We start from the raw sequence: 141,616 nt of genomic DNA on the forward strand, positions 1-141,616 counted from the left end.
CAATGAGATGCTCTACAAATATTTCCTGGGGTAAAGCTAGAGTACACATTCACACTTCTGAATTGCCCAGTTAGTGTTTACAAAGGCAAAAGTGAGCTGAAGTTAATTAGTAGTAATTTAACATGAGTTCAAACTCAAGCCTAGCAATACAAGTGGTGAAAAGGGAATAATTCTTGGGTGTTCCGTGAGGAAGTTTGTTAGCGAAGGAGAAGGATGCTGAAGGTTGATCTCTGTAGATGGAATATCTCACTGCAGCAAATAATGCTCGCTTCAGAGGAAATCGCAGCAGTAGCTGTGCAGTCCCCCAGTAACTGGTAGTCTTGGGGTTAATTTCCATGGGAAATACACTTATATATTATAACAAGGACAATTTTATCATAAAAATCTCCCTCATTTGTCTTTGTCTTGTAAGGCAGTTGGCCTTGGCATCCCCTGCGCTGAGCTCCACAAGTGTTGCTTGTTCCCTAGGAAGCTGTGGGTGCATCTCCCCACACAGCAGAGCTGTCTGGGTGTCCGCTGGCTTCTCACCTGCCTGGGCCTCAGCCATGCACACTTCCGGGGTTTGTAGTTTCTCAAGCCAGATTTTTGCCCTCTGTTTTCACAGAATCCCAGAATGTCAGGGGTTGGAAGGGCCCTGGAAAGCTCATCCAGTGCAATCCCCCCATGGAGCAGGAACACCCAGATGAGGTTACACAGGAAGGTGTCCAGGCGGGTTGGAATGTCTGCACAGAAGGAGACTCCACAACCCCCCTGGGCAGCCTGGGCCAGGCTCTGCCACCCTCACCAGGAACAAGTTTCTTCTCAAATTTAAATGAAACTTCCTGTGTTCCAGTTTGCACCCATTGCCCCTTGTCCTGTCACTGGTTGTCACCCAGAAGAGCCTGGCTCCATCCTCCTGACACTCCCCCTTTCCATATTGATCCCCAGGAATGAGTCCCCCCTCAGTGTCCTCTTGTCCAGCTCCAGAGCCCCAGCTCCCTCAGCCTTTCCTCACACGGGAGATGCTCCACTCCCTGCAGCATCTTGGTGGCTGCGCTGGACTCTCTCCAGCAGTTCCCTGTCCTGCTGGAACTGAGGGGCCACAACTGGACACAATATTCCAGGTGTGGTCTCCCCAGGGCAGAGCAGAGGGGCAGGAGAACCTCTCTGACCTACTGACCACCCCCTTCTAACCCACCCCAGGTACTATTGGCTTCCTGGCCACAAGGGCACAGTGTTTTGAGGTTCTGTCCTTTGGAATTCATCCCCACCCCGGACAGACCTGTCTTTTAGGCTCCGTTCTCCATAAGGGGCTGTGAGGCCCTGTCGTGAACCAGGAATGGTTTGATTTTCTCTGCATTTTGTAGGAGAATATGATGAGGACAGCAGCTCCATAAGACCACGCTTCCCTGGGCACCCTGACTGATACTGCTCGTCTCACCGTCACTGCGGGTACCTCATTCTGCAGATGTAGAAGACAGTGATTTTCTTGCAGATTGCTCACATTAAATAGTTGTCTTTCAAAGACGCCTAACCTCTTCCATCTGGGAGGCAATTTCAGATAAACCAGCGCTCCTCACCAAACCCCGGCGTGTTTTGGCTCCTTCCCTGCAGATCATCTCCCTGGCCGGCGGCGCCATGTCCGCTCTCTGCTATGGGCAGTTGTCTCTGTTTTGGTCGGATATGTTTAGTTCTTGCTTTCCCCAGCTGAAGGGAACCTTTGAGGAGAAGTGTGTACAACTAGCCCTGGCTAAGCATATAAAAATATGCTTCTGCTTTGCATTCGCTGGGGCTGTCAATGAGTGACCTGCATCAAAAGCAGCTTATAGTACCTTTATTGGAGCAGATCAAATGGGTGTTTTCTTCTGCTAGACAGAATGAACTGATGCACAGCTTTCTCTTTCAGAACGTTCTTACTTTTATAACTTATCCAAGAGTCTTTAAAGTGCCCCTGATTATTTTGCCTTCAGCTTGGTGTCACGGGGAGCTCCTTCACCCAGGAGTTGTTTTTGGTGCCACGTGCTGGAGCAGAACCCTGTGGCACAGGCCCCCCTGCTGCGGGGCCGCATTCGCTGGACATAACATTGGCGCGCGGCATGGAAATAATGGCAGTGATCTGTAAGATCTGGGTTGGAAATAAACCCATAAATTTGGAAGCTTTCTATTACCTTTAACTAGTAAAAGTGCGTCATGCAGAACATGAGGTATAAATCCTGTTGCTATACAATAGCGTCTTATGTGTTTCTCCAGGGTTTTTATTTGTGCACTGGGAAGATTAATGGCGTATCTCTGTGTCTGTGTCTCTGTGAGGGTTGGGAACCATAAATGAGCTGGAGAAATAGCAAGCAGGGTTGTGGAGAGAAGGTGGGTTTTGGTGGCCTCTACTCGGATAGCCCAGTGTGCTCATACAGGGGAACGTCACTGATTTTTCTGCCAATCTTTGATGCGGTAAATGTTTCTTGTCATGGAGAAAATTATACTCTGCCCCCATCTTAGCCAAATACAAGAATTTGCCAGCAGGTGGCATGCAAAGGGTGCTGTTGCTGATGGCTTTTTGCTTTGGTGGGGTTTTGCCTTACAAGTAAAATAAAATAGAAACAGGAGCTTAAAAGATGGTGAAGTGAGAAATGCCCTCTTTGCTGGAAGACTGGTGATCACTGCTTCGCCGGCAATAAGAAAAACAGGCCTGCCTTCCTTCTCCCTCCAAAGCAGCGTTACAAAGCGTTTTGCCATTTTGGGTGCCTCTCTGGAGCCCGTGTCCGTCTGTCCGTGAGTCCCGTCCCCGCTCGGGCTGTTGGCGGCAGCGCTGGCGAGAGTGACACGGAATACAAGGCACTTTGTTTTGTGGTGCCATTCCGAATTTTCCTGTGACAACAGGTCAGCAGGCTGGCCCGCTGCCATTGGGAAACCACATTGCGGTGAAAGAAATACTATTTTTTGTTTGTGGCCTTATTGCAAACGTCTGGGTTTAAGAAACTTCTGCTTCTCCCACATTAGCGCTCTAGACAAATCTTGAACCACCTTTGTGGCAAGGCCTAACAAACGCTGTCACTTTGACCTAATCCACTTTTCTGCACAGCTGTGCTAAAGTCACCTTTAGTTTTATCACATTTTAATGCAAACAAGGCCGGAAGGCTGCTTGTTTGGACTGAAGAAGCTGTGACAATTCATCTGAATGGGAACTTCAGTAACTGGGAAGAAAAATGTGACAGGGAGCTTTATCACTGCATTGTACACAACAATCTGAAAATTATTGCTTCTTTCGGGGCCTATTCTCTTCCTGAGGCCGAGCACAGCCTATGCTAAGCAGCTAGACAGAACTCTGAATAGTTTGCCAGGCCTAAAGACAGATTTTAATTCTATTGTTTGTGGGTATCCCTGACTTTCCTAAGAGGATTCAAAGACAGGCTGCACAACAAGGCGGCTGACATAAGACTTTGGCCAATCTTTACAATTCAAATAGCAAAGGCGCCTTTCCTCACTGCTCCGAAATTGGTCAAACTCCAGCGATGTTTGCTTTCAAAATTTGTCAGGTTCGTTCGAAACGAAATGAACTCGCACAACATGCTTTGTTAAGCCTTTGAAAAACAGTTTGCTTAACCACTGATTTCCTGTAACGGTGCGAAGAAAGCAGGGAGGAAAGATCTTTTTAAAACTTTAAATTGCCATAGTCAGAGGAGCTTTTCAGAAATTATATATGTAAACATTAACCAAATATGGGCAAATATTTATATAGGCATAGGTCATGTTTGTGCTAATTTTTTTTTACACTTCAAGTAAATTCCAAGTGAAACTGGACAAGTACTTAAATGTTTAAAAGCTTTATCACAGACTTCGATAAAGCTATTACAAACTGAATATTCAAAGTATTTGCAGAACAGCATTGAATGAATCCTTCTTGAGGGTACAGAGTAAAACGCAGGTACTGGGAAATAAGGGATTTGATCTCCTAGGAGACAGCAAACTGGAGTGAACTGGGATCGCGGTCGCTGAGCTGCAAATGCAACCAGTGCCGCTCCAGGAGCTGCCGGGCCCGCCTGTCCTGCTGCAAAGTGTCCCAATGAAACTGCTCGGGAGCTGCACATCTTCAGCTCCTGCTGTGAAATGGTCTGTAGAGATATTAACGCATCGCTTTGGCACAGATATTAGCAATATAATTGAACTTAGCTGATGCTAACTCCTGGCAGATGGAAACACATTGGGGATGCTTTATAACAGTGTGGAGAAATACCTGTAGCTGAGCCGTGCCTCCCTCTTAATGCAAGCACATGCCAGTGGACAGGAGGTCAAGGACCAAAATGTCCCTTGTCCCCATGACAGCTCAGCACTTGCTGAGGAAAAAATGACTGGAAGGTAAGATTTGCGCAGGCTTTTCTCTCCTCCCTCCCACCCCTGTTCCTACCATTGCAAACCGTGGTGAATAGTGGCAGCACCAGAAATCAGAAGTAATCTGGGCAGTTCTGCTGTCATACAGAAAGGGTGGCATCTCTTTTTTGTGACCGTGTCTGCTGGAAAATAAAGAGCTGTCAGATTCTGTCACTTTTCTTTAAAGATAATCCGTAGATTATGCCGCGGCTGTCAAATATCTCAATGTGAAAAGGTGACTTATTGCTTTTTTTAAGGGAATATGTATTTTGAACTTTTGTGGTCTAGAAGAACAGCAACACTATACAGCAGCATGATTGTCCCACGTGTTTGCAGAAGTCAGGTACTTTTTGGGATGTGCAAGTGACCGTGGGCTGGTCCTGGAGCCTGGGATCTCACAGAAAGCTCCTGCCAGAGGGAAAATCACAGGATCCCAGAATGTCAGGGATTGGAAGGGCCCTGGAAAGCTCATCCAGTGCAATCCCCCCATGGAGCAGGAACACCCAGATGAGGTTACACAGGAAGGTGTCCAGGCGGGTTGGAATGTCTGCACAGAAGGAGACTCCACAACCCCCCTGGGCAGCCTGGGCCAGGCTCTGCCACCCTCACCCCGAACAAGTTTCTTCTCCTATTCAAGTGGAACCTCCTGTGTTCTCTGGGAATTGCATGCGCTTCAGCCCTGCCTAAGATGTATGTTAAACTGCAAGACTGCTTTCAATATATTTGAAATGCAATTAGAATTTTCTCTAATTGTTATAATTTCTATGCCAAGACTTGTCTGCAGTGTTGCAGTGGCTGCTTCGTAAATGCCTTTCAGCTCTTTCCATTAGATCCTTTGCATCTTACCACTTTCCCTAATACTTTCTCATCACCTGTTTGAGACAGCACACCCTTAACTTTCCACCTAGTAATAAATAAATAAATAAATAAATAAATAAAATTAAACTGTCTATGAATTACTTGCAGGGTAGCTCTCAGGTGTTTATGAAGTGTAGAAATTGAAGTCTGGGAACCTACAGATCTCCTTATGCAGGGATTTCAGGTTGTTCTCACCTTTGCACTGCCATCCATTTATAACCAGGCACTTTCCAGGGAAGGAAAAGCAAATGATCTTTCTCCTCCCCGTTCCATCCCTGCCTCGTGCGGACAGTAACGATGCTGCGTGAGTTGGTAAATTCCGAAGCTTCGGTCTGCTCCTGTACTCAGCGAGACTCTAATGGATCTGGTTATACCCACAAGAGCTCTACGCTCAAACCACTGTCCCGGGCTCCAGCGCAAGATAATTAACCACAAAGTGAGTTATATGTCCCAGGCTGCGAACGTAATGAAAATGAAGGTCAGTTGCTCTGGTGGAGGAGACCAGGAGGAGTCCGCATTGGGCTCCCCACTCTCTTTAAGATGGCAGTTTTTAATAGTTAGTAAAACTACCTCTTTACAAAATAGATTTTTATGTCTGTTGACTTATTACAAAGTAATGAGTGGTCTTCATGCTAACTTTTAATTTACTATTTTACTTCAGATTATTTATAACCCACTGGAGCTAGACTGCAGAAAAAGGAAGAATAAAATTCTTCCAATTCATTAGTATATAATATACCAGCAATTTGAACTTATCCCCGGGATTCTAGGGATGTAGAGGGAATTTCTGACAAATCTCAGTGGTTTACAGGAATGAGTTTGGAGAACTAGATCTGTGGGCAGTGCCAGAGCTGCTGTTGAAGGTCTTTCTTTGATGTCTTGTAGGTAAGGCCTGGGGGTTTTGGCCAAAACCAGAAGGATAACAGAAGTTGCATCCAATGAAATTTGAGATTTGAGGCAGATCAGATAAGAGAAATATCTGTATATGTTGTATCAACAAGAAAATTCCATTTAATTAGAGATCATGATCTTTTCATTTGTATTTTGTTAGGGCTTATGTTTTAGATTTCATTGCATTAATACTATCAAAGGGAAAAAAATCGCCACTGTCTACATAGTTACAACCTAATACATACGAACATGTTATTTTTCAAATTGCTTGTCGGTCATGATATTCCTGAAGATGAGCAATGGGCTCTGCAACTCCCACTGGAATACCAGAAGCAACGATCTTGCTTGGGGTCAGGCAAAATTAATCTTCTGTTTAGAGGCTGAAATACCCTCGGTCCTGTGCTCTGTGCAGCTCCAAATGAATGACCTGGAAATTCGTCTTCGGAGGGCGAGAGGAGACAGCAGACAGCGCCTTACAAACAAACCAGCAAAGGCAGGAGGACGGGCGGCTCGCAGGGTTGTAGCAACTCTGCTGCTTCAACTATTTCATCATCCTGCTTGTTGGGACTGAGGGTGGCTGAGAGCTTGTTCGTTTTCTGCGAAGCTCTCAGGGTGCCCTTGTGTCGGTTCTGTGCTGGGTGATGTGTGAAACTCGGGCAAAATATGCTTTCCTGATATACAGGCAGTATTGTGACACAGCACATGTCTCTGCATACTATCAGATGCCTAAGATGTGCCCCGATTGAATAATCTTTATGCTCTCTCCCTTGTCATAGATCTTCCCTCCAGCAGATTAAAATGAGGTCTGTCTTAGCTACTTTGGCTGTGGCTGGAGAGGAGCATGGAAAAGAATTAGCAGTTTTTGTCCACCTCTCTTCAGAAGCTGCGGTTGCAAGGGAAACCTCTCAGATGAACAGCAGAGCTTGGCCTGCTTGACACCGCTCCCAATCCAAGAGGCTTCTTATCTGAAACACATGATTTAAAGGAATTATTGCTTGGACAGGTCAATAAAAGCACATTGCGATAGCCCTGCTTGCTAGGAGAAGCCGTCAGGTATTTTCCCTTGTCTGCTGTGGCCACCAGTGTGTGACCGTCCCTGGGTTTGTACGTCACGCTGGGTGGGGAGCTCTGCCAACCACGACGCTTGTGCTGCTCCGCTCTGTGACCTCGTGTGTTTAGAAAAATGAGGCTGTTTGCTGCGTTGTAATGTACATTAAAGCCTTTGCTGCGTTGTAATGTACATTAAAGCCTGTTGGCTTATTCTATGGAGTTTTATTGTATTTTACAGCATATAAGCAGGTGGAAGCAGATGCCTTAGTCGGCTTTCCCTTCAGCTGTGGTTCAGTTTGGGGCCACTGTGCTGGTCTGTCAGCCAGAGGATCCCATCCTACATGAAACATTCTCTACATGTGCAATAGATTGTTCCCTGGAGAGTGAGAAATTACACTCGGTAGCTGTTGCATTGTAGGATGTTCTTTGCTCATCTCCCACAAAACTGCAAAGTTCAGGAAAATAAGGAATATTTTGGATAGAAATGAAACAGTGACTGTACATCTTGCCTTCTCTCCATATTTGACTTTTACAGATGTAATTGTGGATCATGGACATTATTAGTGACAAATGCGGCCCTGGGCCCAGCCCTGGCAGGTGATGAAATGCTGATCAAGGGGGGCTTTGGAAACACCTTTGCAGAATATTTGAGGAACCAGACATGAACTCTTTACTGAATTGGCCAGGGGTTCTTGTGGGAAGCTTTCTGTTGATGAACTCTGTTCTGATACTATTATGTACTCACTTACTTCAACTCTTTATGCTTCTGTTGAAAATAAGTAGCATGTTTTCCCCATAATTTGGAAATTCAGTTCTATCTAGTGTATCTTATTCTTCTATCATTGATTCATAGCCTGGAATCCACGGACAAAAAAATTTCCATTCAATAAATGGTATAATTTAATTATCACCCAAAAAAAAACCAGACCTATCCCAAAAATGATAGCTAGATGCAATCACAGAGGGACAAATACAAACATCCACACTGTTTTCTTTTGCTTAATTTGCTTAATACTCTTTAGTGTGGCTAAATCTTCTTACTTTTAGTTGGACACACTAACCCATGGCTGAATACAATATGGTGTACTGACAGCGTTAGCTTTTAAAACCTCGTGTTTAGTGGTTTAAGAAGCATTTTATTAGATATATGACAGTGCGATCTTGGAAGGTGCTCATCTGTTCTTCAATTATCTGTTAAAGTTTTTAAAGTAGGGTTGAGATACATATGCTTCCTTTAAAGTTTAAAAACAATGGCATGCCTGAGACTTTTCTGAAGAGAAATTGAAGCTTTTAATGGATAACGTAAAAATTAATTTGAAATTTCAAATGAAATTGTGTTTCAGTGTTTACATCATGTCATTAAACTATGTTTTCTCCACGTCCTGAGTAATTGGAATGAAGCTGTTTTGCTCAAGGTCTTCACAATGGGAGCCGTATTGTACCTGTTGTCTCCGTTACAACAAGCGATTAGATTTGCATGTCAAGTGAAAGATAATTTTAGAGTTATTTCTTTTCTATATAAAATACAGAAAAAAAATGGAAAATTAGGCTGGTAAAGCCTAGTAAATGGGGCATGAAGAACTGGATGATCTTCATCTCTCTTGGCCTTTGTGGGCTGGGTTGCTGCAGCTCCGCTGTCTGCACCAAGAGGGCAAGTGAAACGTGTTGTATTAACCTGTTCTTGCTTTGCTTTGGTCGTTTTATTCTTAGCTTTGGAAAGCTCAGAGTGAAGCAGCGTCTGAGGTCTCGTTGGAGAGTTGTCGGAGGGGTTTTTCCCTGCGGATCCGTCTGTCTCTGCGCCACACACTTGTGTGGTAGTTGCACGGTGTAACCGGAGATTAATATTCTGGAAACCACAATTTATGATAGCTGCGATCGCACAAGTATCAGCTGACGGTACTGTGTCACGTTTTATTTCAAAGAAGTAGCGGTAACAATGGCTTATAGTAATAACAGTAATGCTGCTTCCCCCGGGGACAGGCAGAGAATGCTATCTTGCCACATGATCTCATTTCTTTTAAGCTTTGCACTAACCGCTGACATATCGCATAAATGCCTCCTTTATTACCTGCCAGTGATTGTCTTCTGTGTTGGGAACGGCCCCCGGAACCCACGTCCACATGCCAGCAAAGTGCTTCGCTTACCCCATGTGAATTTGTCTCTGTCTGGCGCTCCGGGAGGCCCCTCGATACACCTGAGCATCCCGACGAACTCGGGGAGCCCAAATTACAGGGGCTGTGAAAGGCCTTTGTTCAGGTGCCTCGGCGCAGCGGGGACTGGGAGCTGGCACAACCCAGGGCTGTGTTTCTCTATTTGCCAAGTAAGTAATTTGCCATTTTAGTGAGGGGTTGGGCTTTTTTTAAGTCGTGTCCAGCTAGTAATGTAGCCTGGCCACACATCTCCGCAAGGATTCTGGTTCTTATCTTTTCAGTTGCTTTTAAACAAAAGCAGCATTCAGTCACATCACTTCCCTTATCAGCTTGCTAGCAGATAAAATAGTTATTTTTCAAATTGCCTCTCTCTTTCCAGTTCTAAATAGACCTATATAGATACTTTTCATTCATTTTAGTCTGTAGATACTTGTTTCACATAAACAAGAATGCACATTCTATTTTATACAACTATTCACTCAAACTCCATCTCCATTTGATCAAAGCACATTCTCTTTCATTATATTCTGCTTGAATCTGTTCTGTCCAGCTCTGCTTAAACTAAACGCAGGGGAGAAAGTAGCGTATGAGCCAGTTTGACCCATTTTCCCCGGCGGTGAATGCCCGTCTACAACACACGCACCTACTCAGACTAGTATGTCACTGCTGGAGTTGGCAGATGGTACCTTTTACCTTCGTTTTCCTTTATTTTTCCGCTATTTTGAAAAAGCTGCTCATTTTTAGGGACTCTGAGTATAGCAAAGGACTGAGCTCTTCCATGCATTTGCGCTTTGCAGATAAATATGTTGATGGATGGTAATAAACACAGCAATGGCAATAGCAAACACGAGATGGACACGTCCTTCTCCCCGTTCCTTCTCTTCCAGCCAAGCAAGCCGATGTCAAAATATTCTGTTAGCTGGAGCTCCACTGTCTTTTCTCCAGTCTGTAATTCCCCATGAGCTATCTGGATGGCAAACTGAGCAAGTTAAACAGCGCGGTGCCACTAAAAGGATAAATTATCCCGATGCTACTTTTTAACATTTTGGGATAAAGCTTTCAAGGACTTATTTTTCCCTCAACATTACACCCGTTGTAACTCTCTCTGTATAATCTCTTCCTGCTGAAATTAAGACCAAAGATGCACTTGTATGCTGTAGTTTCAACTGCATAAATATCTGCTTCGCTTCTGTTGCCGCTGCTCAAGCTGTCTAAACAACGGCTGTGAAGGATGGTAACAACTAACATGGAATAGCCCTGGGAAAGTATAATAATGCAAACTTAGGATGGGGGCGAGGGAAATTGTCTTATTTTCTTTTCTTCAGAAACATGAACTGACTTCCCACATTTGTTTGCTTTAGTTTGCTGATTTGCCAGGTGCACGGATCCAGTAGGCCAGGGCGCACCCAAGACATTTGCCTGGATGGTTTTCTTTCCTTTTACATTGCTCTTCAGATCCTGTTGCATAAATTAACACGTCATTTTCCCACATTTGGTAATACAGAGTTAGCGGTTAAACACGGTTTCATTCTCTTTTGCGCTTGTGTTGAATCAACAGTGTTCAGTGTTGGGTCGGAAGCGGGTCTCAAATTTGATGAGTTTCATCAGTTGCTGCATATTCATGTTCTGTTGTGTGTGAAATGATCTCTGTTTGCTAACAACTGTGACGGCAGAGAGTTCTTAAGTCTGCAGTTTGTACTCTGGTTGGGTAGTTGTATAAGCTTTTAAATAAAATGTTTGCATGCTCTTAACAAATCTCAGCTGTGCGCTGCCCAACCAGTCAGCTTTTTCATTCGGTCCAAGTACTGCAAAGAGTAAATACCACAAACTATCCCTGCAGTGTGGGAATTGTTCTGTCCTTCAATCTGTGCAGAAATAGAGATGAACATAAATAATGAAGAATGGTACTTCCAAAACCAGCGTCAGCAGGGCCGGCTGTCACAGGCAGGTTTTGCTTCAGTGAGTTCAGAGAGGAGCCGAAAGCCGGGACTTCCAACTGCTTTTGGAAAAGAAACTGAAGCTCTCTCTGATTTATCTGAAATCCTGTTAATTTGCACTCTGAAGTGCAAATAGCTGATTTTTACGCGGCTGGCTTTTATTGTTTCAGCCCTTAGCGGTACTTCGCATTGATAAATACTGTGAGCTGATGTAAGTGTTGTCAGCATTGAAAGCGAGGGCAGCGCGGTCCCGTAGCAGAGGCCGCGTCCCTTCCCCGGAGCCTTCGCTGGCCGCGCAGCGCGGGACCAAGAGCTGCAAGATCGGTGCCTTTAGCTTTCAAACGAATTTTCATTCAGCAGTGGCTAAAGCTGGTGGACAGACGGCTTCAAAAAGCCCTTGAACTAATACGTGTTGCCAGCCCTACATCCTCTCTTCTGTTAAACGTTTCATTCATTATGCAGTTTGAAGACACGGTGAGAGCCAGCTCTTTTGCCAGTGTCGCCCCTGCGCGGAGCTCCCCCTCCGTTCCAAAGAGCTGTCAAGAGGCATTTTTCTTCGAAAGGGGCAGCAATCTGAGTCTTGCCACAATCGGCCTCTGAAGAGGAAGGGCCTTGAGTTCAGCTGGAGCTGGATTTAAAAACAAGAAGAAATAAGAGGAGAGAAAACCTCCGAGAGTGTTTCCCTCAAACAGCTGCGTTAGACGGGGTGAGTTGTACAGACTTTCAGACCCAGCTCAGTGTGCGCAAAGCGAGCGCCTCAGGTGCTGCGCGTGTTACCAGCCAACGAGGGAAAAGAGACATGAAAATAACACTGCAGCTTTTCCATCCTACCAGAGCTTCTTAATGGCTTTGAGTAATTAGAGGCTGCAGAGCAAAAGTGGCTGTTTTTCATTGCAAGTCCCATTTTAATTCAGCTCCAACTCACCTGTTGGTGGGAGAGGGGAAACAACCAACTCTTGGTTCTGCCTTGTCAATTGTCAGAGTTTCTTCCTAGAAAAATGCCAGGGATGAGAGCTGCTCGGGACCGTGGCTCTCCAGATGCTCCCAATGGCCGGGATGGACCCACACTGTGCTTCACTTGATGGCAAAGCCGTCGGGAGAACTTGTCGTGAGGATGTGCTTGTTTATACTGAAGTGCTAAGAGATTTTTCCCGGTCTGTTCAACTCTGAACAACCTGGGACAGAAGGACCAGGTTTGGGGCTCTGGTCTCCATCCAGCACCCAGCCCCATGAGCTGGGTGTCCCAGTTTCTTGGGGAGCTCACTGGGTTCACCAGGACTCTGTGCTGCCACACACGGGAAGGGAAAAATGACTGATTTTATCCTGAGAAGGAATAAGAACTGCATTTCCCTCATACATTCCTTCTCCTTTCCCATAGGCACGACTGGTGTCGTTTGTGCTTTCTTCCTAACACCGTGGCCCCGCGTCCTTTCTTTTAACTGACATAGAAGCAGCTGGGAAGGAAATAAAAAAAACAGACTCTGAGTTCTGAAATTGTCTGTGTTTGATCTCTTTTCTCTTGATTTTTCTGTTAAATATAAAACATTTTTAGAGGAGCTTCAGTCATTCAGAGCAAATGGAAATTGAGACAGGAAGAGTGAATACATTTCTCATGTCAAAGTACATCTCAAACTCCTTTAAATTCAAGGAATTTAAAGCATCCTGGTTTTCTGGCTGCCTGGTATGAAGAGAAAGGATAGGAATTTTCTCCAATCATAATAATATTTCCTTAAGTTGCAAGAATTTTTTTAAGTGTTTACAAATCCAAGTCACTTAACAGCTGCTCCCATGAAGAACTCTGAACAGCTCGGTATCACTAGTGCAGAGGTTTTGAATACATGTGAAAAGTAGTTCAGCAGATTAATTCTGACTCCAGTCGTGACTTGCAATTAACTTCACTGAAATTTTGACACGTGGGTGTCAAGGGTTTAGATTGTGGGGTGACAATCAAACCCTGGCAGATGTATTGTTAACCTCCTCTCCCCTCCCTCCCCCTTCAGTCCCTTCCTCTCCCCCTTCCCACTCAGGACAGGTGATTGGGAGGGAAAGAAGAACAGAGAGAAGAGAGTTGGAAACATTAAAAATGTTTACTAATGCTACTGATAAAATAGAGAAAATAATACAAAATATACAAAACCAATCTTGAAAGTCTCAGCAACTGCAGAGCCGGCACCCGAAGGCCTGGACTGGACTCTGCAGCCAACTGGAGCTGGATTCAGTCTCTCACTGGCCTCAGTTCACAGGGACGACTCGCAAGATCCTCTCCTAATGTCGCCATAAGGAAAAGGGACGAGGTCCTCGTGATCTCCCACTTTTATATGAAGTATTCACGTGAATGGGATGTTATACACAGTTGGTCAGTTTCAAAACATGTGTCTGGTTCTCCAGGAAAATGCAGCTAATATGAAGCTTTAGCTGACAGGCTAATTCACTAAAAGAGAAACTTGTTTTTTAACAAAACCAGGACACTGGAACTCTGCAGAGACAATGAATGTATCTTCTGTGGAACTTCGCTTTGTCTGGTTGAGCACTTCCCTTCTTCTAGCAATCAGTGTTGGGTCCTTGAGCACCAAATTTGTGCTTCTACAAGTCTCACAAAATATAGAACTTAAATCTGAGGCTTTATACATCACGTATTTTAGGGGAGACGTATATATGTGTTCTCCACTGATGAATATATCCATCTTACATGGGTGTTTTAATGAATATACAAAAAATGACCAACCCTCAGCCCAAACAGAATGAACCTTGCTTAGTATTTGTGTGCTCAAGGAAATAAACAGCCAAACTTTCCAAACAGCCTGTTCGTCATGGAGGAGCACAAGCCTGGCCAGAAGTGTTCTGATAAAGCAAAGCGTGAACATCAGCAGCAACAACAGCAGGTTGGAACACAGCGGCGTGATTGGAACGGGTCCGTCACCACAGAGGAGTTCTCTGCCCAGTCCCTTAGGTAGGGAAAATACCGACATTTTGGGGAGACTCTGGGGGGCAGAGATGCCAGAAGAAAACATTCAGAGGGAAGGAGGGAGAACACGAGATACTCTGAGGGGACCCCAACATCCTGCACCATGATTTGGGGTGATGTTTCCAGCACCAGGAGAACGGGGAGAACCTGAAGTGTAACCCACAACCCTGCACCAGGGCTCTCTTCCTGAGCCACATCGCCTCTCCCATGGGAAACTGATACAATTGGATATGTCTGTGATTAGAGTGTTTTGGTGTCCAAAGCCATTTAGTCTTCACGCTTTATTTTGATCTCAAACAGTGGAAAGTGAGAAGTGAGGAACCAACAGAGTAATTCCATGGAGACCGCAAGCAGCACCTTGGACATCTCGCAGATGCTGTTGCGGTTCGACAGAATTATTAGTTGGCTGTTAAAGACTTCAGCAAAACCAGTAAGAGTGTGCTGAGGGGGAAATCTAAAGATATTTAAGGATGTTGAAAAAAGGGTAGCGACCCACACAACCCATGGAATTCAAGAAAGGCTACTCTGTCTTGTCACAAACTCATGGTTTTTTGCCTCTGCTGGAACTCAAACTTGTCAGCGTGATCTGTGAAGACGGGATGTATCCATTCCTCCTGTCCCTGGGGATCTTCTGTGCTGCAAACCGGCTTAAGTCCGGGTCTAAGATGCAATTTGGGGAACAAGCAGAAGGAGGTGCCTGTTATTGAAATGCATGTGGCCAGTGAGATCAAAAGGCGTTTTTAATGGTTTCACAAGTGACAGGGTGAATAGGGAGCGATGTCACCAAGGAGCCATCGGAAGGGGCATCTCCAAAGGACCCAGTCACTCCCTGTTCCTGGATTAAATCACAACAGATGAAAGACAATGAAATCCAAGAAAAGGCTGAAATGTTTAAATGTTGGAAGATAAGCTGTTATGAGCCAAATCCTGCATTTCAAAACACCCTGATGGAATCTGAATTTACTTTGGTTCACAACAGCATTAGTCAAGGATTTTATCCGTGTCTCAAAGGACAGCCTCAGAATTGGAGCTGAAATGCCTTGGAAAGCTCCGTTCCAGGACAGACAATAACTCTGACACGACCATCTGTGCCAGTTCGGTCTGCAAAAATTAAGTCGGAAAATCCAAAGAGCTTCTTACCCTGTTTGAATATTTTGGCTGCTCTATTCAAACTCACAAGCACAGAAGGAGAGTTAAATGATGTTTTTTTAATGCTTCATTGTGAGGCTACATCAAATACATGGGTCTACGTCCCACCAGAGCACAGTCCAGGTCACTCTTGATAAATTAGAAAATGAGATTCTGGCACATCTGTATGGCAGGATGTACCAAAAGTACGTGATCTAGTACGATTGTCTTGCCTGCAATCATTAAGTTGTGTTTAGGTGAACACAAGGGTTGTGCAGAACGAAATCCCCGCGCTTGGTCTCGGTGTTGCCATGGTCCTTCAGTGCTCATCAGTGTGACCATTGTAGACAATACTCATGATTTTCCTATACAGTCTTACATCACAGACGCATCTCACTGAGGAGGGGTTTTCTTATGGTGGTTTGTTTTCAGGCAGTGTCTTTCCGCTAAAGAATTCTGTAACCTGCACCAATAGTCTAACAGGAGTCAGTTGATGGTGGTTATACCGTACTTGTCTCCACTCTTCCCGCACAGGCGTACAGATCTTCCTTTTACCTGCTTTATAACAAAGTTTGCATTTAAAACCTGAACCACCCACCCTGCAAATCCTATTTGTAATGGTTTATAGCTTGGAGAATGAGGCAGTGTGCTCTAAATCATGAAATAATAGGGCCCCCACAAATTGCAAGCCTAAGTAGTGTAATTATCATGTAATTGTAATGACATTTGGCTACCTGGCTTCAGCTGTCCTGAATAATACACACCTTGATGTCTACCATTGTAATGCAGTTTTCAGCTCCATGTGTTTTGTAGGGATCTGGGGTTTTGGGGTTTATTTTTCCGTTATTGCGTCATTAAATGTATTGGAGCATCACTTGGTTGTGTTCCCTAATTGTTCAAACTTGCGTGTGATTTCAATCCGCTTAGTTGAGTTGAACTGCCCATGCTTTGATAAGCAGTTGTAAGGATGGACTATGGACGTATTCCAAATACCCCACAGAAGAAAAGAATAAAAGTATTTACTCTCCTATGTTGATATGAATTCCCCTTGAAGGAAGAAAATTATCTCATTGCATTAGAATCTAATAGGAGGATGTGCTCAGTGTAATACATTAATGTACCTTATAAGAGATGTTCTTGAAATCTAAGGAACCATTTTAAAGTCCGATATAGTTGTAAATATTCAGTCTTTCAGTAAACCTAAATAAACCGGCAGCATAATGTGACCCAGCACACTTACAAGCAGAATGCCTTCCTTAACTACACTGAGTCGATGCCAAATATTTGCAGAAAGTAGAAAAAGGAGAAGACTCTTTTCCAGGAGAACGGCTGGTGTAGGAGTGCACCCGCTGCCGTGGGGGTGCGTTGCTGGGTGGGATGAAGCGTTGTTCTGGATCTGGCAGGTGCCAGCATCTCGCATGCGAGTGACTTATTTTAGCAATAAGGAGCAGATGTATCATTTGCATGATCATAAATCTCACTGGGAGGGTTAAAAGCTATTTGGATGCTCAAACTTACTATGACACAGTGAAGTTGTAGTGTTTCTTTGCTCGGAAAGTGTAGGAACAATTATACGATTATTTTAATTGAGTGTCTCATTTAAGCAAGTGTGAAATGCTAATATATGAACTGACTCCATCCCTGTTCATCGTTTCATACTGTGTAAATGCAGTTCATAACGTCAACAAGATGCATGTCAGAACAGAATTTGAGCAGTCCTGTCCCTGGCAAAGACAAGACAGATCTTGGTATCAAAAGCAAGCTGGTTAATGACAAGCTTCCAATAATTAACATTCTTGAACAACCTATTGAGGAATGATGTGAATGAGCAGATCTGTAGCCAATTCCATAATGACTTTTTGTGTACGTAGCTACATCAGCTTTTAGAAGATGTAGGACAATTCTGCCACGTAATCGATTCAGATATGCTGTATTGGACTCAAAGAGCAGATTTGCCTTACTGGATTGGATTTACCTGGTTCTGTGTAATCCAGCAATAATGGGGAGATGGTACTAGTGAGAATAAAGAAATAAGATTAGGGGGAGAGGAACAAGTGCATGGAAGACAGAGGTACCGCTGTGGAGAGCAGAAGGGAATGGAGAAGAATCACACTTGTCAGTGAAATCTCTGCATGGGTTGGTACCTGTTCATTTTGTTCTCTGTTTTTCAGCAGGAAAAGCGTACTTTGAATAGATTTTTTCCTTGTTAGACTTTTTATGTGTCTTCGAACAAGGTAAATGATCTAAAACTTGTTTAACATCTTGAGGGGCGAGAAGCCATCCGCACCTTCTTTCCCTTTGGTAGCAGAGAGAAGGGCAGCTCTGAACTGGAAAAGAACAGCTTTGGTTTAATAAATAAATAAAATGAACTGATGATCCCCTGGAACACTGGTGTAACCTGACAGCTCTGCCTGCGTTTGGTGTAAAGCTTAGAACTACATAGCGCAGGTATGTGCTGTGTGTAAGAAGAACCGTTACTTCCCGAGATCTAGACTGTGGATTGGACTCTGATGCGGAGTTTGGGTTTCTGTGAGGAAGATTCTGCCATTCTTAACATACAAGGCTAAATGTACTAGAGCTGCACAGCACCACTAGCGGTAAGAGGAAAATGTCATGATCTGCTGAAATGCTGTGTGCGTTTTTAGATACTTAGAGGTCAAAGTAGCTATAGATATGATATAGCCATATGAAGTAAAATATAAGAGCTACTGAATATTTTGTTCTGATATTGAATGTCCTTCTGAGAAGCAGAAAAATCTGTATAGCTATTTTGACTGTTGCTTTTGTTTGAAACCAACCCTCCTCCAAAGGTGAGTAAAAACCCACCCACGCAAGTATAAAGCTCTGGTCAGTACACCTTGTGGACATTACCAGGTTTGCTCTTGAGAGTACCACTATTGAGCAGAAATCCAAAGTTGACCAAGATGTCAATGACAGCAAGAACTCTCATGGATTAACCCCACCATCCAGAAACTGTGGTTTGTTTTTCCATGAAAACAATGTGTTTTTGATGAAGGTTGATCTTTTGGGATAATAAGAAACAGGTTTTGGGGAGCAGCAGTGAAGAACGGTGTGTCCTGGGCTTTTACAGTGGAAAGCGTTGCAAGGTTGTATTGGGTCATCCACGTGTCCCATATCCATTATAAAGCACAGTATATTTGTTTCTGCAGATTATTAAAATACGGTAATGGGACACGGCTTGCTTTCTAGCAACCCAAATTCTGCATTCTTGTCCTTTTGATTGGATTAATATAAAACCATCAGGTTTTATTCAATAAGAAAGAAAATAATATTCCTGAGTAGAGGGAGGTGTGCTGGCTTTAGGAGTGCTAGAGCTACCAAAGGGCCCTGGCCAGGTCTCACCAGAAAGGCTGAGGAGTTTTATCTCCTTGTTGGCTCTATTGCAACTTCTCCACTCGGGCGGGTTGGTCCGCAGCTTTCTCCAGGAGCTGCCATGCTGACTGTCACCGCCTTGGGACAGGACTCAGGGAGGATTCCTCACAGCCTGGCGTTCGTTTGCTGAGCCAACATGGAATGAGTGGCTGTATAATGTGTTTCCTGACACGCGGGGCTGGTTACCGCTGCACGACGTGGGTTCCTCGGGGTGTTGTTGCGAGGGTATTGCAGCGAGGAGCGAGCAGCGTGCTCATGGGGGACAGCAGTGAGCTCGCCAGGGTTGTGGCAAAGGCTTCTTGGTGTCAGGTGCTGAACACTGAAACGCCTGTGTGTGTGTGTGAGAAAATGGGATTCTGACTGCAAAACACAACACTGTGCAACTCCCCCAAATTACAAGAGGAGCTGAGTTCCATGGATTTTCTTAATGAGGTAGCTGACTCTGTTCAGTGGTACCCAAAGATGCTGAGGGGTCTGGAGCATCTTTGTGATGAGGAGACACTGAGAGCTGGGGCTGTTGAGCTGGAGAAGAGAAGCTGAGAGGGATCTGATCAATGGGATCAGTACCTCAGGGTGGGTGTCAGAGGATGGAGCAGACTCTGTTCAGTGGTGCCCAACGCCAGGGTGAGGGGCAACGGGCACAGACTGAAACACAGGAGGGTCCGTCTGAACATGAGGAGAAACTTGTTTGCTGGGAGGTGCCAGAGCCTGGCCCAGGCTGCCCAGAGCGGGTGTGGAGTCTCCTGCTCTGAGACATTCAAACCCCCTGGACCCACCTGTGTGATCTGCTCGGTGACCCTGCGTGAGCAGGGCTGGGCTGGGGATCTACAGAGCTCCTGCAACCCAACCAGCCTGGGGTTCTGTGTCTCATGTTCTTGAACACAAAAATCACTCCCCCAGTCCCATTCTCTTGCTGGTGGTGTTTATTTATCCAACAGTCCCACTGGATGTGGTGAGCCTGACCAGATTTTACGTGGTGATTCTGCCCACAAATACTTTTGGAGGGTTTGAAAGCGATAGCAGCAATAATAGTTACTAGAGAGTGCGTCTAATTGGAAAGCGTTGTGCCGAATACCTGTCCTGATGCGGTGTAAATGCCTTCATTGCTGCTGGTGTTCCAGAGCACTTGTGATGCTGAAACGGGGGCTCAGCACAGAAAACTGCTCACAAGAAAGAGCTTCTTGGCTGCATTTCCCTGCGAGGAACTCAAGGTGCCTTTGTAATGTAACCCTTTTTTAATGACAGAAATTGAGTCAAAGGAAAGTATTGCAAGCCACCGAGGTTAACCAAGATGGCACTTAAATATAACTGTAGTTGGTGTTATCTGTAACTGAAGAAGGTCATGGGATCTGTTGCTTGCAGCGGGAGGTTGCAGTGCCAACAAATTAGCATCAAAAGCCCATGCTTGGCAGACAGAACAACTTCTCAAGAGAGCTGCGAGCGGAGAGGATCAGCCTCCCTCGAGCTTGTGATCTTCCTGTCATTTATTACAACAGCCCCGCTCTCGGTGCCAGCAAGAATGTGCTTGAGAAGCTGTCGGTGGAGCCTTGGGAAGCCAAGGGCAGCGGTGCCAGCGCGGCCGGTGGGAATCGGAGCCGCGGGAAGCGCCGGGCTCGGCGGGGCAGCTCGCACACATCTCGCCTCTTTGTGCTTTGAGGATGAGGAAGGCAAGAACGGGATAAGCCCGGAGAAAAGTGGACTTCTGAGAGGGTAGAAAAGAAAACCAATTTACTTTGAGAGCAATGAATTTAAGTGCTTTTGCCCTTTCTTAACAAGACTGGCAAAGAAGGAGAAAAAAGGGAGAAAGCAAAGTCTCCTCCTTCCCCTCCCCCTTGCAAAATCCTACATGCCCTTTTGGCAGAGATCCATCATTCGCTTAATGTGTCCTGCTAAAATCAATTCACGTGTCAGGATTTGGAGAGCTAGAACAAAATTTGTTTGCTGATCCCATCCACAGATCACTCAAGAGGATTCATAAAGGCTAGGGGAAAAAAAAAAGAAAACACACAAACCCACATGCAATTTACTATGTAACATAATGCATTAGAAAACGACAGATTTGAATGGGGAGGAGAAAAAGTCTGATTGTACAAACCAGTTGGCTCAAAGTCTGCTAGCACCTTCAAGAACATGCAGCTACATGAAAGATGACTTGCCTCCTTTGGCAGCTGCAAAAACTGCCCTCTTGATAGCGCAAAGAGCTGCTGAGCAGAGGGGAGGGCTGTGGGGGCACATCCCCGGGGTGGGGACAGCCGGTGACCCGCAGAGGGGCTGCCCGGCACCAGGAGGGGACGCTGAGCATGGGACGGGGCCACAGCAGGAGCAGCTCCCTGGTGCGAGGCTGCTGATCCCAGCCACAGGCAGCTCCGTCTGCCCGGCGTCCGCGGGCCTCGGGAGTGCTCCCATCTCCACATCTTCGTGTGTGCAGAATTCCCCATCGCACACCCCATCGGGCACGTGGGGAGTTTTGTCCTCCGGCTGCTCGTCTTCACAGACTTGAGGCAACCTGTGGAATTACTCCTGGTTTGGAATACCCTGGTATCTGTCTGCACGGACGCTTTCAACTCACGTAAAACACACTGGTATAAAGCTAACCTTTTGTGTTGTGAAACTTGAAGGGGGGTACGCTTAAGGCTGAACGTGAGCCAGCATGTGCCCAGGTAGCCAAAAAGGCCACCAGCATCCTGGCATGCATCACACTAGTGTGGCCAGCAGACCCAGGACAGTGACTGTCCCTGTGCTGGGCACCGGGGAGGCTCCATCTCAAATCCTGGGGGCAGTTTTGGGCCCCTCAAGACAAAAAAGCCCTTGAGGTGCTGGAGCGAGTTGAGAGAAGGGAACGGAGCTGGTGAGGGGCTGGAGCACAAGTGTGATGGGAGCGGCTGAGGGACCTGGGGGGTTCAGCTGGAGAACAGGAGCTGAGGGGAGACCTTCTGATCTCTGAACTGCCTGAAAGGAGCTTGGAGCCAGGGGGGTCGGGCTCTGCTCCCCAGGAACAAGTGCCAGGAGCAGAGGAAACGGCCTCAAGTTGCGCCAGGGGAGGTTGAGGTTGGATGTGGGGAACAATTTCTTCCCCAGAGGGCTGTGGGGCATTGGAACAGGCTGCCCAGGGCAGTGCTGGAGTCACCAGCCCTGGAGGGTTGGACAGACGGACATGAGGTTCTCAGGGCATGGGGCAGTGCCAGAGTGAGGTTATGATTGGACTCAATAATCTTGAGGGTCTCTTCCAACCACAACGATTCTGTGATTCTATGTGATAAAGAGAAAAATAAAAATTTGGTCCAAGTGTCCACAACTGTCCACTTAGGAGAAGTTCTCAAGATGCAGGTGTGAGCTGGCCTGGCCACGGCTGTTTTGTCTGCTGATGTGCTGAGAGGGTTTGCTTTATGCTGTTGCAACAGGTACAAGTAAGACCTTGCTTTTTAAAATTATTCTTAATTAAAATGCAATTAACTGCATTAAACAGAAAGCGGCTTTCTCTAGTCTCACATTTGAATTAAAAGGATCACTATAAATGTTAGTGAGCAGTGTGCTCAGTGTAAGCTCAACTAACAGCACCCTTCCTGCTTTCTGAGGTTCACATGGTTGCAGCTTCACACAAAATACTCGATTGGGAGAGTAGAATTATACTTATTGTAGCTGAAGATCACAGCAATTACATGAACCTGCTCACGGACCGATGAGCTGGTTTATAGCCTCCCTGTATGCAGTTCCTCTGGTAAATAGCGTGGGGCATGATGTCACGCTTGCTTCAAGCAATTTGTTGAGTTGTAAATATCAGTAATCAATTCCTGTGACTGAATCCTGTGACCTTGGGTGTACTCCATGACAGCGCTGACTCTAATGTATTTTCTAGCCTCAGCAGAAGTACTTTTAGCTGCCCTTTCCCATTAACTTCCCATCTCACTAATAAAATACAGAGAATTATATTCACCACTTCTGCCAATTTTAACCGGAAACTGTCCTGACCAAGGAATACTAAATGGTGCCTGTTGACGTCTCCTGCTGGCCCTTGGATCGGCCGCCGCCTCCTCGGCCTTTCCCTAAAGCCAGACACTCTTGCAGCCCAGGGTCACTTGACCGCAGTTTCAAACTTGAATTTAAGGGGCTTTTTTTTAATGTCCAAAGCATCACAGGGTACGTGATCTCTGTCTGTGTGAGAGGGTTTATTGTGAGACTCCTCCAGCTTCCTTCTTCGAGTCCAGGGCCTCCTGTCCTGCCTCTCCTCCCCTCCACCCAACTCGCACTTGTGTAAACTATTAGTATTTGTTTCCATTTGATCGTCTCTTAAAGCAGGAAAAAATACTTTACAAAATGATTTTTTTACATAGGTTTTTGAAGGGTAGTTTTGGGGAGGATGATGGAGGACAGGACACAACAACTTATGTGACAGGAAGGAACAGTTGCGGTTCTTAGGGACATGATTTAGAGGTGGACTTGGTGATGCTGGGTTAACAGTTGGGCTTGATGATCTCGAAGGTCTTTTCCAACCGGAGTAATTCTATGGTATTTGCACTCGGAGTTTTTTTTCCTGGCATGTGAGATGGTTCCAGTGCTCCAGAGCCACATCCTCTCGACTGAGTTGCGTTCCCATGGATGGCGGCTCAGAGCCCCGTGCAGGGCAGCGGGGTGGCCGGGCTGCCTGACCCGGGGCTGCTGCGGTGCCATGACCTGGGTTTGGAGCAAGGGCGGGAGCTCGGGAGCACAGTGTGATCCTCCAAAACCTCTCTTGCTGTCTTCCTGTAATGACACGAGAAATCACTGCATATTTGCTTTTTCTTCTAGACTTAGATTGTAGGCGCAGTCAGGAGCAGATGCAGCCTTGTGGGACTCCAGATCTCCCTCATCCCCACAGAGATTTTACACTTGTAATTCTCATTTCTGGGCTTTAACCCTCTAGCTGGCTACAGCAAAAACCCTCATCGCTTCACAACACCTCGGTGAGAACTCAATGTTGCAAACTTGTCTGTCATCTTTCCCTGTACTGCTGTACTTGCATCTCCAGGCCTCCCAGCAATTGAATTTCAAGTTCTTGGCACCGTAGGGTTCAGCAGATGCATTTTTGTTGTGAACGTGATGGGCGAATCGGCAGCTCTGGGGCTCGTTGTGCTGAGAGATGTGAGTATGTGGGTGGCAAGGAACAGGCTGACAAAGTTGTTGCAAAGTTTGTTCCCTAGAATCTGAGCCTCAGATAAATAGTACATGCTGGCCGTAATTTAAATTCGATCAATATTCAGTTAAAAAATAAATAGAAAGCTTTTTAGATCGGTGATGTAAGGGAATGTTGGTTCAAGGAAGTAATTACATATTATGTAGAAAAAGTCAATTTAAGTTCTCAATAATTTACTTAAGTGATTTACTTGACTGATGTGTTGTCTTGACCCAATAGGGCAGAGTAACAGACACTAAGTTATGGCAAAGTTCCAGCAAAACCAGCAGTTGTTACTGTCCGACATAAATCATTAGCTAGTGCCGCGTTCCAGGTGTACACAGGTGCTATTTAAAACAAGAAAAAAGCGATAAATTTTATGTTTGTAAACATAACTCTGTCAAAGCTAATCCTGTTCCTGGCAGATGAAGATGTTATCCATAGCTCTTGGTGAGGCAATATGCACTTTCAGGAAATAAAGTTCCTAGTGTATAATTAGCTTAAAGCGACGGTCCATGGGGCAGGGGGGCTGCGCTGGTTTTTAGGCAGATGATGAAACCCTGAGTGAATCACCGGCCTGTTGGGCTGTTGAACTTTGTCTTGAACTGCATTGAAAGAACAGCACCGAGTCCCATACACTCCTTCAGATATATGAGACCAAAATCTGAATTTAATCTGCTGCTCAGTTACACTGGCATGTCTGCCAGTATTCCTGGGTACGATTGCGAAGGTACAGTCCAACAAGTTTAAAAGCTTTGAGCAACCCATTAGTCACCTGTTACACCTTTGTTTCCCTGTTTTACAATTATTCTCTGGGGTGCTTGTAGCAGCAGGTTATGGCTCCTCTCTGCTTCCATCCCTGCGCCATGGGGATGTCAGTGTCAGATGTGGGCGTCAGTTTTGGAACACATTTTTCTACGGGCATTTCTAAAGCTCTGATTATACTATGACATAAAATAGCAAAACAAAAAGCCAAAAAACCCAAACAAAAATACCCCCAAAACTCACTTCCCAGTTGTACTTTCTTGAAAATTAACCTTACGTTGGAATATAATTCAACCAGTGCTATTTCAGCGTTAGCACCAGTGTTTGTGATCTCCCTTGGGCTCCCAGGGCCCGAAGCTCAGCAGCTCTGGAGAGCTCAGCACCGAGGAGGAGGAGCAGGCGTGTGGTGGCTGGTGAGCAGCCGAGTACAGGTGCTTTCTTCATCTCAAAATACAACTTTGCAATCATAACATGAAAATGTCTATTAAACATAATCAAACCGGGGGCATGTACAACCCAGTAAACCACGTTGTGGAGGGGAAAATAACAAATGTTATAATATTTTAGAACGTAGAAAATATGGCAACTAGTGATTTTCCACGTGTGTTCTTCCGGTAATCCGTAGCTTAAAATGTCTTGAGCTTGGTTATGTAACTACATCGTTAGATTAATGTTTGGGACCTATTTACTGTGACAGGAAAACAATGCACCTGTGGTCTATTGTGGGCTGGTTTTAGATTTCAAACTCCAACGGTAAATGTGGTTGATAAACTTGCAGTTAAATTAACATGATAGCCCTGGAACAGCAGTAGTATTTTGTGTTTTACAGATGAGAATAGGTGTTGAAATCACTTCTCAAGGAATTAACCTGAACTTCAGTCCTTTCAGGTCTTCGCTCTCTTCATAAAGCCTATAAATACCACAGACAGGGCTTATGTCATTAGTCTCTTAATGCTATAAACATTTAATGAAGTTAAATTTGAAGTACAACACATTGTAAAATCGATCCGACCTTGCCGGGGAAACGAAGGGAAGAAAATTGTTTGAGTCATTTGGAAAACAAATTAAGAATTATATTCACTTAACTTTGAGGTGGATGAAAAGCCATGAGCAGGACAGACGGAGCCGCTGTGTGTCAAAGGGAAGGTGGGATGGGGAGCACAAACCTCTCGCGGTGTTGGATGCGTCAATGTACGTCGACACCAGCGTCAGCAGCCGTGTGTCGATATATCTAAAGACCCTCCTGGAGTCACCTTTGTGCAACAGCAAATGCTTGAAGAAAAATACAGCTCTTCCGTCACTAAGCATAACTACAGTACAATAATATGGAGCAGGGTGGGGGAAGGTGGCGCGTCCGAAGAATGTTGGTACTTCCACTAGGGGATGTAGGAAAAGTTGGGATAACTCTGATATTTAGCACAGAATAGCAGGCAAACAGTTTACTCCATGACTTCAGCCATCTTAAGTGAATAAGTTTAAATAGGTCTGGTAAGTCAAGATCTCTGGGTTGTTCAGGGTTTTTTTGCTTTAATAATTATTTCCCTAATAGTTTGTTTCATTGGCAGAGGGTATTTTTCTACTTGGTATAAATCTCTTGGAAATATTTCATATAGTCATATTAATTTGCTCACAGCTTCTCTTTTTACCTTCTAAGTACGCAATTAACTCAGTTTCTTTCCAGACCAGATTTAAAAAATCCCAGTAAACCCAAGGATTGTTGTAATAATGAAGCAAACACGTAAACTGTAGTACAATGTTTAAAAGATTATGATGACTGTTTGGAAGTGCTCAAATATTGGTGGTTTGGGGTTTTTTTGTTTCTGGTAGGGTTTGGGTTTTTGTTTGTTTGGGATTTTTTGTTTGTTTGTTTGAGTTTATTTTGTTTCTTCAGTTTATTGGCAGAGAAGATGAAGCTCCATCTGGACCTATGCTGGTGCCCATCTCTTCCGCTGATTTTATAGGTTGAAGGGCACTGCATGGCTGTAAGGCTCCTATTATTTACCCAGCATACACATTTCATCCTCACTACCAGGAGTAAGATACAAATGCTTCCCTATAATTGACTTGCTAAGGAATATATTGGACGTGAGGTTCTCTCACCTCCTGCTGAAGTGGGAGCAAAGGGCTTTACTGGCAGCCAAACCAGTTGCCTGGCGTGGTTTAACAGCACCCAGTGTCTCCTCCAAGTGCTAAGTGGGAAGAAAAGAAAGAAATAACAATAAATAAAACCCTCTGAGCAAAGGATTACTGTGTAAAAATCTAAGAGAATGAACAGGAAAAGTGAAGGGGCAACGGACATGCTAAAACGCCGCAGACAACAAGCTGCTCAGAGGAAAGTGTATTTGTTCTTTCTTTTTCAAACTCGTTATTTATTTTCTCTATTCTTCAGGCCTAAAGTCTCACTAATGAATTCCAGGGGGATTTTTGAATCATGGTGATATCATGGGTTAAACCCCTTCTCTACTTTTTGAATGTTAATTCCTTTTGACATTCTTACTTATTGCGGAGCACTGACTTCTTTCCGACAACAAAACCGAGCGCTATTTGGTTTTGCATAGTTAACATTTTGCTAATGGGTAGCCGAGATTCTCTCAGCGGCTCAACAACATTTTCCGCAGCCCGCTGGCGTTGTTGTAGCAACTGGTGGCTGATCTGTGAATAAAGCAGATGTCATTGTGGCGGGATAAAGGGGGAATAATCTATCACCCGGCCACTGCCGCTCCTGCCCAAACAAGTCATCAAAATGACAACGTTGGTGTCTGGTCATGAATTAGGGTCCGCGTATCACCTAATCTGGGTGTGATAAACCAGCGTTAGGTTATAAACGCAAAGGATTTCTCAGCCCCTCACCGTGGCCTTTCTCATGGAGGAAGCGCCGCTCGGATGTGCCGAGGCGCGGACGGTTTGCCAGCTTCCCTTGAGCCTTTGATGGGTTTTCCGCTTGCAGCCAAGCTGGTCTGGCCTAAATAAACACAATATATGTTCCGGGAAGTTTTTTTCTTTATTGTTTAATCTTAATTCAGCTCATGGCGCTTGCAACTAAAGATGGGCAAGCGGCAAAATATTCCGACCGGTACCCAAGCTGAGTACAAAGGGAGAGACAGAAGCAGATAAATTGCCTTTCTAACTTCTCAGAAAGGCTTTAATGCATTTATTTATTTAATTATTTAAGCTTCTATTCTAACTCTCACGATTTGTACTTAGTTGGTACAACTAACCCGAGTGAGTCACCTCGCATCCCCCTCTTTTGGTGGCAGAAAATACAGCGCGGTTTAGCGCTGTCCCATTAAACGCTTTCCATTAGAATATTTGTTAACAGTGGGAGTGCTTTCAGTGATGAAGCGTCACAGCACCGTGTCCCTGCTCCACGGACACTCTCAGAATTGAGTTCCAGTTTGCCGGGGGTTTGTTCCCCCCGCGGGACTGTCATCCCCATCTTCTGACTTGCAAAGTCCGCTCCCCGCTCCCTCCTCCGCATCACATCTTCCTTCATCATTTGACTTCAGGAGACAAAACACGAGACCAGGTTTCTGCCATTTCCCTGGTGCATGACTCATACTTAATGTGCAGGCTGTATTAATTACTGTGTGCTCAGCATTTAATGAGGTTGAGGAGACGGAGTCTCCTCGCTTCGGCTGTACACAACACGCAGCGAACCTCCTACACGCGATGAATGCATTTCCAAAGCGCTAAAATCTGGGTATGCGTTTTGTAAATGGAGAAAATCAGACATTGCTTGAGTTCCTTAAAACAGGGTGGCAAAAGCTGAGGAATCTGGGCCGTCGTCCTAACTCTGTCACAGGCTTTTCCTTGGTGCCCCTGGCCACCCCTCGTGGGCTTTGTGTCCCCTGGTTTCCTCTCTGGTTTGGGGATAATTGTGGCCAACTGGGACCAGACTTAGTGTGTGACATTTCTACAACTTGACACTATTATAGAAAGCCCAAAGGAATTATCCTTTAATATATGAAAAAACATTTTTTGGTGATAAATTATATATCTCCCGGTCCTGCGTGATGACATTATGGCCTAATGCTACTAGCCGTACTTTACCTTCTCTGTCCTTCATTACCTTCTTTCTCAGGCTGCCAGGTATTTAATATCCTCAGTAGTTTAAACCAGCTCAGATCAAACTTAAATCATTTCAAAATAACCAATATGTGGACAGGTGTGATGCCCACAGTGCATATTTCTCTGGGACCACATGCAACAGAAAAGTTGCCAGGGAAGAAATTAAGCACAAGAAACAACTCCCAGAACAGGTTTCTTGCTGCTTTGGTGGAGCAGACCTTTGGAGTTGGCTTGACCCAAATGAAATTGCACTGTGAGCTGCCTCAGCTTGGGCTCAAATCTGCGCATTTTAGCCAAGTCCCTTCTGCGTTCCCTGGTAGACTCAGCAGAGTGCTTTAATGTGTTGAATTTTTCCGGGCTTTTCCTTCCTATGTGGTTTTTCTTCTATTTTCCAAAGCCGTTCGGGGCTGTACCCTATCTGTACTAAGCCATTAGTTTCTTTATGTGTCTCCTAGTTACTCCAGTTCTTGTCTGATGAACGGCACTAAAACCCCGTCTGTTGGCGTTTGGGAGAAATGACTTTTCTGCAAGATCCTGTTGCCATCACTTGGAGAATCTCTGTGCTCCACTGCTGAGGATGCGTCGAAGGACGTGACAGTAAAACATAACCCCGGGGACAATACCACAAACCTCTCTAATGCCTTTGAATTTAATTTATTCTATAAGTTCTACAGGGCCAAAAATAAGTTTTGGGGGTTTCTTGCATTGGGGTGCTAGTAGCGTTATGGCATTTGTGGCCTCTTATTGTGTAAATAATAAAAGGATTTCAGGATAAAAGAAGAAATGGTACAGAGGATCTGGGAGGGAATCTGCCAAACTCATTTGTAAAATCTTTAGTTAAAGCAGCGTTTGCTGACATTGGATGAGTGCTGCAAGCTTGATACCATTGAGATAATAAAAGGATAGTGACTGGGAAGGGGTTGTGAAGAAGGAGTAAGTGTGATTAACTGATAATATCAAGCATTACATATGATACAGCTCTTGTGAAGTCACATTTAAATTGGTGAGTCCACCTGGTGAACAAAACCCAGCGCTGTCTCATTTAAGTTTTAGCTACGATTTCCTAAGGTCGGAACACCTCTTCTGATCCCCTCTTTGGATTCAGTAACCATCAGTGCAGCTTGCTCAGTAACATTGAAAAGGTGAGTCAAGAGAACACGGTGTATTAGCTGACTTCAGGAATTCCATATTTCTTGTATTGGTCTGAAAAACTAAAGGTGCGCTGCAAGAGGATGAGTGGGATTTTTTGTGTGTGTGAGGGTCCCCCTCCTCTGTTGTATCGCAGCCCCACACGCAGACACACGAGCCCTCAGTGCCTGGGAATGGGTGGGCGAGCTCAGAAACACCCCAGGGGAGCTGAAACTCCAGGTGCTTGGGAGGGGATAAAATCACAAGCACGTACACGCTGGTGAAGGTGGCAAAGCGAAGCGCTGCGGGAACAGAACGTTGTTGCGTGATGTGTTGTTCCCAACAAAAAAACATGCGCATTCTCATAAATGAGAGTTGCACGGGGTTTTCTGTGCTGGTAGGATCGGGATTGTGACGTGCTGCTTGTGAATTGTTTGTATCCACACCCATAAAATCAGCCATGGATCTGCTATGATACGTGTGCTTTGGGTGTAGGGAAAGGATGCAAGTGAGCATAAACTAGGGTTAAATATCTGTGCTAAGAGAGTTTGTCTATGTCTCAATAATAATAGGTAAGCGATGCGATATTTTTTTATATACCATTCTCTCTGCCTCATGTTTTGGTTGTTTTTTGCACACACACAATCCTAGAAACGTTTCTTTAAGGTAAATATAATCTCATCTTCTCCCAGAGATCCCAAACCTCTTTACAAAGCAGGCGTCTTTCCCAACGACTGAGGTGCAGTGGCTTGGCTAAAAAAAGACAAAGTCAGGGTAAGGAGTGACATGAACATGAGAGCACCGGTAGTAAATATTTAGTGTTAAATGTAGAAACGTGGTTTCTCTGGGACTTGCTTCTGACCTCCCCATTGCGAATTACATGATATGTGCTATTGATGAATATGTGATTATGTAATAACAAAAAAAAAATTGAAAAATCAGTAATTTCATAAAAATCCCAAGCATCAAAAGAAGCCGTTAGGGGTTTACAGCATCACCTCTGGTATCACAAAGTTCCGATACCCTTCTTCAAACACCTGGAGTCCTTCAGATCCAAGTACAAGTCTTCATCATTTTGACTTAATCATATGTTTTTAATTATTTGTTTCCAGAGGAAGGTTTCCCTGAATTTGTGTTCAACACTAAAATACCCTCCTTTGAGGACTCATTGTTATGATTTGGACCAGCAGAACGTGAATTGGGTTAGCAAATTAGGTCGCTTGTCATGGTGACAACTGAGATGACCGTGCATCAAGGGTTTGGAATCTGGATGAGCTTCATCACCTGAAGCTGTGCTGTGTGATAGAGTTGCTGTACTTGGTTCAATTGTGGGCAGTTTGGGGACACTGAAGCCTGGCTGGGGCTGTGCCCGTGTTGGTTGCCAGCAGCACCTGCCGGGTTTGGCCAGGCCTGGCTCAGCCCGTCAGTCACTGCGGCCGCAGTTTGGTCTTTATACCAACAGTGGACTTGGAGAGCTTCTTCAGTTGCCTTCTTGGAGTTACAAGTCAGGGGCTGTAGAGATCAATACACTCATTTTGGACACTCACAGTGTGTGTTTTCTACTCTCTATTATACTGATGAATGTAAAAATGTTGTCAGAAATACTTACGCTGAGTCTTTATCTGAGCGTGTGCCCCCTGACTGCAGCCTGTGATGTTTCTGCAGTCAGCAAATTGCTTTTTAAGTGTGGTCTGTTAAGAACAGTTTTCTAATGCACAAGATAGTTAGTTCATTAAGAGCCTTCTGTAATTTAGTACTTGTCCGTTATTTCCCTTTGCTAAGTAACTCTATACCCTTACAATAACTTTACCAAATGAGCCACTTAAGAGTATGTTTTAAGGATGTTTTCAGTTTAATTATCACTGTCAAAAGACATATCTCCATTAGGTTTGTGCATACATGGCAAAGAAAGCTTCATCATTGACTGATTGATGTTTTATATGGGTGCTTCGAGTATTCAAGCTACTTGTACTCAGGTTAGTTGTCCTTTTGGAAAGGCCGAGAGGTTAAATCCTTAAAACTTGCTTAGGAATCTCAAGGCAGAACTGCTGAATTTCCACGAATCGGGGTTTTGCTATCAAATGAGTGAATTTTCATAAATAACAGCTTCCCTGCTTGCAATTCATTACACTTGTTCTCTACTCCTCTTCTCGAACGTGTGTTTTCCCTACAAGCCTGGGTTGGGTTATGAATGTGGCCGGCGATCCCGCGCGTCCCTTGGCGAGCGGAGATGAAAAGCTGTATTTTCTTTCGAGAGCTGCATTGTTCTGCACTTGTGTGCATTTCACTCTCATTGTGTGGCTCCTGGTCGCGTAAAAACAGAGCTCTTCTATCCCCCAGGACAAAGAACAAACTGTTGTCGGGGGGGAGGAATATCTACAAAATCGTCAATCTTTGTCCTTCTCCTTTTTATTCTTTGTGCCAATCATGCCCGTTTGGAGAATGAGCAATTAACTCCCGACTCACGGCAGATTCTGATGGGCCAGATTCCTCCTGTCTAAGATGACACAGCCAAATTCCCCAATACTTTCTAGTCGAATGCAGCGTTTGGTTTGCCTTGCTCTTTAATTCATACCGCCCAAACCGGGATTCCGGTTATCAAACAAACGGGCATTAATCAATGCGCTGATCATCAGCAGTATTGTAAAATACGGGGAAAATGTGTACCAAATTAATGGCGTTGCGCATCCAGTTCTTTATTATTGTGAGTAAAACTGTTTAAAGATATTTGTCCTTCAGTAATTGATCTGCTGGCTGTACATTGCACATCGCTGCGTACTGAAATATACAGGAAGCAGGAGTTGTACAGATTACTTTTCTATGGTAAAAACATGCCGCAGAAGTAATCATTTGTAAAATAACTCTAATCAGTGAAGAAAACACACTTTTGACTATGATATGGTATCCACAAAGTAAAAAAACAATACAAACTTGGGGGGGGTATGTTCCAAAATTAAAGGTTAGATCTGAATTATTTAGCCGTGATGTAGCGTTGTAATTAACGTCCATACTGTACGTACTTCATTGCATTTTGTGTCTTGTCAGTTCTTGATGTGTGGAGTTTAGAAGGACTAAATGTAGCGACTTAATTACCCCACAAAATTGCTTTTAATATTGCTTTATATTGACAAGTCGTCAGTTTGAAAGTAAATCATGTTAATCATTTTACTTGGATATCTTGTGCTGTGTCTGAACTTCATAAGAATTCTATTTTATGCTAAGTGGTAGGTCTGCAAAGAAATGGCGTATTTAATCCGAATTATGAATGCTAGGATCAGGTACTGTATGGGCGTGTGTTCTTACATCAATAACGTATATACAGGAAGTGAGTTAAAAAATCCCACCGCGCCAGGTCGAGACAAGTTCTAAAAGGTCGTCACAGCGCAACTTTGCGACATCTTTTGTGATATTCTCTTTACTTTTGCTGAAATTTTTCTCTGTTTTCGCAGTTTTACCTCAGAAAGATCAATGGACATGAGATATTAATACATGTGTATTGTCTGCTCCTCGTGAGACCTGCGGTTACCAAGAGGAGCCGGTGGGTCGGTTCCTTTCCCGATGCTCTTTGTTGTTTCTTACCCAATGAAAAGCGACATAAATTCAGATTCTTTCCCTTTGATGGGTCACAAGTGAGTCAAACAGGAGGAACAGAAAGATTCTAAAACCGGAGAAATATTTGCCACTCAAATATCAGGAGAAATTAGCACAAAGGGAATGCAAAGTGGCTTAGCCGGACTCTGAAAAACAAGGGAAGCGTCTTTAAATGTGCCTGGATGGTTTTCTGCATTTTTGAGCTCTCTGGCCTTTTTGGGGGGAAAGAATAATGTAAATGCCAAAAAGAGCCGGACAAAAAGTAAGCTTTGTATCCTGTCTATGAGAATCAGACGGTGTGTGTCATGCAAGTTTTTACAGTCATAGTCTACAGTCTTGCACTGATTAAAATCAAATTTGACAGTAACACAATATAGAGGTTTAACTGACAGCACACACAGCACATTTGCTGGTCATAACGCCACCGTTTAATGACTGACGCATGTGGGAAGCTAATTCGGATTTTTCTTTTTCTTGAATGGGATAAATGAGCATCCAGTGAATACCAATCACCAGTTCAAGCCATGCGACCAAATGGATGCTACATACCCTGTTGTTGTTTTGCATATTGGGCAGATTGAGCTGCGGGAAAGAGCCGGTTTGTACCCGCAGCCGCAGGGACGCTCCTCCTGCCTTCTGCTCGTCCCCCAGCTCGCTGCTGGGGTGGCCACAGACCCGTTACCCTTTCTCTGTTAAATAGCCTAAGACTTACAAATTATATGCCTGTTTTGAGAAAAAGTACAGGTTGAACAAGCAGACGTAGTATAAATAAAATATTTATATAAAAATAGTCTCTTACAAAATATACTCTCTTATCCTATGGTTGATTTTTTCCAAAAGATGGAAGTTTGTCTGGATTTTCTTATTTTTAGGCATATTCCAAACAGGATTTTATTAATGCTTCTTTCTTTAATTGAAGAAAAAAAAATATATATATATAAACTGGTAAAGATTTGTAACCTCTACCGCTTGACTTTTGTTCCAGACAACTAGCAGCAAACAGGAGAGGGAAGACAAACCAAACCAACCAACCAAACGAAAAACACAAAACCAAAACCAACGGCGTGTTTGCGTATGTACATATATATAAAGATGCCAGCTTTTGTACTTAAACATCCAGTACTGTAGAACATATCCTGCAAGTCCAACTAATAGAAATATCCTAGTTAAGAATAATATGTACAGCTCCAGTTTCTCCTTGCTGTTTCTACAAAATTATTCCACAAAGAAAGCCAGCTATCTACTTTAATTGCAGAATAGTTCCGAAAACGTTGGGTAGAGTTCTTTTTAATTAAATAAATTAATATTAGTTTTATCTGAATAAATTGTTAAATATTGCTATTATTATGCCCAAGCGTCCCAGATCCCTGCGCTGGAATCCGCAGCACACGACGCACACGGAACGGGCGGGTGGAGCCGAGTCCGCAGAACCCTCCGGCGGTTCCACGCGCGTCTGGAGGGAAATGCAGGAGCAGCAGGAGCGTTTCCCAGCGCGGGCGCCCGAATCGGCGTCACCCCCGCGCTCCCGCGGGCCGTTCGTGCCGGGGCGCCGGCCGTCCCAGCCCCTGCAAAGCCCCGTTTGGAGGATTTCTCCACTACCCCTCCCTGCTCCTCACTCAGGAAAGTTTTTGACCATCTTTGTTCCAAACTAGGAGTCGGTTGCGGGGCTCAGAGCGTTCCCTGGCTGGTGTCTCTTCCCAAGGCAGTCAGTGCTGCTTGCTTTAACCAAGATGAGCTTTTTCTCTCTGTTTTGTGGCTCGGGGTGGGGTTGGTTTGTTTTTATTTCTTGGCTGATTTTCCTAAGAGTCCGCGCCGTGTATCCACATGAGCGATGAGAAGAGAAGAGAGGGCTCCATTCGTCAGCGTTTCTTCTGGGAGAGCAGGTCCTTCCTGCAGCCTCGTGTGGGTCTGCTGAGTGCACGTGCAAATGTATCCCGGGCCGGGGGGGTGTCAGCCCAGCCGCATCCTCACTTACAGGTGTAAACCTCTGTTCTTTCGCTGCACGTGTTGCACTTCACGTAGCAGCACCAGTGGAACTTGCAGTTGCACTGCCAGACGCGGGAGTACTGGTGCGTGTTGTAACCCCGGCCGCAGCACATCAGGTCGCAGCCGTTGGACTGCTGGGCCGTCTTGTTGCACATGCGGCCCTGCGTCCCCACGCTGCCGGTCACGGGGTCTTCTTCACAATAATTGGGGGATTTTTCTATGTACACTAAATCTGTATCCATGGGTTTGCGATAGGAAAGTGGCTTCTTGATTTTGAGGAAGGTCGGGCGTTTGTTGCGACTCGCTCTCACAGGTTCGACTTGAACAGCTTCGTTGTATTTGTCCTTAAGGATGTAGCCCAGCTCCCGGAATTTGGGCAGGGTTGTCCAGCACGTTTTAGTGGTACAGGATCCTGAGACCCCGTGGCACTTGCACTCCAGCTTCATGTTTTCTTCCAGAATCTGTATTTGGAAGAAAAAAGAACGATGCGTTAATACAAGCCAGAGCCTCTTCAGAAATCACAGGGTTACTTGATGCGTGTTGAGTGACAGTCATGGATGGGTTTGCTCTCCAGACTCCAGCCGCGTTCCCACCAAAGCTTTGCTTGCCCGGTGATGCTGTTGTCCCAGGCAGCAAATGCTCCAGTTTCAACTGGGTTCTGCTTCCAAAGCTGATTCCCCATTTGCACTTTGAGTTAAAGGGAGAAGATATTATAACTTTGTCTCGTTTCACAGCTCACAGACCAAAGGTAAAACGGGACCCTCCTTAACCACGGCTTTTCTGCACTCACGTTTGCAATATGACCGTACAGTGCTTCAGGTTTGCCGTTGTGGCAATTTTTGGCAGATGGCAGCGGAATTAGAAACTGGCAGAAAACCACACCCTTCCATGAAATGCCGCATGCAGAACACTTGGAAAGTTCAACAGTAGGTACTAGAACTTGGGTTTTGTGAGCTGAGGTTCAGAAATAACCCACAGTTCAGTTCTTGCACCTGAAAGTGGCATAAGCTGGTGCAAGATGTGAACAAGCAGATAAACTCTATCAACTCTCATCCTCCTGTTGCTCTCACACTGACCAACAGTGTCGAACAGATGATTGTTTATTCCTACAGGCATCATCTGTTCTAAATGTTGCAAGGTAATGCTCCAATTTAGAAATCTAAGTATTATTTTGATACACTTTGCACTTAGAGGCTTTGAAGCGTTTTGCCTCCTCTCACGTGGATAACGTAGCATACGAAATGCCCCAGCTGCTCGGCAAGAAAACTCGGTCTGACTTAGAGCATAAAGAATAAGAGTAAAGATGAGGAATTGGTTTCATGTTTTGTCATCAGTTCTTGTTAAAATTTTCTACCTCTTAATACTGTAAAAGCATCTCAAACACCTCAACATCATGGCTTACTCCACCTCTCTCATGTTCTCTTCTTTGCCTGAGTTGTCACTACTTTCCTTGTGAAGATCAAAACCTTCATCTTTTCTTCAACCTTCACATCCCTGGAAACTTTATTTTTGTATCTTCTCCTTTCTGTTGTTTGCTCACTGAACCAGTCTTGGCCAAATAAAACTGGGGACCAGCTTAGTCCTGCTGTCTGTCCTGAGCCCTATAACTGACCTCACTTACCAGCTACATTGCCTCAATTCTAGAAAACATACCTAATTCCAGGAATTAATTTCCCACTGGTCTTTGCTTGAAAGAGAACAGAATAATTTTGCTGATTAAGTTCTGCCTAACCTGGCAGATCCCAGCGGTGGAAAGCCGGGTGGAAAGCCCGGCCAGGGGGATTATCTGGGCTCAGGGAGTGGCCACATCATTTTTTCCCTGAGAAGCTGATCTGTGCAGCTCCAAACCTGGGCGAGCTGGAGGGAGGTCAGGGACAGGGAAATTTGAATTAACCCTTTGCTAGAACCACCCCCTCCAGTTCCGGATGGTTGGGAAACGTACCTCGCGGGCCCCGTGCTGCAAACGGCCGCTCGAGGCGGGACACGCGTTGGGATGAACTGGGGGTGGCAGGAGAAGGGCAACGTCTGCAGTTGTGCACTAACATGGACAAACGGAGCTCCGTCCTGTCCCTGGCGGCCTTAAAACACGTAATTTAAACACTGCATGTAGTGGTTTATTCTGATACCTTTTGGTCTTGATGCTGTTCCCGTGTCACCCAGGCAGTTGGGGTAGTTTGTAGCTGCTGCTTTACTCACTCTTGTTCCTCTGCCCCATTTCAATGAAGACTGGGATTTCGGAGGCTTTAAAATAGCTTTATTTTTGTTTTTATCTATGGGTAGAGTGTCAGCACGTGTGGTCTGAAGGCAGGATTAAAACCCCTAGAAAGTATAACTCCATGATTTTGACAGATGTGAACTTAGCATATTTTGTGCTACTGTTTTTAAATTAGACTTTCATGTAAACTAACGACTGCTCTAAAACTGAGATGTGAGAAACTTTTCTATTCAGATCCACATCTCAGCTTGCAGTTCTGCTCAAGCTTTGCCTTGCGTTTGACATTATCTTGTTATCTTGAGTTTCTCTCTCAGCCGCTGCATACTTCTTTTATTGCTCACTCATTCATAAGGTAGTACACTTAGAAGATAGATGAGGAGATGGAAAAGGAGTTATAGCACAGAAACCGGAAAAATAACATAAATTCTTTTAGCCTCATTTGTACCTTTTTAAAAGCTCTCTCTTTAAATTTGAAACTGGCCAGGGTTACATTTCTCAGCCCTAATTCAATCACTGCTCTTGTTCAAGTGGCTGGCCTTGTATCCTGGTACCTTGTTCAAACTTGCAAGAAAATATTTCTAGCTCACCTTCCATCAGGAGCTCCCGAATCGACTTGAAACATTTATTCAAAATACATCATGGCTTAGTGTCATCTCTCCAGGTAGGGCTTTTTTCCTGAAGTGTAAAGAGCCTAAATTGCCTTTTGGTGTATTTCATTAAGATGCCGTTCAGAGCCAGCGGTCTCTGGAGAAGGCGCAGGGCTGAGCCCACGGTGGGGGCAGCTCAGCAGCCGGGCGGCCTCACGTCAGTCAGAGAATCACAGATGGTTTGTGTTGAAGGGACCTTCCCAGCTCCCCCAGTCCCCCCCGGCCATGAGCAGGGACATCTTCACCAGCTCAGGTTGCTCAGAGCCCCGTCCAGCCTGGCCTGGGATGTCTCCAGGGATGGTTCATCCACCACCTCTCTGGCCAACCTGGGCCAGGCTCTCACCACCCTCAGGGCCAGCAATTTCCTCTTCATGTCCAACCTGAATCTCCCTCCTTTAGTTTAAAACCATCACCCCTTGTCTTATCGCAACAGGACCTGCTGAGAAGTCTGTCCCCATCTTTCTTCTGGGCCCCTTTTAAGCACAGAAGGGCCACAGTAAGGTCTCCCTGGAGCTTCTCTTCTCCAGCTGAACCCCCCAGCTCTCTCACCCTGTCCTCCCAGCAGAGCTGCTCCAGCCTCGGGTCATTCCTGTGGCTCCTCCGGCCCCTCTCCAGCAGGTCCATGCCCGTCCTGTGCTGAGCACAGAGCTGGACCAGCACTGCAGGGGGGTCTCACAGAGCGGGGCAGAGGGACAGGGTCACTGCTGGTCTCCTGCTCTGGGTGACACGATGCCAACCAGAACGGGCTGCTGGTTCTCTGGTCTCAGCTAATGCTGGGCTCGAGGGGTTAGGATGAAAAGGTCTGGGTTTGTCTGAACATGAGAAGTTTGAGCAATCTTAGATGACCCAAAAGGCTTGGAGGGGGTTGGGAGAAGGCAGAGAGATGAGAAAGAGTTTTGTCTTTTGATGCCACACCACGTTTATTGTTCTCATTTTTTTGTGGAGATAGCACTCCCTAATATTTGCTGGCTAATGCTCCTTTTTCTCTTTGCACATGTTGGGGGTGCGTTTCCATAGGCTCTGCTAAAATTGCTCCAACATATCTGCTTAATTTGTGTCCACCGCACTCTGCAGCTGAACTTTCCCTTCCAGTTCTGCCGTTTCTAACCCACCTTTCACTCCCAAGCCCTTTTGTTGGTTCTGCTCTTGTATATATTTCCCCCTTGCTGGTGCTGGCTTTCAGCGCCGTGTTCTGCAAATTCAGCCAGAGATGAATTGGCTCTATAGCCTTTAGAAAATAGGCTACATGTAACTCGAACCGTCCGTTCTCAGCAAAAGCGATTTGATAGTTTTATTGTACTGTGGTATCAGGTGCTTGGACTATTTGGTTTGCATTAAAATATGTGGATGGTGGTATTTTAATACCGTTATGTTATTCTAGTTGTCTCTGATAAATCAGTGCCTTTATGAATGCAAGAGGAGAGTTGAAAAGAGAAGGAAGAAAATAAAATAGGGGATTCTTTGGGTAGGGACAGGAGGCCTCGGTCTTTCCCTTGGTTTGTGTGAACCAAAAGAAGCGCTCTATCCCTTAAATACTCGGTCTCTGTTAAAACCAGAAAGCATTCTTCACCTTTCAAGGTCAGGGTTTGTTTCTTTGAAGGTATTAGCCAGCAGCTCACATTTTTTTACATTAGATTGAAACTTTATGTATTTTATAGACTGACTTTTCCTAAAATGCAAGAGCCTGAAGGGCACAAAATTTAAACCCTAGGTCCCCCGTTTCTTACCAAACGACCATATCCAGCTCCGTCAGCCATGGAAAGTAAATCTGTATGCACCAGTGAATGCTCTGAACTGGATTAAATGCGAACAAAGAGCTGGAGTTCTTTTAGCTTTGTCCACTTTTTCTTTGAGCTCCTACAGTAAACTGTCAGTACTTGTTTTTCTCTCTCTTTCCCCCTTGCCATTAGCCTCTGGGAAATAGTTTGTGTGCGGAGAACTCGCGCTGGCTCTCTGTAGTGATGTTATCTGCAGATATAGTACCTTTGGGCACTGCCATTAGGAATTAACGTGTTTTTCCTTCACCTTGAGTTTTGCAGAGAATGCGTGGGGTGCGTCATGTGAGGGTGGCGAGCGGCAGCTCCGGAGAGCCCGGCGGCCCCGGCGCTGCTCGGGCTGGTCCAGCACCGCGGTCCTGCCGGGGCCGGTGCCGGGACTGGGACCCGGCTGGGGAGCCCTGAGCCAACCTCCTGCTGCCCAGTGACACCAGCAGAAACCGCTGGCTGGTGCAACTTGGCACTGGAGTGGTATTTGTGTACGAGAGCTGCTGCGTTGTGCCCTCAGGGTGGTGGGACGGGGGCTGCGGGTCTGGGGTCCCGGCAAACAGAGAAGTCGTTACAGAAACCCAGAGTGTCAGGGGTTGAAGGGACCTGGAAAGCTCATCCAGTGCAATCCCCCCATGGAGCAGGAACACCCAGATGAGGTTACACAGGAAGGTGTCCAGGCGGGTTGGAATGTCTGCACAGAAGGAGACTCCACAACCTCCCTGGGCAGCCTGGGCCAGGCTCTGCCACCCTCACTGAGAAGAAGTTTCTTCTCATCTTTCAGTGGAACCTCCTGTGTTCCAGTTTGAACCCATTGCCCCTTGTCATATCACTGGTTGTCACCAGAAGAGCCTGGCTCCATCCTCCTGACACTCCCCCTTTCCATATTGATCCCCAGGAATGAGTCCCCCCTCAGTCTCCTCTTGTCCAGCTCCAGAGCCCCAGCTCCCTCAGCCTTTCCTCACACGGGAGATGCTCCACTCCCTGCAGCATCTTGGTGGCTGCGCTGGACTCTCTCCAGCAGTTCCCTGTCCTGCTGGAACTGAGGGGCCACCACTGGACACAAGATTCCAGGTGTGGTCTCCCCAAGGCAGAGCAGAGGGGCAGGAGAACCTCTCTGACCTACTGACCACCCCCTTCTAACCCACCCCAGGTACCATTGGCCTTCCTGGGCACAGGGGCACAGCGCTGGTGTGCTCCGAAACACACGTCACCTTTGTGCGGTGGGTTTTCTCAGCTGTGTCTCTGTTACCCAGTTAGTCAGTGGTGTGTTACCTTCTAGCAGCTAAAGTCGGCCAACTCCAAACGCATCTGCCAGGGCTGGCTGGGACCCCCGTGCCCACACACCTGGGGACAGGTACCACACAGCCCTGGGGTTGCTCACCAGGACTCCAAAGTATGCGACACCAAAGCTGTCCTGAAGGCCTTACAGTGTGAAATAACAGTGACCCTGGCACCTCCAGTGCATTCTCCTGCCCCAAAAGTACTCTCATGGAAACTCAATCCTGCCTCCAGCCATTGCACCTGAGGCCAAGGACCCCTCACTGCCCCATCAGACTTCACTCCGACTCCAGCCTGTGATGCAGATGTAATTAGTGAGACAACAGACACTGACTCCTACCCCACCAAGGCCATAATCTTTCCTAACTTTGTCTGACATCAGCCCGTCTGGGTCAGGAAATACCTGTCTCCTACAAGCGCCTGCACACATACCTTACTATAGGTCAAAGAGAACTCAACAGTTGGCAAAACAAGAATGAAATTTTTCACAGCGGAGAAGGGCACGGCGGGGCTTGGAGAGCGGCCACAGCATTTCTGTGGGCTGGGGAGGCCAACGGACAGATGCAAACCTGCCCCTCAGCCTGCGGCAGCTGAGCATTGCTGATTTGTATTACTCTCGGAGGCGATTGCAGCTATGAGACAGAGCTCCTCCAACTTCAGGAGTGATGTTAGAGTTACAGTTTTTGCTTTTGAAGAAGGATTCATTGAGTACGAATGTTGTCTTATGGTAATATAATAAAGCTGTTTCACTTTTAGTCTTTCAATAAACTATTTGAGAACCAAATAATTTCTAGTACAACTGGCAGCGAGGTCTAGGGTGACAGTAGGCATCAAGAAGGGCAGTGCATGTGGATGTAAGGTTGATTTGACAAGCAGTAAAAGGACAATGTCTGATTAAAATAACTAGGAAATGACTCCGCCACTTGTGTTATTCACGTGTGACAGTGATCTCCAAAGGATGCTGCTGGTTTTGAGTAACTTGTGGGACCGTCTTAACACCCTCTGAAACTTGAGGAAAGTATAATAGAAATAAGATCTGCTGCTTTTTGATCGGAAAATAAAAATAAGCATGAGAACGTCAAAGAAGAAACACTGCTGTTGAAGACAAACCCTATGAAATCTTTCAGAAATGTGAGGAACAGCGTAATAAAAAAGTACCCAAATGCAAGTTTGAAGTTAGCAAAGGCATGTCTAAACAGCAAAGATTATTTCCCATCAGTGGATGTTCACGAACTATATTAATAGAGCTGTTGTAAAATGTGTTCTGTAGAAACATAACATATTTGGCATTGATATCCTATGGCAAACTAGCTGTGGATGAGCTTGGAACTGATTATTAAGAGTGATTAATTCCAGACAGTCTTTCAGATTTCAGTTGGACATATTATGAAGCCCTTATTAAGCACAGCCAAAAGAGGGTTTTTTTCTCATGTTTTTGGTTAGTAAATCTGTGCAAAAGAATAATATCCGAAGTCAGTATCAAACGAATGTGATACAGTGAGCACCGTGAGCTGTGACTACCCCAGAAATACTACGACCCCTGGCAGGTTGAACCATTACAAGAAATGTTTTGTTTCTAATGAAAAATGGCTGGGAAATCACCGCAGCGTGTGTCCTACATCAATCAGATCCCCACTGCACTTCCTCGGAACAGGCGTCTAAAGACAATCAGGCAACATGCTGGTCTGAGGACTAATTATGAAGACAGCCAAGAGAATGCTGGTAGATGACAGAATGCTGGAAACACCACAGATGGGCAATATTTCCCAATACCACATATCTACCTTCAATAAAAGATATCCTGTTTGAAAGAGCAGAAACGCTTTTGCCAGGTTCTAGCTTATGATACCCTCCAAATGAAGACTTCAGTAATGTCGTGCTCTCCTAAGTTTAACCTTTTCTGTACTATTTCTGGATTTTCCCTATGCTGCCACAAAGCAGGAGGTTCCTTACATTTCTCAAACGCATTTTTTAATAGAGTTTCATAAGTCTTTGTATACTTTCTGCCCTGAATTAATAGTTGTCCTTTACTTCAGCTTTATAAAATATTGGGCTGTATGCAGCAATTATTTTCTAAATGCAGTTCCTACCTCCACAATATATCAAATGAATAAGCAAAAGAATAGCAGTAGTATTTCGGTGTGGTCACAGTACTCATGCGTTGTTGTCAGCACACGCAAACTGAATGAGATGTTCCTCCCTTTCCCTGGGTAATCCGTGTGGTTTAAATGAGAGGACGGAAGACCAAGTACTTTCATTCAATGAGCAGCACTGTGTGGAACAGCAGATGAACGCAGAAGGCTGAGAATAAGGCCAGAAAAGCTGAGAGGAATGCAGCAAAAAATATTTTCTCCTGCATATTTTTCTTATACTTGTGATAACCTTCCTGACTCACTGTGTACTAAATCAATTTATCACCGCTTCTGGGACCAAAAAACCAAAAGAGCAGCAACAAATAAATGTCACAATGCTTTCATAAGGGTTATTTTTGAAGAATAGTTGGACTTAGGATAAAAAGGACATTGCTGTTTTTAAAAAGATTTAATGAAGTAGATTCTCATACAAGCTAATAATGCTCTTCTTAAATTAAACCCTACGGAATGGTGGCGCTTGGCTTTTTTCATAGGAGCTGCTGTGTGAAGTAAAAGGAGGTGGTGTGAAACTGCAGCTTTCTGTTGCTGGTGGGTCCTTCCAGGAGGACACCTGATGTCCCACCGAGCTGCTCCTGCACAAACTGCCGAAACCCGCTCTGTTTGCAGAAGTAGCTCTGGACATGGATTCCGGGGACGTGGCTCAGAGGCTGGATCTGGCTTGCTCATTCCTCAGGATTTTTCTCAGACAGCTCTGCAAATCTAATAATGGCCTGAGAAAGTCAAATAAGGTTCTTACGTTTTTCTTTCTCTTCATCGAGATGCTGCCTGCAGAGATAGCGGGCGTGATGTGGCAACACCTGATGTTAACAGCTCAGGGAAATCTGATGCGGGATCAAGAGGAGCGATAGAGGCAGAAACGCAGACGGCCGCGTCCGTCCCTCCTCGGAGCAGCTCCCATGCCAGGTCTTCTCTTCTCCCTCCCTTTCCCATCATATCTGATAACAGTCTGCGGGATTCCTCGCCTTCTTACGTCTCTCGTGAACACATTCCTGTTTTCCCCAAAGGGAAAGTACCTGCACCCTCATCTCTCCCTCTCTGGTCATCAGAATGGAAATCGAAACCATTAATTCACAAGCTGGAACCGTGAGCTTCAGGTTGAGTTTCACATACTCCAAGGGGACGTGGTGGTGACAAAGTTTTCTGTGCAATATCAAATACAAGCCCGTCTGACTCACCCTCCTTCCTGTTGGCAGAAATTCCTGTTACAAAGTTGTTCTCAACTGTGAATTGCCAAACTCATGCTCAGGTACATTTTGTGTCCAGTAAATGGTCTGCAAGGACCATGTTCCTCCTGTCTGGGCTGGGACTTTCTCTTTGCCGAGTTCTCATGACAAAAGCTCTGTATGTGAACATTGCTTGACAGTTCACTGGGGGGGTCCTGCTGCGGTGGCTCTTTGGTACATCTGTCCCCAACACTGGTCTGACTTGCATTTTGGTTTTGTGGATTTTTCTATTTAAAAGCCAGGCAGATATTTTAACAGAAAAAAATCAAAATAATTTGAAAACATAACTGTCCATGTGTTTGATAAACTACTTGTTTTTAAAAAATAACTCTTGGGAGACCCGTTATCACCTAGATTAGACTGGATCAACACAGCGCCAAGTAAGTGTCATCATGTAGGAAGTTTAAAGATCAGTCAGAAAAAGGAACTTGGAAAAAATAGTTCACATAAAAAATGGTTTCTCTTAATGTGCTGTCACCTTCTATTGTTGGAATATAGCTGAATTGTCTTAAAGACATCAACATGTTATTTTATACTCTGTTTAAGTGAAAGTGTGATTTCCCAGCCTGTTACTGAAGTGGGATTGTGAGATTAAGGGAAAATTTATCTAGGGTTGTTATTTGCTGCTGTCCAAGCAGAACTGACACTGTGAATATGATGGATTTTAGCTTGTGATATACTGAATAAATAGTCTTGTTGTCTGGCCTACCTGGGCACTTTGCACAAAGAAGCTGAAATAGGTTGGAAAGGGGAATGGTGTTACAGAATTACAGAGCTGTTGGTTATGTTATCTAGTTTACCTTCCTATCACAACCTAAGTTTTCTACCGTACGTATCTTCCTCTCCAGAAAGATACTGGATGGCATGTTCATGCCAGGAGTGAATAAAAGATGATGATGAAGGAGTTTTGAAAGTGAAGAAGCAATGTGGTGTTCACTGACACCAAGACAATTTACAAAGAAAATGAGACAGCAATTTTTCTGGATTTGGACATGTTACCAACGTAACATTTCTTCTTAAATCATCTCTACCTTCCTTACATTCTGGGCACAATTAAAAATCACTCCGAAATACTGATACTTCTAAAACCTGTGAGGTATTTTGCCATGTGTTAAAAAAATGACAAATGTCCATTGTTAAAAATGCCATTGTCACTAATCCCTACTTTGGTCTAGCAGCTCGGTCCTGCAGTCAATGTATGGATCGGAGTATCGAAGTCAATGAAATCTGAACTGAGTGATGTCTGCCAGTCTTGACCTTTTCAAAGTCAATGTAATTCTTCTGGCATCCTATGTCCAGTGTGTCTGGTTTTAGTTCTGATTTTGGGGCAGTGGATCTTCATCTGTACTCTGGGCTTCTAAATGTTGGTGCATCAACGCTGTCATTAAAATGTAGGATGTGCTTATAGTTAATACTTTAGTTTGCTACTTCTGAATAAATTGGAAGTACTCCCAGATGAGATGATCTAAACTTCTTTGCGCTCCTCAGTTGGGAACAGAATGAGTTAAAGCCTCGGGGGTTATTGAGGCAGGGATGTCATTGGGCCGTGTCATGGAGCCTGAGTCACTCTTCACGTAAAAAAAGGAGGGAAACCAGGAAATGACACGACTGGAATTCATCCTCGTCACAGCTCATGTACACAGAGCGGGGAACGGGGCAGGTTTGACTCATTCCCACTGCACTTCACCTTCCGTGTGCTCTCCCCACGGGTGGGGAAGGACTCGAATGACACGCTGCTGGCTTTGGGTCGGAAAGAACTGGGAGCAACCAGGTAGAGCATTTTGACAAATGCTTTAGCTGTCGGGAGAAAAGTTTCCAAAGAGTGATGGAAACCAAAAGAACAGTCTGGCTTGTTCCAGACAACTTATCAGAAAACACCTCTCGTGCTAAACTAATAAAGCCAGGTACTGGCAGGAGTACTAGTTGCAAAATAATATCACTTCATATTGCTTCCAAACATTTTTAACCAATAGCCACCCACAGTTAATAATAGGTGCGTTTAGTTGCATACCGAACTATGAGAGTTAACCCTTAGGTACTCAGCAAATAACACTATGCAAGGCATGTTTCTTATGCTGAAAAACTTATATAATTTTAGTTCTCCAGACCAGTAGTTTTAGTAAACGAAGAATATTTTTCCTTTCTACCAAACTTTCAGGCAGTTCCAAAGTACTTCTACATTAATTTTTCAGTACTGCCTTTATAAAAACGCAATATTTCTTAGCTTAACTTTATTAACTCCTTCTTTTCTGAAGGACAAGGTGTCTTCACAAGGTCTTTACAAGCCCTATGGGGAGAGGCTGAGGGAGCTGGGCTTGTTCAGTCTGGAGAAGAGGAGGCTTAGAGCTGAGCTCAGCACTCTCTAGAACTACCTGAAGGGCAGTTCTAGCCAGGTGGGGATTGGTCTCTTCTCCCAGGCATCAGCAATAGGACAAGGGGCCATGGGCTGCAACTCTGCCAGGGGAAATTGAGGCTGGAGATTAGAAAGCAATTCTGTGCAGAGAGAGTGGTCAGGATTGGAATGGCTGCCCAGGGAGGTGCTGGACTCACCGGCCCTGGAGGTTTTTAAACTGAGATTGGACATGGCACTTAGTGCCACGATCTAGTCAATGGACTGGAGTTGGACCAAGGGTTGGACTGGATGATCTCTGAGGTCTTTTCCAACCCAGTCGATTCTGTCATTCTGTGATTCACGTTTGATTCACAGACATCTTTTAAGACTCAGTGCTAACACCTCACATGCTGTTCAGAGCCCGTCCCCATTGCCCGTTCAGCAGGAACGAGCACCGGCGCTGTCTCAGACCCGCTACCGTTCCCTCCGGTCACACTATTGCTGCCAAACACAATTCCATGATTCTGTTTTGCAAAAACAACAGGACCTGGCCTGTGGCAGAGGCTTCCAGCCCATTGAAAGGATGGTGGTTGGACCCTGGCTGGGATATCCCCGCGTTGACACGTCAAGCAACAGCTGCTCAAGAAAGTGATAGATATTCTTGACATTTTAAGAGACATTTCCCATTACTCCTCCAGCTAATCAGCATTTTAGTCATCATACGGCAGCCACTTGATCACAATAATAGCACATTGTGTTTTGTGATCATATTTCCACGTGCTCTGTGCTTACAATGCAAAATATTCACATTAGCATAAAGCAACATGCTTTTGGTGTTAATTGTAATATTCTTGTGAGAATCCTTATTCCACAGAGATGACTGTCAAATTAAGTTTTACACAGAAGAGTTTTCCCCCCTCCAGTTGCAGCTGGGACAATAGATCCACACTTCCATGTTTTCAAATAGCTTAGGAGAGATAAGATCCGAGCAGCGGAGCCTATCTCTGTAGCCCAGCAGCTGCCAAGATCAGCACGCCCGCAGCCGGGCCAAGAATTTTAACAAGGATCTTCTGGCCTGTTGTCAATGAAAATTTCCTCCTATACAGAAGAAAGTGGAATTTACTAATTTTGTGTATAATGCCTGGTGCAGTCTAAGCAAACCTCTCTGGGTTTCTCTTTCGCTTACCTGGCTTATTGGATTTTCTCCTTTTCATTCTAACAGGTGTTTTAAGCAATAGTTGAAGCTTTTGCCTTACAGGTGAGCCATCACATATTGACAGAAATTCACCTTTAAGGTGCATCACGCTGATGTACGTAATTCCCCTCGGTCAGCTCACATAGCTATTCCTTTTTGTTGATAGATCTACCTGTTTACTACTTATAGGTGAGTTAAGTAGCAACATCCTACAATACCAGCCATGTATAAATTACTCTTTATAAGACTCTTAAATGACTCTTTATATATAAATGACTCTTTAAATGACTCTTTATAAGCCGTGTATAAATGACTCTTGATATCAAGATCCATGTTTTTAAGAAAGGGCCAAGCAGTTGCTCTAGATCTTTAGTTCAGAAGGTCATGGGGTGCCTGTAACAGCCTCTAAGCACCAGTTTCACCAGTACGTAAACCTATCAAATAGGTGCATGACTGCAGCATGCGTTTGGTGTATTAATCAGATACTAATTTTATAAATTTCTCTTTAAGGGGAACCTTATATAAAATATAACTGTGTTAAATAGAATTACAATAAAATCTCAATGCTAAGGTATTCCTTAGTGTAGTTATTTAAATCTATACTTTTCTGGCAACTATTTTAAGATTTCGATTACACCTTTTAGCCTACATTTGCTGCAGCTATACTAAGGCAGACTTCTGAGAACAAAAAGCCTAAGTGCTCACTTGGTGTCTGCCTCCCTTCTGCCTTCCTGCTGTCCCGCTGGTAATGGCTGCACCTTTTTATAGTAATTTCAAGCAACTATGACAAAGGGTAGGATGTTTTGAAGAAGCTTCTGTGACATAAAAGACCACAGGGAGGATACAGATCTGTAGATACTCCAGGAGAGGGTGTGAAGGCGAGGGCTGTTGGATCCCGGGCAGTGCACGAAGCGTTGGCCGTCACCGGTAAGACGTGCTCTTGCAGGAGAGCATCTCCCCTCTCTCATTGCTTACGTTTCCTGGAGCTTTTCTTTTTTAGCCAAGGTTCTAATCCTGGCCTTTTGGACACATATTCTAGACTCCTTATTGGACTTCTTTATTTACGTACTATTGTGTCACCTCAGTAGTTAGTTGTTTTGTGACTGCGGGATTTATATACCCAAAAATAACAGTATATGTTATGACTCAGTTAAGATCTCACGTGGGAATAGCCCTGTAAGAGAATACATGGTTGTGCTCGTAATTGTGTGTGGCGTTACATTTAATGTGGGATCTGGGATGCTCACGGCAAGGCTGGATTCCTTCGCATCGGCCACCAGCTGACGCTACCAGGAGGACCTGTTGCTAGGACGTGGTTTAGTGCCAGAGTTAGGTTGTGGTTGGACTCGATGATCTTAAAGATCTCTTCCAACCAAAATGATTCTGTGATTCTAGAGCACTAGCAATAGATGTTGGCTTGGAACTGACCTACATTCTGTGTAGAATCATAGAATCAGAGAAGGGTTTTGGTTGGAAGGACCTTCTCAGCTCCCCCAGTGCCACCCCTGCCATGAGCAGGGACATCTTCAGCAGCTCAGGTTGCTCAGAGCCCCATCCACTTTCCTTCTGTTTGTCCCAGAGGACCAAATGTAGTCCATTAGGTGCAGCTCATTTTTAAGTACCAGAAGGCTCAGGGTCATTTCAATAACCAGTTCTAACGCAGATTAATACTAGTGCCTTTTGGCACTAATTGGGCAAGCAGAGCAAGCATCCTCTGCAATTACCTGAAACCCTTATCCTTTAATAGATCCATTCTGCATTCTTCCAGTACCAAAACAGGCCTTGTTTGTGTCCTTGGACTAAAAGGTTGTTCTTTATATAATCGATTTTTTAATTGTTTACTTCAAAATACCTGGAAATTCTTTCCATTAAAGCAAAAGTCCATCCCATTTGTACAGCAATTACTGCTTTTGGTGGGTGTTCAGGGCTCCATGACTTCAGCTTTCTGCCACCAAGTGTCTAAGAAAGTATTTGAACCAAACCTTGCTTTAGCTTATGTCCTTACCAAAATCTCTGTTATACATTGTTCCAAATGTCTCTGCTTAGCCCAGGTAACTGAGCTCGTGTTACTGACTCATCATCGCAAGGCTCTCGGGAATGTTCCGGGAGATACTTTCAGCCCAGACTCTAGAAGGTCCCACTTTCTGTCCCCGTTGACACACACGGTAGCAGAGATTCAACCACACAACCCTAGATTTCCGTACGGAACGGGTGCACCTCGTCAGAGGTGTAATGAGTGAGACTGCACAGTGCAAGATCTCCAGCGTAATTCCGTGTAAACTGCATGTGTAGTAGAAGCACTGCCTGTTTGTGTATTAAAAATGTTCCCAGTGAACAGCCTGACCTACTCATTAGTTTCCTGCTACCTTGGCCAATACCCGTCTTCTCTTGGGTTTTGCTAAAATTGCTAAAACACAGAGATGAAAGTGTCTGGTTCTACGCATGGAAATCAGTCTTAGGTTTGGAAACCTAAATTTGAAGTGTGACAGGTGTCCTCTGGGGAATACAGGAGAAGCTGAACTGTGCTCATCAGCTATTTCTGAACATTTTGCAACAACTTAAGCCTAAATTTAGGTATGAAGATTAAAAATTTTGGATTCTGATTTAACTTCTCAATAAAACATCAAAAAGCACAGGTTAATAGAAATACCACAAGGAAGCAGCCATGCTCATGGGTTAGAATTAATGCTAATAGGGCTGTGTTCTCTTTCTTACAATATTTATTACATGATCAGCATAAGCTTTACAGTACCCAAACACAGCACGTATTTGCTTTGGAGTGATTAAGCTTTGCGATAGCTGCATTTGTTTCAAATCTGTAATGTTTTTCAGAAATGAGGGGTTTCCTTCTGCAACAGCAGAGATGCTGAAGCCTCTACCACGGGTCCTGTCCACTGGGAGAACCAAACAATCGGCACACCAGCTATTTTTGTCTAGGTGACGTTCCCCTCCGAGCACGGAATGACAAGCGTGTGCCCTTGTTGCTAACTGTCCAAAGAGAAAAAATGAATTAAATTAGAAAATGCCCAAAACTGTGAGACCCAGCCAGTGGCTTTGCTGAGCAAGTTCATCACTGTAGCAAACATCTGATTATTTTGGTTGCAAAAGGTGCATGATATTAAATTTGGAATTTGAGATCTTTGTTATTTATTAAGAGGCCCTGGCCCTCAGCCTCAGCTCTCTTTGTCAGCAGCATGACACATTGTCAGCTCTCGTAATCAGACACATGAAATGCATGTTTTGCTCGTCATGCCAGAATCCTCTAAAATTGCGACTGCAGGTAAGTGATGGCATTTATCATTCCCTAATCTTCAGCGTAAATCAGGAATTCAGTTTTCAACCACAGAAGATATAGGAGGGAGTTGAAAGCCAAACTACAAGTAGGACCATGTATCACAATTTCTGATTAGCTGGAAGTGGAGGACAAGTGGAATGAAAATTCATTCTTGCGGATTACAGTTCTTGTGCAGTCCAATTCCCTCTCATAATTTAGACTAACATTAATGTTTGCGTTATCTTTCCTCTGGGCTGTTGAGAAGATGCAGAGCTTGTCTGTCAAGTTTGGTCTTGTTTTAAGACTATTATCTAAAAAAAGTAGGAAAGCCATAAAGTAGAACTTTGATCCTTTCAAACACAAACAAAATACTGTAAGAGTGCACAGGACGTATATTTTTTTTCACACCTAGAAAATCGCCCGGTGGAGCCTTGTTGTGCGCTGCAAACACTCAGCAGGACTGGGATTTTGGGGAGGGCTCAGCTGCGTCCTGCAGTCCCACCAGCCTCAATGGAGTTTGCCCATTGAGCAAACTGGGCTTCCTCCAGATCCAGTGCTGGGCCTTTCTGGCAGCCCTGCTGCCCCCAGCAGATGTGTGGTGATGAAGTTGCCGGGAAAGACTTTGTTGCATCTAAGGCTCCTTTTTCAATTGCATGGACCCGGAGCTGTGGTGCCAGCCCTGGGCTGGAGCGCTCAGGGACGAGGAGGCTCCGCAGCCCAGCAGCTGCAGGGTGGACAGGACGGGCTTTACCTCGCGGAACGGGCGATAACTGGAGCCAGGTCCCTCGGTGGACACTCCTCTTTGCCTGTGTCTCACAGCCATGTCAGCGAGATGTGTCAGGAGTGGTTTTTATGTGTTCCATCTGGTCACAGTGAGGCACAAGCCACATGTATAAATCTTCTAAACCTTCTCCATCTGCTCAGTTTTATCTAAGCAAAATATTGTACAGCTTAATTAAGCAAGCCAGCTACCAGGACATTCCACACAGGCATATTTGGTGCACCTAACGCTGGATTTTGTGGACATTACTTAGCATTTTAGCAGTGCAGCCACACTTTTGATTTGTTAAGACTACTGTTGCTTTGCAAGTGGCAGTGCTGTGTGTGGCTTTGGCTGGAGGTGGTTGTGCGGTGTTTTGGGGATGGTTCTCTCCATGGCAGCTGTGCCACTGCTCTGCCCCGTTCTCCACCGCCAGGCTCCACATTCACATGTCTGCAGCCTCATCTGCCAGGGGTCTAAACCGCTGCGGGTGAAGCCTGTCAGAATTGCTACTGCCACTATCAACAATGGGCACCTACCTGCCCACAGACTGAGCTCCCCATCTTACAACCACAGAATCACAGAATCGTTTTAGTTGGAAAAGTGCATAGAGTTGGAAGAGATGATGGAGTCCAGCCATTAACCCAACACATCCCTGAGAACCTCATGTCCGTCTGTCCAACCCTCCAGGGCTGGTGACTCCAGCACTGCCCTGGGCAGCCTGTTCCAATGCCCCACAGCCCTTTGGGGAAGAAATTGTTCCCAGATCCAACCTCAACCTCCCCTGGCGCAACTTGAGGCCGTTTCCTCTGCTCCTGGCGCTTGTTCCTGGGGAGCAGAGCCCGACCCCCCTGGCTCCAAGCTCCTTTCAGGCAGTTCAGAGATCAGAAGGTCTCCCCTCAGCTCCTGTTCTCCAGCGGAACCCCCCAGGTCCCTCAGCCGCTCCCATCACACTTGTGCTCCAGCCCCTCACCAGCTCCGTTCCCTTCTCTCAACTCGCTCCAGCACCTCAAGGCCTTTCTTGGTGTGAGGGGCTCAAAACTGAACACATGGTCACACAGGAGGCCTTTTCCTGGTCTCTTATCAGCCAGACCAGACACCTGGAAAGGGCTCAGTCCCTTGTGTGTGGCAGGGGCAGCGCTGGGCTGAGCACTGTCCTTGTTGCTCTTACGCATGCAACACATCTGTTGATGATGGAGATCCAAGTGACGGAGTGTTAAGAGAAACTGGATGTCAACAAACCAGCTCTTGAGCAAGTGGGCATCACAACTACTCCTGGGTGTGCTTTTCAGAGTCCCTCACAGGAACTTGTACCTAGAAGTGCAAAGTTATTCCTGAAAAAATGCTTTCCAGCTTCAGGCTGCCCTAAATGAGGAATGTACCACAGCTGTGGTTGTTTCACAAGTAGTTATATCTGCCAGTAAAGAGCATAATCATTCATCAGCTTTGTCTTTAGGAGCATCCCTAACATTAAGAAACAAAAGTTTCTGAATAAAAAATCAGCAGTATTTCTGTTTAAAACCACTGGAAAATGTTAAGTGCAATTGCAAGGGCACTGTTAAGTTCTGAACTCCAGAAACATGCCGTGCTGCTGATACTCTAATATCGCTGCCTTGCTGGTGCCAGGAGCGTCAGGGCAGGCTCACCCAGCCCGTTCTGCTCGGAGCTGGGCTCCCAGACTCTCTGGAGTCTATGGTAATTTTCAGCAGCTCCAGACACAGGCGAGCTTTATTCTGGTGTGCGTGTGCCGTTAGGAGCATTCTTTCTGATGGAGCTGAGAGGCAGTTGAACGCAGGTCCATGGTTTTGGTTGCTGTTGGGCAGTTGTGCTGTGGCAGGGCTGGCTCACGGACAGGTTACAGCTGGTGTGTGTGGGAGGAATCTGCTCCGCCATGGGCCCCGTGTCCCCCTGTCACACTGGCTGTCCCCTGCGAGCGTGGGCTTGAAAGTAGCGTGTGTCCCCAGTCATCAGGAAACAGAGCTCCTACCAGGATCTGCTGGGGTCCCTGGGATCCCCTCCATGAACTGCCTCCTCCCCACGGCCACTGAACCAAGCCATGGGGCACACAGGGATAGCACAGTGTTCCCATGTGCTTCCAGGCTTATTCAGGCAGAGCTGTTAAATCTTCAGTGTTTTATCATAGAATCCCAGAATGTCAGGGGTTGGAAGGGCCCTGGAAAGCTCATGCAGTGCAATCCCCCCATGGAGCAGGAACACCCAGATGAGGTTACACAGGAAGGTGTCCAGGCGGGTTGGAATGTCTGCACAGAAGGAGACTCCACAACCCCCCTGGGCAGCCTGGGCCAGGCTCTGCCACCCTCACCGGGAAGACGTTTCTTCTCATCTGTCAGTGGAACCTCCTGTGTTCCAGTTTGCACCCATTGCCCCTTGTCCTGTCACTGGTTGTCACCAGAAGAGCCTGGCTCCATCCTCCTGACACTCCCCCTTTCCATCTTGATCCCCAGGAATGAGTCCCCCCTCAGTCTCCTCTTGTCCAGCTCCAGAGCCCCAGCTCCCTCAGCCTTTCCTCACACGGGAGATGCTCCACTCCCTGCAGCATCTTGGTGGCTGCGCTGGACTCTCTGCAGCAGTTCCCTGTCCTGCTGGAACTGAGGGGCCACAACTGGACACAATATTCCAGATGCGAATATATTATGCCTATATTCAGAAAAATTATAAATGTTAAATTGTTCGGCAGCCTCTTTGATTAGTCTTGTCTCTTTTCTAATAACGCACTAGATGCTTGCGACCTTTCAAGTGATTCGTCTGTGAGAGCTTGTGTTTTGCGCTGCTGCTTGTAGTCAGGCTAATAGGCTATTTAAAGTAAAAGGTATCCTGAATGAAGCAGAAATAGCTGTCTTCTCTGGAGGACAGTTAAATTCCTGCAGTGGTGTGGTACTGCAGGCTCTGCAAGAACTGGAAGAAGTTCAGGAAAGTTTTATGGCAGCAATCTCCTTTGGAGGTCAGAGATGCCAGCAAGTGAAGGGCTGAGTGTCAGAAGTGTAGGGAATACACGGAATAGCTTAGGAAAACTCCTGAACTCATTGCTTTCCAGATGCTGGTGTTTCACTCTAACATTATTACAGTCTTCCCTAAAGAGTAAAATACTAAACACTTCAGTCTTTTATGGTCATTGCATGATCCACTTCAGAAACACGCTCTGATTTCTCACAGCAGCTCTGTTAGGCACGTGCTGCGCTTCTGTGAGCCTTAGGGCTGCCAGGGAGACCTGAAATGCTGCTCATTCCGAGGATGAAGATACAGTGCAAAGTTAGTACGCCTAGGTATGCCTCCAAAGAGAAGCCCTGCATAAAAATCCACCTTGATGTGCTCTTGAATTGCAAAAGCCTTCTAATGCAGCCAGTGCCCATGATTTATAACAATGACTCATAATATTGCATTATACTTAATATGATGTAACGCTGATGCAAGATGCCATCCGTGGAATTTCAATGTCATGGAGATAAAGAGAGGAGAGAGCAAGCTGGTCATGTACCTTGCCATGCTGTCAAAATTAGAAGTTTACAGCCAAAATATGTAGAACCTTTCAGTACCTACTTCAGTCTTTTTTTTTAGCAGCATAACTTGGAGAATAACATTTCTATTTCCTGAAGCATAAATATCTCTCAGACATATGTTATTGTGTTACTTACAGTAATTTAATTAACTTTGCACTTGAGAAGACAAATTTGCTAACAGACAATTCAGTCTTGCAATTATAACCCCTCACATAGAAGTTTGCAGGGCAAATCAGGATTATGCCTTTAAATTAATTCAAGCTTTATCTCTCTTTTCTGACCCAGCTGTTATGAATTCTGCTCCTGTTCTCCCTGTCCTGCTTGCTTCTTCCTGCAGTGAATCAGCATTTCAGGAAATACTAATTCAAAGAGGAAAGACACCCTAAACTCTGATTCTGGAGGTCAGAAATAGCTGCTCTCCAGTGGGTTTGACAAATGGTGTGAGGCTCCTGGGGCTGCTTGGGGCTGGTTTTGTGGGGTGTGCGTGACCCCCGTTCTGAACTCTGCCCCTTCCCCTCCAAGTAGCCTGGGAGCTTTGAGGCTGTGCCGTGAGCTGCAGGGCCGAGTCCTGGGGCTTCATCCCAAGTGAGAGAGAGAAACAGAGAGTCAGAGAGAGCCCTGCCCTTCAGCAGTGAAGAAGGTGATGCTGAGGGGTCTGGAGCATCTTTGTGATGAGAAGACACTGAGAGAGCTGGGGCTATTGAGCTGGAGAAGAGAAGCTGAGAGGGATCTGATCAATGGGATCAATATCTCAGGGTGGGTGTCAGGGGATGGAGCAGACTCTGTTCAGTGGTGCCCAACACCAGGGTGAGGGGCAATGGGCACAGACTGAAACACAGGAGGCTCCATCTGAACATGAGGAGAAACTTGTTTGCTGGGAGGTGCCAGAGCCTGGCCCAGGCTGCCCAGAGCGGCTGTGGAGTCTCCTTCTCTGAGACATTCCAACCCCCTGGACCCACCTGTGTGATCTGCTCTGTGACCCTGCGTGAGCAGGGGTTGGGCTGGGGATCTACAGAGCTCCTGCAACCCAGCCAGCCTGGGGTTCTGTGATTGTGTGAAGAGTGTTACTTGCCCCACGCAAGCAGCAGAGACACAGTGGGTGCTCAGCTTATTCCTCAGGAGCCATTGGCATTGCTGGTGATTGTTCACCGTGTGTGAGCAGCTGGAAATGGAGATGTTTTGCACTCACCGATCTCAGGTGGGAGCGCTTCTCGCTGCACCTGGGGTGTGCACGCCAGTATTTGTCAAGCATTGCCCTAGCCAGGCTGTTCAGGAAAGGGAATAGCAGCATGGATGTTCTCCACCTGCGACCTCTAAAATCCTCCATGTCTGACACAGTCAATTTTAATTTGCTTCTAGAAGGAGCTGACAGGTGGTTGTACTGTTGCTCTGCCAGAGTCTTGTATTCAGTAGGTTCAGAGAGGCTGTTGTTGGCACCGCAGAAAGCAGAGAGACACCTGCCTAGGTAAAACAAGGCTATGAGAAGGTAGAAAGTCTTTAAGTCTTCACAGAAAAGGTTGTGAAGCACTGGAATGGGCTGCCCAGGGCAGTGGTGGAGTCACCATCCCCGGAGGGGTTGAACAGACCTGAGATGAGGTTCTCAGGGACATGGGGCAGTGCCAAGGGTGGGTTATATTTGGGCTCAATGATCTTAAAGGTCTCTTCCAACCAAAATGATTCTGTGATTCTATGATTCTATGAAATGAGATCTCCAAAAGTCAATCAGGCTTTTCCTGGTGGTTGTTTGATGGTTTATACCATGCAGCGCTACTTAGGCCCAGTTTCCCTAGTAAGCCGAGCAGGCCTGTGTGCTGCAGTGCAAAGTCTGCCATTCCTTGCTCGCCAAGGTGGAACAGATTAATTTACTAGTGATTCTTAAGAAGACAACTAGGTAATAATATATGTGTGATTTACTGGAGCTGCAGCTGGTGTCGTCCCAAAGAAGGACCTTTTCACGGGAGTGAGCACAACACATGGTGCAGCTTCACATGGCAAGAGCAGAGAAGTGGAGAGGACTGGCTTTTGACCAGCGGAGCAGTCCCTACAGGTGAAGACAACAAATCAATAAGAATTGAACATCTAGTTTATTTTTGGAAGCCCAGTAGGTGCCAGTCTGTCTCCTAGGTGCATAAATACCATCAAAAACCTAGCCATGGGCAAGTAAAACTAGACAAGAATTTGTAGCCCAGAGGAAAGCCACCAAGAATAGATGTGTGGAGGCTGATAAGATCCATATTGCTCCAAAAGGCAGAGTACCACCTCAAAACAAGACAGTCTTTGTTGTGAAATGGTTAGGTTGTGAGAGACCTAGCTTGCCAAATACCCGTAATGGCCTCCCCCTGCCAATTGTCTTTAAATACTGTGATCTTCCACATAAGAGCAAAGCCTGAAAGGAATCTCTCTAGCAAAAACATCGTTTATTCATTCTCTACAGGATGGTGGAGAAACATGCCTCTTCTCAGCCATGTTACTCTTTCCCCTGAAGATTTCAAACAGAGATTTGTTCGAACAAAGATCGGTAATTTTGCTCTGTAAGGGATGCAGGAAGAAGCGTAGAAATATCTCTAGATCAGAACAGTTCCTGAGCCTGCTGGAGAAATGGCAGATTGCCAGAGATAGGCCGCACCGCTGCTCTCCCAGAGAACAATGCGCAGAGCTGGATCTTCCAGGCATCGTCTTTGAGGACGGCAAATTGTGCCCGCGGAGGTGAGAAGCACAAGGAGCTCGTGTCCTCGAGGGGCGGCTGCTGAGCGCTCTGCCTTCCCAGCCAGCGCCAGGACTCGATCCTCCTCCTCTACCCCAGGCCCATACCTGGGCGAGAACAGATCCAAGAAATGCAACTTCTTTTTTCTTTTTGTCTCTATCTTTTACCTTTGTAAGTGAAACAACTTTCTAAGACAGTTCCATCTCTGTTTGCAGTCCTTGATGGGCTGGTGCATCCTTTCTTGGGAAACTTTTACTGCCAGCACCTCTCAAATAAAAGGAGCTTTCCCACAAAGGTGAAGCTCCTCTGCTGTTTTTTATTGCAGTGGATCTGTGTTTGTGTAGCAGAGCAGACTTGCCTTGGTGTTTTACCAGGCTTTTCAGTATGCGCTTGCATGCCAGCAGAAGCTGACTAATAACGATACTGAACCTCAGATCATTTGATTAGCAAATATTAATGGTTAGTCCTTGAGTTATTCTCAGAATTCATTGTTAATTTTGCTAGTGTTTTGAAGTACCATGTTTGCACCAGAGAGCCAGACATGGGCGCTGGGGATACTAGGCAGAGGAAAAACAATAATCTGACCTATAAAACTGCTACAGTGGAATTAAATAAAAGTTAGGCTTTAGTTTGGAGTGGAAATGGCTTTTCTCCGATGCCATCTGCTTGGCTCCAGCATAAGTGGAGATGTCTCAGAGCCTACAGGTAATTACCACAACAAAAATAGTATCCACAAATTAACCGCTGTTCCTAACTTCCTTCTCCCTTTTGCTTCTCAGTCACACTAACATCACGCTAAAATCAGTACTAATGCATAAACAGTGGAGAAGGTAAAACGGAGAGCTAAGAAAGCAAGAGGATTTACATGAATTGTGTGAGATGCGGTGAGCAGATCGGTCGCTGCCGGATGGAGAGCAGAGCTGGGCTGTACCCGTGTGCGGCTCTGCGGGAGCACCACACACCCCACCCGGCGTAAACCAGAGCCCTGCAGCCCCCAGCCTGCTCCGCAGGGCTCGGAGGAGCACGGGGCAGGTCACAGGCAACCAGAAAACTGCCCGAGCGCAGCAAACGGCAGCAAACGCAGGGGCCGGTGCCCGGGATCCCCAGGATGCGTGTGCTGGAAGCGGCTGAATCCCCGACCTCCCCAACTGTCGGCTCCCAAGGCCGCGCAGTCCTGCTGTGCAAAATGATGAACCAAAGCCCCATCACGGTGTGACAGTGAGTCAGTCCGTGGCCTTTTGGCTTAAGTATTTTTCTCATAGAGGTAGTTCTCACACAAAGAGCAAGGTTTAAACAGCCGGGTGAAAGTGATCCCTTTTCAAATGAGTGAGAAGTTCATGTCTGAACCTGACGCGAATCCCATTCACCCACACAGTAGCAGGCAAGCTCTATCATAAGTACCATTTGACTGTCCAGACAAAATGTTTGCTTTTTTCTTTTTACAGCTGTAAAGAGTAACTTTTAGACAAATATTTGACAGACAGATGGCCCAACAAGCTTGTATAATTTGCAAAGGTGCCTGCTTGTCTCCTGTAAAGGCGGTTACGTTACATCTGGCTGTGTCTCCCGCGCGGCGCGCGATGGAACCCCTGGCACGGGAGCCGCGGTCCTTACCTTCCGCCCGGCCTCGTTGTTGTGCAGGTTCATGAGCGTCCGTGCGTTTTGCTTGATCTCCCGGGCATCCACAAAGACTTTGGCGAAGCCGATCCCGTATCGGATGTCGGCAGAGCAGCCTCCCCATTTCCAGCCTTCCTCTTTGTGGTACTGTCCCTGCTTCTCTTTGTCGCAGCCGCAGTCGCTCAGGTTGCCCTGCGTGCAGGCGGCCGTGATGGCATGTGCCACGCCAGCCGCGATGATGGCGTACGTGAACGCCGCTTCCCGGCTACCTGCAATTCAAACGGGGCCGTAAATACGTGATACGATACGATGGCATTAGTTAGGAAAAGACAAGCAAGTTCCTGCAGAGCAAACGTCGAGGCTATTATTAGAGGCGCTGTAAATCTGCAGGCATAAGCGGGTCTCTGCTCTTCTAATTATTGATTTTTGTGGATGTTGGCTCTCTAAAATGATAGCTTTCCATGAAGGAGTAGGAGATAAAGTGTTATTTAGGCAACTTCATGTACATGTTTTCAGATGGTATTGAAAGTAGTCAGGCTAAACTCTTTATAGCAAAAGGGTAGGGTGGGAAATGCCATAGCTCAAAGAGAAAGAATAAGGGGTGCAGTTGAAGGTGAAGCTGCTAAAACAACCATGTTCAACTTCTTAAAAAGTCGGCTGAGAAATGGGATTTTATTTAGAAATTTAATTCTTCACTAAAGTGTATTTTTACAGGAAAACAACCTCTCTTATAAATCTTGTTCTGAGACTATTTTACCTGAATCGGAACATTTTTTTCATATTGTAGGTATCACAAAGTTTTCAGCACTGACATTTGTTCAGACTTGATGAAATGAGTTTTGGTTTAATTTCAACATTCCTCGTGGGATGGGAAAAAAAATATCCTGACCTGTTGTAGGTACCATGACAAAAGCAAAGTGAAGTAACAGCCTCACCAGAGGGCTGCGAGGAACAGCTTACGCCAATATTACTTTGTGCAATAGGGCTCTAATGATGGGCTTCTGTCTATTTGGGGTGGGGCTCACCTTAAATCTGTGATTTCATTTTCCTTGAAGCTTGCTTGCGTTCTGGTGTGTGGATTTCCCACATGTGCTTCCTATGGGATCTGTGAGACTTTTGGAACCAGTTCTGCATCTCCAGAGCCTAAAGCGCTTTGCAGAGGTGGCCCGTGTGTGTCAGACAGCCCTTGAAAAATTCTTGGATCACAGAATCCCAGAATGTCAGGGGTTGGAAGGGCCCTGGAAAGCTCATCCAGTGCAATCCCCCCATGGAGCAGGAACACCCAGATGAGGTTACACAGGAAGGTGTCCAGGCGGGTTGGAATGTCTGCACAGAAGGAGACTCCACAACCCCCCTGGGCAGCCTGGGCCAGGCTCTGCCACCCTCACCGGGAACAAGTTTCTTCTCATCTGTCAGTGGAACCTCCTGTGTTCCAGTTTGCACCCATTGCCCCTTGTCCTGTCACTGGTTGTCACCGAGAAGAGCCTGGCTCCATCCTCCTGACACTCACCCTTTATATATTTGTAAGCATTAATGAAGAACTTATTCCCTCTTTTACTCCTCCAATGACCAAATGTACCTTTGCATCAATAGGAGCAGAATGAGGCTCTTAATTAGGAGGGGCAGATGGGAAGATCAGCTTCCCTCCTCCAAACACCCGCCAGTTGAGTCCTGGCAAACTTCAGCTGCTGGCGAGAGTTTATTATACATGGAACAAGCACATTGCTGCTGTTTATTGGATTTCACAAAAAAATAATCACTTTGGAAAGAAATATTACAAGCACTTCATTCTCAGCTACATCCCTTCCGCATATACGATCTAGATTTCTTTACTTGTCACTAAATGGTTATTTTAATGAAAAATATTTGCTTCCTTATGGCAAGGAAGTAAAATGGAAAGCAAGATGACATAATCAAAATCTGTTAATATGCAATTGGGTGCCCTTTTATTAGCGTAGGCAATATTCCCATTGGTACTGCTGTGCACTGTGTTTGTTGAGGAACTTGTAGACAAGTATCCGACTTCCTCCAGGGATTTCTTGTTTCCTCTTATGTAAAAAAAGAAAAATCAGATGGGGCTTGCTAGAACTTTTTATGAAAGTCCGAATATAGGATAGAAATCCCAGGCTTTAGGTGCATTGGGAGTCCCAGTGCACCCAGCAGCACCAGCCTGGGCGCCTTGCTGGTCCCTCCTCCAGCTTCCACTCAACAGCATCCGCACTGTTTTCAGTACAACACCATGAAAAATGCACTGATGAACAGGACAAGGTGCAATAAGAGTTCCCCATTTCCAGGTTTCTGTTCCATGGGGCATCATCAAAAAGATATTTTGAGTTGAAATTTGCATCTTGTTCTGTGTTTCCTTTGGTTGGATGATTTCTGATCTAGCACAAGTTGTTCTCAATTTCTGGAATGAAAAACACTGGGAGATCATTTTAATCCGATGCACTCAACATTGTGAAGACTAAGCAGCTCTTTTGCTTCTCAGAGGGGAGAAAAATGTGATGTAGAGAGTATAAAACTAGCACAAGCAAAATCACAATCCAATGTCAAGCTCGATCATAAAATATATTACAAAAATTAAGTCGTTTTATAAGTTTGCCTTGTTTGGGGGAAAGGTTTAGCAGCTTTTTAAAACTGAAAGTTAGGAGATTACAAGTTAAACAAAGCCAGTGTCTGGAGGAATCGATCCGGGTAGGAAGCACCTTGGCATTTGTGTGGTATTGATAAAGTGACACAGGCTTGTCGTGTCTGCACCAAACTATCCCTGTTCTCCAGAAATTATTCACTCCTTGAAGCTTCGTTACCCTGGTCTGGCTGATGGAAACGTCAGCGTACGGGCTGGGGAAGCTCGTTCGTTTTGAGCCCCTTCTGTGACAGTGACGCCAAACCAGTGCAGTGGGGTTTTTGTATCCAAATGGGGTAACGTGACCACATGTGCTTTCCTGCCACTTTTAAATAGTGAATACTCCTCCTCCACTGATTTCGCAGGCAGCTGGAAGGCCTGGAGGATCTCACTGATTTATCAAGGAGCTCGGGCAGCTGCTCCTCGTTGGTTTGCTCTGGGCTTCTGCTGATGCTCTAGCGCGGCCTGACCAAGGAATTACTGCTCCAAACTCAGCCTAAACTACAAGATGTAACCTCACCACCCTGCATTCCCGAAGACAAACAATTTGGGAAATGAGCTGATAGGATCCTCCCTTATTTTCTTTCTCGTTTACTTCTCAGCCTGCACTTTTTATGTGCGTCTGACAGCCAACTTAGACCTGCGCCTTATTTTCCTGTAAGGTTAGTAGTAAAAAATTCAAGACCAGCATTAGAAGAAGGTCAGGCTTTGATATCAACACCATACCAAGACTCTCTCGTATTTACTTTAAGCTGAGACTGTAGCATCACAAAATACTTCATAGGTAGGAACGGCACTTCTAGTTTGGGAGGATGAAGAAAGTTAATAATGCAGGAGATAGGGTACCAAATATAGGGTGAGGAAAGAGTAAAGGGAACAGGACTGGCAGCAACACACCGCACCATGGGAGACACTTTGGCTGATGACCAGAATAAGCAAAACACTGATTTCCTAGCAAAAATGGGTAGTCAGTAGGCTGATGGTAACGTCAAAGGTGTCACTCCTGTGTATAACCGAAAGGGTGCAGGAAACCCTCATCTGCAGTCACTACTGTCTCTAGATGGCTGGAAAGATCAGACAGTGAACAAGGATGTTTTCAGCAGTGGCATCAGAAAAGACCTTTTGAAGGTCTGAAATGCGCTTATCGGTGTGAGCTACTTAAACTGCCTCTTGAACAACCTTCTGAACCATGTGCTGGAAGCGTTGGGTGGAGACCCAGGAATGAACTCTTCTTGCAGTCGGTTCCCACTGAATCCGTTCTTAAACTGCAACCGGACTTAAATCCGTTATTAAAAAAAATGAAAAAAGTGAAAAATTAATTAAAAAATTGATATAATTAACAGAGCAGCTGATTTTTGTGGAAGATCGGTGCAAGTCATGATGCAGATGCTGCGACAACTTAGGTTTTTATGGAGCTTTTTCCAGCCAGTGACACACAGTGGTGCACATAGAACGTGTTGTGATGAGTGAAGTGGTATAAGCAAGAACAACGGCTGCCTGAGAACCACGTAAGTTGTGGGGAAGGGTGGAGAGTTCGCTGTACGCGTGCAAGAGCTGTAACCCGTCATTTCAGCTCCCAAATGACACGTTCTTCTCGTTGTCTGGAATCAGCAAAGGCAAAACGCACTCCAGAGCTGAACTCCACGGTGTGTATCAACACGGAGGCTTTTCCTCTCTGCTCTGTCTGGACTTCAGTGAGGTTTGCGGCATTGTGCGGCTCGGTTTGCTTGGACGGCGGGTAGCTTGGCGCCCGCGGCTTCCAGGATTTCGGCAGCTCCGCTCTGCTGGCGCGAGTCGCCCTCCCAAGCGCTGCAGTTCTGCCTGGGGACCCTTCGCATGAGAATCCCAAACTGGCGCTGACTTGGGGAGCTCTGCACAGCCAACCCCCGCCGCAGTGTCAGGTGTCATCAAGGGAAGCACTAACATTATCACAAACATAAATATTGCCGGCACAGGTGGCTCTCCTAACGCTGAGTGTAATTATATACAACTCACGCGTAGCTCGGAGCGTTAATCCTGCAAACACTCACATATCTTTGCTCACGTATAAATGTTTGTGGGGCTGGGCTTTGGCTGAGCTGCCTCTGTATCAGCTGCAAAGAGCAGTCTACCTTCTGCTTTTAATTTAGCAAACTTCATTCTTTTAAAGTTTAATCTTCAAATTTGAGCAGTTTGTAAAAAGCTGATTAGAAATGAGAACTTAGTTTTAAAAAGCAGCACAAGGACTTGATGTTGCACGTGGAACAGGACCTAAGCCTGCGAGATCCGGAGCGGATTTACTCGCAGGAAGTCGGCAGGTGCTCCACAGTTTGGTACCTCTAGGGATCTAAGTGTGGTTCTAAATATTTTGGCCCGCCCTATCAGCCCCCTCATAAATTGACTAAGCTGCGAAATAAAAAAGACAAATTTCTATTTATCTCACTGGAAAACATGGGTTGTATTTTCAGCTATTTAAAGGCAAAAGGTCAGAGGGGGAGTTATCTGCAGAGACATGAGCTGAAATATGATTGTGAAAATATAAAGATGGAAAATACAACGCACCTTGCCAATTATGTGCCATAGCTAACATTGCTTCCTACCTCTCTATAGAGGTCATAACTCATAGCTTGGAAAAACGAAGAACAGAACTCATCCTCTGCCTACTTTGGGCTGTGCCTCCTCCTTTCTCGGTAGAATATGGTCTTGCACTTTTTATCCTTCTTTAACCTAGCGTGTGTGATTAATTTAAATGGTAGCTTAAAAAAATCTCTGAAGTGCCCCCCTCTTAACTTTATCCCCCCTTCTGTAATGGTTCAAAGTTTTGCAGGGTTTGGTGCTTTGAAATACTGTCCTGACTTGAAATGACAGTGACAGCTCTCTGTAAATCGGCAGCATGCTCTCTGCAAGGGTTAGTACCGATAAATAAGTAGAGTTGCTCTGCTTTGAGACTTTGGGGGGTGTAGTCACTGCCCATTCTCACGAGCTACAGTTTGTTTCATCAACACGTGACATTGTTGGAGAGGAAACACTCCAGGTATAGTGACTATTTTTGAAAATACCCTCTTAAATGTATGAAGTTACTAGTCAAGGCATGCGCATTACCAAAATCACAGCCAGTATTTGGGGGTTCAAAGAGCAGTTTCCCCCTTTCAGAGGGCGCTGATCCCCCACCTTGCTTCCCAAACCCGCGTTCTGACCCGCGATGGAGACGGCGCTTCTGCCTTTCCAACAGACGCAGTCTCTTTGTGCCTCTGAACATGTACTCACAAGACACATCCAAGGCAGGTATGAAAACCTCCTGATGGGAATTCCAACTGCAGTGACCTTGGGGCAATGTTTTATCTCACTGTGACAGTCCCTGCTGGAAAAGATTGACTTCTTGGCATAAAGCAACGTGCTGGGTTTTTGGTGTTCGGGCCATATTTCAGCCCAGTCTCTCAAGTAACTGTTGTCGTGCAGGACACTGACATTAAAAACTGAGTGTAAGGGCTGTAAGCAACACAGAAATGCAGATCCTGAGCCTGCTTGAGTAGATAGCAGGGCTCCTGTTAATTACAATATTTCATTTCTGTGTATCTCATGGATTTATAACACTGCTGGTTCAGAAAACGGAGTATTTATCAATCTAATCTAAATTTTGACCACACTGAATAGCACAGCAGCACTTAGAACCTGGTTTCCCACAGGTTTCTTCCGTGCAGTACAAAACCAGCAAGCATTTGCGTTGTGATCTACCTGTGGTTGGTTACTTAGTCTGCTATTTTGTAATTCAAAGAATCAGACTTTGAAACCTGGCACAAGAGGCTACGCTGCTGCTTAAAACCAGAAGTCTCTAGAAAATTATTGAAGATAAAAACCTTTCTTAAATACACCTGTACCAGAATGTTTTCAAAAGTGATTGTCTTTAACACAGTGACAAATGCAGTTTTACCATAGTATTGTTTTTCTTTTACCTCTACCAGACCAGTATCTCGTACAGAAGAGACAGTTCTGATTGCTGCTGTACAAGCTGTCAGAGTTGGGCTTGTTGGGCAGTTGTCATTTGTTTCAGTAGGCAAGAGGGGTAATGTCCCCTCTTTACACTGTTGAAAGCAAAGAAGAGTTTCTTTTAATACATGAAAAATAAATCGCTGCTAAATTCAGTCCAGCGAGCAGTGCAGAGCTGGCCGTGTATTGTACAAAGGAAAGCCAACAGCCTCTTCTGTTTTAACGCGTATTTCTGGCGATCCCCGGCTGGCCAGCGCTGTGCACATCACCCCCCGGAGCCGACTTGACCAGTTTGTCCGTGTGGATTCTTGTTTTGATTTCAGCCTTCCTTACTCACATGAGTCACGTCCCATGGATGGAGGTATCAACGTGATTATAGTGAAACGTTATTCAGTGTAAAGGCAACCAAACATCTGATGGATTCTAGTAAGAGCAGGATGCAAACGTGGCTGAAAGCAGTTGTTCCGTAGCGCTGTTCAGGGAGCACCAGGCAGCCCTCGGCGATTCCCTCCGTCCCCTCCCGTGCAGGCTCCGTGGTGGCTTCCATGAGGCTGTAGCGCCTTTTTTTTCATAGATGGGCACGGAAATGCTCTTGCCGTGATCCATCAGAGCCCAAATCTGATTTTCAGGTCCTACCAAAGGCATCTCTGATTGCTCAGCTATTGACACTGGAGCCACGTTTCACCTGAAGAGAGGTGGGCAGGAGGATTTTGGCCTATGTTGCTTTAAAACCTTGGTTTTGATTGTGGCCGCGTTCAGGAACAGAACTGCTGACCACTGAAACAAATACGTTTGGTTTTAAAAGTGTCCATAATTGCAGCATTGCGTCATCTCCACAGTTATTTTAAAATTCTCTTTGTGACTTTACATTATTAATAAGGTGACTACAGAGTTGTCTAGAAAAATAATCCTTGTGTTGATCTTGATTGCGACTTTATCATGTCCTGTCTTAACTGCACCAAGTCCTCAGCTGCAGTAAACTGGTGTCACTTTTACTCTGTTATTTCTCTTGATGCTATTGGCACTGTTGTCACCAGCTGCCACGATAAGAGATCCACAGTGTGTCAGTAGGGAAGATTCTCTCTTTTGAAGGACAAACTAGATAAAAGGACACGAGAAACGGAGAGTATATGCTGTGTACTGGTTGGAAGCATTTGACGACGAGCTGGAAACTCAAGCCTGTGATCACAAATACGCCGTAAGAAGCACGGATGAATTTAAACGGTTACTAACTATAACTCTACAACTAAATTAGCTCTGGAAGACAGACTGTATGTGACTCTGTTAAAATACAGAGACACACATGCTACAGATTAGAACAGGCAAGTTTTGTTGTTGCTTTCCTTCTGCAGGCTTGAGAGAGTGTCACCAAGGCTCATGTCCCTGTTGCCATTTTAAAAATGGGGAAAGAGAAGCTCAGAGGAGGAAGCTCAGGGTCCCTCGGCCACAGAGCGGCAGAGCCACAGGGAAAACTTGGGTCTCCTGCATCACCCTGCAGTGTCCACAAGAGAATTTAAACAATTTGGGTACAGTTGCATAACGTTCATAAAACAGATGACCCAGTAAAGGTGAAAGTAAGATGTGGTTTTGAAGAGATTTAGCTTGGTGTGCCGTCAAAATCCCGGGCTGGGGAATAGTTCACAAGAATCTGTGGTATCCAAGGGAGCTGATTTGTATGGACTAACGCACTCAAATCCTATTAGCATAAGAGTTACTTAAGCGCATCCTCCCCAGTGGATGTTGGACTTTGCTCGCCGCAGCGTTCGGCAGCGCGGGGGCCAGGCGGCTCTGTCCCTCTCACTGGAGTCACGTCCTAATGGCAGAGCAGGTGCCTCGGTGTCACACCATGGCACAGCAAAGCCTCTGGTAACGCGGCACGAGCTCGTCCGTCCCCGCCGACGGTACCGCAGCACAAGGCAGAGCTGCCCCGCGTAAGCCAAGGTCATAACTTTGAGGATGCAATGGGCCGAGATACATAGTCAGTCCTTGAATGCTATAAAAGGTGTTATCCTAACGTATGACTTGCTGTTTGAGTAGCATTTTGTAATACATGCTGTGTCAAAGGACTGAGAACCTGGAGCTGTTGCTGCTAACTCAAAATCTACAATATCTTTACCCTATTGGCAACCTGGGTTGTTCTTGTGTACAGGAACCTTAAAATATGTCCTATAGGGTATATTGTTCTCCATGGCACGTCTCTCTCTTTTTCCTATTTAGGGCAGGGCAGACAGGCCTGATCTCCTCTCTTTGGGCACCAAATTTGACTTACGGCTTTATGGCATGTAGGTTTTACCCTTTTTTAATGAGAATGAAATATTGGCCTCTATTTCTCTGAATAGAGCACACCCCGACACAGAGATCTCAGGGGAGGGAGCGAGAAATGTAGGGAACAGATGAATTTTCCGTATAGCTGTAGAAAGATGAGCTGTGTCAGATATTCTAGATTTCTATACATGCTGATAGGGAGGAAGCGGAAGAACAAGGAGACAACCCGACCAGGAGTAGTTACGTTAAAATATTTCATGGCATTTTAGGGGCTGAAGCACTGCGCACATCTTGCACGCATGGAAAATTCACCATTGCAGATGTCAAACCTGGGGGATTTTTATCCACATTTGTTTTCAAATGTTGCTGTATAACCTGTTTAAATTTGAAGCTTTTGCTTATTCTTTAAATGAGTTTTATAATTTGGATGCCTTTCAATACTTGAGCATGTTCCGAAACCATCGATGAATTTGCCCTATCCATCCCAGCCTCGTAATGGATAGATAGAATGTATTAAGAGTTATCACCTCAAAGACAGATCAAAGTCTACTTCCTTTAATATTGACTTTCTTTAAAAGGACCTAAATATAACCCGCTAGCTAAATAATTCAATTTTGGGAGGGGGGGAGGAACTGAGTGCATGTTTATACAACAGACCACAATAACTCCGCAGCTTTATGATTTCTTGGAGAAGAAGAAATGCTTCTCACATTTTCTGTTTAGGGAAATGTTACTCTTAGACTAAATGAGCCCAAACCTGTCAGCCGTCCAAATGGACTCTTCACTGACATAAGTGGCAAACATTTGCATGGATCACTGACAGGAACAGCTCAGCTCAAGGAATAGAAACAATGAGCTAATCTGAATAAATGGCCCATTTTCTGATATTTCACAATGTCGTGCGGGGTGGTTTTTACATTCCCTACTTGACTCACTCTGTTTGATTATCAAAGGTGTTGAAAGGTCAGTAACTCACACGGGGCTTTCACATTTAGTCGTCTCGTTCTCTTTCTGGTCTTTCCTTAAATATCTCTAGGTTTTGGAAAATACACATATTGGTGTGCACACATGTGGCAAAATATACGTTCAGTTAATGCCAAGCGTTCTCGGGAGTTCCGGAGCAGGGTGGCAGGGCTGTATCTCCACATTTCGTAGGAATGCGAGGAATGAGGTACTAGGGACATGTCCTGCCCATTGATACCTGAACTGGAGCCAGCCCAGTTTAACCGCGGGGTTTCCCAGTTTGCTGGCAGCCAGGGCACAGCTGCTCAGGGCTCTGCCAGCTTCTGTCCCGAGTCACCTCTTCACATCAAACATCCATGTTTTCTATCACGCTAAACATTATTTCATGGGTTTTCCGTGGTTTTAAGAACTCAAGGCTGGAAACTGCAGATCCCAGTTTCAATTTCTTGATGCAGAGTGCCGTACTGTGAGGGATTAGCTTTCAATGATGCCTCTAAAAATGGCTATACCTGGTTTTTGGGAAAGACTTTTCCTCACTCTTTGTATTTTAAGTTCTATGAAATCAACAAGCACTGAATAAGCTCCATGATGGTTTTGCAGTACGGGGGTATGAGTTTTAACCTCAGCTCTGTTTCCTCAGGTTTGATGTAATTAATGCTGTTTTAGTTATGAATTTTGATACCTTTGTACTGTTGCAATAACTGAAAAAAACGGAAGCTGGAAATGGGATCTTCTGGTTTGAGATTTCAGGGCATTTACAAAAACTGGTGCAATCAACAGGCAGAACACACCCATTCCTTCTGGTGGGAGAGAGGGCAGTAGCGTAGTTGCTATAGAGTAACTATTTTATGTGGTGGAAATCTCTTATAATGAGACTGATTACTGGACCGTAGTCCCAACAAGTACAAATGTCAGGGCAGTATCACTGTTGAGGCGCCTGCACCCCAAAAGTGTAATTCTAACCCCGCTCAGCATTCACCCTCTGACGCTACCCTGAACCAAACACCTTCCGCACATGAACGAGGCTGCTGTCCCGTGCACACGGCTGGAAAATCGGTCAGAGACGATTTGTGAGAGCAGGACAGTGAAATGCCGCGGTGGAAGCGAACACGTGTGGCGGTGCTTTCCTGACCCGCAGCAAGGGCCAGGGCAGGTGCCCGTCATATTGGTGACAACAGCACAGCATCCAGGTGAACCCCAGCAGCTGTGCCCCAACACTCCCTGTGCACCCCCCTTTCGGCGTGGGAGCCGGGCAGTAGCGAGCGGAGAGGACACGTACCCACTTTGAGCTCCTTCCCGAAGACGGTCCTCTCTCCCAGGGCAGAGCAGTTCCAGCGCCCGTTGCGAAACTGGAACTGGCACTCGTTGATGCCCATCTGGGACCCTTCCCCGATGACGATAATAGCGTCGGGCCTGCTCTGGCAGATCGCCCGCTGCCGGGGGGCAAGACCCGGGATCTTGTTACAGATGATGCTGGCTCCCAGGGCCACCACAGAGGAAAATCCCCTGCAACGACAAGACAGCGGGGTGGCTGTGGGGAGGCTGGTCCCGGAGGTGGCCGCAGCCCCCGCCGCCTCCCCGCGCTGCAGGGCCCGGCTTTGGCAGGTGTCCCCGGAAAACACCCGCCTTTTCCCCTGTCGCTTCCCTCTCTCCGCAGCCAAAGCCGAGATAAGGAGCACGTGGGCTCCTGCCAAAACGGGACCCAACTTCCTCGTTCGTGATTTAAATGCGTGCGGCGGCGTTGCGTGCCCGGGCCGTGCACAGGCAGCGGGCTGGGAGGGTTTTCCCTCTCCCGTCGAACGGCGGGAGGGAGGGAGGGGTGCAGGGAGGGGGGACGGGGACAGCCCCCGGGCCGCGCCGCCCGCCCCGCAGCCGGGCGCACCTGGACGGGACGGGCCAGGGATGCTGCGGGACCGGAGCCGCCAGCCTCCCTCCCTCCGCCCGTTCGGTGCGGGCGGCGGCGGCTCCTCCGACTGCGGCCCCGAGCGATTCCCGTGCGGGCGCGGAGGCCCCGAGCTGCGGGCGGCAGGTGGCGGCGGGGGCGGCCGGGGAGCGCCGGCCGGGCTGGAGAAGAGCCGGTTGCTCCAGGGCGGCCCACGGGTCCCCCCCGCGTCGCAGGGAGCACCCCCGACCCCTCGCCGCTCCGCACATCGCCGGGGCCGCCGCCGCCTCGACCCGCCGGAGGCTGCACCCCCGAGGGTCGCTCAGAGGTGTGGGGGCTCTACCTGTCTTCTAAGAAATAATCGTGATCACCACCATCATTTTTTTTTTGAGACTTCCCGAGTTAAATAGTAACAGGTCTGGGCAGGTTAGGCTGAGAGCGAGAGAGAGCGCGATTGTTATAAAAGAACGAAAAAAAAAAAAGTTACTTACCCGATCTTGATATACACAATCCCCAGGCTCAGGAAGATGTGGAAGATCCAGCGCCTTGTTTTCCTGTTCATATTCCTTGCTTGCCGTGTCTCAGCCCCACATGCGAAACGATGCCCGCCGGCTGCCGCGGGGCCGTGTGTGCGGAGCCGCCGCGGGTCAGGGCAGCGCGGCCGCGATGGGCAGCGCCCCGCGCCCCCCGCCGCCCCCGCGGCCACTCACCATGGCCCGCTCCCGGGGCTCCGCTCCGCCTGCCCCTCTCTCTCGGATTTGTATGCCTGTCACACGGAGCGCTTTATTGCTGGCAATGTATGGGCTGCGGGATCCTCCTGAGCGCCGGCGGCTCCGGGCGCTCCCCCCAGGTTCAGTGTTAACTATCTCCCTCTCTCTTTTTTTTTTTTTTTTTTTTCCTCCTTTTCTCTCTTCTTCAGCTACTTGGGCGTGTTCTCCAAAGGAGGGAGTTGTCCAGCCGGGGGGGAAGAAAGGCGGGGGAGGTGGGAAGAAGGGTAACCAGAAATGGCAGACAGATCACCTGCCTGCACGGAGGCTCACAGCGATCCTCCTCGGGCGGAGAGCGCGGCTCCTCCTGCGGGCACGGCCCGGGGAAAAGCGGCAGGGGCTCCGGGGGGTGTCACCGGGGGGTGCCCCCGGGGCTGGCCCCGGCCCGCCGGGCGGCATCGGGGCCGCCGCGCTCGGCCGGCACCCCGCGCTGCTCCGCACCGGGGAGCGGGGGAAGTTTTCACTCCGCGATAGCCGCCCGTTCGTCGGGACGGCCGAGCACCTGAGGCTCGTTTTATGCGTTTGCCCCGGCCCTGACGCTCCTCCCCTCGCTCTGCCTCCCCGTGTGTAACGTGCGGCTCCTCTCCCTCCCGGTTTCCGAGCCGAGATAAGCCGGCGCGGCGGGGCGAGCCCCGGGCAGCCCGCAGCATCCCCGGGAGCGCCGCTTTGCCCCGCACCGCGGCGGCTCCGGTGGTACCGGCAGGTGCGGAGGGGCGGCCGCCCCCCCAGCCACCAGCGGGCAGCGAAAAAACCCCGCGTTGCCCAAACGCCCTGTCTGTGTCCCTGCCGTGCCCTCTCCACTCATTTTCTGATTGATCTTTCTTATGGCAGAGACCGGGACGCCTGGCCGCTCGCAGCCGGCTGTCCCGCCGGGCCCTGCAACGCATCAGGTGTCGGTGGGTCTTGCCCGCGCCGGGTCCGACCCCACGGGGGTGCCTTCCTGCCGCGGGGGGTGCGGCCCGGCCGAGAGGAGTATCCCGGCTCCTCGTTGCGGGAATTTACACGGATATGGTGACTATTTTATTATCCACTTAAAATATTTCAAACAGGGAGGTTACCTAAATGATAACAGGGGTGTGGTGCGGGAATTGTTCTGCTGATAGTGTTTTTCTGAAAACAGAAAAACCAATGAAAGGCCCTTAGGACCCGTCGGCTGGAAGCCCCTCTCCGGAGCAGCGAGAGGAGCGGAGCGGCGGCCCGACCCCTCCGGTGCGCCCGCACGGCGCCGCCGCTGCCCCGAACCGCCCCGGGAGCGCGGTCCGAGCGGGGAAGGCAGCCGGACCTGGCGGGGGGAGGACGGCAGCGCTACCAGGCCTGTCCCTGCTGAGTGCCCGGGCAGGGAGGGTGCTCCGCTCTCCCCGCTCTCCCCCTCCATCGCCCAGGCTTTCCCGGTGCAGCAGATGCTTTCACATCACCTTTCCGCCCGGCAGCCTCCCACCGCGGCCCGGGCCGTCCTGCCCGGAGACAGCCGGAGCGGCCGGCCGGCCACAGGCGCTGTGCGGAGAAGGAAATGCAATCTGGGGTGTTGGAGGTGGGAGCTGCCGCCGAACCCCGGGACGCCCCGAGCCCCGCGGGCAGCGCCCGCCCGCAGCCGGCAGCGCGCTCTTGGGCAGGGCGACACCTGGCGGGCGCGGCGAGGCAGCGGCGGCGGACAGGGACGGGCAGAGATGGGCAGAGTTGGGCAGAGCGGGCACAAATGCGTAGAGCAGGCAGAGATGGGCAGAGCGGGCAGTGATGAGCAGAGTGGGCAGAGGAGGCAGTGACAGAGTGGGCAGTGGCAGGCAGTGACAGGCAGAGCGGACAGAGCAGGCAGTGACAACAGAGCGGGCAGAGCGGGCAGTGACAGAGTGGACAGTGACAGGCAGAACGGGCAGAGCGGGCAGTGACAGAGCGGGCAGTGAAGGGCAGAGCGGGCAGTGATGGGCAGAGCGGGCAGTGATGGGCAGAGCAGGCAGTGACAGAGCGGGCAGTGACAGAGCAGGCAGTGACAGGCAGAGCAGGCAGTGACAGAGCGGGCAGTGATGGGCAGAGCGGGCAGTGACGGGCAGAGCGGGCAGTGACAGAGCAGGCAGTGACAGAGCAGGCAGTGACGGGCAGAGCGGGCAGTGACAGGCAGAGCGGGCAGTGACAGAGCAGGCAGTGACAGAGCGGGCAGTGACAGGCAGAGCGGGCAGTGACAGGCAGAGCGGGCAGTGACAGAGCGGGCAGTGACAGAGCGGGCAGTGATGGGCAGAGCAGGCAGTGACAGAGCGGGCAGTGATGGGCAGAGCGGGCAGTGATGGGCAGAGCAGGCAGTGACAGAGCGGGCAGTGATGGGCAGAACGGGCAGTGACACAGTGGGCAGTGACAGGCAGAGCGGGCAGTGACAGGCAGAGCGGGCAGTGACAGAGCAGGCAGTGACAGAGCAGGCAGTGACATGCAGAGCGGGCAGTGATGGGCAGAGCAGGCAGTGACATGCAGAGCGGGCAGTGATGGGCAGAGCGGGCAGTGACAGAGCGGGCAGTGATGGGCAGAGCAGGCAGTGACAGAGCGGGCAGTGACAGGCAGAGCAGGCAGTGACAGAGCAGGCAGTGATGGGCAGAGCAGGCAGTGACAGAGCGGGCAGTGATGGGCAGAGCGGGCAGTGACAGAGCGGGCAGTGACAGGCAGAGCAGGCAGTGACAGAGCGGGCAGTGACAGGCAGAGCAGGCAGTGACAGAGCAGGCAGTGATGGGCAGAGCGGGCAGTGACAGAGCGGGCAGTGACAGGCAGAGCAGGCAGCCCCTGCAGGGCGGTTGCGGGTGGTGGGAGTAGCTGCCCCAGGTCTTTCGCAGCCTCAAGGGGCATCAAGCAGGCTCCAGTCCTGGAGCACACCCAGCACCAGGCACAAGCAGCAGGCCCCAGCCTATACATGTCAATATACAGCAGATATTTATAAGTAAATTCGAGGCTTAGGGCAAATCCTCCTTGGGTGGGAGGGAAAGCCCCCAGAAAAGGAAAGTACCATTAAGAGATACTCAGAAAGGCGTTATCCCAATTTGCATTTGTCACCTCCTTAGCTCAGCAAGGAGCATGTTGTGTGGATGCTACAAGTGAGCCCATCCCCAGCCGTGGTGCTGGGCCAGGCACCCGCGCTGGGCCTCGGTGCCGCTGCCGGCTGCGGGGGGAGGCAGCGGGACAGGTGTGCAACAACCCCAGGAATCCGGACAACCCACGTACCCTGCGCACAACCCCACACACAGCTGGTCACCTGGCTCTCGTGAGGTGTATAGGCCGGTGGGATGGTCCTGCATGCAGCATCATTATAGTGTAATTTTACCAGTTCTGTAAGCAAACGTGGATGTGCTCAGTGTGCTGTCCGCTTTTGTACATCAAGCGGAATTTTCCCAAGCGCCAGAACACTCCCATCATTGGAGCCGGTCACCAAATGTACTGTGCCTGTGTGGATTTGAGAATTAAGGGTTTTATTTTGCTCCGTATATAGGTTGGTACAATGATACCCTAAGGCTCCTAATGGCTCGGGCAATCTGAAACAAGGACTCAGGGACATACCTCAGTGGCATTTGTTGGCTTTTTGTTGCTTTAAGTACAATTGGTCACGTTGGTTCAATAATCCTTGAGCAGAAATGGGCACAGTCTCAGGAGTCTTATCCTGAAACTAAACTTGCTACTAAACAAATCTACCCCCAAAGCGAATCCCTGAACGCTAAAACTGGGAGGTCATTTTAAATTTGCTTCAGAGTTTCAGTCCGCTGTAGTGATCTGGCACATAAAATACAGTCCGAGAGCTCTTTTGGCTTCATTTGTGTGTGTGTTTCTGATGCTGAAGCTATTTTGTCTAATTCAAGCTCAGCAAGTCGGCTGTCTAACACAGCACAGGGGTATGGGATAGGTCAAGGCTGAACAAATTGTTGTCTTAGGGTTCAGTAAGAGCGGAAAATGGCAAAGCCTCTTCACAAAATGAAGATAAATAATTTACTGGACTAATCAATGACTTTCTCTTACTCTGTTTGTTCTTCAAAAAATTGTGACCCAGATATATGTGAGGGTGTGTGCGTGCGCATGTGAAGCATACATAAAATAACATTCCTGCGCAGATTACAGAGGGTAGTTTGTCTTGTTTGGCAAAGTTTCTCAAGCATATTAATCACCGTTTTAAATGTCGTAGACCTTAAATGGTCCTTCCAACCATGTGGTTTTTCCAGTGGTCTGTAGTAACTAATCTTTACCTACCACCTGTTTTACAGTGCGTATATATCCAGCTTCCTTTTTTACAGTATATCTTTATATCAATTACTTTCAAATCTCTGCATAAAAAATCAACATGAGGCATTATGATAAATTATTCTGTTTCTCTTAACAGAGTACAGCAATAGGTTATAGACGAACCGGCAAATTAACACAAAACTTGAAACAATGATTAGAAATTAATGACGGCAAAGCAGGAATCAGGAAATCGCACGTGGCAATAGAAATGAACTTGACATTGTGCTCTTAAAAGGGTTAAAAAGACATCCCATAAGATGTCTGCAGGTGAACATCCAGCTCTGGGGTCTTTGCAGGAGCCGCGGCGGCAGCTTTTGCTGCTCCGGGAAGCGCCGTTGTCTGCGTGGTCGGGAAGGGGCCGGTCTGTCCCCAGCACCTTCCCCTGACTCTACAGGACAGAACCCTCACGCAGAGCAAATACTTTTATTCAGATATGATCTGTTCGCTCTCACCTTTTACTACCCATTTCTTTATTTAGCAGCAGCAGCTTTCTTCTGAACAAAGACTAGGCCCAAGCTACACCCTTGGGTCATCCATCACTTGTGGCCACAATGGTGTTTCTATTGTTAATTGTTTGTCAGGGTTGCTTTTTGGCATTAGGCAGCACAATGATTTAGCACACTAGCTAATGAGCTCTGAAACTGTATTCTCAAAATAAATTAGATTAAAAAAAACCCCAAACTTTGAAAAAAGTCTGTTGGTCTCAATACAATCCTCTGGACTTTGGGACTCCATCACAAAACCACAACTGGATCCAATAGTTCCCTCTGGCCGAAGAGATTCACGGCTGCTCCTGGTCTCTGTGGGGACATGGGCTGGTGAAGCTCAGCGAGGAAGTTTGCACAACATCTGTCTGCTCAGTGTGTGGTTCTGGCCAAGGTTATTAATGTCTCATTTTTCATAAACATAAAGAAATACAAAAAATATACCCACGCAAAATGAAAAAGAAAGGTTGTCTGGCTTTTTTTTTCTTTAAGATGGCCTCCGATAGCATGAATTCACAGAGGAGCGTGTGGTTAAAAGCCCATTTTGTAACTAGATCCTGGATGCACATACCATCAATACTCTGGCTCCCTTTTATCAGGCTAATCATAGCTGCACTGTTTTGTTGTCAAAACATCTCCTGCAAAAGTCAGACTAGAGAGTCCTTTCAGTAGCAAAAATGTGAGGTTAATATACCGGCATTCCTTGTATTAAGAATCTCCTGCCTCCTAGAAGGACGTTTGAAAAATACAATAAATAAATAAATAACATTCGCAAAGCCTTTTAATTTCCTGGGCTCTTCTTGGCCCACTCTGCAATGTATCATATCATCAGCAACCGCAGTAACTTCTCAGCTTACAGATGTATTTGTGGGGCTGAAAAACGAGCGATAAATAGTTTCTCTCTGCGAGGAGCCGCTGGCATCAGGAGCTGCAGCAGGTCAGAGCTCAGGAAGGGTCAGACCGTGGTGGGCTTCCAGAACATCTTGTCTGGTTGTGGACACTTGTGGCAATAAAAAGGTGACACGCGCCCTGTGATTGACCAGCATGGTGATGTAAGCGGGTGGCTGGCGAGCTCAGGGTGGGTCTGAGAGGCCTGCAGGAGGTTTGCACCCTTCCAGAGGGAAGTTTGGATGCCCAGGTGAGCTCCAGGTGGGGCCCATCCAGGCCGTTAGTGCAAGCCTAGGCAAACCTGTGCCAGGGAGCTAATTACCTGCAGCTTCATCTGGTTCCATCCAGCTTCATCTGAGCCTGTGTAGCTGCTGGGCTCAGAGTGCTACAGGAGCTGGATGAGGAGTTGGTTGACTAGAAGCCAGTAGAAGATTTGTGGTAAGGAAAGACTTGCTCTGTTTGGATGATTTAGGAGTCTAGTGCCCATGACTTGGAAGATACAGGTGTTTTATGTTGGTCTGGTGCAGGGTTGTGTCTGTGCGACCGTCTGGGCAGTCAGTCCTCTGCTGTAGCCTCTGATGCATCTCCTGGCTTTTGGGGCTGGACACAGCCCGAGGAGCTCCTGAAACCAAGGTCCGTGTGTCCAGGGTTTCTCTGGGTTTGGGTTTACTCAGATTTTTCAGTCTAACTACAGATGTAGGAATGCTTTATGTTGAAGCTAAAGTAATGTGTTGATGAGGCTGTCCTAGGCCTGCTTCTGGGGCCTAGGTTTTGGGTCTCAGAGCTGAGGAGGTCTCTCCGTCTAAAGACATGATCATCAGTCTTATTGAGTGTTAAAAACCACAGGCAGGAGAACTTGGAGGTTTTTCATGTGCTCTTTTGAAAGTGCTTTGATCTCTTTTCTGCGCTGCAGTGAGGTTATGGTTGGACTCGATGATCTTGAGAATCTCTCCCAACCAAAATGGTTCTTGGGTCCGGAGGAGCAGGTCAGTGACTGTGCTGCACCCTGGGTGGTTTCCCGGGCCCCTGCGGGCACATCCGTGCTACACCAGGCCTGGTCTGGGGCTTTGTTCCAAAATGTGCTCAGGCTTAACCCTGCCTGTGGCTGCTGCTTGTGCCCCCCAGGTACCACCTGGCTTGGAGTTTGGACCCTCCACTTGCCGAACATACCAGAGAAGGAGCTAATGATTAATATACATGAAGTAAGTTGCTCTCTCAAACAGCAATCCTTAGTGAGCTTCGACAGCAGAATCAGAGAGCCTGACCTCTCTTGGTCAGTTGTTTTCAGCCAAGTACATGAATCCCACCGGTCTGCATCTTCTGTTCCCTCAAGCGATGTGCACGTGTTACCATTGCACATCACACACGTGCCTGCAGTTCTACAACGGCTCATTTTTTTTCTCTTTTTACCTTTTGTCCCCTGACAGGTATAAACACAGGTATATTTGTTCACAGGGATGCTGCCTTATAGCTTCTTTGGGAAGCTCTTCTGATTCTACCCCATAACAAGTTACTTGTTACAAACACACTGGGAAATATGTTGCATTTGCAAAAAATAATATTCCTCAGCTATCACAACGTGCACTTAGGCAAATACTTTTTTTGCCTTTTTTAAATAAAGACCTGGTGTTTCCTTTACACATTTATTAGTGGAAACAGAGGTGAAAAGATGCACTGTTAAAGCAGATTATATGTTGCCAAAGAAGGGTCTTAAACACCATGGATCTAATCCAGTAAACATGACACAGTCTTCCAGACAGCGCAAGAACCAGAGAGCTACAGGTGCTGATAAAATAAGGTATTTCCAAAGCCGCAGGGTTCCCCCAGGTCTGCAGAGAGATGGAGCAGCAACAGCACGTGTAGAGGGAGGAGAGCTGGGTGTGAAACACGTTTCTGCAGGTGGTGTTGAACCGAGGGGTCCTGCTGGTGCATCTCCTGGGGACACATCCTGGTGGGTACCAGCGAGGTGCTGAGCTCTGGCAGGTGCTCACAGCGCCGGAGCGAGGAGGAGGAGGATGAAGCAGAGCCAATGTGACATGAGCTCTTAGCAGGACACGGTGAGCGCGGTGATGTGCGGAGCAGATGGCACGTGTGGCTGGGTGTGGGACAGCACCGGGGACAACAAGGGTGGTGGCCGTTCCCCGAATGTGCGCAGGGCGGGAGTCACAAAGCTGTGCACGGGACGGGGTAACAAATAGCGTGAGGAAATCACGTGGAGATCAGGGGAAGCAAACTCGTGTTCACGGCAGGAAGGAGAGAAAGGGTGGAGAAAGTGGAATGATGGGGAGGGAGGCGCAGAGAGACACGGGTCTACTTTTAGTTCTGACAAAGGCTGACCTTGGACTAACACACATTTATAAATCTGAAAATCAGCAGAAGACATTTTGAGATTGTTACTACTAGCGATGAGATTAGTATCACTATAATTATAGCTATAACAATAGAACTCAAAACCTTTCTTTCTCCAAAATGATCTTCCCTTTTTTCCCCTTCTATTCAAAGATTTGAGATGCACTTTCACAAGGCTGATGTCAAGGTGTCACTGGAGATGCACAAGGCCATGGTGATATCATGGTGTGAGAGAGAGTTATGAGCAAGGCACATCAACTTTATGAAGTGTTGTCATTTTTTTCCCTTCCGTTTTAGCCATTGCCTAAACTGTAACCATTAAGCTGGTCTTAAAATAGCATTGCAGGTTAAAAAAAAGAAAAAAGGGAAAAGTACTGAACTAGATTTTGTTTTCCAGCCAACTTTGTTCAAACAGCTTTTGCTAATAAGAGAGCTTTGGGGGAATTCTGTGAACCCTAAGAGAGGGTATTGTATTGCAGGTATCAGGGCTCTTATCAATAACTTCCTATCTCCTTGCAGAGCCAGGAACTTTTCCCTGTCTACCTACACAGAGATATATTTTATGTCAAGATGTGAGGCAAAATAGGAATGCATTCTATACTTAATTTAAAATTATGTAAACAATATTAACTACTCTGTCAAAAATGTGTCCATGGAAAATGCTTGACTAAGCTAATTCATGTTTTTGGAATTGTTGCTTGTACAGGCACCCAGAGCACACCTGGTTACCACGGGCCTGGCGAGCCCCACGGCCTCCAGTGATACATCTCCAAACAGGAATTGTGGGGTAAAGAAATCAAAGGTATCAACATATAATTGTGAGCTGTTGGGGGTCTAATGATCCAGAAGACAACGAGATCGAGTCCAAGCATGTACTTTGTATGGCTGGGAAGGTGTAACGTGGAGGCAGATCAGCACCAGGCCACGAGGGCTGGGGGTTGTTTGGGGGGTTTGGCCCAGGGTTCCCCTGGCCCTGGGTTCCCCTGGCCTCGCTGCCTTCGGCAGAGCTGCCTGGCCTAAGCCAGACTAACAGACTTGCCATCAGGACACTCAAGTTTCTTTATGCTGCATCAGCAACACCGGCCTGTCCTCCAGCCGCAGCTCCTGTGTGGCCACTCAGGTGTCACACAGACCAGAGGTGGGGTCACTTCTGATGGCCAGGTGACAACACAGCAGCTTAACTATTGGTTCTAAGTGTCCATCTGCCAAAACTGTTGATTTTTCTAATAAGCTTCATGTGTGGGTCCAACACTGCCATAGTCATAGAGGTTAAGCAAAATGTTTGGTGTCTGTTCTGTGAGCTGGGAAGTGGCAGCCAGACCTGACCTTCAACTTGCGGTTCAGGTTAGAACAACTTCCCAACCGTGTTCCGCTGCTCTGGTTGGAGTGAGTGCCCGTGTCAGTAAAGGTGTTTGCTGTGCTGAGGAGACACCAACAAACTCAGCCCTTACTGGAGTGTTGCCGGGAAGCACTGGGGAGCCGTGGCCACGGTGTGTAAGTGCAAACACAAACTCTTTAGACGTCTCAGGTGTCCACGCTCTTGTGGAATTAGTGTCTCGTGGAACAGAGAGTAAGGGCCATTTGAAATGTGTCAGCACGGTACTCAAAATGAGCAGAGGGCACAGGTGGAAAGGCTCCCTGCGAGGTTTTGTACATTTGATGATGAGTGTGCGGTAGGAGAAGACTGATAATTCCATCTTCTGCAGATCACTGTGATTGCAAGCCAGGCCTTCTCGGCAGTGATATAGTTCTATGTGTGCAGTAGGTTGCCCTTCTGCAGGATCATCCAGAAATACAGAAGAATAAGTCACATCCCCAAAAAACATTATGATCTAAGTAGACGATGGGGCTGGAAGACACGAGAGTAAAAAGGAAACCGTGCTCATTGGTATGGTGAGGGGCTGCTGTGGCTGTAGAAGGGTGGAGGGCTTTTGCAAGTGCTCTTAGGGAGCTCTGAGTGGGAATTCAGCACCAGAAAGAAGAAAATTCCTTGGAAATAGGGATAAAGGCCATTGGAGTGTGCCAGCCACAGAGCAGCTCCTTGTTGGTGAACAAGTGTGTCATGAAGGGCCTTGAAAGCAAAATCAAGTGACTTACGCTTGATGCTAAAGAGGAGGTGTCAGAAGAGGGATGTGAAAGGAGGAGCGTCCGTCAAAATGCCGGTGAGGGAAGGAGCGTTGGGTTGCTGCGAGCAAAGCAGGAGCGGCCTGCCAGCCTCATCCAGGGTCAGGCGCTGGGAGTTCGATCGCAGGGATCCTTGGGCAAGGATCATTTCTTAGGACCCTGTACAGGAAGTTTTCAAGAGAATTAAACCTCATTTGGAGGAGAGGATTCATAAACTGGGCCTTAGGAGAAAGATCGGAGGCCACGATGGGTGTGGGGTGGCTGACACACGTAGTCACACCATCAGTAATGGAGGAAAGTGGGGTTTACGGAGGATGTGCAGGAGCTCTGCTCTAGCCAGGAAGAACCTGAGTTAAAAGTAGATCTAAAGAAGAGATCTCCCTACAGAAATGTACTAACACTTCAATTTGGATGGAAGGGCCAGGTCTGGAGTTGAGCAGTAAAACAGGAGGTATCTCTGCAGAGGTGGCGGTTGAGTTTGTGCATTCAGAGGAGTTTGGGGCTTTGTGTTGCCTGGTGGGTGTTTTTTCTTTCATGGAAATGAGATGGTAGGAAGGAAAGAGATCAAGACCTGTCCAAGGCTGGTGAAGAACACTACTTAGCAAACACGCTGAATGAATGCCAGAGGGTGAGAACAAGATCTCAAGCAGAGTGTGGTCAGCAGTGCTGTAAATAAATGAAGAAGGATAAGGAGGAAGCGTCTGACAGAAATCTTGGTAAGATGAAGGTGGGAGAGACCTTGACCAGAGATGTTTCAGTAAGATGTGAAGGGCAGAAACTCTCGAAGGAACCAGGACACCATAAGCAGCAATGAACTCCAGGGTGGAACAGTGTCTGGAAGGACAAGAGGGAAATCCAGGGCCTTTAGGAACATTATAAGAAAGGAGAGGCTAAAGGATGTTAGTGAAGGGGAAATCACAGAATTCAAGGTTATATGAGAAGAGTTAGGGATAATTAGAATTAAAAGGGATGAAGGAAACAGAGCTGGCATGGAGACACCGTTGGAAGGGGAACAGCCCAGCGCCTCCCACAGAGGTGAGCAGAGCCAGTCAGGTCGCGTTTCCTGGGAGATCGGGGGGCAGCAGAACAGGGGTTGAGGAATGTGCAGTTGCATCAGCCAGATATACTGCACATCCAGCTGGGCCTTCCAACTGCTTATTTAGGAAGGTATTTAAAAATAGAGAGAATGAATTTGCTGCTGTGTTAATAGCTTGGCGGGGGGGGGCATGAAATGAAGTCAGTAGGGCAGAGTCTGGGAAGGGAGTCTAGACCGGACTGAAATGAAGCTTGAAAGCAAATGAGCAATTTCCAAATTGAGAAAAGGACAGGGAGGAGAGGTCTGCGAACAGAGGAAAGGAAAACTAATTGGATTATGTGGATGAGCAGTGACCAGAGCGGGGATTTGCACAGTGGCGAGGTGAGGAATAGCGGTGCCGGGGAAAAACACAGATTAACCATTTCAGAGTGACTGAGTGAAGCCGGAGCCGCGGGTCAGTTGAAGGCACAAGGATACAGGGATGTCCATGCAAGAAACTGGTTGGGTTGTCGCATCGGAACCTGACACCGCCAGGAGTGGATGTGGGAATCCAGGAGGAGGAGAAAGAGCTTTGGCTCAGGCAGAGAGGAGGAGGAGGAGGATGGGGAGAGGCTGGGCGAGAGGACGGCTTGGGAGCAGCAGGAGCAGGAGGGATCCCTGAGCACCTGCCCCACATCTGCGCCTGATGTGGGGAGCTCGGATGTTTGGAAGGGGAGAGAGCAGAGGTGAGATCCCGAGAGCTGGAGGAGCCTGGGGTGAGCACACGGAGCCCAGGCATGGCCTGGAGCGGGGACAGATGCAGGGGTGGCCCTAAAAACAGGTGGAGGTGAGGGGTCGGTGTGGCTGGGGGGAGAGGGTGGCGGGAGCACGGGGGCTCCATCCAGGGCTGTCAAAGGGAGGGATGAGGAGCACGGCGGGAAGAGGATAGGCTTGGCGTGGAAAATGGGCAAAGGAAGGTAACAGGGCCAGAGGCTGCTGTGGACAAAGGGTGAGGTCGGAGCGATGGCTGGTGGCAGACGGATGCATGTACAAAAACAGAAAACAAGAGGCAGCTCCTGCCTGCGGTTTCTAGGTACGGCGTTTGGCTGCCTGCAATCAGAAGTGATTGATTACAGAATTAGGCTTGTGCTATTTTGGCCCTGTGACTTCAGATGCTGTAATGTGCGTGTGCTTCTCCTTGCGGCGAGGATGACTCTTCGGGACAGGGATGCTGCTGGGGAGACACGCAGAAAGCTTTTCCCAAGCTGCGTGTGTAATCCTGCCGCTCCTCTCATCCATCACCCAGCTAATAGAAAACTGGCAGTGTGCTTCCTGTGAGAGTGTTGTGAATTTTCAAAGGCAAAGTGCACTATTGTTTAATAGCCAATTATTCACTGGCATTGATAAACAGGCTCTGCTTGCGATTACTGCAGCAATTACTCACTCTCCTAATTTAGACATGAGGAAAAATTAATTTAAGCTTCCAGTTGATCATTTATATTTTTGGCTTTTGTAATACACGCCGCAGCACACTGAAAACAACTCCACCATAAAGGAAACCGATCTGTTCAAAGTGATAACGTGTTTTACTCTCGTTCTGTCGCTGAGCGAGGCACAACTGATTCCAAGCCGAAGGGCTGGGCTGAAGGTGGGTTTTTTACGCTTTGTGGACATAAAAATATGGAAATAGTTTTGTTCGACTTGAAATTAAAAACAGAGGGGAGGGATGTTACTGTGGTCAGGAGGGAGCTCCATGTACAGCTAAATAAGCAAATAAAATGGTAGGAAGTTTAAGTAATTTGACCTTGCCTTACCCTCAGACCACCCTTCAAGTGCTGCCGGACCCATCTCCAAACAGCGGACACCCGAGATGCTCGTGGGAGAAACGCGAGGACGACGGAAAACTGCTAACAGTTCTAGTAATGGTAAGTTGCAACCATATTTACTCTTTCTCATAATTCAGGAGCAGTGAAATGGAAAGGCATCCACATAACGTCGGAACAGGGAAATTTCTTATTAAAATAACTCCTCAGATTGGCGCTCTGTTGCAGAGAGCACAAGAATTTAGTGGTGACTGTCAGGTCGGGTCCTCAATCCCCAAGCGTTTAGCTGAGGCTGAACACAAGGTTGGCTCATTAACAAAAAATTGAATATTGTTTCAACTGGGAGACAGAATGAGGCCTTTACTCTTTCCTCCTTCAGTGCAGTGAATAATTAGCAGATCATTATCACTAATTGTTTGCCTGGGCAGGTGCACCCGGGGTTCCCAGCTTCGGGCTTTGCTCCAGGCGTGGAGCGGCCGCGCAAGCCCTGACGTTCTAGCTGGGCTGCTCCAAAGGAAGAAGACTGTCATTTGGAGTTCATTTTATCAGAGGCTATCGTGCACGCTCAGGAACTGTGTAACTCAGTTGCCCTGCTTGGCCAAAAGCTGAGTAGTTTTTCAAGTTTATTTCCTGTCTTTATAGCAACTGTCTGTCCCTCCATTTATTTTCACTGAAAGCTACTGGTGTGCTAAAAATAATCTTTGGAGCGATTCTTGTTGTGGGTTGTATAACAATCGCAGGCTGAAGTCAGAGCGGTGGGGAAGCGCAGGGTGCCTCCTTGGCCAATCTCTTCTCATGAACTTCCATAGTTTTTATTATTTTCTGTTCCAAGCTGAAGCATTTTCTGTTCCTCGCGGTTGAGAAGAGCTGACGGCTCGCATTGTTGTTACCTTGAAAGGGCAGTTATCGCGGTTAATCCACCCTCCAAGGTTTTTCCTCAGGATAATGATTGTTGCGGTGATTCATCTTGCAGACCCTGCCCTTCCTTATTCACGCAAAATATCCTACTCCCTGCAATATTCCTGGGTCAGGCTCGTGCCACACACGTGATTTCCCCTCGGGCACGCCGACACAAGATGGATTTGGAGGTCAGCGCAGGCGGCTCCGGGTGTCGCTCGGGGCCGTTATCGCGGGTGACACGGTGGCGGGTGCCGAGTTCACCGGTGTCCCGGGCGGGAACGGTGCCGCCGTTGTTGTGCTGGAAAATCTCACCGCTCCTGTCTTCAGTGGAAAACATTATCATCACCAGCACATCCTGGCATGTAATTTGCCTCATTTATTATTGTCTCGCGTTGGCTTGCTGCTTATGGTGCATTTCTAAGGTACTTAAAGAGGGTTGTGGTTTTTCTAGGAAACATAACTCATGGGGGACAGGGGAGGGAGAATCCTGAAAGTTTTTGGCACAAATTGAGTCAAATTTTACTGAATGTGAAAAACGCAACCTGTGCAGGCTTTAACAGGAGATCTGCGGCATGGGAACGTGCCCCAGGATTAGCACTGGGGAGCCCCGGGCTCCGCTGGCGCTGCGGCGTGCTTGGCAGGCTGCTCTGCGTCCCCTGCTTCCCACTTCGGGTGCAAACTGCCACATTTTGTAGCAGGAAGACGTTACCCAATTCTCACATAAGCTGCGAGAGGCACAGCCATCCTGGCCAAGCACGCCTGGTGTGGGGAAACTTCTGGAGGTGACGGAGCAGATCCTGGCGAAAATACCGTCTGAAAACAACAAACCGACCTATTCACATGGGAATTATCTGTTTCATTACATCTACCAAGACAGGTTTATATACCTCTGCATCACTTTGATCCAGAGCCTTCAGCTCCTGAACGAAATCAAGAAGAGGTTTCAGACCACGTGTGGCTCAAGAGCACAGACAACCCTTCCCTATGCAATGAACAGAAGCTGGATGAAACCCAGCGATGCTACTCAGGTCAGAAGCTTGGTTCTTGGTTTGGATTTGGTTTTGTTCTGTTTTTCCCTCCAGCCCACCCGCCGTGCTGGAACAGCTGCCCTATGGCTCCTTGATGCAGCTGGCTGCAGGGTCACTGCGAAATGCAGCTGCCGTGTCCCTCGTCTCGGGTGCTCAGCACCCAAATTCCTGAGACTGGTTACGCAGCGTCAGGAATGGGACTTCCAGGTATGATGGGAAATGCAGCTTAGCAGGGAAATGTTAAGCAGCGCCGCGTTTAGCCGGGACCAGCAGAACCTGGCGGCAGTTCGGTGGCAAGCTGCGGCCGCCAAGTTCACTTGATTGTATTTTATCTGCTTTGGAAGAAATCAAAGCGTTTAATAAAGGTTTTGAGGGATCAGACAAAATAAGGGAGAAAACCACAAGCTTTAAACTTCATCTTCCTTGTACACCGAGTGTGTAAGATGAAGGTGGCAACAGCCGCGGCCGCCCCTGCGGCGCTTTCAAGGGCTGCGAGTTGGTTGTAGCCAGTTCACAGCACAGCGAGGTGCCTGCTCATACTGAGAAACTGGGGCTTGACTTGGATTGTACTTTCCCGGTTCACCGGTGGCCTGGCAGGGTGTTCTAACATCACCGTACCAGTATGCCCACACAGCAGAACGCGTCTCCCGTGACCCTTTCGCACACAGGCGGAGTGCGATACCCGTCTCCAAACATGGGTGTATCGCTCTCGGTATCTATGAGCCCCAGTGCACACGGTGTTGACACACACCGGGTGAAAACCTGAAAACCTGCACCGGTACCGGCTGTAACCAATGGGTAACGCGTTCCTGGGGGTGTGAAAACCCCCAGCTGTGGGGTGAGGTGATGCAGCGATCGGTCTATGGGGTCTTTATGGGACAGAAATGGTTCATTGTGATTGATGTTACTATCTTCAATACCAAATTAATTTTGTATGTGATGGTAGTCTTACTGCCCTTCGTTATATGGTATGTAGTTATGACCTCTTTCACTCAAAAACACCTGGAATGTTAGAGTGATTTTTTTTATTCTGATATTTCCTTGAAAAAATGAACATAAACAGTGACCACAGTGATTTGTTTTGAAAATTCTCCCACAAGCCTACGCTTACATTTACAGTTTATTTGAATGTGTAACACCGATGGTTCAAAGAACTGGGCTTGAGTGGCAGAACAGAGATTCAATCTGTTGCTACTTCCTTGACAGCAAAAGGTGCCACATGCTTCAAACTGGCTTCAGATTCATCTTGTAGAGGTTTGCTCAGGTTTTTACTACTGCACAATGAAAATACCCAAGCACTGACCCCGACTGTGGGCTGGCGCCTGAGCAGACACACAAACCACCACCAAAGAACAGATCCAGTAAATGTTACACGCAGTAAAGAGGCTAAAAATCTGCGGGAAGGGAATGGGAGGGTATATCCACCCCAGTTGAGGTGTAGGCAGAGAAAGTTGCTTTGTTTGGTCACCTGTCCCATGGTAGGAAACAGTTTTCAAACTGCTCAGCTGGAATTTTGATGATGCTCTCAAAGATGCATATTAAAAGAAGGTGTACGTATTAATTTTATGTCATGTATCAGATACAACACTTGGAAAGATTCCGTAAGTACCTGTCGCATGAGTTCAGGATGGAAATTCGTATCGGGGTTTCTTTTAGAAGCTTGTCCGACCATTAGCAGAAATGTGGAAACTCAGCACCTCACCTCTGGAAAAATGGCATTTGTGAGTTATATTCTCAGAAGACTAAAAATAGCGCTGTTTGCTTTTCTTTAGGAAGTGGCTGACTGCAACCCTCCCTTACCAACCCTAAAAGAGAATTTACATAAAAGACGGTGATGCAAACCCTTATCTCGTTACTGTGTGTCCTGAGGTCGTCCGTGGTGGGGAAGAAATGGTGGCGTTTTCAAAGGCTTTTGCCCATCTCCCCCAACCATGAAGCACAGCTGAGGAAACACGAAGGTACAAACCCCTTACCTGCTGACAAATATTACAAATCTGGTTCTTGAACCTACAGTAAAATCTCAGTTGTTAATCATCCATAATGTAACAGAGAGTGAAACTATTTTACGCGTGCAGTCATTTAATAGTACTTAGTGATAAGCTGTCTAAAGGGCAGGGTATTTTTCCGGGTGTACCGTGCTCCACATATTTAACCACTTTGCTGAACAGAGCTTGAGAAGAACCTGAACTTTCATTTCTGTTCAATTCTGACTTGTTTTCTAACTTTTATTGTAGGAAAAACTGTTGCCATGGCTTATCTGTCAGATAATGAAGACGTTGGGTGCTGGAAAGTTACTGTCTGTTGCTTGTACCGCGTCTACCGATGGTGCAGTCACAGCGGGAATAGGCAAGAGGTGGGATAATACACCTGTTTGGTTTGTTGTTTTTCCGTTCATTAAAAATGAAAAGTAAAGCCCCAATCAGTCTTGCAATATTGACGCCCTCTAGTTTTGGTTTTTACAGACAGTATGGGGTTGTTCTGTAAAAGTGTGTAAAGGTGCCAGTCACTCCATTTTTCCTAATGTCTGCATAGAATGAAAAGTTGTCTCTTATACCCAAATCCTTAGATATTTGGGTTGCTGATGACCTTTTTTTCTTTTCAGAGCCTAATTTAAGCCACTGTAGGAAAAAAACATTGCATCAAGGATATGTGAGTATTTTGCTTCCTGATCTGTTTGAAAACAGAGACAGAAAGGAACAGAGAAATGTGGCAGTTTGTATGACAATTCATTTTTCCTCTGCTATTGAAGGCTCTTAGCGAAGGACAGTTCTAGTGCCATCGAGTCAAAGAGTTTGTACTGAATCCAAGCGACATTTGATTCTTTATTATTTATTTAAGGTTGGAATGGATGATTTTAAGTGTCTCTTCCAACCTAAATGATTCTATGACTTTCTGTTACTGATTTTGCTGGAGGAAGCTTTGGATCACACAGTGATCAACCCGGTCCTGCTGTCCACGGAGTGAAACGCTCTTCAGAATCCCATCAGCACTTTGGGCTTCCATTTCCAAATATACAAATTACATTAGTTCCTGCACACTGGCATTCACACGAGTCACCCTCCGACTCATAAACGCTCTTCAGGAGCAGCTTAGATTTGCCTGCTGTCACAGTCACATACAAATGCAGCCTTAAAATACGTGGGATATCCATCTGTGAGACAACAGCGAGATGAACTGGCAGAGAAGGCGGAAAGCTTTGTGTACAGCTGTGCTACATCTGGAACCAGAAATGGACTCTGAATTGCACAGGACCACAGTGCTGCTCTGAAAACCAAAGGAAAGGGAGTGGGGCAAGGTCAGGGAGGGAATTTGAGCTCCTGTATTTTAAGAGAAGTTGACTGGCAATCTCCTGTGCTGCCCCTACGTGAAATCCAACAATCTGCGGTTGCTGAATGAGATTTGAAGGGCAAGCAGCGCGGTGGATATTTGGTAATCTTTGCAAGGAACGTCTTGGCTGCGGTTCAGAATTTCTGAAACACAAAGGAGCGCACTGAGTCACCGTAATCCGGTGGGGACACCGGTCCAGCCGGGGCTGGAATGCACAACAGAAAACAGGTATTTTACTGAGAGTAAAAACTTCATCGTGCACCTCAGGAATAGTTTTTTTCAATGTCTTTGAGAATCGCATGTGGTCTAATTCACTTCACTGTGATTAATCTAACAGTGCTGTATCATTAACTCTGTGTTCGGGGTTTCCGAGGGGCGTCTCGCTGTTGTTGGCCGGGGTGAGCAGACACACCGAGCTCCGCGGGCAGCGGGTCCCAGCACCTTCCCACAGCTCTGCCTTCCTGCTACTCCATACAAGCCTTTCCCAGCTGTGAGTAATTTAAAAATAAATAAATTGCTAATGCTTATTAATCTCACATCTAATAATGATCTAAATATGTTGATTTACATAGTAATGAGTTAGCTGTTCACCTCGTTTCAATCACTCGTGTAAAAAACGTACTTGGGCCTGAAGTGGAACCCTGCGCCGTGATTAAGGGCAGGATTTCCACCAGCTCCAGCTGCAACAGGGTTTAGACGTGTCCGTTCCTGCCAAAGGACGACGGCTTCCCAGCAAGTCAGCCACCTAAAGTCTCTCCACAATACTTTTACATACTTCATTGGAGCTTTTCGTCAGCTGAAACTTTTTAACAGCATGCTAAGAATCATATTTTTTGCATTTGCATCCTTCAGATATTCATATAGCTATTAATTATAACGGTTATTCCCATGCCTAATGCTCCAACTGCTTTAATTACCTTTAGTGTCTTTCCACTGGTCTGTTGAGGTTGTTTCTACCTCTTTCAGCCGTTAGAGCACCAGAAATGTGATCTATGAGCTGTTGTACGGGAACGGTGTCTCCGGCATTGCTGTGCGGTACGAAACCAGGAGTGGGATGGAGCGGGGAGCCGCAGAAACGCGGCTCCGGCCACACCGAACAGGGACATCAGCCAGACGTGTTGGCTTCGCTAATCTGCGCTGCAGCTGCGTGTGACTTGAAACAGTAAGAGGAAAAGGAAACACTCTGTGTTTGTTCAAAACATGAAGAACCGAGGCGTTTGCTGTGTTCTGGCTGCTTGTTGGTTTCTGCAGCGATGCATCACCCGGTTCATTACAGCGTGTGCCAGCTGATGAGGAAACGGTCAGGGTGGGATTACATCAGTCTCCAAAAACAGCCTCGCTCTTTTTTGTCAAAGAAATATCGAGGAAAGTCCTTGACTCTGCTTGTTTTGGCATAAGATACACTTTAGTTTTGCGCACTGGGCCCTAACAGCATCAGCCAGGGCTTAATGGGGCAGAATGTTAGTCGTGACTATCAGCTCTTTGATGTTGTACAAATTTCTCACCGTAGGAGTTGGGAAGTTCAACTACACCTCCTTTTCTTCCTTATTCCTCCTCATTTTAAGGAGCTACCACAGGAGGAGACCCTTAGGTTCCAGGTGTGAATCAGGTTTGCTGTGTGATGGCATTTCGGGACGCTGGGATTGGTTCACCACCTTCACCCAGCAATGGATGGGTCGTTGTTGGGAGTCCTGAGACCACAAACCCCTCCAAAGGTAACGTGTTAAGGGGTGTGTAATATGTAAGGTGATGTATAAAGGGAGCACTCGACTCCCTTGCAGAACTGGGACTTGTGATTCTGTGATTTAATCTTTCTCCCTGGTTTTATGCTGTGCTGGGTTTAACTAATCAGCTCAACATTGTTTATATAGGAGAGTTTCAATGTCAAATGAAGTATTTTTTCACTAACGTTCTCCTATTTCAGAAAGGACCTTTTGGCCACCAAAAACACAGTCCTTAGTGGCACTATATGACTTGTAATAGCTTCTTTTTGAAGATCACTTCAATATAACAGGCTGAAATAGAAGTGTCTTATTTTCCAGTGCACATAAGCCCTCTTCACTGCAGGGGCTTTAAGCATCTGAAATGAGCTAGTATAAAAACCAAACACCATTTAAGACCAATAAATCTGATTTCTTGTGTTGCAACAAAATATACATTGGTATCTGATGCTTCCAGTAGCCCCTGTCATGACTCATCTTCACAAAACTACATCATTAAATACACAACTAAGTTGGTTTTAGGCAAGAAAGCCGATTTTGGTGAACAAGCTGCCTCATCTGCTGGACCCCTTAAGGGCTGGCAGAGGTCTGAAGGCCACAGCACATGCTGATGCCTCTAGAATTGAGGCACTTCCATTGTCTTTTGGGAGTCTCGGTTGAAACCACTAATGCTGAGCTGAACTTGTTGCACTTGGCTGTTTTGATCAATGTATTTGAGACCTTTTTAACTTGTGTATATATTGTAATTTCCTTGGTAAATCCAAAAGATAAACCACCTATGACCGAGTCCAGCCTGCTTTTGGCATAAGGACAAGGTGACATTTCAGATGACCACAGTGTTGCATCTGCAACCACGGGATCTACCTAGAACATGAAAATTCTAGGTGTGTGTTGCTAACCTGTCTACATACACGCAATAGGTGAGGGGTCATTTCCTGACATCTGTTCTCACAGGTTGGGAGGAGGCTGGATACACAAGCACAGATTAAAACTCAACAGGTCAGAATGCAAAGCCCTCTCCTGGCTTTTGGAGGTAGGTAAAGCTGCTCTATGTGGCAGCTGGGCGCTCCATTATCTTCTGCATAGCACCAAGTATAGAAAATAACAGCAGCAACTCATGCCTGCTACAATCCCGGCCCGTCAACACAAGGCAGGATAGAGGGGAAGAGAATTTTTAATGCACACAGTTAATATACCATGAACACGCACAGTCCCCTTTGGAAGCAGAATAAAGTTGACTAGTAGTTTTGTCTTGCAGAAAAAGCTCAGCAGGTCTCGGCTCTCACGCTACCAGGATCTTGGAGTGCACCTTCCTGACGGAAAGGCACCGAACAGCAATAATTCTCCAGGGCTGTGGATCTGCGCTGAAGCTATATTCTATTTTTGGAGCTCTACTGGAACGTTTCCAAGACCACCGTGACACAATTACTTCACTCTGGGTGGTAAACATGTCTCTGCCATTACTGCAAACTTTTCTGCGCTGTTTGCTGTGCATTCTTTAACCGCTCGCTCTTTTTTGGAAGGGTTCTTGCCATGTTCTCACCTTATCCTTGGGACCCCTCTTAATACACATATGGAAGAAAGCAAACAAACCCTGTGCTTTGCTGGGCCTATGCCATGTACTAGGTGGAGCTCAGAGATAAGCCAAGGTAAGAAATGATCTGATGAGATGAGACTGCTAAACCACAGCGTCATTCCTTTCTAGTTTGAGCCTTATCACTTAATCAAGCTGTTTCCAATTCCAGGGAAATAAATGACTGTACCTGTTCTAAGGAAGAGTCAGCGGTGGAGACCTTGAGTCAAGAGTCAGCACCCTGGAAGGGAAGCACTAATTAACCATTTTAAAAAAATTAACTAACTATTACTGCTACCTTCTATGAAGAGAGGAATATACGATGATGTGACGACGGCCACTCACTACCGCACAAGAGGGGCTGCATTTAACGTGGCAGATGTGATGCTGCAGTAGGTCTCTGCAGTACCTGCTTACAACGATACTCTGAAAACACATGGAAACATTAATCCAAAAATTCACAGGATTCTGGGAAGAAGGCTTCTGGTTTTAACTTTCAAAAAAACCAAATCTGACTCTGATAATAATGCTGAGATTTATGTACCTTCAGTCACAAACTAAGAAACTAGAAGTTTCATCTACTTCTTTTCTGAGGCATAAAGAAACCCAGCAGCACCCACAGAAAATATCAAGTGTTATTGCAACAGCAACTCAGAAACAGGCACATCAAGTCTAAAACTTGTGTATTACTCCAAATTTAACAAAAAACTCATTTGCATTCCTTTCATCCTGTATTTGACAGGAGAGGCTTTACAAATGTGGCAGGTACAATGGGAATATCACAGGTTAGTTGTAGTTTATAAGCGTAATCCTTATAAAAACGCTAAGTATATTAAAGTCTTTAAGATGTTTTGTACCACTAAAATAAAATATATCAGAATGTTTCTTTGCCTCAATCTTATCTGTGGATACCTTACCAGCTTCATATATGCAAAAACCAAGGTGTAGGTAAGACTAGTGCAAAAAACAAGGCATAGTTAAGTCTAGTAGAGCAAACCTTCTTAAACTCTAAAGTTATGGGCAGCAATTTAAACCTGTGCTTAGAAAACAGCTCCGGAATAAGCAGAGTTCCTGCACACTCATCAGCAGTGTCATAAACATGGATTCCACCCTTAATGAAGTCTTGTACTGAAGCTCTTTAACATAGGTCATAGTGCTAGACCTAGCTTTAGTTAACATTAGACTAATTGGTTAACACTAATTCTAGTTAACACTATAATTTTTGTGACGTAGTCTTGATGTGGGCACAGTTCTCCTGCCAAATTCACTTATTTTGGAGAAAGTAAAGTCCGTTCACCATAAGAGTTGCACAAAACGCTATATTTTATTAGCTAAATCAAATGTCTACAATTAAATTGATACAGGATGTCCATTATATGCATCTTTATAATATCTATAGTTCTGTCTTATTGGCAGAAGATCATACAGTGGCTGGTGTAGGTGTAAACATGTTAATGCCACAAGTGCTGAACAGTTCAAATCAATCCTGTGTGTCCCATAGCACAGGGTGTCCAGCTGAAGCCCAACCAGAACTATTGCTGTAGCAGAGAGCAATTACATTAAAAATTACCGACTACTTTTAAAAATACTGTTCCATGACAGACAAACCATGCAATTATTCATTTTTAACACAGTGAAAACAACTCTCCTGCAAGACCACAGATAACCCATGACCGGGAGCTTGTTTTATCCAGGGTGCTGAGAAAACACCAGCTTTTGGGGAGCTGTAAGCTGATCCTTCCAGGGATGGAAAACTTGAAATGCACAAAGCCAAGGGAACATGTATCACAGCGAGCTGGTTAAGTACATAGTGTTAGTACCCACCTGAATGTTAAAGAATTGCAAACCATGTCCAGCCTAATCACAGGGTGCTCAATCTCACTCTTGAGGGAGCTGCCTCCTGCTTCCAGGATATCACCAATATCACCAAAATGACAAATACGCCCTCAAACGCAGCATTTCGCCATCCTGAACTCCAGCTAGTAGTGCTACGCTCCAGTCTGGTATCGAGTCTGCCGATACATCGGTTAAGCCTCAATGTGCTTAGAAATATCTTGTCCTTTCTCTTCACGTACCAAAGCTGCGGAGGTTGGGATGGAGCCAAACCAGTCCTGGTGTTATAATAAAGCCCTAAGAAAGGCAGCAGGTTGTATAGTTACCTCCTTGTGAGCAAAATCCCTGCCCTAAAACTATGCAACCTACTACCTCTTCCTAGGAGCCCAACGCTTCCTTCTGCAGTTCTTCTCCCCGAGCAGCTGCTCTGCCAAGGCAGTTTGAGCTCAGCTTTTGGTCTTCTGCCTCCTGGGCACGTGCTGCAAGCCCAGCCTTAACAGTCCGGGCTTAAATACTCAGCAACAGCTCTGTTTTCGCTCTGACCTACTATGCTACACTTTTCAGTCCCCAAAAGCATGTTCCTGCTTTTCTCTGTTACAAGATGCTAGCTGGTCACTCTAGCGCAGAAGCGGTTAGACTGGGTACACCTAGGACGTCAGGAGGAAAGAGAACACAACGAGCTTAAAATGTCCACTTTTAAAAACAGTAATCACCTCAGAGAAAAATCACAGTTCTGGATCTTGGACAGTCAACTTTCAGAGCTTTACACTCTCCATCCCCCCCAAAAGGCGGCGGGGGGCGGGTCAGTTTTGACCAGCACTTCAATTTTGTATTAAGTCTCACTTGCTAGAAAAGCTGGAGAAAAATAAGCAGATTTCTTAATCAAGTATAATTGTTTTTCCTCCAACTTTCACCAAGCGGTTGGAGGCATGGAATTTTAATGCATTACACAAATTAGGGTCTCAAAACAGTTTAGGTCATAAAGTACAAGTCTGAGCTACCTGTATTTTTACATCCAAACCCAAATGGTTTTAAAGTAATTTCCACTCTACAGGGTCTTCCACGCTGTCTAGTAACATCTGCACTTCTGACACCCAGTCAGCACTGTGCCACTCACCTTGAAAGAAAAGTCAGATTAGTCAAATGTATCGTTTGAGGGTTGTACCATTCACACTGATTGTTAATCCTGCAAATCCTGTCACGGATTAATCCGATACTTTACAACCCGAAATCTGACAGATCTGGTTTTACTCAAAGCAGACACGAATGACTGCAAAGCACCGCAGTTTGTTTTACTCCGCAGGGAAGGCAATAGATTGTATAGTTATCTCCTGAACAGGGTAAAATAACTACCCTACAACTATACAATCTACTACCTCACTCTGACAGAGAAGCACACACTTCAGCAAATAGCTTAATTAGCTAATCATGGTTTCATTCTAAAGGATATTTGATACTTCAGTCACAATGGTAAACAACACAACTGGGACATCAGTAATTTGTATGTCATTACCACCACGCACACATATAGGAATCAATCTGTTCTTAATTTTTCACTTGTTAGAGGAGAAGAATTAAGGTGGATGACAGCTTAGCTTCTCTAAGAATGAGAAAAATCTAAACACAATTACCCATAGGTGTTACAGAAATATTTCCTATAACAGGCATTACAAGCGCAGACGTTCAGTAGAATCTGACACTGAGTTTAAAACTGAAAAGCTTCCATTGTTGATTTTCTGCTGCTTTAGGAAAGACAGTAGATTGTATAGTTATCTCCCAGTTGTGGGTATGACCCTAAAACTATACAACCTACTACCTCATCCCACAGCACAGGCATCTTCCGAGGCCATGAGGAAAGGGTGGCTCTAGTGAAGACAAGTGAGGCAAGCTGCAGACAGCACTTACAGTATCAAATACTAATGACAGAAAAACCATTCCCCTTATTCCCCCCAGTCATGCAATAAAGTTAAAGATTCCTCTATTTCAAAATGTTACCAACTCCTTGGGTCTTAATGCATTTCATCTTTAGACATTTAGCGAGCTGGAGTAGTCATAGCAACTACAGTCATTAAACTTCTCTGTTAAAGTACTATTCGTGTTCCACAGATGTAACCTCTCGTCTGAAATTAGAAGAAAAGTCTATCAGAAACATTGTATGCAGACCTAAACATCTTCCTCTTTAGAATTCCAAAATAAAATCTAGGATTGTAGCTATGCAATCAATGTAAATGGGTCAGTATGGTACCCTAATATTTCTAATTCTGATGAAATCGATATTATTATAGTGACTTTTTTCAGCTATCGTGAGAATAGCTCAAAATCATGTACTGTCCAAAGTAGTATTTTGTGCTTCTGTTAGTACTAAATTACATAAAGTCCTGTGCACAGGGATTCTTTCATTATAAATAACTCATTAAGATTACGGCCTATACCCTGACATTTAATTGTTAAACTGTCTTACCGAAAGGCCACTTAAACCAGACATTGTTTTCAGCTCAGAAACAGTGGGTTTCTCTAACTGCTCCTGATATCACCTTACAGCAAATTTCTACATGAACACAGCTTAACGTGATCTCGAAGCAAGAAGTCTGAGAATATTGAAATGAAAATACTTGCCAGACAGATGTGTGACTGACAGTCCCCTCTTGGCAAGGACCCTCGGGAACAGAGCTGGAGAGGAAAACTGAGTGTTTAGTCAAGGGAATTGCTAAGACAGTTGAAAATGTTTACAGAAATGCAGTTTTTATAACATGAACTACATGTTTTACTAGTACTCATCCCCATTCTACACAGAGGGTTTCAGAGCACCCTTCAAACAAAGCCTTGATAGAAGGCGAGCGCCCTGATGCATGTGAACGTCCTTGCCAAAAAACACAACGCATGACCCGATGCATTAATATACAAAAGGATGACGTGATGCCTTCAACAGAGGAAAAAAATAAGAAGTACTTTCCAGCTCCCTCGATGCTTTAACTCTAGAATCCCTTCTACAAATATCGATGACAAATTTGGGTGAAACACTTGTAAAAATCTTGCTTGTAATTGGTATTATTTGCTGTTGTTAACTTGCACACCTACAAGAACATCCACTTTAGTGTGCACAGATGGACACGAGCAGTTGGTCCTGATGCCCAAACCAGAAATAAACTGGAGCAGCAGCACTGGGACAGTGTCAAAGCGTGAAGAAGCAGTTGGCAAAGTCACACCTTCCAAAGGAGCTCGGGCTGAGTCCTTTCAGCCCTTGTTCCTGCAGCCAAACCTTCCCCAGCCGAGCAGAATTCAGGTGAAGAACCATTCATTGCTGGGCAGCTGGCTGCGCAGAGCCCGCTCGCTATCGTCACCTTGTCACTAAGTGACTCCAGGGAGTTAATGACGTCCCACATGTCGGTTTCAGAGGGAACTTTATCTTAACGCTGATTTTTCTCTGATGTGCTGAAAATGTTTTAAGCGCTTTGAAAAACTGATTCAGTGTAACAACGCAAATGCTTATGTCAAAAATATAAAATATGTAAGACAACAACACTTCTGAATTTCCTTCTTTAAATTTAAGCACGCAAGGACTGTAATAAACCCAGAAACCAATTGCATTTCACCACCGAGAGTGAGTTACAAGCCTGACCAACTTGTATCAAACAGCTTTCATTTCTATTTCCATTGACAGCAGAACTTCCCAATCAAATTCTGTTATCAGAAATTCTGAATCATTTCTTCACTGCCACCACCAGATTTTCCTGTTCAGCACCTGCAGCTCCTCAATCCATAAGAATCTGTCGCCTTTCACCTGCCTGAAACAAGAGCCTTTCATCTAATCACAGGCCTGGATGGGCTGTTACTTAAGATAATAAAATGTCCTTGAAAAGATACTATTACTTACTTCTGAGTGTTACCCTGTGCTTATATAGAGTAGTTTGGCTCGAGATCGTAAAATACACATAGGACATGAAGAAAACCTCAATCTGTAACAAATACAGCTCACGAAAGATCATCAGGTATCCCGTCTTCTAACTATTGCAGAAAAGCAATTTTATCGATGTTACATCATTTGGGTGTCATTTCTTATTTGGTTAAATTCCAGAAGGGTATAAAATTAAAATAATTAAAATTCAAGTCAAAATCTTCTTTTGGAAGAAGTTCAGATTACGTTTTAGTTTTACTGTGTATTCACTCAAAGTCTAGCAAATTCACATTCTGCTTGCCATTAATCCTGCACTTTGGGGAGTTTCTCACTTGTGGGTTATTTCTAATAGGTTTTTAAAACTCTGTCGACCCATACTGCACGTCCTTTGTGGAAGCCGACGTGCCGGCGCAGCTGCTCCACACCACTCTTTTTTTGTTGTTAAAAAGGCTGAGTTCAAAGTACTATTTTTCCAGTTACTGTGTGTTTGTATTTTAAACCCCAAAGCAGTGAAGAAAACTACACCAACCGTGGACCTGGGTGACTTTCACCCAGCACCAGAGACAAACGCTTTGGCTGCCAAACATGACTTCACCGAGCCGCCCGCGGAGGCTCCAGCTCCTCGCAGCTTTCGCCACACGATGGAGCTCCAGGGTTTACAACACCGACACCAATTCCGCACAGTTTACCCCAGGGTTCGAGCTGCACCCCCTGCACCCGGACTTTTAAGTCCCACAGAATCTTTCGGTGAGTGAATTCCAGAGTAGCCACACATTCTGTGTCCCCAGGCTCACGTTTGTTCGGTCCATGGGTTTTTTTTTTTTTGCTTGATTGGTGGCGACTGGAAGGAGGAGAAGGGAGCCACGTGATTAATGCAAACTTAATTATCCTTCATAGTGCTTCCCCTCGCTTTGCTCAGCTGCCTACCTCCTCACACCTCATCACCTCTTCCAAAGGAAGCTCAGTAAGATCACATTGTTACTGACATGGAAGTTTTAATGTGAATTAAAAGCTTTTCTATACTCCAAGTCTTGGGCTGTAGCTTCCTTTGTATTAATAAAAACTCTTGTTAGAGTCTTGGTGCTAAATAGTGTCCAAGAGAAGTGACAGCAGCAGAAGCTAAATGGGCTCCATTGTTCTGAAGTTTGCTTTGCAGGGTTTCCTTCTAAACCTGTAAGTTTAATGCCTCTGACATGGTCCTAAGCTGCCCAGAAAAAAACCTTCTAGAACTGACACGTTCTTGTTTAGTAGAACACAGTATAACACGAGCTATTCTCCAGCCTGTGAAGAGAAACAGCTCAAAGGATAGTTACGATTTTTATTCGTTACTCTGCTGACAGAACAAAATGTGCATTTGTAGCAATAACAAAAGTCGCATGTCATCTCAGTGTGATGCTAAAAGACAAATACTTTGTTCTCCCAGGTATTTTATCAATTTTGCAGCACAGAAGAAACCACCTAAAGGTGAAGGTGAGTTTGTAGGAGCAATAGTTCTACATATGGTGCTTTACTGACACCTACTATACACTGTGTGGAGGTAAACAGGGATGTTTACTCTAGTACTTTAGAAGTTCAGTGGACAGAATTAAGCCTAACAGAAAAGTCAAAGCTGTAAGTTAAAAACCGAGGTGAAGATTAAGACTAAACCAATCAGAGGTTGGGTTTTTGTTTTTATTGTTTTGTTTTATTTTTTTGGGGGGGTGTTTTACTTCGTGCCAAGCAAATTCACCTGCCCCGAAAACAGGCGCTGACCGACAAAGCAAAACTTCTTTCATCAGAACGTAACGCCTGCCAGCTGCAGTCCAGGCACCTTTTTAAGACTCCCCTGCTTATACCCAAAAACTTAAATTTTAATCCCTTTATTTGGACGTGCTCATCCATGTAGCAGCAATACAATGAAGTGTAAATCACACCGCAACACTTGATTGAACCGGCAAATTTTAGAAAGAAAAGGAGCACAAGCGCTTTCAGCACCCAAGGCTACGCAAGGTGATAGATGTGCTTCAGCTCTGAGCACCAGCAGGACCTGAGTTCACACAACTCCACCGGGATATGTATCCACTATGGTATTTCTCGCAACTTTTCACACAGCAGAGTAAGACTAACATTTTTATCAAATCTATATCCCACTTCCATTTAACAGCCTTAATACAAAGTGTTCTAAGTAATTGTAACATGAAATACTGTTTTGCCACACTTACAATTAGTATGTTTGATTTTTACTTCTTTTTCTAACCATATTGGTACAGATGGAATAGAAACAGATAGAAACTGCAGCCTGAAATAAATTAGAAGTCCCTACTGCCCACTCTTGCACTGAATGCAGCACATCTCCTGTGGAAAAGTGATCGCAATTACTAATTTCTAATCTGACCCAAGTGACAACTCCCAGCATCTTCCTGAGTACACACTCGATTTTACAACACGAGTATTGAACTATCTGCGTATGAGCGACACATGTCACAGCGCTGGCAAAAGCCGCAGTGAAATTTGGTAACACGTTGTACTACGGAAAATGCAGACACTAAAATGTCACCAGATTGTCCCAAGTCCTTTTTGAATCACCGTCTGTCGGCACACTGGCAGGTTAGTGACAGCTCTCAGTGCACTTCTCAACAGAAACCATCATTTTGGTTATTTGTTGCTGCTTCAAACAGGACTGTAGGCTCTTAAATACACAAACGCACATTTATTCGCTAGGTTTGTGTCTCTCAGGACACACTACTAGTGAGCGCTCTGACTTTTTTTCTGCATAGTTTGCATATTAATATAATAATTACACAAATTCAGCAAATAGCGAAGTTAGTGCACGAGAACGTTTTAAAGAAATACCGTGTTATTAATTGGCAACATAATATCTTATTGCCCTTTATAAGTCCTGGAGCCTTTCACTGTTTTGCAAATGAATTGATGTTTCCTGCTATTAACAACAGAGGAAAATACAGAAGGCATTTATCAAAAAGAAAGTGAAATAAAGATACAGCTTGTTAGCAGTAGCAGAAAAACAAAGCAAGTAATTTATGTTTTATCTGAGCTTCCTTTTCCCTAATCTCTAGTCTTGTTACACAAAATGACTTCCAAGCATAACCCGTGTGAATCGAGGTCGCGCTTAAGATGCACAGAGTAAAACCTGGTAAAAAGCTCAGTGAAAAAAATTACTATCAACAATTCTACAGCTATTTAATGTCACTTTTCATGAAGCTAGCTACTGTAGGGCAAAAACCACTATGATTAAATAATAATAAATAAATAATAAATGCTATTACAAAATCTATTACTACATGGTGACTACATTGGAAAGACTGCAGCAAATTTGAGCAATTGCTGTAAACAACTCTTTGGGTAAGTTAAAGTTGCTGCGAGCAGAACATGTCAAATTTGACAACAGGAGCCCCCCCCCCGTAAATAACCGTTTCTGGGAAGCCCCCTGGCAGCTGAAGAATTAGGAAGAGGATGCCCTGTTTCTTAAATATGACTTAATGAAGTTAAAGAACCTTTTAAAGGGGCAGATTCATTTCCCCAAAACTCTGCCATGCAGTAAATTTGACCTGTTGTTAGGATTGAGCGTCATTCTGTAGGATTTCTACAGACATTTCCAACAGAAGCACTTTTTCCAGGCAAGACTTGAGTTGCTGTCAGAAAACTGTCTGTACCGAGCATTACAACTGAACGGCAGCACAGGCAACGCAGAAAAGGCAAATCTGTAATCTGTGTATCTTGAACTTCGGGTGGAGTTTCCACTCCTACCAGAAATCAGCCGTGAAATTACACCCCGAGTACCTGCCTTCCCTCCAGCTGCTGCGCTGTGTCACCGCGGGTTCCGCACCCGCTCACCGGCAGCGCGCCGCCGGGTGCTGGATCTGCCCGGTGCGGCCTGTGCGCCCCCCCCCTCCCAGCGCGGTGCCGCTGCCCAGGGCGCCCCGTTCGCACGGGACTGTCCGCAGCCCCGCCGCCGCGCTCTGGTTTCACTGCGCTCAGCCCGCTGGGCCCTGCCCGCCCCGCCCGGGCTCCCCGCCCGCTCCCCGGTGCGCGGGTCCCGCTGCAGCCCGCCCGGGGCTCCCCCCCGCGGCCAAGGGCTCCCTGCCCACACACATGATAGCGGAAGTGACGTACCCAGGCGCTGACGGCATCCGCAGCCAATCCCCGGCGGGCGGCGGGGCCAACCCGCCACTCAGGAGCGCCCGGGGGCGGCACTTCCGGGCCTTCAAGTTAGTCTGGAGGAGAGAGGGGGGAGGGAGGGGAAAGGCCTCAGTGAGAGAAACACCGAGAACAACCGGGGACCGGCGGGCGGGGCGGCGGGGAGCTCCCCCGGCAGCGACGGCCGCGCCCCCGCCTTTCTCCGGGCCGAGCGGCCACAGCCATCGCCTCCCGCTCCCGCCGCCGAGGGCAGCGCCCGCCCGGCGGGACGGCGGCGCCCAGCGGAGGGGCCGGGCCGAGGCTCCCGCGCCCGCCCGCGGCGGGGAGAGGGCCGGGCCCGTCCGTCCCACCCGCCGCGGCGTCCGGACCCCTACACCCAGGCCCCGCGGCCGTTTCCCGCGGGCCGCTCCGCTCGCTGCCCGGCACACGGGCGATGGCGCCCGCGGGGACCGCGCCCGCCGCCCCGTTACCTGCCGCAGGGTGACCCGGAGCCGCGCCGGGACCCGGATGGAGTCGCGGCCGCTCCTGCCGCCGCTCGCCGCGCTGCACCACGGGAAGGCGCGACGCGCCCCGCGCCGCCCTCCCCATTGGCCGACGGGCGCCAAGCCCCGCCCACTGGAGCCTCCCGGCGGAGGGGGCCACCTGTCTATCATTCCCCGTCTCACACGCCCATTGGGTCCAGGGTCGGGCGACACCGCCTCCACCTGGGACACTCTCTTCTCATTAGACAGCGGAGAAAAGGTCTCCGCCCCCCTCCGCCATTTATGTCAGGCGGCTGCGGGGCAGCCCTGAAATGGCGCCCCCGGCGGCATCGCCGCCGCTCTCCGCCCGCCCGGTCCCTGCCCGCCCCATCCCCATGAACGGTCTGTGGGCCCGGCTCGGGCGGCCCCAGGCCGGTGTGTGTGTGTGTCTTTCGGGCCTTGTGTGCGGTCCTGGGCCGGCAGTGGGTCGGGGCCTGACCGGGGCTCCGGGTCCCGCCGCAGCCCGTGGCCCTTTTGGCCGCTCTGTGCTCAGCCCGTGACCCGGTCGGGAGATCCGAGACTGGGACCACACGAGCACCCTGCCCGGCCGGCCGGCCGCGCTGCCGGGGCTTCCACTGCAGCTGGAGCCGCAGCTCGGCCGGCGGGAGCTCGGGGCGCTCGGCCGGCGCTGGGGCCGCCGGGCGGACGCGGGTGGCTCGGGCAGCTCCGGCCCCAGCCCGCAGCCCCAGCGCTGCCGGGGCAGCCCGCTCTGCGCAGACTGCGATTTTCATCCTGTTTCTGTGGGCTGTTGAAGTAGATGGGTGAATGGGCAACACCATTGCTTTGCTGATGGCGTTTTCTGATAGATGTAATCTTTAATCGGGGAGCAACTGCTGAAGTACCTTCTCCTCCTCCGTCCTTCCCTGCCATCCTGAAGTGCCGAGTTTGTGCTGCTCCTGGCTGGGAAGAAGAGTCTTTTCCGCCAGCCGCCCTTCCAAGTGATCGTGTTCTGCAGTTACGGGCCCTTGCAGCTGGGTGAGACAAAAGTACACAATTCACAATAAAGCGTTGACCTTGAGCAAAGTTTGTGCTTTCCTCTCCGCATTTGGCCTTTATCCTGTCGTACTTCTGAAGCAATCTGACTTGGAGGTGTGATGTTACTGTGGTGCTACTTAACCAAAATATCTTCCTGGTTAGGTTCCTCATTGAACCTGGTCTGGGTGAAGATGTCCCTGCTCATTGCAGGGCTGTTGGACTAGATGAGCTTTGAAGGTCCCTTGCAACCCAGGCCGCTCTATAATTCCATTATTTTGTTGATGTTTTGGAGATGCATGGGGGCTATAGGGCACATCAGTGCTGCAGCGGAGAGGTGGTCCTTCCGCTTCTTGGTGTGTCTGCAGTATCAGCCATCAGGACTAGTACAGGCTCAGGGAGCGAATTGCTGTGTTTAAAAACAAACTTCGAACGCAGATCTGGTTTGTACGTCTTAATTTTCACAAGCTCATTGCCACAGGGATGTGACAGAGTAGTGCACAGTGTAGTCTTGTCAGTCTGTCTTTGTAAGCAAGCTTTTCGTATTTTAAAAGTTTTACAAATAATGAAACTTTTTTGAATCTTAACAATTCTGTAGAAGTTTGTAGAGTTTCAATGATGTTCTTATGTGTATGGTGTGCTGTTTTACTTCACAAATGATGATTTTTATCACAAATGCCAGAAGGGAACACAGAGCCTTGTTTACAGTGACAAGAGCAATGACCCCAGCCCTGACAACTGTCTGGATAAGGCAGAGGTTTTGTGTGTCGAACAAACTAAATCGTGATGCCTCGACAGATAAAGGTGAACCCAAATGCAGTTTTCATCCTTGTGCAGGTAAAACCTTGTCACATAAGTTCGGCCGTCTGCTAAATTACTTTTTAATCTTTACTTTCGGGTGTAATTTGACTTATTTTCTAATGAATACAGAAACTACGGCCCACGCTAGGGTGAGAAGCTTCTGTCATGTGTCTGCCAGGTAGCACCGAGAAGCGCCTTGGCAGCTCCTGCACTTCCACTGTAAGTCACAAGATGGGGTTTGAACACCCAGAAAAGGTGAGTGTCCCAGTTTCACATCCAGCAGTGAAATACCCTCTTACTCGCCGTTACATATTGCTTAGGCACTCTAGTAATTCTTGCCAGCGCACAGACAAAATTTCCTAGAAGCAGTGGTTATTAAAGTTATTTTTCAGGAGTCACATCCAGAGACGCTGCACGAGGTGCGTGTAAATTCCAACACACAGTTTTAGTGCTTTGCAGGTCGTGCTACCAGATAACCGAGGAAAGATACAGAAGCGTTTTCCAAAAAGGAAGCATTCTATAGATGACACGTGTATTTTCAAAGCAGGAAATACTTAGCGAGTGCCGGTGTTCTTTTGGGCACGCGATTCACCAGATGTGCGCTGATTCATCGGTGGCCGTTGCTCATTATACCCATAATTGGGAAGTGACATTGTTTTTGGCTCAGGGAATAGAACAATTCCACAGTATGTCCCATCAGGCACCAGTGGGTGATGTGACAAATTTTTATTCAGAAAGTGAACTGTTTATCCCTTTTTGCTCAATTTAAATCTTGTATTTTAATCAGAAATGCCAGCCCATCCTTCTTTTTTTCTGGAATGCGCGCAGTTGGGGTTAGCAGGCCATTTGCAATAGCACTAATTATTTCAAAAGCAGATCAAGGGACATTGAAACTATTTGTCTTGAAATGTAAAAGAAGTCTTTGGTCTTGCAAAATATTGCCAGATAGTTCTGCTCACCTTACTGTCTGTTTCTTTAGGTCATGTAGGGACTGGAGAGTCTAAATCCTTACCTAAGAGTCTATCAAAGTGTAGAAGACATTGCAAACAAATGCTGTGGACAAACGCAGTTGGTATGAGCACAGAAGAAAATAACTCAGATGTATAAACCACTTGTTATGATAAATCTGTCAAATACTGTACTTGAGCTGCGGTTGTACCACATGTAAAAGGTCAGAAAGGACAGTGAGGTTACTCTGAGCATTTGACTTGCTAAAATAAGCTTTGACGGCAGCAGCAGGTGATTACAAGGTGTAACCGTGGCCATGGGGAGCTTGGGTTTCCTGCTGAACACAGCGTCAGTTACAGTGAACCAGCACCTGCACAGCACCTTGGCAGACTCTAGGCCAGAAGCAAGAGAGAAGCGCGATAAAATTAGTGGTTGGTCCCAGTTCTATTCGTTCTGTGTAACAGTGACGATGTCAGTGCATGACCCTTTATAAATTATACACAATGAGAAGATGTTTGTAGTAAAGGTGGAAAAAGTGTAAAAGGACCCAGCAACACAGGGATGGGGAGAGTGTCTCAGCCTGGTGAATGTGGAAGTGCCTGGTCACATAGCCCTGGAGCTGGTGAAACTGTGTTCCTGCTTTCTCTTTGCTTCTGGATTTTCCAATATCCAGTAACATACAAGGGACAGCTGAAGCTTTTCTCACAATTAGGGCATTCATAATTCTCCCCCATTCCCATGTGCTATATGTAATGTCAAAAAAAAACCCATTTGAACTTAATTTGCACCCTCTTTTCACAGAGACTGCTCATAGAAAACCATCATGAAGCTCCTGGGAACATACTCTCTTTGCACTTATTTCAGTTAGATGGGCTTGAAAGTGGCCGGTGGGTTGAAAGGGATGAGGGGAAGGATGGACACAGACACGTGCCTTGGAAAACAGACTAAAAGCAGCAAATGGAATTTGGTACGAGGACTGTGTCTCCTGGTTCTTGCATTAAGCATGTGCCACAAGACAGATCGAGGACGGAGTTGCTGGTGCACGTTCTCTCAAAATCATCTTTAGAATAGTTGGGACAGCAAGTCTGAGGTTAGTTTGTGCAAAACAAGTTTGGGTTGCAATATCTGCTCTTTTTAGAGTAGATTTTTGCATTCCACTGGTACACCTGCCATCCCGCTCCCAGGAGGCACCAAGGAGCTGCGGGGAAATCGCAGCTTTTGTCCCCGGTCTCGTGACGTGTATTGGCAACGTCCGTGTTCACACGAGGCTCCGTCCTGAGTGCGGGCACATGGGGCTGATCCCACAGCCCTTCAGTGTCAGGGCTTTGACCACCATCGCCTCCAGGCCTGATGCAAAATGGCGTTTTAAAAGGAAAGCCATCTACACGTAGAACATAAGGTCCCCCAGAGTCCTATGGATCTCTTCTCAAATACTGCCAGGAGTACAATTTCACGTGTCCTGTGCTTGTTAGATTTCCAAAAAGATAGTTCTGATACTACCAGAAGAGCCAAAGGAAAACAAAGCTGATAACTTTTTAATTTTTCCAAAGTTAAAATGTGCAGACCCTGAAAAGCAGAAATGCTTCTATGTCAGGAGATAGTGCTTTAATTTATTCTGTCAGCTAATCTGTAAAAGCCACCTTTTCACTAATGCTAGTGTTTGCATTAGTGCTGCGGTTCAGGGTGAGCTGCATTTTCCAAATTATCTTTTTAATGTCATTTGACTTCTCAAATTTTTGCAGTATTTCTTTGCAGAAGTGGTGATCAGGGCTCTCATCTGAAAAAACAAAGGCACAGCATTCTGATTTCTGGTGCTCCAGCACCTCTGGGTGAAGAACCTTTTCCTCATGTCCCACTGCCCCTCCCTGGCACATGTTCCTGCCGTTCCCTGGGCTCTGTCACTGTCACAGAGCAGAGCTCACCCTGCCCCTCCTGCTCCTGCTGAGGAACCTGCAGCCCATGAGCTCTGCCCTCAGTCTGCTCTGCTCCAGCTGAACAGACCCAGGGACTGCAGCTGCTCCTCACACGGCTTCACTCCAAACCTTCACCAACTTCATGGCCTCCTCTGGACACTCTCCAGCAGCTTTATCTCCTTTTCTCCTGTGTCCCAGCCCTGCACACAGTGAATGCTCCAGGTGAGGCCGCCCCAGCGCAGAGCAGAGCGGGACAATCCCCCCCTGCCTGGCTGGCCGTGCTGTGCTGGGTGCACCGGGACACGGGTCCCTCTTGGCTCCAGGGACACTGGTGGCTCATGTTCAAGTTGTCGTTGACCAGCACCCCCAGATCCTTCTCTGCAGAGCTGCTCTCCAGCATCTCGTCCCCAGTCTGTCTGTACAGCCAGGGTTGCCGTGTCCCAGGTGCAAAATCCAGCACTTGCTCTTGTTGAACTCCATGTGGTTGGTGAGTGCCCAGTTCCCCCATCTGTCCAGATCCCTCTGCAGGGCCTCTGCCCTCCAGAGTGTCGACAGCTCCTCCCAATTTTGTGTCATCAGCAAAATTACTAAGTAATTCCTCAAGTCCTGAGTTTAAGTCATTTATAAAGACATTGCAAAGTGCTGCCCTGAAGATGGATCCCTGAGGAACCCACTAGTGACTGGTCACCAGCCCGACATGACCCCATTTACTGGAGCCTTTTGAGCCCGGCCCACCAGCCAGTTGCTCACCCACTGCATTGTGTGTTTATCCAGCTGTGTGCTGGACATCTTGTCCAGGAGGAGACTGTGAGAGACACTATAAAAGGCTTTACTGAAATCCAAAAAGATCACATCGACAGGCTTCCCTTGGTCAACTAGGTGGGTAACCTTGTCCATCCTCTTGGTTGTGATTTGCTAGTGTCATCGTGCAGGCATTTTACATTAACTGGCTTTGGTTTATTCATCTTAAGAGTAAATGTGATAATGTACCAAAAAGTGGTTTTCTCCTTACTCGAGATCTTATAGTACTTGAGATATTTGGATACAAGTTATAATCCAAGTACTTGGATCAAAAGATGTCTGAAGTCAGCAAAAGATGTATTGATTGTGGATGTCATTCAGTTCCTGAGCACAGATAGTATAGAAACAGAGAGTGCTGTCAGAAGTAAAAAGTTATATCTTCACTGCTTGGTATTTAATACATTATCTTTCCTGAAGCAGAGCTATTTACCTGTTTCACAGTATAGCCTTTCTTCATTCATTGTCTTCACCATTTCAGTCACTGGAAACCAGTTCCTACCTGCATTCAAATGCTATTACAATTCTCAGTGAAACTGGGAATAAAAATTGCAATATAAGGACACCCACCATTATTTCTTTAATTTTATGGAAGTCCTGTATACAATTTATTAATTCTTAGCTGGCGTTGGCTGACCCTTATGATGGTATAAAAGTCTCATCAGTTGGATGGAACAGGCAGGGATGGGTAACACAGTGCTTGCCATTTATGCAGCTAACTTGATGGCTTTGTTTTTTTTTTTTAATAAAATACAGCATCAGTTCCTTTGCTGTTCAAATCTGGGGCAACACACAGCACTGAATGCACAGTGCACACGCGGTGTGGGTGGGTGGGGGAAGAGCAGACTGATGCTGCCTGCAGCAGCGGGAGTCACCAACACAGTCACAACATGAGCTGAACTTCCGACTTGACAGTAATATTGCAGTAAAAGTATAAAGTTTTTGACACGTCCAATATAATAGAAATCAGCTCTTATTAAAAAAAAAAAAAAGTAGATTTTGAGAGCTCCAACCAGCCTGAATGTTAAGAAAAGACATAAGAGTAAAGCCTTTATCTTTCCTGGAAAAGCAAAGTGACTCTGATCCCTGGGGTCCCCCAAGGCGCCAAACCGGGCTCCAGCCTGGAAGCTGCCGACAGGAGGGGACCTTGTGCTTGTCTGCAGACTGAAATCCCTCACTCCTGGGGCAACGAGCTGCTGCTGACAGCACCCGAGGAGGTCAGCAGCCCCGTGGCTGTGGTCTCCTGCAGTTCTGGGCACTGCGAGCTCCTCCTGCCCCTGTGCCAGAGCCCGCAGAACAGGGCAGAGCCGTGGGCCCAGCCCCGGGCGGGACGGTGTCTCAGCCCTCGCACGGAGCTGCCCCACGGGACGTGCTCCCCTCCCGGGAGGCAGCTCCCCGGCTCTGCTCCAGCACCTGCCACCAGCGCCATGAGCCGTCCCCACGCGGCCTCGGCCCGGCCAGGAGGTCACAGTGATTGTGAGGTCACAGAGCCCGCGGTGCCGCACCGGCCATAAGAATCGGCTGCACAGCCCCCAGCCCCCAGTGCGGCAGCAGCAGCAGCAGCAGCAGCAGCAGCAGCAGCAGCAGCAGCAGCACAAGGGCGTTTTGAGCGCACGGGACGATGTTCCCCACCCGCCGCCTCCTCTTCCTCCTCCTCCTGCTGGCCCTGCACGCCGGGCCTGCCCAGGCTGCTCCGTGGCGAGCACGGGGAGCAGGTGAGCGGTGCAGCCTTTCACGGCCCGCGGGCTCTTCTCCCGGGCAGTGTGGGTGATGGTTGTTCCCTCCAGTGCTTTGCAAGGCTTCCTCTGTGTGCCAGAGCTCTCCCGGGAGGGAAGCCCCCAGGGACCCTGTGTTGGTCCATCCTCCCTCAAGAGCTGTTTCTCGTGGCCTGTACAGAGTGTGTCAGAGCAGCCAGAGCTGGCCAAGAGGTCACCGGCCCCTCTGCAGCTTTGGCAATGTCCAACTCCAACTGGCCCTTCCAGTGCCTGCAGTTCCCTAAGGCTGTGGTGGATCCCAGCGGGCAATGGAAACGTTTCTCCTCTGTGCTTGTTTCTAGATGAGGCTGGTGGCAACGATTATCCAGCTTCTTGGCTGGATGTAGTTTCGGAGCCCTTGAGGTATCCTGGAGGTAAGTTCCATGTGAAATGCAAGTTGCCCCTTGTGTGGCCCCCACTCAGACAGGGAGGAGAGCCGAGAGGGAACGGGTCAGGCTCAGTGATGTGTCCCGGGGCGCTGTCCCTTGCCAAGCTGCCTGTGCCGGCCCCTCGGAGCCTGAGCTGCCCCGGTGCCCAATGCCAGGTCAGCGTCTGGCTGGGGTTGAGTCTGGAGCTGCTGTCAGCTCCAGGGAGTCCTTTCTGCCGGCAACTCCGCACGGGCTTCGTTTGGTCCCAGCACGGTGCCGCTGCAGGCACGTGGTGACCCTTTGCCCCACGCTCCCGAACGGAAGGGAGGGACGAGTGCCGCGGAGCAATCCCGTCTTTGCATTGCGCTCCCGGCCACTCCGAGCTGAAGAAGCATCTTGAACTGTGTCACGGGAGCTGGTGTGTCCTGCGCTTCTTTGCAGCTCAGCCTGTGGGCGAAGCTGATCCAGGATCTCGTCTGGGTTCCAGGACCGAGCCCCCAGGACATGCCGTGGGTACGTCATGGCTTTCTCCTCCCTTTGGGAGCTGCCAGCTCCAAGCCCCAAGGTCCGGCAGCCGGGCAGGTCTGCGGGTGTGAGGACAGAGACCTGCTCGTGTGTGTGTCCTCTCCTTGCGCGGTCCCCTCACCGCTTCTGCCATTCAGTGCTGCCCATGCAGATCACAGCAGGTGATGGAAGCTTCTCTGGCTCTTTATTGACAGACGATCCCGAAGGAAGGAACTTTCCAGCTCCTCCGAAGCATGCTGGGCTCCGGCCCGGCTGGCGTCCCAGGGGTGAGCAGTCTGTCTGTGCTGACCTCACAACCTCTGCCTTGTTTTTCTGTAATGGATTAATCTCACATAGAACCAAATTTTGTTTCTAAGGTCTTCCAAGACCAAGAAATGAAGCTGAAGGAGGAAAAAAGGCCCCAGAGCCATCAAAAGTCATGAGGCAACTCCTGGACGAACTGCACAGAGCACACGGTGGGTATATTTTACTCGGAATTAGCTGTGAGGCTCAGCATCTGGAGGTTTAGGTACTGATCTGGACAGGGTGTACAGTGGGAAGGGGTCGATCAGGGCCCCGCTGCAGCGATGCTGGTGTCACACCTTGCAGCTGCCAGAGAGACGGTGCAGGGCTTGTGCGGCCAGTTGTGGTTCAAGCCGAGTGCCAGGGGCAGCTGCTGGGATGGGGCGAATGTGGTCGGTGCTGGTGCTTCCAGGAAGGGCAGGAGGGCCTTGCAGAGGAGTCTTCTCCAAAGGGCTGTTTCCCCAGCTGGCCTGGCTGCAGCTTCTTCCCGTTCTCTTTGAAGGACGGCGCTCAGCATCACCCGACAGTTTGCCCACAATGTGCAACTCAAACCCGAAGGTCACGTGCGATTTCCTGGTGTCCCAGCAGGCGCAGCCCCAAAGCCCAGCCCTGGTTTCTAAACCTTAGCCATGCCTTTGAGAAGTCTTGCCCCCCGAAGATACCATGTCCCTCATGGGGAACGGTTCCATCTGATCCAGCCCTCCCTCGTTCTTTCTCAAGAGACGAACCGCGAGGCTGTGTGGAAGGAGGCGTTTCCAGAAGGAAGCCGCAGCTCCCTGCCCGGCTCTGGTGCAGCAGCAGAGGCGATGCCAGCCGCTGGTATGCCAGGTAATCACTGTCGCATGGTCAGCCAGTGTCACCCGTCAGGATGGCTGTGTGTCAGCAGGCTCTTCCCCCAGTGCCCGCTCTTGCACGTCACCTCACAGCCAAAACACAAAGTGCTTTGGGCTCGAGGCATCTGGGCCACGTTCTGCAGATGATGGGGAATGTGACTGTTGCACAAACGTACCTCCCGCTGTAGCTGCGGCCCAGAGCTTGCCCTGAGTCCCCAGAGGCTCAAGGCACAGGAGCAGCACCGAGCAGGATCCCTCCCGGGATCTGAGGTCCAGAGCGATGCCCTGACCGCCAGTTCGGGCAGCGGTTTAGAGGGAACGTCCCCGTCCCCCTGCATCCTCTGTGCCTGGGCCGTGCTGAGGCTTTACCTCTCGTCTCTGCTTTCTGACAGGGCTGCCAAGGCCCGGAGGTTACCAGCACAGCAGCATAAATGAATTCCATAGGATGAACTCAGGTACTGAGCGTCTTGGTGGGGTCCCTGAACAGGAGACACGTCCCAAAACCCGAGAGCAGCTGCAAGCGGTGCCCACGCAGGAGAAGAGGCAGACGGGGAGAGCAAGGCTCATGTCCCTCTTGAGAGGGCCGGACTCCGTCCCCTGCGGCTGTGGGAGCTGGACCGGGGGCAGAGCTGGGGCTGGCACTTTTGTCCGTGTCCCCCAAAGGAGTGACCGGTCAAGCAGCTGCGCTCCCCCCGTGCTGTCCTGCTGGCCTTCTGGGTTTTGTCTGGTGGGACAACCTGTCCCAAGGGTGGGAGTCCTGTCCCAAAGGGTGGGATGGTGCCTCCAGGCAGCAGCACCAAGGGAAACCAGGAACTCACTGGCCATATCAAAGGTGCTGCAAGCTTAGCAGTGGTGCACAGGATGGACTAACATCTTGATTTTCTCCTCCAGATGTGGTCGGCAAGAGAACCACAGGTGCTCCAAATCCGCGGGGAAGCGCAAGTGGTCTCTTCTCCCAGATTACGAAAAAGCACTGTATGTTAAATGCAATAGCAACCATGATTTCCATGCCACTGGCAATACTGTTCTTCTGTGTTGCGATCTGGCAGTGGAGGACCGTTAAAAAGTGAGTTATTGCTTTTCCCCCCGCTGCTTCCTTAGGTGGCTGATTGTAGCCACAAAGAATTTCTACTCAGGCTGCTGTGGAGTGGCCAGTTCCTGGCTGACCAAAGAACTCTGCTGAGGATTCTGCTGCTGTCAGATGCTTCAGTTGGCCTCTTAATTCCTGGGCCGCCTTCCCAGGAGCCCGCTCTGACTGGGGCCAGGCTTAGCTCAAACTGACCCTGCCTGGGCAAGAGCAGCCTCAGGACTGGCAGGCACAGGCAGACGAGACTGCCCAAGAAAGCGACACTCTCACTGTCACTCGCTCCTGAGCAGTGAACCTGCCCGGAGGAATCCCCCTGCTCGGTGGTGCCATGAGGTGCAGGGGTCCCCTCGGCCCAGGCCGACCAGCAGCTCAGCCCGTGGTGCTGGGGAGCCTTGCCAGCCCTGGCCGTGCTGCGGAGGAGAGGCCCTGTGTCCCGCCTGCAGCTGAGGCCTCAGCAGCCTCCTCTCTCCACAGGCTCCGCGGTGCAGAGGCAGCAGCCAGGCGGTCTGGAATATGGCAGCCGCCCCTCACTCCAGAAAAGAAGACCCTGTGCTGTGGCACCCCTGAGAGCTGCGCCCAACACCAGCAGCCACTGTTGAAGCCTGGAAAAATGGCGCATCCTCCATCCCTACAGCTCCTGTCTCCCCCCAGCACATCACCAGCTGCCTTGCAGCAGAGGGAGCAGAAGAATGGCCTCAATCAACTGATGGACTTCAAGCCAGCACATCCACAATGTCCTGCACCCCTATCGTCTGACAGCCCACCAGCAGCTGCTCTGCAGCAGCAGGACCAGGACAAGGCCTTCAGGCAGCAGTTTGACATCAAGGCAGCACGTCCGGCCACATCACCAACCCCACATTCCCACAGCCCATCCCCAGCTGCCCTGCAGCACTGGAAGCCGTGGAAGGAACCCAGTGGTGTCCAGCTCCCAGCGTGGTGGAGACAAAAACATCCACCATGCCAACAGCTCCCCAAATAAAGAGGGACAGATCTGTTGCACAAGTGTCCCTGTGGTACCAAAATCAACTCGCAGTCACAGCCCTGGATCCCCTCGGGGCAGAGGCAGAGGCAGCAGCCAGGCGGTCTGGAATATGGCAGCCACCCCTCACTCCAGAAAAGAAGACCGGGTGCTGTGGCACTTCTGAGAGGTACACCCAAAACCAGCAGCTGCTGGCCCTGCTTCCAAAACTGGCACATCCTCCATCCCTACAGCTCCTGTCTCCCCCCAGCACATCACCGGCTGCCAAGCCACAGTGGGAGAACAATTACATCATCAGGCAACTTATGGACTTCAAGTCAGCTCGTCCGCACTCCTCACCAGTCGTGTGTCCTTCCGGCCCATCACCAGCTCTGCAGGGACAGGGCCAGGATGGTGCTCTGCAGCATCAGACTGGCGTCAACGAAGCACGTCCAGCCTCGTTGCCGCTCCCACGTTCCTGGAACCCATTCTCTGATGACCCGAAGCTATTGAAGCCATGGGAAAAGCCCAATGTCATCCAGCTCCCATAGTGCTGCTGACAAGTGCCTCCACCATCCCCACAGTTTCCCAAATAAAGGGGACTGATCTGTTGCACATGTGTCCCTGTGGTACCAAAATCAACCCGCAGGCACAGCCCTGGATCCCCTCGGGGTCGGCAGGAGCCGGGCACTGGGCTTCCCCCACCAGCAGTGGGGCCAACAGGGGCTGGGGGAGCCCATGGCCATGGCCTGAAACAGTTGGTGACACCAATGTGACCGACACGCGGTACGGGAGGTGGTGACAGGAGCCCGGCCTGGGCAGTCGCATGGAACGGTGAGGGGCTGTGGGGTGAGGCAGCGTTTGTTGCAGCGGGGTCATCTGGCCATGGACCTTGTCAAATGGGATACCCAGATAAAAGGGAGAAGCCATCCAGAGCACCTCTAAGGATATGAGCCAGACAAGCAAATGCACTGAAGGCACAACAAAGGCCCTCACTAATTAATAGGCCCTTGATGAGTGCCCGTCCCCAGCCCCCCTGCAGCAGCCTGTCTCCTGCAGCGATGCAGGTGCAGGAGCCAGGTGGGAAAATGGCGGCTGCCCCTCAGTCCTGGACAGATGGAGCAGCAGCTGCGGAACCACTGAGAGCTGCACCCAGTGCCAGCAGCCGCTGTTTGAGCCTGGAAAACCAGCCCGTCCTCCCTCCCCACACCTCCCGTGTCCCCCGGCCCATCTCTGGCTGCCCTGCAGCAGCAGGACCAGGACAATGGCCTCAGGCAAGAGATGGCATTCAAGCCAGCACGTCCATCATCCTCACCACTCCCACGTGTCCCAGCCCGTTCACAGCCGCACTGCAGCAGTGGTAGCAGGGGAAGCAGCCCAGCGTTGTCCAGCACCCAAAGTGCTGGATAAGAGTATATCCACCATCCCCACAGCTCCCCAGATAGAGAGGGACTGAGCTTTTGCAGAAGTGTCTACTGGAGGCACGACAAAGGCCCTCACTAATTAATGAGTCCTTCATGGGTCCTAATTGATAGGCCAAGGCCATTACCCCTTGGGGTGCTGCAAAGTATCTGCACATCTGGGTGCTGAGCCCCCTCTCACTGTACAGCAGCAGCCCGGGGCTTCTTAGGCTAAAGGGAGCCTGGCCCTGGTGCTCGTCCTGAGGCCTTCGCTAAGATGGCAGTCGCTTTGGCCCGTTACAGTGTTGCGAGGGAAACGGTTTTAACGCTTCTCCCGGGCAGTGTGGGTGATGGTTGTTCCCTCCAGTGCTTTGCGAGGCTTCCTCTGTGTGCCAGAGCTCTCCCGGGAGGGAAGCCCCCAGGGACCCTGTGTTGGTCCATCCTCTCCTCAAGAGCTGTTTCTCGTGGCCTGTACAGAGTGTGTCAGAGCAGCCAGAGCCGGCCAAGAGGTCACCGGCTCCTCCACCGCTCACATCAGTGCTGTAGGTCACAGTGTCACAGGAGAGCACTTGGGGAATTGTCCCCTGCTCGCCTTGCTCCCGCCTGCCATGCTGGGCTTCACCCACAGGCAGGGACCCGAGGCTGGACCAGCTATTGCTCTTGAAAGTCTCCAGGGATGGGGCATCTACCACCTCTCTGGGAAACCTGGGCCCCATTTCCTGAAGCACCCAATGAAGTAGAAACCAGTGCGTCTACCGTCTCCATGGCCCCTGTATCTTCTCAGCCTGTCCACAGAAGCCCTGCAGTGGTGAACTAGCCCTGTTGTCTCCAATACCACCTGGAATCAAAACCAGAGCAGCCATCACGTCCCCAAGCCCATCACCGGCTGCCCTGCAGTGGCAGGATCAGAACAACAAACTCAGGCAGATGTTGGAGTGAAAACCTGTGTGCCCAGGGTCACCACAAGCCCCATGTCCCACCAGCCCGTCCCCAGCCCCCCTGCAGCAGCCTGTCTCCTGCAGCGATGCAGGTGCAGGCGCCAGGCGGGAAAATGGCGGCTGCCCCTCAGTCCTGGACAGAAGGAGCAGCAGCTGTGGTGGCTCAGCAGCTGCACCCAACACCAGCAACCCCTGTTTGAACCTGCTAACCCAGCACATCCCCTCTCCCCACGGCTCCCATGGCTCACCAGACCTTTCTTGGCAGCCCTGAAGCTGTGGGCACAGCCCAGTGGCCTCCAGCTCCCAATGGAGTGCAGAACAGTGCCTTCACCATTTTGTGGCACATGCAACCCCCAGCCCGTTCCCGTCTGCCTTTCAGCCGCAGGACCAGAAAAACCACCTCCAGCAGATGATGGAATAAAAATCCGTGCACCCAATATTGCCATAAACCCCATGTCCCCCCAGACAATCCCCAGCCGTAGTGCAGCAGCAGAACAAGCTGAGTGTCCTCAAGTACCTGATGAGATAGAGAGGGTCCATCCTCTCCATGGCCCCAGCGTCCACCCAGCCTGTCACTGGCTGCCCTGCATGGGCATGACCTGGACAATGGCCTCCAGCAGGAGATGGACTTCAATCCCGCACGTCCAAAATCATGTGGGCCCCAAAGGCCCCAAGCCCGTCCCCAGATACCCCGCTGCAGTGGAACCAGCCCCGTGTCCTCAATGTCCTCCGGTTGGGTGGAGATCAGTCCTTACATGGCCCCTGCATCCCCACAGCCCATCCCCAGGGCCCTGCAGTGGTGAGACCAGCCCCACGGCTTCCAATACCAGCCCGATTCAAAGCCAGAACGTCTGTCATGCCCATGGCCTCCTTGGCCCTCCAGCCCGTTCTTGGCTGAAGGAACCACGGGTGCTCCCAATCCCCAGTGGAGCGCAAGTGTTCTCTGCCCTGAAGTTATGGGAAAGCGCTATATCATATTCACAGTAGCAACCCTGATTTCCATGCCACTGGCAATAGTGTTGTTCTGTGTCAAGATCAGGCAGTGGAGGACGGCTAAAAAGTGAGTTATTGCTTTTCCCCCCACTGCTTCCTTAGGTGGCTGCTTGTAGCCACAAAGAATTTCTACTCAGGCTGCTGCGGAGTGGCCAGTTCCTGGCTGACCAAAGAACTCTGCTGAGGATTCTGCTGCTGTCAGATGCTTCAGTTGGCCTCTTAATTCCTGGGCTGCCTTCCCAGGAGCCCGCTCTGACTGGGGCCAGGCTTGGCTCAAACTGACCCTGCCTGGGCAAGAGCAGCCCCAGGACTGGCAGGCACAGGCAAAGCCAGGGCAGGACGAGGAGGAGCAGGGGACGAGATTGCCCAAGAAAGCCACACTCTCACTGTCACCCGCTCCTAAGCAGTGAACCTGCCCAGAGGAATCCCCCTGCTCAGTGGTGCCATGAGGTGCAGGGGTCCACTGGCTGTTCTGCAGCAGCAGGATGAGAACAAAGGCCTCCAACAGACACTGGAATCAAAACCTGCGCACCCACCATAGCCACAACCTCCACGTCCCCCCAGCCCGTCCCCAGCCCCCCTGCAGCAGCCTGTCTCCTGCAGCGATGCAGGTGCAGGAGCCAGACGGGAAAATGGCGGCTGCCCCTCAGTCCTGGACAGATGGAGCAGCAGCTGCGGCACCGCTGAGAGCTGAACCCAGTGCCAGCAACCCCTGTTTGAGCCTGGAAAACCAGCCCGTCCTCCCTCCCCACACCTCCCGTGTCCCCCGGCCCATCTCTGGCTGCCCTGCAGCAGCAGGACCAGGACAATGGCCTCAGGCAAGAGATGGCATTCAAGCCAGCACGTCCATCATCCTCACCACTCCCACGTGTCCCAGCCCGTTCACAGCCGCACTGCAGCAGTGGTAGCAGGGGAAGCAGCCCAGCGTTGTCCAGCACCCAAAGTGCTGGATAAGAGTATATCCACCATCCCCACAGCTCCCCAGATAGAGAGGGACTGAGCTTTTGCAGAAGTGTCTACTGGAGGCACGACAAAGGCCCTCACTAATTAATGAGTCCTTCATGGGCTCTAATTGACAGGCCAAGGCCATCACCCCTTGGGATGCTGCAAAGTATCTTCACATCTGGGTGCTGAGCCCCCTCTCACTCTACAGCAGCAGCCCGGGGCTTCTTAGGCTAAAGGGAGCCTGGGCCTGGTGCTCGTCCTGAGGCCTTGGCTAAGATGGCAGTCGCTTTGGCCCGTTACAGTGTTGCGAGGGAAACAGTTTTAACGCTTCTCCCGGGCAGTGTGGGTGACGGTTGTTCCCTCCAGTGCTTTGCGAGGCTTCCTCTGTGTGCCAGAGCTCTCCCGGGAGGGAAGCCCCCAGGGACCCTGTGTTGGTCCATCCTCTCCTCAAGAGCTGTTTCTCGTGGCCTGTACAGAGTGTGTCAGAGCAGCCAGAGCCGGCCAAGAGGTCACCGGCTCCTCCACCGCTCACATCAGTGCTGTAGGTCACAGTGTCACAGGAGAGCACTCGGGGAATTGTCCCCTGCTCGCCTTGCTCCCGCCTGCCATGCTGGGCTTCACCCACAGGCAGGGACCCGAGGCTGGACCAGCTATTGCTCTTGAAAGTCTCCAGGGATGGGGCATCTACCACCTCTCTGGGAAACCTGGGCCAGTCCTCAAGCACCCCATGGGGTACAGGCCAGGGCGTCCACCATCTCCATGGCCCCTGTGTCCTCTCAGCCCGACCCCAGAAGCCCTGCAGTGGTGAATCAGCCCCGTGGCCTCCAACACCAGCTGGAATCAAAAACAGAGAAGCCATCATCCCCATGGCCTTCATGTCCCCCAGGCCATCACCGGCTGCCCTGCAGTGGCAGATCCAGAACAATGAACTCCAGCAGACATAGTAATCAAATCCTGCATGCCCACGGTCGCCACAACCTCCACGTCCCCCCAGCCCATCCCCAGCCCCCCTGCAGCAGCCTGTCTCCTCCAGCGATGCAGATGCAGGAGCCAGGATGGAAAATGGCGGCCGCCCTTCACTCCTGGACAGAAAGAGCAGCAGCTGTGGCAGATCTGAGAGCTGCACCCAACACCAGCAGCTTCCATTCCAGCCTGGATAACTGGCGCATCCTTCCTCCCCATGGCTTCCATGTCCTTCCAGCCTGTACCCAGCTGCCATGTGGCTGTTTAACAACCCCAGCATCCTGAGGCACCCAATGGAGTGGAGCACAGTATACCCACCATCTTGTGGCCCGTGCATCCACCCAGCCCATCGCTGTCTGCCTTGCAGTTGCGGGACCAAGACAGTGGCCTTGAGCAGCAGATGGAATTAAATCCATCATGTCCATCATCCCCTGGGCCCTAGAAGCCCCCCAGTCTGTCCCCAGATGCCCTGCAGCAACAGAACCAGCTGCATACCCTCAAGCACTCCGAAGAAAGGGACCTTCAAAGCTCATCTAGTCCAACACCTGGCAATGAGCAGGGACATCTTCAACTGGATCTGTTGGCTCAGAGACCCCACCAGCCTGAGCATGAAGAAGAAATGGAAAATCTAAGGCTTTATCTTCCCTGGAATAGCAAAGTGACTCGTGATCCCTGGGGTCCCCCAAGGTGCCAGACCGGGCTCCAGCCTGGAAGCTGCCGACAGGAGGGGACCTTGCGCTTGTCTGCAGACTGAAATCCCTCACTCCTGGGGCAACGAGCTGCTGCTGACAGCACCCGAGGAGGTCAGCAGCCCCGTGGCTGTGGTCTCCTGCAGTTCTGGGCACTGTGAGCTCCTCCTGCCCCTGTGCCAGAGCCCGCAGAACAGGGCAGAGCCGTGGGCCCAGCCCCGGGCGGGACGGTGTCTCAGCCCTCGCACGGAGCTGCCCCACGGGACGTGCTCCCCTCCCGGGAGGCAGCTCCCCGGCTCTGCGATGTGGGACAGGATTTGGCTGGCCTCAGTAAAACTCCCTGCACTTATCAATTGCTAAAAGGAGATGTGCTGGAACTTGTCACAGGCCATGGGAAGGATAGAGGTGAGAACCTTAATTAGAAGTTGTGGAGAGTGCTGATTCTATGTTTAGACAAGGTTCACAAGTTGATAAGGTTGTCCTGTAAAAAGGGGACTCTTGTTTTTGCTCTTGTTTTGCACAGGGAAGATTGCTTGGGTCAGGGTAGTAACTGTTTAAGAAAATGTGTCAGACCAATAAGTATGTAACACGGCAACAGAAACACCGATCAGCTCGCAGCACGTTGCTGAGGAAAAGTATAAATGTATGTGAAGCACACTAATAAAGCGGACATTTTGTTTGCATCAAACTGCGTCCCATCTCTCAATCACGGCTCTGCTCCAGCACCTGCCACCAGCGCCATTAGCCGTCCCCACGCGGCCTCGGCCCGGCCAGGAGGTCACAGTGATTGTGAGGTCACAGAGCCCGCGGTGCCGCACCAACCACAAGAAGCAGCCGCACAGCCCCCGGCCCCCAGTGCAGCAGCAGCAGCAGCAGCAGCAGCAGCAGCAGCAGCAGCAGCAGCACAAGGGCGTTTTGAGCGCACGGGACGATGTTCCCCACCCGCCGCCTCCTCTTCCTCCTCCTCCTGCTGGCCCTGCACGCCGGGCCTGCCCAGGCTGCTCCGTGGCGAGCACGGGGAGCAGGTGAGTGGTGCAGCCTTTCACGGCCCGCGGGCTCTTCTCCCGGGCAGTGTGGGTGATGGTTGTTCCCTCCAGTGCTTTGCGAGGCTTCCTCTGTGTGCCAGAGCTCTCCCGGGAGGGAAGCCCCCAGGGACCGTCTGTTGGTCCATCCTCCCTCAAGAGCTGTTTCTCGTGGCCTGTACAGAGTGTGTCAGAGCAGCCAGAGCTGGCCAAGAGGTCACCGGCCCCTCTGCAGCTTTGGCAATGTCCAAGTCCAACTGGCTCCCACGTGGCTGCCAGACCCCCTTCCAGTGCCTGCAGTTCCCTAAGGCTGTGGTGGATCCCAGCGGGCAATGGAAACGTTTCTCCTCTGTGCTTGTTTCTAGATGAGGCTGGTGGCAACGATTATCCAGCTTCTTGGCTGGATGTAGTTTCGGAGCCCTTGATTTATCCTGGAGGTAAGTTCCATGTGAAATGCAAGTTGCCCCTTGTGTGGCCCCCACTCAGACAGGGAGGAGAGCCGAGAGGGAAGGGGTCAGGCTCAGTGATGTGTCCCGGGGCGCTGTCCCTTGCCAAGCTGCCTGTGCCGGCCCCTCGGAGCCTGAGCTGCCCCGGTGCCCAATGCCAGGTCAGCGTCTGGCTGGGGTCGAGTCTGGAGCTGCTGTCAGCTCCAGGGAGTCCTTTCTGCCGGCAACTCCGCACGGGCTTCGTTTGGTCCCAGCACGGTGCCGCTGCAGGCACGTGGTGACCCTTTGCCCCACGCTCCCGAGCGGAAGGGAGGGACGAGTGCCGCGGAGCAATCCCGTCTTTGCATTGCGCTCCCGGCCACTCCGAGCTGAAGAAGCATCTTGAACTGTGTCATGGGAGCTGGTGTGTCCTGCGCTTCTTTGCAGCTCAGCCTGTGGGCGAAGCTGATCCAGGATCTCGTCTGGGTTCCAGGACCGAGCCCCCAGGACATGCCGTGGGTACGTCATGGCTTTCTCCTCCCTTTGGGAGCTGCCAGCTCCAAGCCCCAAGGTCCGGCAGCCGGGCAGGTCTGCGGGTGTGAGGACAGAGACCTGCTCGTGTGTGTGTCCTCTCCTTGCGCGGTCCCCTCACCGCTTCTGCCATTCAGTGCTGCCCATGCAGATCACAGCAGGTGATGGAAGCTTCTCTGGCTCTTTATCAACAGATGATTCCACAGGAAGGACTTTTCAGGCTCCTCGGAAGCGTGCTGGGCTCCAGCCCGGCTGGCATCCCAGGGGTGAGCAGTCTGTCTGTGCTGACCTCACAACCTCTGCCTTGTTTTTCTGTAATGGATTAATCTCACATAGAACCAAATTTTGTTTCTAAGGTCTTCCAAGACCAAGAAATGAAGCTGAAGGAGGAAAAAAGGCCCCAGAGCCATCAAAAGTCATGAGGCAACTCCTGGACGATCTGTACAGAGCACACGGTGGGTATATTTTACTCGGAATTAGCTGTGAGGCTCAGCATCTGGAGGTTTAGGTACTGGTCTGGACAGGCTGGAAGGGGTCGGTCAGGGCCCCGCTGCAGAGATGCTGGTGTCACGCCTTGCAGCTGCCAGAGAGATGGTGCAGGGCTTGTGCGGCCAGTTGTGGTTCAAGCCGAGTGCCAGGGGCAGCTGCTGGGATGGGGCGAATGTGGTCGGTGCTGGTGCTTCCAGGAAGGGCAGGAGGGCCTTGCAGAGGAGTCTTCTCCAAAGGGCTGTTTCCCCAGCTGGCCTGGCTGCAGCTTCTTCCCGTTCTCTTTGAAGGACGGCGCTCAGCATCACCCGACAGTTTGCCCACAATGTGCAACTCAAACCCGAAGGTCACGTGCGATTTCCTGGTGTCCCAGCAGGCGCAGCCCCAAAGCCCAGCCCTGGTTTCTAACCCTTAGCCATGCCTTTGAGAAGTCTTGCCCCCCAAAGATACCATGTCCCTCATGGGGAACGGTTCCATCTGATCCAGCCCTCCCTCTTTCTTTCTCAAGACACGAACCGCGAGGCTGTGTGGAAGGAGGCGTTTCCAGAAGGAAGCCGCAGCTCCCTGCCCGGCTCTGGTGCAGCAGCAGAGGCGATGCCAGCCGCTGGTATGCCAGGTAATCACTGTCGCATGGTCAGCCAGTGTCACCCGTCAGGATGGCTGTGTGTCAGCAGGCTCTTCCCCCAGTGCCCGCTCTTGCACGTCACCTCACTACCAAAACACAAAGTGCTTTGGGCTCGAGGCATCTGGGCCACGTTCTGCAGATGATGGGGAATGTGACTGTTGCACAAACGTACCTCCCGCTGTAGCTGCGGCCCAGAGCTTGCCCTGAGTCCCCAGAGGCTCAAGGCACAGGAGCAGCACCGAGCAGGATCCCTCCCGGGATCTGAGGTCCAGAGCGATGCCCTGACCACCAGTTTGGGCAGCGGTTTAGAGGGAACTTCCCCGTCCCCCTGCATCCTCTGTGCCTGGGCCGTGCTGAGGCTTTACCTCTGTCTCTGCTTTCTGACAGGGCTGCCAAGGCCCGGAGGTTACCAGCACAGCAGCATAAATGAATTCCATAGGATGAACTCAGGTACTGAGCGTCTTGGTGGGGTCCCTGAACAGGAGACACGTCCCAAAACCCGAGAGCAGCTGCAAGCGGTGCCCACGCAGGAGAAGAGGCAGACGGGGAGCGCAAGGCTCATGTCCCTCTTGAGAGGGCCGGACTCCGTCCCCTGCGGCTGTGGGAGCTGGACCGGGGGCAGAGCTGGGGCTGGCACTTTTGTCCGTGTCCCTCAAAGGAGCGACCGGTCAAGCAGCTGCGCTCCCCCCGTGCTGTCCTGCTGGCCTTCTGTGTTTTGTTTAGTGGGACAACCTGTCCCAAAGGGTGGGAGTCCTGTCCCAAAGGGTGGGATGGTGCCTCCAGGCAGCAGCACCAAGGGAAACCAGGAACTCACTGGCCATATCAAAGGTGCTGCAAGCTTAGCAGTGGTGCACAGGATGGACTAACATCTTGAATTTCTCCTCCAGATGTGGTTCACAAGACAACCACAGGTGCTCCCAATCCCCAGGGGAGCACAAGTTTTTTCTGCCACGAAGTTATGGGAAAGCGCTGTGTCATATTCACAGTAGCAACCATGATTTCCATACCACTGGCAATAGTGTTCTTCTGTGTCGCCATCTGGCAGTGGAGGACGGCTAGAAAGTGAGTTATTATTTTCCCCCCACTGCTTCCTTAGGTGGCTGATTGTAGCCACAAAGAATTTCTACTCAGGCTGCTGCGGAGTGGCCAGTTCCTGGCTGACCAAAGAACTCTGCTGAGGATTCTGCTGCTGTCAGATGCTTCAGTTGGCCTCTTAATTCCTGGGCTGCCTTCCCAGGAGCCCGCTCTGACTGGGGCCAGGCTTAGCTCAAACTGACCCTGCCTGGGCAAGAGCAGCCTCAGGACTGGCAGGCACAGGCAGACGAGACTGCCCAAGAAAGCGACACTCTCACTGTCACCCGCTCCTGAGCAGGGAACCTGCGCGGAGGAATCCCCCTGCTCGGTGGTGCCATGAGGTGCAGGGGTCCCCCTCGGCCCAGGCGGGCCAGCAGCTCAGCCCGTGGTGCTGGGGAGCCTTGCCAGCCCTGGCCGTGCTGCGGAGGAGAGGCCCTGTGTCCCGCCTGCAGCTGAGGCCTCAGCAGCCTCCTCTCTCCACAGGCTCCGCAGTGCAGAGGCAGCAGCCAGGCGGTCTGGAATATGGCAGCCACCCCTCACTCCAGAAAAGAAGACCGGGTGCTGTGGCACTTCTGAGAGGTACACCCAAAACCAGCAGCTGCTGGCCCTGCTTCCAAAACTGGCACATCCTCCATCCCTACAGCTCCTGTCTCCCCCCAGCACATCACCGGCTGCCAAGCCACAGTGGGAGAACAATTACATCATCAGGCAACTTATGGACTTCAAGTCAGCTCGTCCGCACTCCTCACCAGTCGTGTGTCCTTCCGGCCCATCACCAGCTCTGCAGGGACAGGGCCAGGATGGTGCTCTGCAGCATCAGACTGGCGTCAACGAAGCACGTCCAGCCTCGTTGCCGCTCCCACGTTCCTGGAACCCATTCTCTGATGACCCGAAGCTATTGAAGCCATGGGAAAAGCCCAATGTCATCCAGCTCCCATAGTGCTGCTGACAAGTGCCTCCACCATCCCCACAGTTTCCCAAATAAAGGGGACTGATCTGTTGCACATGTGTCCCTGTGGTACCAAAATCAACCCGCAGGCACAGCCCTGGATCCCCTCGGGGTCGGCAGGAGCCGGGCACTGGGCTTCCCCCACCAGCAGTGGGGCCAACAGGGGCTGGGGGAGCCCATGGCCATGGCCTGAAACAGTTGGTGACACCAATGTGACCGACACGCGGTACGGGAGGTGGTGACAGGAGCCCGGCCTGGGCAGTCGCATGGAACGGTGAGGGGCTGTGGGGTGAGGCAGCGTTTGTTGCAGCGGGGTCATCTGGCCATGGACCTTGTCAAATGGGATACCCAGATAAAAGGGAGAAGCCATCCAGAGCACCTCTAAGGATATGAGCCAGACAAGCAAATGTACTGAAGGCACAACAAAGGCCCTCACTAATTAATAGGCCCTTGATGAGTGCCCGTCCCCAGCCCCCCTGCAGCAGCCTGTCTCCTGCAGCGATGCAGGTGCAGGAGCCAGACGGGAAAATGGCGGCTGCCCCTCAGTCCTGGACAGATGGAGCAGCAGCTGCGGCACCGCTGAGAGCTGAACCCAGTGCCAGCAACCCCTGTTTGAGCCTGGAAAACCAGCCCGTCCTCCCTCCCCACACCTCCCGTGTCCCCCAGCCCATCTCTGGCTGCCCTGCAGCAGCAGGACCAGGACAATGGCCTCAGGCAAGAGATGGCATTCAAGCCAGCACGTCCATCATCCTCACCACTCCCACGTGTCCCAGCCCGTTCACAGCCGCACTGCAGCAGTGGTAGCAGGGGAAGCAGCCCAGCGTTGTCCAGCACCCAAAGTGCTGGATAAGAGTATATCCACCATCCCCACAGCTCCCCAGATAGAGAGGGACTGAGCTTTTGCAGAAGTGTCTACTGGAGGCACGACAAAGGCCCTCACTAATTAATGAGTCCTTCATGGGCTCTAATTGACAAGCCAAGGCCATCACCCCTTGGGGTGCTGCAAAGTATCTGCACATCTGGGTGCTGAGCCCCCTCTCACTGTACAGCAGCAAGCCCGGGGCTTCTCAGGCTAAAGGGAGCCTGGGCCTGGTGCTCGTCCTGAGGCCTTGGCTAAGATGGCAGTCGCTTTGGCCCGTTACAGTGTTGCGAGGGAAACGGTTTTAACGCTTCTCCCGGGCAGTGTGGGTGACGGTTGTTCCCTCCAGTGCTTTGCGAGGCTTCCTCTGTGTGCCAGAGCTCTCCCGGGAGGGAAGCCCCCAGGGACCCTGTGTTGGTCCATCCTCTCCTCAAGAGCTGTTTCTCGTGGCCTGTACAGAGTGTGTCAGAGCAGCCAGAGCCGGCCAAGAGGTCACCGGCTCCTCCACCGCTCACATCAGTGCTGTAGGTCACAGTGTCACAGGAGAGCACTCGGGGAATTGTCCCCTGCTCGCCTTGCTCCCGCCTGCCATGCTGGGCTTCACCCACAGGCAGGGACCCGAGGCTGGACCAGCTATTGCTCTTGAAAGTCTCCAGGGATGGGGCATCTACCACCTCTCTGGGAAACCTGGGCCCCATTTCCTGAAGCACCCAATGAAGTAGAAACCAGTGCATCTACCGTCTCCATGGCCCCTGTATCTTCTCAGCCTGTCCACAGAAGCCCTGCAGTGGTGAACTAGCCCTGTTGTCTCCAATACCACCTGGAATCAAAACCAGAGCGGCCATCACGTCCCCAAGCCCATCACCGGCTGCCCTGCAGTGGCAGGATCAGAACAACAAACTCAGGCAGATGTTGGAGTGAAAACCTGTGTGCCCAGGGTCACCACGAGCCCCATGTCCCACCAGCCCGTCCCCAGCCCCCTGCAGCAGCCTGTCTCCTGCAGCGATGCAGGTGCAGGCGCCAGGCGGGAAAATGGCGGCTGCCCCTCAGTCCTGGACAGAAGGAGCAGCAGCTGTGGTGGCTCAGCAGCTGCACCCAACACCAGCAGCTGCTGTTTGAACCTGCTAACCCAGCACATCCTCTCTCCCCACGGCTCCCATGGCCCACCAGCCCTTTCTTGGCAGCCCTGAAGCTGTGGGCACAGCCCAGTGGCCTCCAGCTCCCAATGGAGTGCAGAACAGTGCCTTCACCATTTTGTGGCACATGCAACCCCCAGCCCGTTCCCCTCTGCCTTTCAGCCGCAGGACCGGAAAAACCACCTCCAGCAGATGATGGAATAAAAATCCGTGCACCCAATATTGCCACAAACCCCATGTCCCCCCAGACAATCCCCAGCCGTACTGCAGCAGCAGAACAAGCTGAGTGTCCTCAAGTACCTGATGAGATAGAGTAGAGAGGATCCATCCTCTCCATGGCCCCAGCGTCCACCCAGCCTGTCACTGGCTGCCCTGCATGGGCATGACCTGGACAATGGCCTCCAGCAGGAGATGGACTTCAATCCCGCACGTCCAAAATCATGTGGGCCCCAAAGGCCCCAAGCCCGTCCCCAGATACCCCGCTGCAGTGGAACCAGCCCCGTGTCCTCAATGTCCTCCAGTTGGGTGGAGATCAGTCCTTACATGGCCCCTGCATCCCCACAGCCCATCCCCAGGGCCCTGCAGTGGTGAGACCAGCCCCACGGCTTCCAATACCAGCCCGATTCAAAGCCAGAACGTCTGTCATGCCCATGGCCTCCTTGGCCCTCCAGCCCGTTCTTGGCTGAAGGAACCACGGGTGCTCCCAGTCCCTAGGGGAGCGCAAGCGTTCTCTGCCCTGAAGTTATGGGAAAGCGCTGTATCATATTCACAGTAGCAACCCTGATTTCCATGCCACTGGCAGTAGTGTTGTTCTGTGTCAAGATCAGGCAGTGGAGGACGCCTAAAAAGTGAGTTATTGCTTTTCCCCCCACTGCTTCCTTAGGTGGCTGCTTGTAGCCACAAAGAATTTCTACTCAGGCTGCTGCGGAGTGGCCAGTTCCTGGCTGACCAAAGAACTCTGCTGAGGATTCTGCTGCTGTCAGATGCTTCAGTTGGCCTCTTAATTCCTGGGCCGCTTTCCCAGGAGCCCGCTCTGACTGGGGCCAGGCTTAGCTCAAACTGACCCTGCCTGGGCAAGAGCAGCCCCAGGACTGGCAGGCACAGGCAAAGCCAGGGCAGGACGAGGAGGAGCAGGGGACGAGATTGTCCAAGAAAGCCACACTCTCACTGTCACCCGCTCCTAAGCAGTGAACCTGCCCAGAGGAATCCCCCTGCTCAGTGGTGCCATGAGGTGCAGGGGTCCACCGGCTGTTCTGCAGCAGCAGGATGAGAACAAAGGCCTCCAACAGACACTGGAATCAAAACCTGCGCACCCACCATAGCCACAACCTCCACGTCCCCCCAGCCCGTCCCCAGCCCCCCTGCAGCAGCCTGTCTCCTGCAGCGATGCAGGTGCAGGAGCCAGACGGGAAAATGGCGGCTGCCCCTCAGTCCTGGACAGATGGAGCAGCAGCTGCGGCACCGCTGAGAGCTGAACCCAGTGCCAGCAACCCCTGTTTGAGCCTGGAAAACCAGCCCGTCCTCCCTCCCCACACCTCCCGTGTCCCCCGGCCCATCTCTGGCTGCCCTGCAGCAGCAGGACCAGGACAATGGCCTCAGGCAAGAGATGGCATTCAAGCCAGCACGTCCATCATCCTCACCACTCCCACGTGTCCCAGCCCGTTCACAGCCGCACTGCAGCAGTGGTAGCAGGGGAAGCAGCCCAGCGTTGTCCAGCACCCAAAGTGCTGGATAAGAGTATATCCACCATCCCCACAGCTCCCCAGATAGAGAGGGACTGAGCTTTTGCAGAAGTGTCTACTGGAGGCACGACAAAGGCCCTCACTAATTAATGAGTCCTTCATGGGCTCTCATTGACAGGCCAAGGCCATCGCCCCTTGGGGTGCTGCAAAGTATCTGCACATCTGGGTGCTGAGCCCCCTCTCACTGTACAGCAGCAGCCCGGGGCTTCTTAGGCTAAAGGGAGCCTGGGCCTGGTGCTCGTTCTGAGGCCTTGGCTAAGATGGCAGTCGCTTTGGCCCGTTACAGTGTTGCGAGGGAAACAGTTTTAACGCTTCTCCTGGGCAGTGTGGGTGACGGTTGTTCCCTCCAGTGCTTTGCGAGGCTTCCTCTGTGTGCCAGAGCTCTCCCGGGAGGGAAGCCCCCAGGGACCCTGTGTTGGTCCATCCTCTCCTCAAGAGCTGTTTCTCGTGGCCTGTACAGAGTGTGTCAGAGCAGCCAGAGCCGGCCAAGAGGTCACCGGCTCCTCCACCGCTCACATCAGTGCTGTAGGTCACAGTGTCACAGGAGAGCACTCGGGGAATTGTCCCCTGCTCGCCTTGCTCCCGCCTGCCATGCTGGGCTTCACCCACAGGCAGGGACCCGAGGCTGGACCAGCTATTGCTCTTGAAAGTCTCCAGGGATGGGGCATCTACCACCTCTCTGGGGAACCTGGGCCCCATTTCCTGAAGCACCCAATGAAGTAGAAACCAGTGCGTCTACCGTCTCCATGGCCCCTGTATCTTCTCAGCCTGTCCACAGAAGCCCTGCAGTGGTGAACTAGCCCTGTTGTCTCCAATACCACCTGGAATCAAAACCAGAGCGGCCATCACGTCCCCAAGCCCATCACCGGCTGCCCTGCAGTGGCAGGATCAGAACAACAAACTCAGGCAGATGTTGGAGTGAAAACCTGTGTGCCCAGGGTCACCACGAGCCCCATGTCCCCCCAGCCCGTCCCCAGCCCCCCTGCAGCAGCCTGTCTCCTGCAGCGATGCAGGTGCAGGCGCCAGGCGGGAAAATGGCGGCCGCCCCTCAGTCCTGGACAGAAGGAGCAGCAGCTGTGGCGGCTCAGCAGCTGCACCCAACACCAGCAGCCGCTGTTTGAACCTGCTAACCCAGCACATCCTCTCTCCCCACGGCTCCCATGGCTCACCAGCCCTTTCTTGGCAGCCCTGAAGCTGTGGGCACAGCCCAGTGGCCTCCAGCTCCCAATGGAGTGCAGAACAGTGCGCCCACCATCTTGTGGCCCATGCAACCCCCCAGCCCGTCAGGAATATGGCAGCCGCCCCTCACTCCAGAAAAGAAGACCAGGCGCTGTGGCAACCTGAGAGCTGCGCCCAACACCGGCAGCCACTGTTAAAGCCTGGAAAAATGGCACATCTTCCATCCCCAAGGCTCCTGTGTCCCCCCAGCACATCACCATCTGCTCTGCAGGGACAGGACCAGGATGGTGCTCTGCAGCATCAGATTGACATCAAGGCAGCACGTCCAGCCCGTCACCACCACAACATTCCCGCAGCCCATTCTCTGCTGAACTGAAGCTATTGAAGTCGTGAAAAAGCCCAGTGTCGTCCAGCTCCCATAGTGCTGGTGACGAGAACATCCACCATCCCCACAGTTTCCCAAATAAAGGGAACTGATCTTTTGCACAAGTGTCCTGGTCGTACCAAAATCAACCCCCAGGCACAGCCCTGGATGCCCTTGGGGTCGGTAGGAGCCAGGCACAGGGTCCCCCCACCAGCGGTGGGGCCACCAGGGGCTGGGGATGCCCATGGCCGTGGCCTGAAAGAGATGGGTGAACCTGCCCGGAGGTGAACCTGCCCGGAGGAATCCCCCTGCTCGGTGGTGCCATGAGGTGCAGGGGTCCCCCTCGGCCCAGGCGGGCCAGCAGCTCAGCCCGTGGTGCTGGGGAGCCTTGCCAGCCCTGGCCGTGCTGCGGAGGAGAGGCCCTGTGTCCCGCCTGCAGCTGAGCCCTCAGCAGCCTCCTCTCTCCACAGGCTCCGCGGTGCAGAGGCAGCAGCCAGGCGGGAAAATGGCGGCTGCTCCTTGTTCTGTGACAAAAGGACCAGACGCTGCGGTTCCCCTGAGAGCTGCATCCAGCACCAGCAGCCGCTGTTGATTGTGCAAAGCTGGTGTATCAGCCCTTCACACTATCCTCACAGCCACCCAGCCCGTCCCCAGCAGCACCGCAGTGGTGGGACCAGCCCCGCAGTTTCCAACACCAGCCGGAATCAGAAACAGAGTGTCTGGCCTCACCAGAACCACCATGGCCCTCAAGCCCATCACAGGCTCTGCTGCATCTGGAGGATGAGAACAACAGCCTTGAAACGACACAGGAATCAAACCCTGCACACCCACCATCGCCACAACCACGTCCCCCCAGCCCGTCCCCAGCCCCCCTGCAGCAGCCTGTCTCCTGCAGCGATGCAGGTGCAGGAGCCAGGCGGGAAAATGGCGGCCGCCCCTCAGTCCTGGACAGAAGGAGCAGCAGCTGTGGCAGGTCAGGCAGCTGCACCCAACACCAGCAGCCGCTGCTTGAGCCTGCTAACCCAGCACATCCTCCCTCCCCACGGCTCCCATGGCTCACCAGACCTTTCTTGGCAGCCCTGAAGCTGTGGGCACAGCCCAGTGGCCTCCAGCTCCCAATGGAGTGCAGAACAGTGCCTTCACCATTTTGTGGCACATGCAACCCCCAGCCCCTTCCCGTCTGCCTTTCAGCCGCAGGACCAGAAAAACCACCTCCAGCAGATGATGGAATAAAAATCTGTGCACCCAATATTGCCACAAACCCCATGTCCCCCCAGACAATCCCCAGCCGTAGTGCAGCAGCAGAACAAGCTGAGTGTCCTCAAGTACCTGATGAGATAGAGTAGAGAGGATCCATCCTCTCCATGGCCCCAGCGTCCACCCAGCCTGTCACTGGCTGCCCTGCATGGGCATGACCTGGACAATGGCCTCCAGCAGGAGATGGACTTCAATCCCGCACGTCCAAAATCATGTGGGCCCCAAAGGCCCCAAGCCCGTCCCCAGATACCCCGCTGCAGTGGAACCAGCCCCGTGTCCTCAATGTCCTCCAGTTGGGTGGAGATCAGTCCTTACATGGCCCCTGCATCCCCACAGCCCATCCCCAGGGCCCTGCAGTGGTGAGACCAGCCCCACGGCTTCCAATACCAGCCCGATTCAAAGCCAGAACGTCTGTCATGCCCATGGCCTCCTTGGCCCTCCAGCCCGTTCTTGGCTGAAGGAACCACGGGTGCTCCCAATCCCCAGGGGAGCGCAAGTGTTCTCTGCCCTGAAGTTATGGGAAAGCGCTGTATCATATTCACAGTAGCAACCCTGATTTCCATGCCACTGGCAGTAGTGTTGTTCTGTGTCAAGATCAGGCAGTGGAGGACGCCTAAAAAGTGAGTTATTGCTTTTCCCCCCACTGCTTCCTTAGGTGGCTGCTTGTAGCCACAAAGAATTTCTACTCAGGCTGCTGCGGAGTGGCCAGTTCCTGGCTGACCAAAGAACTCTACTGAGGATTCTGCTGCTGTCAGATGCTTCGGTTGGCCTCTTAATTCCTGGGCTGCCTTCCCAGGAGCCCGCTCTGACTGGGGCCAGGCTTAGCTCAAACTGACCCTGCCTGGGCAAGAGCAGCCCCAGGACTGGCAGGCACAGGCAAAGCCAGGGCAGGACGAGGAGGAGCAGGGGACGAGATTGCCCAAGAAAGCCACACTCTCACTGTCACCCGCTCCTGAGCAGGGAACCTGCCCAGAGGAATCCCCCTGCTCAGTGGTGCCATGAGGTGCAGGGGTCCACTGGCTGTTCTGCAGCAGCAGGATGAGAACAAAGGCCTCCAACAGACACTGGAATCAAAACCTGCGCACCCACCATCGCCACAACCTCCACGTCCCCCCAGCCCGTCCCCAGCCCCCCTGCAGCAGCCTGTCTCCTGCAGCGATGCAGGTGCAGGAGCCAGACGGGAAAATGGCGGCCGCCCCTCAGTCCTGGACAGATGGAGCAGAAGCTGCGGCACCGCTGAGAGCTGAACCCAGTGCCAGCAGCCGCTGTTTGAGCCTGGAAAACCAGCCCGTCCTCCCTCCCCACACCTCCCGTGTCCCCCGGCCCATCTCTGGCTGCCCTGCAGCAGCAGGACCAGGACAACGGCCTCAGGCAAGAGATGGCATTCAAGCCAGCACGTCCATCATCCTCACCACTCCCACGTGTCCCAGCCCGTTCACAGCCGCACTGCAGCAGTGGTAGCAGGGGAAGCAGCCCAGCGTTGTCCAGCACCCAAAGTGCTGGATAAGAGTATATCCACCATCCCCACAGCTCCCCAGATAGAGAGGGACTGAGCTTTTGCAGAAGTGTCTACTGGAGGCACAACAAAGGCCCTCACTAATTAATGAGTCCTTCATGGGCTCTAATTGACAGGCCAAGGCCATCGCCCCTTAGGGTGCTGCAAAGTATCTGCACATCTGGGTGCTGAGCCCCCTCTCACTGTACAGCAGCAGCCCGGGGCTTCTCAGGCTAAAGGGAGCCTGGGCCTGGTGCTCGTTCTGAGGCCTTGGCTAAGATGGCAGTCGCTTTGGCCCGTTACAGTGTTGCGAGGGAAATGGTTTTAACGCTTCTCCCGGGCAGTGTGGGTGACGGTTGTTCCCTCCAGTGCTTTGCGAGGCTTCCTCTGTGTGCCAGAGCTCTCCCGGGAGGGAAGCCCCCAGGGACCCTGTGTTGGTCCATCCTCTCCTCAAGAGCTGTTTCTCGTGGCCTGTACAGAGTGTGTCAGAGCAGCCAGAGCCGGCCAAGAGGTCACCGGCTCCTCCACCGCTCACATCAGTGCTGTAGGTCACAGTGTCACAGGAGAGCACTCGGGGAATTGTCCCCTGCTTGCCTTGCTCCCGCCTGCCATGCTGGGCTTCACCCACAGGCAGGGACCCGAGGCTGGACCAGCTATTGCTCTTGAAAGTCTCCAGGGATGGGGCATCGGCCACCTCTCTGGGAAACCTGGGCCCCATTTCCTGAAGCACCCAATGAAGTAGAAACCAGTGCGTCTACCGTCTCCATGGCCCCTGTATCTTCTCAGCCTGTCCACAGAAGCCCTGCAGTGGTGAACTAGCCCTGTTGTCTCCAATACCACCTGGAATCAAAACCAGAGCGGCCATCACGTCCCCAAGCCCATCACGGGCTGCCCTGCAGTGGCAGGATCAGAACAACAAACTCAGGCAGATGTTGGAGTGAAAACCTGTGTGCCCAGGGTCACCACAAGCCCCATGTCCCACCAGCCCGTCCCCAGCCCCCCGCAGCAGCCTGTCTCCTGCAGCGATGCAGGTGCAGGAGCCAGGCGGGAAAATGGCGGCCGCCCCTCAGTCCTGGACAGAAGGAGCAGCAGCTGTGGCGGCTCAGCAGCTGCACCCAACACCAGCAGCCGCTGTTTGAACCTGCTAGCCCAGCACATCCTCCCTCCCCACGGCTCCCATGGCCCACCAGCCCTTTCTTGGCAGCCCTGAAGCTGTGGGCACAGCCCAGTGGCCTCCAGCTCCCAATGGAGTGCAGAACAGTGCGCCCACCATCTTGTGGCCCATGCAACCCCCCAGCCTGTCAGGAATATGGCAGCCGCCCCTCACTCCAGAAAAGAAGACCAGGTGCTGTGGCAACCTGAGAGCTGCGCCCAACACCAGCAGCCACTGTTAAAGCTTGGAAAAATGGCACATCCTCCATCCCCAAGGCTCCTGTGTCCCCCCAGCACATCACCATCTGCTCTGCAGGGACAGGACCAGGATGGTGCTCTGCAGCATCAGATTGACATCAAGGCAGCACGTCCGGCCCGTCACCACCACAACATTCCCGCAGCCCATTCTCTGCTGAACTGAAGCTATTGAAGTCGTGAAAAAGCCCAGTGTCGTCCAGCTCCCATAGTGCTGGTGACGAGAACATCCACCATCCCCTCAGTTTCCCAAATAAAGGGAACTGATCTTTTGCACAAGTGTCCCGGTCGTACCAAAATCAACCCCCAGGCACAGCCCTGGATGCCCTTGGGGTCGGTAGGAGCCAGGCACAGGGTCCCCCCACCATCGGTGAGGACACCAGGGGCTGGGGATGCCCATGGCCGTGGCCTGAAAGAGATGGGTGAACCTGCCCGGAGGTGAACCTGCGCGGAGGAATCCCCCTGCTCGGTGGTGCCGTGAGGTGCAGGGGTCCCCCTCGGCCCAGGCCGGCCAGCAGCTCAGCCCGTGGTGCTGGGGAGCCTTGCCAGCCCTGGCCGTGCTGCGGAGGAGAGGCCCTGTGTCCCGCCTGCAGCTGAGCCCTCAGCAGCCTCCTCTCTCCACAGGCTCCGCGGTGCAGAGGCAGCAGCCAGGCGGGAAAATGGCGGCTGCTCCTCGTTCTGTGACAAAAGGACCAGACGCTGCGGTTCCCCTGAGAGCTGCATCCAGCACCAGCAGCCGCTGTTGATTGTGCAAAGCTGGTGTATCAGCCCTTCACACTATCCTCACAGCCACCCAGCCCGTCCCCAGCAGCACCGCAGTGGTGGGACCAGCCCCGCAGTTTCCAACACCAGCCGGAATCAGAAACAGAGTGTCTGGCCTCACCAGAACCACCATGGCCCTCAAGCCCATCACAGGCTCTGCTGCATCTGGAGGATGAGAACAACAGCCTTGAAACGACACAGGAATCAAACCCTGCACACCCACCATCGCCACAACCACGTCCCCCCAGCCCGTCCCCAGCCCCCCGCAGCAGCCTGTCTCCTGCAGCGATGCAGGTGCAGGAGCCAGGCGGGAAAATGGCGGCCGCCCCTCAGTCCTGGACAGAAGGAGCAGCAGCTGTGGCAGGTCAGGCAGCTGCACCCAACACCAGCAGCCGCTGTTTGAGCCTGCTAACCCAGCACATCCTCCCTCCCCACGGCTCCCATGGCTCACCAGACCTTTCTTGGCAGCCCTGAAGCTGTGGGCACAGCCCAGTGGCCTCCAGCTCCCAATGGAGTGCAGAACAGTGCCTTCACCATTTTGTGGCACATGCAACCCCCAGCCCCTTCCCGTCTGCCTTTCAGCCGCAGGACCAGAAAAACCACCTCCAGCAGATGATGGAATAAAAATCTGTGCACCCAATATTGCCACAAACCCCATGTCCCCCCAGACAATCCCCAGCCGTAGTGCAGCAGCAGAACAAGCTGAGTGTCCTCAAGTACCTGATGAGATAGAGACGGTCCATCCTCTCCATGGCCCCAGCGTCCACCCAGCCTGTCACTGGCTGCCCTGCATGGGCATGACCTGGACAATGGCCTCCAGCAGGAGATGGACTTCAATCCCGCACGTCCAAAATCATGTGGGCCCCAAAGGCCCCAAGCCCGTCCCCAGATACCCCGCTGCAGTGGAACCAGCCCCGTGTCCTCAATGTCCTCCAGTTGGGTGGAGATCAGTCCTTACATGGCCCCTGCATCCCCACAGCCCATCCCCAGGGCCCTGCAGTGGTGAGACCAGCCCCACGGCTTCCAATACCAGCCCGATTCAAAGCCAGAACGTCTGTCATGCCCATGGCCTCCTTGGCCCTCCAGCCCGTTCTTGGCTGAAGGAACCACGGGTGCTCCCAATCCCCAGGGGAGCGCAAGTGTTCTCTGCCCTGAAGTTATGGGAAAGCGCTGTATCATATTCACAGTAGCAACCCTGATTTCCATGCCACTGGCAGTAGTGTTGTTCTGTGTCAAGATCAGGCAGTGGAGGACGCCTAAAAAGTGAGTTATTGCTTTTCCCCCCACTGCTTCCTTAGATGGCTGCTTGTAGCCACAAAGAATTTCTACTCAGGCTGCTGTGGAGTGGCCAGTTCCTGGCTGACCAAAGAACTCTGCTGAGGATTCTGCTGCTGTCAGATGCTTCAGTTGGCCTCTTACTTCCTGGGCTGCCTTCCCAGGAGCCCGCTCTGACTGGGGCCAGGCTTAGCTCAAACTGACCCTGCCTGGGCAAGAGCAGCCCCAGGACTGGCAGGCACAGGCAAAGCCAGGGCAGGACGAGGAGGAGCAGGGGACGAGATTGCCCAAGAAAGCCACACTCTCACTGTCACCCGCTCCTGAGCAGGGAACCTGCGCGGAGGAATCCCCCTGCTCAGTGGTGCCATGAGGTGCAGGGGTCCACCGGCTGTTCTGCAGCAGCAGGATGAGAACAAAGGCCTCCAACAGACACTGGAATCAAAACCTGCGCACCCACCATCGCCACAACCTCCACGTCCCCCCAGCCCGTCCCCAGCCCCCCTGCAGCAGCCTGTCTCCTGCAGCGATGCAGGTGCAGGAGCCAGACGGGAAAATGGCGGCTGCCCCTCAGTCCTGGACAGATGGAGCAGCAGCTGCGGCACCGCTGAGAGCTGAACCCAGTGCCAGCAGCCGCTGTTTGAGCCTGGAAAACCAGCCCGTCCTCCCTCCCCACACCTCCCGTGTCCCCCAGCCCATCTCTGGCTGCCCTGCAGCAGCAGGACCAGGACAACGGCCTCAGGCAAGAGATGGCATTCAAGCCAGCACGTCCATCATCCTCACCACTCCCACGTGTCCCAGCCCGTTCACAGCCGCACTGCAGCAGTGGTAGCAGGGGAAGCAGCCCAGCGTTGTCCAGCACCCAAAGTGCTGGATAAGAGTATATCCACCATCCCCACAGCTCCCCAGATAGAGAGGGACTGAGCTTTTGCAGAAGTGTCTACTGGAGGCACAACAAAGGCCCTCACTAATTAATGAGTCCTTCATGGGCCCTAATTGACAGGCCAAGGCCATTACCCCTTGGGGTGCTGCAAAGTATCTGCACATCTGGGTGCTGAGCCCCCTCTCACTGTACAGCAGCAGCCCGGGGCTTCTCAGGCTAAAGGGAGCCTGGGCCTGGTGCTCGTTCTGAGGCCTTGGCTAAGATGGCAGTCTCTTTGGCCCCTTACAGTGTTGCGAGGGAAAGGGAAGTAACACTTCTCCCGGGCAGTGTGGGTGACGGTTGTTCCCTCCAGTGCTTTGCGAGGCTTCCTCCGTGTGCCAGAGCTCTCCCGGGAGGGAAGCCCCCAGGGACCCTGTGTTGGTCCATCCTCTCCTCAAGAGCTGTTTCTCGTGGCCTGTACAGAGTGTGTCAGAGCAGCCAGAGCCGGCCAAGAGGTCACCGGCTCCTCCACCGCTCACATCAGTGCTGTAGGTCACAGTGTCACAGGAGAGCACTCGGGGAATTGTCCCCTGCTTGCCTTGCTCCCGCCTGCCATGCTGGGCTTCACCCACAGGCAGGGACCCGAGGCTGGACCAGCTATTGCTCTTGAAAGTCTCCAGGGATGGGGCATCTGCCACCTCTCTGGGAAACCTGGGCCCCATTTCCTGAAGCACCCAATGAAGTAGAAACCAGTGCGTCTACCGTCTCCATGGCCCCTGTATCTTCTCAGCCTGTCCACAGAAGCCCTGCAGTGGTGAACTAGCCCTGTTGTCTCCAATACCACCTGGAATCAAAACCAGAGTGGCCATCACGTCCCCAAGCCCATCACCGGCTGCCCTGCAGTGGCAGGATCAGAACAACAAACTCAGGCAGATGTTGGAGTGAAAACCTGTGTGCCCAGGGTCACCACGAGCCCCATGTCCCCCCAGCCCGTCCCCAGCCCCCCTGCAGCAGCCTGTCTCCTGCAGCGATGCAGGTGCAGGCGCCAGGCGGGAAAATGGCGGCCGCCCCTCAGTCCTGGACAGAAGGAGCAGCAGCTGTGGCGGCTCAGCAGCTGCACCCAACACCAGCAGCCGCTGTTTGAACCTGCTAACCCAGCACATCCTCTCTCCCCACGGCTCCCATGGCTCACCAGCCCTTTCTTGGCAGCCCTGAAGCTGTGGGCACAGCCCAGTGGCCTCCAGCTCCCAATGGAGTGCAGAACAGTGCGCCCACCATCTTGTGGCCCATGCAACCCCCCAGCCCGTCAGGAATATGGCAGCCGCCCCTCACTCCAGAAAAGAAGACCAGGCGCTGTGGCAACCTGAGAGCTGCGCCCAACACCGGCAGCCACTGTTAAAGCCTGGAAAAATGGCACATCTTCCATCCCCAAGGCTCCTGTGTCCCCCCAGCACATCACCATCTGCTCTGCAGGGACAGGACCAGGATGGTGCTCTGCAGCATCAGATTGACATCAAGGCAGCACGTCCAGCCCGTCACCACCACAACATTCCCGCAGCCCATTCTCTGCTGAACTGAAGCTATTGAAGTCGTGAAAAAGCCCAGTGTCGTCCAGCTCCCATAGTGCTGGTGACGAGAACATCCACCATCCCCTCAGTTTCCCAAATAAAGGGAACTGATCTTTTGCACAAGTGTCCTGGTCGTACCAAAATCAACCCCCAGGCACAGCCCTGGATGCCCTTGGGGTCGGTAGGAGCCAGGCACAGGGTCCCCCCACCAGCGGTGGGGCCACCAGGGGCTGGGGATGCCCATGGCCGTGGCCTGAAAGAGATGGGTGAACCTGCCCGGAGGTGAACCTGCCCGGAGGAATCCCCCTGCTCGGTGGTGCCATGAGGTGCAGGGGTCCCCCTCGGCCCAGGCGGGCCAGCAGCTCAGCCCGTGGTGCTGGGGAGCCTTGCCAGCCCTGGCCGTGCTGCGGAGGAGAGGCCCTGTGTCCCGCCTGCAGCTGAGCCCTCAGCAGCCTCCTCTCTCCACAGGCTCCGCGGTGCAGAGGCAGCAGCCAGGCGGGAAAATGGCGGCTGCTCCTTGTTCTGTGACAAAAGGACCAGACGCTGCGGTTCCCCTGAGAGCTGCATCCAGCACCAGCAGCCGCTGTTGATTGTGCAAAGCTGGTGTATCAGCCCTTCACACTATCCTCACAGCCACCCAGCCCGTCCCCAGCAGCACCGCAGTGGTGGGACCAGCCCCGCAGTTTCCAACACCAGCCGGAATCAGAACCAGAGTGTCTGGCCTCACCAGAACCACCATGGCCCTCAAGCCCATCACAGGCTCTGCTGCATCTGGAGGATGAGAACAACAGCCTTGAAACGACACAGGAATCAAACCCTGCACACCCACCATCGCCACAACCACGTCCCCCCAGCCCGTCCCCAGCCCCCCTGCAGCAGCCTGTCTCCTGCAGCGATGCAGGTGCAGGAGCCAGGCGGGAAAATGGCGGCCGCCCCTCAGTCCTGGACAGAAGGAGCAGCAGCTGTGGCAGGTCAGGCAGCTGCACCCAACACCAGCAGCCGCTGCTTGAGCCTGC

At 49.5% G+C, this 141,616-nt stretch overlaps 3 protein-coding genes and 3 long non-coding RNA genes across 12 annotated transcripts; 4 read left to right on the forward strand and 2 right to left on the reverse strand.

Moving 5' to 3' along the window:
* Nucleotides 1-35,185: 35,185 nt before the first annotated feature.
* On the reverse strand, nucleotides 35,186-72,349 carry WNT7A (Wnt family member 7A; the record flags this gene model as incomplete). Its single annotated transcript, XM_082059677.1, has 4 exons — nucleotides 35,186-35,864; nucleotides 60,083-60,350; nucleotides 71,181-71,411; nucleotides 72,279-72,349. The coding sequence occupies 4 exons, from the start codon at nucleotides 72,347-72,349 to the stop codon at nucleotides 35,385-35,387; spliced, it is 1,050 nt and encodes a 349-aa protein (XP_081915803.1). The 3' UTR covers nucleotides 35,186-35,384.
* Nucleotides 72,350-88,397: 16,048 nt separating this feature from the next.
* LOC309443143 lies at nucleotides 88,398-92,320 on the forward strand. 2 transcript variants are annotated; one of them, XR_014184745.1, is made up of 3 exons: nucleotides 88,398-91,228; nucleotides 91,705-91,900; nucleotides 92,304-92,320. It is a non-coding gene; the product is annotated as an uncharacterized lncRNA (long non-coding RNA). The 2 variants fall into 2 exon arrangements; XR_014184746.1 differs by having other exon boundaries at nucleotides 88,398-90,966; nucleotides 91,112-91,900.
* A 991-nt stretch (nucleotides 92,321-93,311) lies between these two features.
* LOC309443144 lies at nucleotides 93,312-95,190 on the forward strand. The gene is made up of 3 exons (XR_014184747.1): nucleotides 93,312-93,492; nucleotides 93,718-94,108; nucleotides 94,205-95,190. It is a non-coding gene; the product is annotated as an uncharacterized lncRNA (long non-coding RNA).
* A 147-nt stretch (nucleotides 95,191-95,337) lies between these two features.
* On the reverse strand, nucleotides 95,338-104,442 carry LOC309443142. Of its 4 annotated transcripts, none has more exons than XR_014184741.1 (6): nucleotides 104,368-104,442; nucleotides 103,874-103,974; nucleotides 98,482-98,535; nucleotides 97,865-97,985; nucleotides 96,867-96,982; nucleotides 95,338-96,720 (listed from the first exon to the last, which is right to left on the reverse strand). It is a non-coding gene; the product is annotated as an uncharacterized lncRNA (long non-coding RNA). The 4 variants fall into 4 exon arrangements; XR_014184743.1 differs by having other exon boundaries at nucleotides 97,861-97,985; XR_014184742.1 differs by having other exon boundaries at nucleotides 95,338-96,982.
* Nucleotides 104,443-109,910: 5,468 nt separating this feature from the next.
* On the forward strand, nucleotides 109,911-114,675 carry LOC309443411 (uncharacterized protein; the record flags this gene model as incomplete). Its single annotated transcript, XM_082060334.1, has 8 exons — nucleotides 109,911-109,931; nucleotides 111,907-111,978; nucleotides 112,414-112,485; nucleotides 112,692-112,763; nucleotides 112,854-112,952; nucleotides 113,500-113,607; nucleotides 114,005-114,284; nucleotides 114,504-114,675. Exons 5-8 carry the CDS (start codon nucleotides 112,916-112,918, stop codon nucleotides 114,673-114,675), a joined length of 597 nt encoding a protein of 198 aa, XP_081916460.1. The 5' UTR covers nucleotides 109,911-109,931; nucleotides 111,907-111,978; nucleotides 112,414-112,485; nucleotides 112,692-112,763; nucleotides 112,854-112,915.
* Nucleotides 114,676-124,567: 9,892 nt separating this feature from the next.
* On the forward strand, nucleotides 124,568-126,745 carry LOC309443208 (uncharacterized protein). Of its 3 annotated transcripts, XM_082059953.1 has the most exons (5): nucleotides 124,568-124,665; nucleotides 125,062-125,124; nucleotides 125,562-125,736; nucleotides 126,232-126,327; nucleotides 126,409-126,745. In XM_082059953.1, the coding sequence occupies exons 1-5, from the start codon at nucleotides 124,644-124,646 to the stop codon at nucleotides 126,686-126,688; spliced, it is 636 nt and encodes a 211-aa protein (XP_081916079.1). In that variant the 5' UTR covers nucleotides 124,568-124,643; the 3' UTR covers nucleotides 126,689-126,745. The 3 variants fall into 3 exon arrangements, with proteins under 3 accessions (XP_081916079.1, XP_081916077.1, XP_081916078.1); XM_082059951.1 differs by having other exon boundaries at nucleotides 126,232-126,745; XM_082059952.1 differs by having other exon boundaries at nucleotides 124,638-124,656; nucleotides 126,232-126,745.
* Nucleotides 126,746-141,616: the final 14,871 nt, after the last annotated feature.

Source organism: Streptopelia decaocto (genome assembly GCF_964273445.1).
Source record: "Streptopelia decaocto genome assembly, chromosome: 8".
In the NCBI taxonomy this organism is placed as follows: domain Eukaryota; kingdom Metazoa; phylum Chordata; class Aves; order Columbiformes; family Columbidae; genus Streptopelia; species Streptopelia decaocto.

Excerpts from the sequence above, each read along its gene's own strand:
- LOC309443208 (XM_082059951.1), top strand. The coding sequence starts at position 124,644 with ATGCCAGCCGCTGGTATGCCAG. Across the intron at positions 124,666-125,061 it reads GCCAGCCGCTGGTATGCCAG|GGCTGCCAAGGCCCGGAGGT; the intron begins GTAATCACTGTC and ends GCTTTCTGACAG. Across the intron at positions 125,737-126,231 it reads CAGTGGAGGACGGCTAGAAA|GCTCCGCAGTGCAGAGGCAG; the intron begins GTGAGTTATTAT and ends CTCTCTCCACAG.